A 144,179-nucleotide genomic window follows, 5' to 3' on the forward strand; every position below is an offset into this window, starting at 1 on the left:
ATATTAACTGCAAAAATACATTTGCTATTTTTTGTTGGCCAAGAATCCCATCTGGGTGTTCATGTCCACCAAACACTCACGAAGTCCTAGCATGTGAAGGACCCAATAAATCCACAGGTCATGTTCAAGTGTTTGTGGTAAGACTTCTGCACCAGTCAAGTTTTAAACATCTGCTTGAACTTCAATAACAGGAAGACTATGTTTTTTTCCCATGAAGAAGAGTCAGAAAGAGAATCCCCTCAAAGTCACTGCTGACGCAAAACCCCATCTATTGTTCCACAGTTTGCTAACCATTACAGCGTGTGATGAGCAATGCATTACAATGTTAGCTAAATGAAAAAAAAGTCTCAAGAGGCTTGTAAACTGAAAAAATTACGGCCAAGGCAGAATCTATGAATTTATCGGACATTCAGCACATCAATATTAGGAGGGCAACGTGAGTCTGAATGAGTGCGATTCTGAAAAGAGATGGTGCTCCATCTAGTGGCCATGGCAGATAAGTGATTATTGAATTATTATAAAAAAGCATGACGGTAATGTGCCAATAGCATTTATCATTAGAGTTCAGACCTGGAATAGTAGTTTCAGACAGATAAGTGTATGTTTGATAATCAGTTCAATTACAATATGACGACTTTCTTGAAGACACGATTAATACATTATAAGTCTAGGGAGACTAATGGTCGATACATGGTTTACAAACGAAATTCGCTGTAGTAGTTTTATCGGGTGCCACAAGGGGGCAGTGTGTCTGTAACTCTAATCACTCAACAACACAAGCAGCTCAAATTCAATACACCCTGATGTGCACAGCCAAACTCAGTTCTGTCTTCGTCTGCCTCACTTTTCCTCTAGCACATAATGACACTTAGCAGTGTGTATTTGCAACAATAGCCTTTCCAATTTACCTGTATCAGAGAGTGACTAATAAAAACCAGTGGAGACACTTGAGAGGATGGTTATAAGCATGGCAGTGAGTTTGCATTTGGTCTGAAGGAGTCTTTTTAGAGGATTTAAAATCAAGCTAACAAGTTATAGCCACTCATCTCATCATGTGCTGCAACGTCTTCTAGTCCAACTGCATGTCGCTAAGCAACCTGATGATGAGCTATAAATGTGTGTGTGTTACATTCTGCTGAATAAAAAGGTTTTAAGGGTTTTAAACAGTTTTAGACGTATTAGCATAAGACTTGGTGTGTTAATGCGTGCAGAGCAGAAGCCAACATCTTAGGTTTAATTGCTGAAACATTCAAGATAAGCAAGTACCTCTTAAATTGCAATTAGGACAGTCAGCAGAACATGAGGAACAATTAAGGCTTGCTTTTAAGTCTCATAAGTTAGGCAGGCTACCGGCTGTGCTGACCTCCAAAACAAGCCTGATTTTGAGCATACATATCCACTTTTTTCTTTCTGTAAGAGCGGGCGCAGCCGTTTGTAAATTTTATGGGTCTGGTTTCTGGTATCATCCACATCCAGCTATTTTCAGATGCACAAAACAGCTTGTTTTGCTGCTTGATATTGCAAATTGGGCATATTACCATATTATATTTATGTATTTTAGCTATGAACACATTGGTTTGTAGTGCGAACAGTTTTACTGTTTACTGCACGTTGTTATTCTTTTCATTATTTCCCTATAGTGGGTAATGAACTTGAAGTCTCACTGCGTTGAAGAAAAAGGTGGATATTAAAAACGAGTTTATATGGACGAAATAAATTTTTGTCTACATGTAAATAATTTAATTGAAAAGAAAAAAATCGTTGTTTACACTTACAGAAATTAAAGTTTAATTACAGCCTGTGTAGCTCAGTAGCTTGATTTGTGCTTGAGTAAAAAGATGGATTACACTTGCATATGTCTATTTTGTGAAAAGATGTGTGGAAGAGACCAAAGTGCTCACTTTCATAAAATATAATAAAAGTGTCTTATATACATAATCCTCTGTAATATGTAAGTATTACATGTACAGTACAATTCAGTAAGAAATTCTACTTTTAATGTGCAAGACTGCACTCATTTGATCAAAAGTGAAGGTGAAGACGTTCACTGACGTTCATGGTTTCCGTACACATAAACGTATTCATATGCACAATTCTTCTGAGCACTGATAATAATAAATGTTTCTTGAGCACCAAATCGGCATATTCTGAAGGATCATGTGACACTGAAGACTGGAGTAATGATGCTGAAAACTCAGCTTTGCCATCACAGAAATAAACCACATTTTAAAATACAGTTGAGGTCAAAGGTTTACATTCATCTTGGAGAATCTGCGAATTTTAAGTGCTTTTACCAAAATAAGAGGATCTTACAAAATGTATGTTATTTTTTTATTTAGTACTGACCTGAATACAATATTTCACATAAAAGACGTTTACGTATATAGTCCACAAGAGATAATATTAGAATTTATAAAAATTACCTCATTCAAAAGTTTAAATACACTTGATTCTTCATACTGTGTTGTTACCTGAATGATTCACAGCTGTGTTTTTTGTTTAGTGATAGTTGTACATGAGTCCCTTGTTTGTCCTAAACAGTTAAACTGCCTGCTGTTCTTCAGAAAAATTCTTAAGGTCCCACAAATTCTTTGTTTTTTCATCATTTTAGTGTATTTGAACCCTTTCCAACAATGACTGTGTGATTTTGAGATCCATCTTTTCATACTGAGGACAACTGAGGGACTCATATGCAACTATTACAAAAGGTTCAAGCGCTCACTGATGCTTCAGAAGGAAAAACAATGCATTTAGACCTGGGGGGTTAAAACTTTTTAAACTTCAGAAGATCAGAGTAAATTTTACTAAGTCAAAAACTTATTTTGTCTTCTAGGAAACATGTAAGTATCGTCTGTAGCTTCTGAAGGGCATAAATGAAAAAATATGATATTTAATGTATACATCTTCATTCTGTTCACACCCCTGGCTCTTAATGCATTGTTTTTCCTTCTGAAGCATCAGTGAGCATTTGAACCTTCTGTAATAGTTGCATATGATTCCCTCAGTTGTCCTTAGTGTGAAAAGATGGATCTCAAAATCATACAGTCATTGTTGGAAAGGTTTCAAATACACCAAAAAATGCTAAAAAACAAAAGAATTTGTGGGACCTTAAGGAATTATCACTAAACAAAGAAACACAGCTGTGTATCATTCAGGTAACAGCACAGTGTTAAGAATCAAGTGTATGTAAACTTTTGAACGGGGTCAATTTTATAAATTCAACTATTATTTTCTCTTGTGGACTATATGTAAATGTCTTTTATGTGAAATATCTTATTCAGGTCAGTACTAAATACAGTTTTGGTAAAATAATTAACATTTTGCAGATTCTGCAAGTTTTATATAAACTTTCGAGATATGAAATTTCCTCAGCACTCTTTCCACACATCATGCTTGTGACATTCAGTTTAGGGGATTCTGTCAATGCTTCAGCCTTTGCTAATGTATTTTCATGTTTATTATTGATCAACATTCCTGCAAAAACTGTGCTCTTTCAATTAATATCTTAATATTTCCTTCTCTCCCCTTTTGACTATTCCTCAGTGAAAAATGAAAGACGTCAGAGACAGAGGACCAGTGTTTCCAAGTATTCCCACAGGAGGGCACCCTCTGCCCCACCTCCTGCTCCTCCACCTCCCCCACCCAGGGTCAGAGGGGGCAGCAAGCGGGCTCCCCTTCATGTGCGAGGTGCTCTTGACGTGGATGGGATCCGATGTGATGACCTTGGTGCTCGGAATGGAGAACTTGGCGGCTTGGAGAGGGTGGTCGGTGATCTGAAAACAAGCAAAGGAAGAATGAGAACAGGAGTCTACCAGACCTCAGACCAAGCAGAACTGCTGCCTGTGAAAAAGCGTATTGATCCAACTGCAAAAACAGCAATTAAACCATCAGTTAAAACTTCGAGCAAAAAAAATAACCAAAGCAAGAATAATGCCACTTTTGTCTGATGAGACAATGAAGAGGCTACACTTGGTAGCAATGAACAATCTACTACCTTGATAGCTTTTTCAATGCAGATGAGTCAGTCTGAAGATGATTCAGGATGTTCACCTGCAACAATTTATATAACTTCCAACATGGAGCTTGTAGTGTTTGTTTTTGCAGTCAGTTACTGGCTGATATAATGTGCTATATAAATATGACCTGTGAGGAGCTGATTTGGATTGAGCTGGACTATAGGACTTCATCTATTTTACTTACGGACACATTAATGTCAGGTCCAATGTAACAGCACTCCTAATAAAGCGTAATAAGGTGTCATACTACTAATACTTGTCTCTTGCTTAATGTTTCCTCCTTGTTCTAGTACCAATGAAGTCTTCCAATGCTGTCTCGTTGAACAAGGTAACGCTTTCTTGCGTCTCTAAAGTTCAAACACATAATTTTAATGGCTGTTCAGCGCTGAAAATGGCTCATTGACCTGAGGTTGTGAAGGCTCTGCTTTCTGCCAAGACGTATTTCAGGGATAATTGCGAAGAGGAAGGAGATACTGAAAGGGAAAGACCGATGGAAGGAAAAGATCAATACAAAATGCCACAGGTATTCTAAGGACATGCAGTGTTTTCATTTGCTAAACCACAAGCTAATGCATTGATGATTCCTGCCTTCCAACACAGCAACTGTCTTGAATAAATATGAATGAATTTTCCATCCCTGGTTAGGGATTTGAATCTCTTAATGTTTGTTGTTCTCATTAGTATCATTGAGCACTGAGGAATTCAAATTTCATTCATAAAAGAAGATCCTGGTTGCTGAGTGGCAGCGTCTGATTGGCATTGGTTTTCCAGTGTTTGTGGCCACTGTGCCCTTGAGCAAAACTTGATGAAACCCAAGTTGCCCCAGGGATGCAAAACATTGCGCTTCTGTCATTAACTCTCACCCTCTCCTTCTAGGCTTATTTAGGAATTAGAATAACTGCTAAGTGTTACAACAGTTCAGTAAATAAGGTAATTTCCATATGAATCACATGGTGCAAATACATATGAAACCACCAACTTGTAAATAGTTACATTTTCTCATGAGATGAAATGTTGTATAAAAGTGATATTTGTTCCACCAGTGAAACAGTTCCAAATGAAGTCACAAAAGAAATAACTGCTGCTTGTCTCTGAATAATAGATGTTATAGTGATATTCCCAAATGTACTGTGTGCTTAAACAAACCAGTTGAGTGAATAATTCAATGACTCATTCAAGACAGTCTCTGTGTCTGAATATGCCTACTTTACTACCATATAGTAACAAGTACCCTGTGATTAAGTAGTGTATCCAACTAGTATTAAAGGGAACCTTGGTTATTAAGACTTCTATGGCTCAATATAACATAAAAAATGTATCTTATTGAAATATGTAGTAGAAAAGCTATAAAAGATTTATGTTATTTAAAAATTGCACGTTTTATTCATATTTTGGACTATGGGGACGCCATTATTTCGATGATGTAAAATGGTTGCACTCTGTGAGCTACTGGCGCTACCTGTTGCTATTTTTACCGCAAAACAACTTGGAATACACAACTCGGAAAATAAAATACTGATACGATGACCACAGCTACTGAAAGAGCTTACAGGTTGCGATGGATAGAGGCATAGGCTTAAACCAAATGCACACCGTCGATTTTTCCCATAAGGAGTCTAAACACCCCTGGATACTGAGTGAAATCCCCGCTGAGAATATCCTTCAGTGGCCACCGCGTCATGGCAAGCATCGGCATGTTTACATCCTGACAGGATGGCATTTAGCGTTTCTTGTCTCTGCCGTTTGTAAGCTCTTTCAGTAGCTGTGGTCTACTAAAAGCCTCAAAAGCATTAAGGCTAAAGTAAAGAGAGCAAAGATGCATCCTTAGGAAGTTTTCTTCATCCACAGGCATCTTCCCATTCTTTCAGACACTTTACAACCCACAAGGCCACAGGAGAGGCGTTGTGTGATGATGTCTGAATTGCATTCATACTATACACATTCATATATGTAGAGCATTTTTAACAGTTCTGATTACAGTATGTTGTATTTGAACAAATTAGCTGAGTAAATGATCCAATGACTCTTTCGTTTAATGAATCAGTGTGTTTGAATGAATCAGTTGAATGAATGCTTCAATACTTCACTCAAAAAGGAAACCACTTGTTGCCACCTGCTGGGACATCATGTAACTTTCAGAAAAAACTGCTGCATGAGTATAAATCCAAATTTACCTAGATTAATAAATGCTGTAAATTCTTGTTCATGGTTACTTCATAAAGCATGAATGAATGGAACGTTATTGTAAAGTGTTATCCATATACAAAATGCATTCAGGAGCGTTCCACAATAGTATCCTAAAATGCTTGGCATCCCATCTTTCCACTGCTTCACGCTTCACAAAGAAAAATAAGTCTCTTTCTTAACCACTAGTCTTCTCAGCTCCTTACACAAGCCCTAGTCATTTTACAACTACCTTCACTCCCTCTACAAGCATTTGTTATTTGTTCTCTGGAGTGCATTCAAAATGCTTCGGCTTGACTTGTCTTTAACCTCTGGAATTCTCTCATGTTACGCCTCTGCTGCCTGCCAATACGACGCCGTTTCTGACTTTTACACTACTGCCAATGGTTTGACGCCCACTACCTTCATCCTTCATCTAAACCTCACCCCATCCTAGCCATTACTGTCAGGCAGTTGTGCTCGCTTAGCTCCCTCATCTCTCCATATGAAAGGTTACTGCTTGTCTAAGTTCAGACATTTCTCCATTTGTTGATCTTTCAATTGGTGGAACCAAACACAAAATGCTGTCAAAACAGCAGATTTCTCAATACAAAGCCTCAAAGAAACATACGTTTTAGAGTGATCTTCACCTACAACCCCATTCACCTTTCATAAATCAAATAATATATTTAAATACAGTGGGATTTAAAACTCAGAGACCCCTAGAAATGCTTCCATTTTGCATTTTTCTCTTTCTCTTTTCAATAAAAATCAAGTGTGTAAAACCTCATGATCCACATTATGCAGCATAACAAGAATCTTGGAACATTGGACATTTTGTACAAATATATGGTCACAAATGAGCTTTTTTGATTAGAGTCTTAAAATACTGCAGCTTTTAGCTGCCTCTTTCATTAATTGTCATTATATGATACATGCACTTTGTGATCACTTGCGAAATTAAAGCATCTATTAAGATATACATGAATGTAATTTCATGAATATTGTGTTCTGCTGTCAGGTAAATGCATTTTAAATTACACAGGCATAAGAAAAGCCTCTATACAGTCACGTCATTTGCAGGATATTATATTGCTCTAGACAAAAATGCTTCTCTGCGGGAACCTGAATGGAATCAGACATCAGGGATATGAACTGATTCCTCCGCTGAGGAAAACTGGTGTTGTGGCTTTAGGCTAGACCCTTAATTGAGATTCAAAATGCTTCATGGTGCTGTCCCTTCCCATCTCACTTCAGTGTTAACTGTATTCCCCAGTTACTCCCCTGCTGTGAACCCAGTTGGCATACAGTATGAGGCCTACTGCGTGCTACATCCTGTAGAAAGGTTCCTATAATAGTTATCACCTTACCAGTTTCATATATATGGTTAAACGGTTTTATCATTGCAGATATTATCCACTATTATTTGAGCAGTTCACATAATGCCATGTTTGTTTACATGTCTCTTAAAGCACATACTTGACTGTCTGAACCTTGCAGGAATGCTTGCATCTTGACCAGGTGTTGTAAATTAAATTAGCACCATTTAACGTGCCACCTTGACCCAGTGAACAACTGTAAAAACCTTTGCCTTGTAATGTAGGTCTGTGTTAAGAGGGTGGGCCGATGCATGTGTGAGTTATGTGGGTGAGAGAGAGTTTGTGCGTGTTACAGCACTGCAGACAGTTCTGGAGGTTATTTTGAAAGTGACCCCCTCACTGCCGCGGACCGCTCACAGCTGTCGGGAACCATGACACAAGATGACGGATACGGTTGTCGTAGAGGGACAAGTCAGACTTCGAGAAGGGAAAAAGGTGGTTAAAAGCAACGCAAACTACTTTTACTGTATCGTTCGTAATTGCACACAAACTTATATATTTGTTTGTTCGCATATACGAATAGTATTTTTGTTTGTTGTTTTGTTTCCCTGCGTTTACAGTGGAAAAACAGATGGGTGATTCTTCGGAAACCTTCGCCGGTAGCAGGTAAATATGAGGCAGACTTTCTACACTGCTGTTTAACGGTGTTGAGGTGATAGAAAATATTTATCTAAATGACTGTTTCGTTGCATAAACGTACTTTCTACTTAGCCAAGACCTGACATAGCGCTGTCACGGTTGTTTTTTTCCCGTGACGGTATGCGAGGTATTGGCATGGTCGTTATGAGCGTTATTGGAATGACACTCTTGATACACGTGTCAAGATGTCGCAATTTACTGTGGCTAGAACTGTTTTTAACCAACAGGTACACTGTAAACTTTAAAAGTGTAGTGTAGTACAAAAAAACAGTTTGTATCTGAGACCGGGGCTAGTTGCCACAAGAGTTATCACTGATACAAATGTGTAGACAAATCTCTAGTATTGTATGTTGGTTTAAAACCTTTGTGAAAAGTCTATCCTACAAACTAATACCATCATATTTTTGACTTAGCTTATGTTGACCCATGCATTTCAAATGTTGTATACATTTATTAATGCCATTGGATAGTGAAAGCAGCAACTCCCTATAAGCTCCACAATAAACAAACAATTTTCCATTTTTTTTCATTCATTGCTTTGTGTGTCATAATGGTTTTACTTTTTATACTTGTTTTCAATTTTGTTTAATTCAGTTTATCATACTCAATTTTGACCATTTTTGTTGTCAGACTAGATCCAACGTGTTGTTCAGTGAATATTTTTTCCTAAGTAATAATAGTAGAAATGTCCAAAACTTTGTGATACGTAGACCTTGAAGGTAAGCATGTATATATTTTAAAAATAAACTTCCCTTGAGAGTTAAAAACATGACAACTATCTTTGGTCTCCCCGATGATATGCATCAGCATTCACAATGCAAGTCACACACTTGCATAACTTCTTGAGGTGAACTTGGCTAGCGAATAGGTCATTTTTGGATTTCTGTCGCCTGAAGCTGTCATTGTTTAATAGGTTAGTCTCCAGTTGCTTTCATGGATCACTGTGTCTTTTGATGTGTGTTATGACAGCTGCTTGACTCTTCGTATACTGTTTTCGAAGTTGATGTAGGGGTTTGTTCTTTTGTGCAGAAGCATAAAAACAAAACATCACCACATTTTCAAAACAACCAACAAGTGGAGGCGTTGTAGAGACTATAGCTTGATGCTGTCACAAATGCAGCACTGGTTTATGGAAAGAGACAGTTTATATTTCGTGGGTCGTTAATTGCGTCCCACGCATCTGTTATTTTGTCAGTTGTAATTTCTGATGATTATGCAAATTATGATATCAACTGTTGCAGTTGTAGTGCAACACAGTGGTGAAATGAAAAGAAAAAGTACACTTTTATTGCCTTAAAGTGATGGTATCTGAATGATTTTATTTGACATGAATGGTGCAATGGTACATTCATGGTATTAGATGGTAATGGTATTATATATATATTACCATTGTAATTTTTGATAGTTTTTGTTACTCTAAGATGCATTTCTGACATTTAATGAATTTGTAATCTTGATTCTGTCTCAGACTGCCTGACATTGCTGGTGTATAAGGAGCGTGGAGAGAAGAGTAAAGGACAGCGGGAAAGGAATCAGGCCACACTGAGGGATATCTGTGGACTGGAGGCTCTTCAGGGGTTTGATGGAGTGAATTACGCGCTCAGTCTGCTCTGCCTGAGCCAGTCTGTCATGCTGGGCTTTGACAACAAAGCGTCTCTTCTGGCCTGGGATGCCCGTATCCGCTACAGCCTTGGAGAGGGTGAGAGAATAGCATGTGTGCGCGTGCACTGATCAGATCAAAATGGCCATTAGTGAAAATTCTGTCATTATTTACTTACCCACATGTCGTTCCAAACCAGCATGCTGTTACTTTTATGTGGATCACAAGATCAGAAGTTTTTGAAAAATCATATCATAGCCATCCAATGACAAGGTTCAAAGTGACAGAGGGTTGTCAGTTAATTTTGTGAAGCTACAAGAATACTTTTTGTGCACAAGAAAACAAAATTAATGACTGTATGCAACAGTTTCTTCTCTTCTGTGCCAGGCTTTGACATGCATTCACGAGAGTACACAATGTGATCGAAGACAGACATGGAGGAAAATAAATTGTTGAATAAAGTTGTTATTTTTTTTTTTTTATTTGTTTTCTTTGCTCACAAAAAGTATTCTCATAGCTTCATAAAATAAAGTTTTAAATACAATTTACAGGTAATTTATTCACCCCCTTGTCATCTAAGATGTTCATATCTTTCTTTCTTCAGTCGTAAAGAAATTGTTTTTTAAGGAAAACATTCCAGGATTTTTCTCCATATAGTGGACTTCTATGGTGCCTGCAAGTTTGAACTTCCAAAATGCAGTTTAAATGCAGCTTCAGTGGGCTCTAAACGATCTTATCCAAGTAAGAAGGGTCTCATCTAGCAAAACGATCAGTTATTTTCTAAAAAAAAAAACTATTTATATAAGCGCCGCCAAAGCAACGAGCTGCCGGACCCGCGGTCCGGACGAGTTCCGCACCCGTTAGACTGCCGACAGGCGAGGATGCCGGGCTGTTGTATCCCCCAGAAGTGCTGTGAGCCAAGGAGGACGTAGCCGCTGAAGGAAGCCGCCACCCCTAGAGCAGTGGACCTGAAAGGGGAGTGTATGTGGCCGCCGGACTCCACCCCTCATCTAGACCCCCTTTCAAACACTGCCCCTCCTCCTGGAACCCCCAGCACGACGAGGACCCCAGATCCCCTGTTTATTTTGGACACTTTTATTCCCGCTTTTGGACACTTTTTGGATACTTTGTTTAATAAAAGCCTCTCCGAGGCCTGACATCACGCTCACTGTGTCTGTCATTTGCTCCTCCCGCCACAATACTTTTTAACCTCAAATGCCTGTCTTGTCTAGCTCTGCGTGTGCTGTGTGCATTCTGGTTCAAGAGAGTTAGGGAAGGTCGAAAAACTCCCAACTCATTTTCTTCTCCAACTTCAAAATCATCCTACATTGCTGCAGAAGTACCGACCCAGTGTTTACAAAGTGAACGTGCAAAGATGATCAAACGCCCTTTACAAAAAAAGATAATACAGCGATGTCGACGATTTTGGAGTTTGGAGTTTTTAGTTTTGGAGGTTTTTTATTTTATTTTATTTATTTTTTTTTAGAAAATAACCAATTGTTTCACTATATAAGACCCTTCTTCCTTGGGTGGGATTGTTTAGAGCCCTTTGAAGCTGTATTTAAACTGGATTTTGGAAGTTCAAACTCAGGGGCACCATGGAAGTCCACTATATGGAGAACATTCCTAAAATGTTTTCCTCAAAAAACATAATTTCTTTACAACTGAAGAAAGAAAGACATGAACATCTTAGATGACAAGGGGGTGAGCACATTATCTGTAAATTTTTGTTTTGGAAGTGAACTTCTCCTTTAAGTTTGAACCACTGGGGGCTAACATTTGATCTCATGTAGGGCACTATATGAGTCAAGACCGCTATTGGCTCTGTTAATCCCAGACACCCTCGAAAAACACGTACAGACATACACCTACACCCAGACGGCTGACTCTTATGCTCTCACACGTACACATACACTTCGTGCCCTTTGAGAAAGCAGTGAAGTTATAATTGGGACCCTGTGATGTGTGATACTCTATAAGATCATTCGTGTTTTTCTTGAACATGCGCTTGACAGAGTAACACATACTAAAAAACATAAAATTTAGTTTTCTGAACTCGTTTCAGATGACTTGAGGGATTTCCAAAGAAAGTTTTCATTTTCATTTATGCATCTAAAATGTTGATTGACAATGAAATAGTCTTGTTTATGACTGATGCTTCTCTCCTTTTGCTTTTTTTCAACTCTTGTTTGGCAGCTGTTATGCTGACAATTCTGAATGCATGTGTTGTGTTCGCTCTGATGTCTCCTTGATTTTCAGGTCCCATGTTTGTTTGTTTATTTGTTTTGCTTTAAGGCAGTCAGAACAGTGATAGATGGTGTTGATGTTTTATTCTGCTCTGTTGCTCTTATCAGTTTCTTTCTAAACCACCTTAACAAACTGTTCTGTGGCAAGTCGCCTCACATTGCTCATGATTGATGTATCAGTGGCTTTAGACTTTCTAGCTTTGGTTGATAGAAATGTGAGAGCATTTGCTAAATCCTATAATATGTGACGCTGGACCACAAAACCAGCCTTCAGTAGCACGGGTATATTTGTAGCAATAGCCAACAATACATTGTATAGGTCAAAATGATTGAATTTTCTTTTATGCCAAAAATCAGTAGGATATTAATTAAAGATCATGTTCCATGAAGATATTTTGTAAATTTCCTACTGTAAATATATCAAAACTTAATTTTTGATTAGTAATATGCATTACTAATCATTTGTAATGCAAATTTCATTTCAACAACTTTTTCTCAATATTTAGATTTTTTTTTTTGCACCCTCAGATTCCAGATTTTCAAATAGTTGTATCTCGGCCAAATATTGTCCTACCCTAACAAACCATACATCAATGGAAAGCTTATTTATTCAGCTCAATTTTAAAATTTGACGCTTATGATTGGTTTTGTGGTCCAGGGTCACATATAAAACATCATTTGCTGAATGTGTGTATTGTGTGACAAGGTATGAAATGGAATAGGAGTTATAAAATGAAAATTGCATTAATCCCATTGCTGATGCAAGACACGCAGACATATGCACAGAAGCTGTATCATTAATTATGCCTGCTAGATTTGTATTGATTACTTGTCTCTATTATGATAAATTGTGGTATTTTTTCCTAATGATTTGGAATCTGTATTCACACCTGTGTTGGGTAATCAGGCCCATAAATTATGTATTGAACTTAAAATAAAGTTGCTCTAAAGTTGTCGGTGCCAAAAAAGACAAATAAATATGCAGCTTATAAAAATGCACTAATTACCCACAGTAATGGACAGTCTGGAAATATCAGGAAAATGTTGTTTTTGTCACAGTTTATAGTGAATATTGATTCTGTTCATCTCATGATCTTTCAAATGTATTATCAACAAGATATCACTCTGTGTAAAGTAAAACTTGCTCGCAATTCATCATGGGGCTTTATTTGATTATGACCTGACCTCTTGAGTCAGTTATTTTAAGTAAATTCATCTTAATGTTTCAGTGGCAGATTGAATCTGAATCTAACTTATTTTTCATTAATAAAAAAAACTAGAAAAAAACATTATGGAAACTAATTTGTTTGGAGAATCTGGGAACCCTGTTCATTACTCATGCTGTAGTTTAAATGTATTTTTGATAGTTTCAAATTTTTGTGATGCTGTTAATGACTATTTTGAGTGTAAGCAGAAACATGCTGTTTTTGTGCATGTCTCTTTAAATGGAATTATACTACGGGGTTGTTGAATGCTTGAATCTGATTGGCTGACAAGCGTTCTGAAGGTGTGCATTATTTTCAGGGAAATGCACTGCGAACAAAGTTCCAGGCAGTGTTGCCAAATCTGCGGTTTTCCCGCAGAATTGGGCTACTTTGACACTGTTGCCGTGGGTTGTTTTTCATGTCTGCAGGTTGAAGCGACCCCAATAATGTAATATTTTGCCCCTGGAATGCTAATTTTCCCAGGAGATTCCTGCCAAAAAAAGTGTATTTTACCCCCAGGAACACGATTTTTGCTGGGAGACCCCCCTCGAAACGCGACTGGGCTAGCTTTGAGTAGCACTTGGGCAGGTTTTGTTGTGAAAATCTGGCAACCCTGGTTCCAGGCAGCTCTTGGCCACATTGCATGTCTATATCACTTCGCCACATGATTTTGGTCCTTACAGCCTAAAACAGCAAAATATCCAAAACCTACAACGACCTTGGCCAAACAAATAAATACAGTAAACAATAGGATAAAAAAAATACAGATTATTTACATGTTTTTGCCACAAAATGTTTAGTTATGTGCAGAATGCACATACTCTATTTCTCCCACTCTCTCTCTCTTACAGACGCACACACATACAATTTGCACACATGTTAGCATACACACTAATGTTCTTAGCGCTGCTCTGATGATTTGATCTGCTTGCGTCATGGCCACATCACCACCTTGGGCGTGCATTATTTTCTAAGAATTCAACGGCCCGTTGTCAATTATTCCTTACATGAGCTGCAGCTTCCCACCCCCTTTTCCAGAATAGAGCAGTACCTTTACAGCTCATACCTCAGATACTTTTTTTTTCAAAAAGCCACATTAGTTTAAACTTCTGATGTTGGGTTTTCTGAGCGTACACATCTAAAGCACGTGCACGGAAAGTGGCTGCCACACGGCATGTGAGTACTAAACTAAGTTGTCTTTCATGTCCTCTTGTGCCTAAACTGTCAAATACACACAAGTTTACTTGCAAAGAAAGGCTTACAAAAACAAAGTTTTTTTGAGTTGGTAGATGCAGAAGAAATCAGATTTTCATGAGATGTCATCTTTAAAATACAGAAATGTACTAAAACTGTAGAAATATACCGATTTTAAAAAAATCTTTATGTACAATAAGTACTGTGTCCTTACAGCTGACGGGATGAAATTAGGCCTTTCCAGAATGTCTCCAGAACAGCTGTTTTGCTTTAATTGCAGTCGACCTGCGCTAATTTTAAAGTCTTGCACTGTGATGATAAGCTCCTCACAGACTTGTCTCTCTTTCAGTCCACAGGTTCAACGTCAACGTCCAGCCTGGCACCAAACTAGAAAGTGGCCCCGCCTCACTGCATTTGTGCAACAACTTGCTTGTCATCGCCAGAGACCTTCCTCCAACTGTTATCGGCCAATGGAAACTGTCGGATTTAAGGCGTTATGGTGCCGTTCCTAACGGATTTGTCTTTGAGGGAGGGACACGATGTGGCTATTGTAAGTTCATGTTATTGTTCTTTTGTTCATTCAGTGTTGTTCTTTTCTGAATCGTCACTTGATCTTTGTGAGATGCAAAGGGATTTTATTTTGGCAGATTACCACATTTTATTCAGTGAGGAGAATCCCATGATGATTAAGTTGAATGCGTGGCTTGTTCTTGTACAGAGCCGTCTTGGTCTTAGTGATATTCCCTGCGGTGAAAGTAGCACAGAGGTGTTTGCCAATAGTAAATGTGAAAATCAGATAACCTAACACTCAGTCTTTATCTCTCCCCCCTTGCTCTCATTTTCTCGCTCCCCCATACTTACCGAATCAGTACACATTACTTTTGTGCACCCACACACAGATTGTGGTAATGTGTGATGTGCTCCAGTATAAGATGTTGCGTTAGCACCAGTGAAACCCACCAGCTGCCTCTCTGGCAAATCCATCTGCAGCTGTTCTGTAGCTTCAGCAGCTTTAAAGCTCCATCTTATATGAAGCTTCCTTACAATGACAGCCATGCCACAGCAGAAAAAGTGTGTTTTATCGCAGTTATAATCAGGGTAATTAATCTGTCACTTTTTATGGTATTCAGGGTGTTTGTTAGATGCTGTTTGAATGCACTATGCAAGGAACTCTGGGCAGTTTTATGTGTTTAGATGGAGAGGCGGCATGTGAATGGTCTCCTGCCAAGTGAAGGAACTTGAGGGGGCAGGGGTGCTCATATCAGACACCAGACTCCAAACGTACCTCTCATTGCTGTAGTAGTATATTAGTACACTATAAGTCACGTCTAGTTCTGCACAAACCTGCACCTGTAAAAAGCTGTAAATCACAAAAAATAAGTTGTTTAGAAAGTTATATATTCCATGCATGCACTAATATTTCTGTTATTTAAATATTAATATTGAAATTAATGTTATGTTTAAAAGTATTTAGTTTTAATTTAATTTATTTCACATAAAAGACATTTACATATAGTCTACAAAAGAAAATAATCGTTGAATTTATAAAAATGACAGTTTAAACGTTTACATATGCTTGATTATTAATACTGTGTTGTTACCTGAATGATCCACAGCTGTGTTTTTTTGTTTTTGTTTTTGAGTTGTTCACGAGTCCCTTGTTTGTTCTGAACAGTTAAACTGCCTGCTGTTTTTCAGAAAAATCCTTAAGGTCCCGCAAATTCTTTCAGCATTTTTGTGTATTTGAACCCTTTCCAACAACAACTGTATGATGTTGAGATCCTTCTTTTCACACTGAGGGCAACTGAGAGACTCTGACAGATATGCAGCTCTTACAGAAGGTTCAAATACTCACTAATGCTTGAGAAGGAAACACAATGCATTAAGAGCTGAGTTTTCAATTTGAAGATCAGGGTAAATTTAACTTATTATGTCTTCTGGGAAACATGTAAGTATTTTCTGTAGCTTCTGAAGGGCAGTACTAAATGGAAAAAAAAAGATATTTAGGCAAAATAAGAAAAATGTACACAACTTCATTCTGTTCAAAAGTTTTCACCCCCCAGCCCGTACTGCATTGTGTTTCCCTCTGAAGCATCAGTGTGCGCTTGAACCTTCTGTAACAGTTGCATATGAGTCCCTTAGTTGTCCTTCGTGTGAAAAGATGGGTCCCAGAATCATGCAGTCACTGTTGGAAAGAGTTCGAATACACAAAAAATGCATGTGTAAGTGTAAAAATTGTGTATAAATTTTGTATAAATTGTGTATAAATTGTAAAATATGTGTATTTAATGTATATTTATATATAATAGAATTTATTTTTCAAGATATATTTTAATGAATATTTAAATACTATATTAAAATGTGTTTAAATTAAGAACTATAATACATGTTTGTTTCAGATCTTAATAATTAATTAATTCAAAATAAATCAAGATGTAAAAATTTAAAATATGCTAAATGTTTTGGTTAATTTGATAAAGTTTACAGATACCAATTAGCCTCTGTGTAATTAATTTAATTAATGTTCCTTCAAAATCAGAAAATGCAAATCGAAAGATCTGCAGATTATGTCTGGGCTTAGTCATCCGTATAAAGAGACCTTGTTCAATTAAAATTTTAATCTGCTTTAAAACCACTACTGACACTGTATACATTCTGAAAATGTATGAAAATCCATAAAAACATACAGGAAAATGCATACTAAGTTCACATTTAGATGCACACAGTGAAATAATTACTTTGTCTGGAGCACGTATCTGTTAGCCAGTGCTTCACCTCATTATAGTTTGACAACTGTTGGCTCCCATTGGTCTCTGCCACACAGAGGTCGTGTCCCTCCCACTGCCATTAGTGTAATTCAGCAGTTGGTTGCTCTGGGACAGAGTGAATTAAATTGAAAAAATGGCCTTGTTGCTGTTTCTAGCGCGATTCAATGTCACAAGCCACATACGGTGACAAAACACATACTGGCAGTGCAATTAGTGAGCGTGTCAGCTGTCTCATTTGATTTCAGAGAGTGAACGTGTGTGAGTATGTTCACTGGCTTAGTTTGTCAACAGACTTGGACAGATTGTAGATCACTGTTTTCCCTGCTGTCAGGTAGGGCATTTGTGGAACAGTTTGGCTGACATCAACAATGAAAAAACATGTCATGAGATCTAAAACAAGTTGAAACTGACAATGTAATTCTAATTACATTATTCTGCAAGTATTTGAGCTTAACCTGATTAGATACGGCTTACTATTTAAAGAACAACTATTGTGCCCCTTTTTATAATATGTAATATAAGTTTCAGTTGTCCCCAGAATGTGTCTGTGAAGTTTCAGCTCAAAATACGCCACAGATCCTTTATTATATCATTTTAAAAATGCCCATTTTGAGTAGAAGGAGAAACATACTGTTTTGGTGCATGTCTCTTTAAAAGCAAATGATCTGCTGCTCCCTGTCCCCTTTTCCAGAATAGGGCTGTGCCTTTGCAGCTTGTACCTCAGATACTCTAATAAAAAAAAACATCTGTTTGGTTTTGATTATCATGTGTATCGCACCGAAATCATGCTAAAAGCCATATCAGTTTAAACTTTTAATATCGGGTTTTCTAAACGCACAAATTCGAAGCACATGCACAGAAATCGGCTGTCACACGGCATGTGAGTACTAAACTAAGTGCGCTTTCATGGCTTATTGTGCTTAAACTGTCAGATACACACAAGTTAATGTTAAAAACACAAATGAGTTACAAAAACAGTCAGTTATGTCTGTGAAGGTAAACAGCTGGGAAAGAATTTGCATGTTTGTATTAGTCTTGTCTCCTAAATCAGGGGTGCCCAAACTCGGTCCTGGAGGGCCGGTGTCCTGGAGACTTTAGCTCCAACCCAAGTTAGACACACCTAAACCAGATAATCAAGCTCTTACTAGGCATGCTAGAAACTTTCTAGCAGGTGTGTTAAGGCAAGTTGGAGCTAAACTCTGCAGGACACAGGCCCTCCAGGATCGAGTTTGCGAACCCCTGCTCTAAATAGTGTTTTGTGGAGCCAATGACAGAACAGTTAGCATGCTTTGCTCAAATGTTTGCCATGGCGTCAGAACTGGTAAATCATTGTCACTTGCGAAAACTAAATGGCAGTGCTGTGGGTGAAAATATTCAGATTAAGGGGTGGTAATATTATAATAGACCAATCACAACAGACCGGGCCATCTGACTTATCAGAGTAGAGTACGCTCATGGAAAGAAGGGCTTTAGAAAGGCTGAATCTAGGAACTGCTCCAAATGAATTGTTTGAGAGTCGCTGGAAAATTAGGTGAAATTAAATGCATATTTTGAGAAAACCAAAGCAAGGTTTGACCTTGCATGCATGTGAACCTATTGTAGTAGACTCCCAAAACAATATTAGAAACCTTAAAAATGGCATAACATAACATAAATAATACACGAAACAGTGCTTTATGCAAAGACAACTGTTATAAGTAGAAGTTGCATAAAGTTTGTGCAAAACATCTGCCACTTTAAAAAGCCAAGAAAATGATAAAAACAATGCTGATACATAAAAAATTTGAAATGCTGGAAATTAAAGGTCAACCGCTTTGCGTTGTGGGACACGGTATTCTATGCAATGCAGTCTATTCAGTGCCAGCAGTATTTTGCCATGCTTTTTCATGAATGCTGATGGTGAAAAACACAACAGCTTAACTATAAAAAAGCAGATGTAGGCCTTTTTATTCTCTTAAAATCTGGACATGGTAAATAGCCACAGACATGGCCACATGTCTCAGGTATTAATAGCCTGCCAGTGTGTTTATGAATTATGAAACCAAGAGCTAAGGGTGTTATGGTTATTTTTATAAAGGACTGTCACTCCTATACTGCCCACCGTCTCCACAGTGACGCTGAGGGATTTGACAGGACTATATTTACCTCCATGAAAGACCTAATTCTCTTTCCTCCTGATGTCCTACAAAGAAAAACAGTCATAATCTGACTGCGAATGAATCATTAATGCATCTCACAGCAAATAAGGTCTTTGTTACCCCACTTTTCCCCAAAGCCTCAAGACTCTTTAATGGCTTGTGCTTTTCAGTAACATTCAGCCATGCTTTTGCCAGCGCTTATTTTAGTTTGAAAGGTGTTGCAGGCTTTGTTGATGCCATTGACGTTTGTATGGAGGAGGTGTGGGCACCAAAGCAGGTTTTCTTAGTACACAATCCTCTTATTTCATAAATTATAAATTATGCTTAATTAAATGTGCAAAAAATAAACTTTCATTTCTTATTTGTTTCTTGTTTCAAAGTGCAAACTTCATTTCGATTCATAACTTCCATGTATTTGGATAAAATAATTCAAAACCTACAGTTCTGCAGCACACATAAACAAAAATAATCAGTCTTTAGTTATAAAATATCACTGTCTTCTATTACCCTTTACAAAAAACATTGAATGTCTAATGCGTTTGTTGATGATATATGAACTCATACCGTTTTTCTTGGTTTCAATGTCTATATAATTCATTTATTGTAAATCAGTGAAATGTGAATGTTCTCAGCTGCTCAGAGCTTGATGTTCCCCCATTTGTAATAATCTTGTGGTTATTACTGAAATTAATCTTCTGTTCAGTGCTATGGACAATTAATATCAATCTGAATTCGAAATGGTGCATTATGTCTTTTGAATAAAACAGGCTCAAGACATTAAGGAGCCATTTCTCTTCTCTGTGTCTCTGTAGGGGCTGGTGTTTTCTTCCTTGCGTGCGCAGAAGCAGAACAGATCAGTTTTTTGTTCGATTGCATTGTTCGTGGCATATCGCCAAGCAGGGGCCCGTTTGGACTGCGTCCAGTCCTGCCAGGTGAGTTCATTTTTGTGGAGGTGTGTGATGTAAGATCTCAGTTCAGAGATTTTAAAGTTGTCATGTCCTCACTGTTGGCCTCATTAACTTGATGTGCGTGAGCTGTCAGCTGTGTGTGCATATCTGTGTCTAAGCTCTGTGTATGATTGATATGTGGTGTCAAGTTTCCCTCTCTCGTGTTATCTCTTCCAGAACACTCATGTTCTGCTCAGATTGACTACTGGTTTAATGTTTGGAGTCCTAGAGACTCAAGTTATGTATATGTAAAAATAATAGGACTCATTTTTAAATTAGCCTTTTATTTTCCTTTCTTTTTAATTTAGAGACTCTTTGATCTAATCAAAAAGCCAGTAGGCAGTGTAAAAAGTGTAAAAAAAAAAAATACATTTCTTGATTTTAACATATTCTTATTTTTATGTAATGATATTGATTCTTAAATCTCAAGACTCAGTTAGTCTAGCCTGTGTTCAGTTAATAAACGGAACATTGTAGTTCACCTCCCATTCAAATAATTAACAATAAGCTTTGTGCTTTGTTACTTTTGATATGAAACAAAGTCTTAGATTTCAAATTCTGTCCATTTTATTACAGTATTCAAACAATAAATGTGACAGATTGCTGTGATGCCTCGGTTAAAAAGAAGCAGGAGCGCGAAGCACACGCAAACTGATCATCTCCTTCGCTTTAACCAGTTACAGAATGAAATAAACATGAATGAACGTCCAAAGGTATGTTAAAAGAAAAAGTACAATTTACCAAAATCTGTATCGTGTCTAATGTAATCGCTTACTCTGCCTTTCAACCGCGGAAAGACATCAATAACACATAACGTCACATTTAACACAGATTTTTTAAATTTTTTTTTTTTACCATAAAGTCGTTAGTCAGGTAGAAAAATGAACTCTAGGGAGGAGCATTTTGCTAAATGTATGCACCATATAACATATTCATTATAATTTTTACTGTTCTTTAATGTTTACTGTTTGAATAAATCTGTCAAATTTTAATGAGAGCCACCATTAAAATGTTTATATTTCAAAAAACAAATTGGTGCAGAAATATAATTATGCAATTGTAACTTTAATATTATAAAAACTTAAGTGTAATTTAAGTGTTTGTATATAAATCAGTTCATTTTAACCTTCAATATTATAGTAATGTAGTACCAGCTGACTCTTATGTACATTTTACTATGGAAGCCCATTTCTGCCACTGAATGAATAAAAAAAGAAAAAAGGTTATTGCGACTTGTTATCTCACAATTGTGACTTTTTTCTAGAATTGCGTAATACAAACGCGCAATTCTGACTTTTTTTCTCAAAGTTGTAAGATATAAACTCACAACTGCAACAACTGCAAGTTATAAAGTCAGAATTGTGTGAACATATGAACATATTTTTTTCCTCCTCAGAACTGGACTTTATAACTCGCAATTGCGAGTTTGTATCTCATAATTCCTGAGAAAAAAGGTCAGAATTGCGAGATACAAACTCACAATTGCGAGAAAAAAAGTGAGAATTGCGAGATACAAAGTTGCATACATCTCCCAATTCTGACTTTTTTTCTCACAATTGCGACTTTGTATCTCGCAGTTCTCACTTTTTTCTCACAATTCTGACTTTATAACTCGCAATTGTGTTTATGTCTCACAGTTCTGAGAAAAAAAGTCAGAATTGTGAGTTTATATGACAATACTGAGAAAAAAAAGTCAGACTTATGAGATAAAAAGTCGTAATTACCTTTTATTTTTTATTTCAGTGGCGGAAACGGGCTTCCATATTTTACAGCATTGTTTGAGAGATTTTTTTTTTCCTTAAGAAAATTGCTTTCAAGCTTGTGAATCAAAATTAAATCATGAAATTTGTGTCAAAACCCAGTCCTAGTAGGCTGATATTATTGGAGCTGCATCCCTCTGTTTTACCACACAACATGCACTTCTCAGAAATGTGAAATTAAAATAATAAACAATTAGCAGAAGTGTAATGATTCAGAGTTTTATCATGTAAAAAAAGTAGGGCTATCAAACGATTAATTGCGATTAATCTCATACAAAATAAAAGTTTGAGTTTGCCTAATAAATGTGTGTGTACTGTGTGTAATTATTATGTCTGTATATAAATACACACAAATTAATGTATATATTTAAGAGAAATATGTTATTTATGTACAAAATATTTTTTATTTTTATATAATATAAATTATATAAAAATTATAATAAATACATATACTTGTAAATATTTCTTAAATATGTACATAAATGTGTTTGTATTTATATATAAATGATAATTACACATAGTACACGCATATATTAGGCAAATTCAAACATTTATTTTGTATGCAATTAATCGTGATTAATCGTTTGACAGCCCTAAAAAAAAAAGCATTGCGTTATTTAATGTTTTTAAATTGGATTATCTGAGATCTCCAACATTTTTAATGTGACAAACATTTGAAATGTGTTATCACACTGAAATTTTGTTCATAATCAGTTCTCATATTTAAAAGTCAATTTGATGTTACATATGTTTTTGAGTTGTTAAAATATTCCTGAGTCTCTGAGACCCAAAACAGAACACGAGTTAATAAATCATTCTGAAACTGTTCATAATGAATTCATGTCCCTAGTTTTGGATTTCATAATCAAAAATATTTTAAGTGTAGTACATGTATTTATTCAAATTAGTAAAAAGAAAATATATAATAGCACATTTGTCCTATTATTTTCATCAGGCAAATTATGTGACTGTAATAATGTAATATTTTTATTACTGAAAAAGCACTGGCAGATATTTACATCTAGCTGTAGCCGGATGCTGCTGTCAATCACATTAATTAAGTTTAATGAACTTTAACGAGTCTTACTTTGTAACGGCGGTCGCTTTTTAAATCTAGGCAGGCACTCAGTGGCTCCATCTTGACGGAGGATAATAATATCTTTGTGGTGCATATCTGTTTTAATGGAACCTAACATGACTTCCCGAATACTGAATTATTGTCCTGAAAATCAATGTAAGATTCACATTTAGTTTATTGATCGGTCCTAGATAGATTTACCACGTAAGCATAATAGTATATTAAACCTTAATGAGTTTGACATATCATTTTATAGATCAAACCGCCACACTGGAACACAGAGAATCATTTAATTGAGCTGCTGAACCAGTGATATTGAGCCAAAATGATACAGTCTAGCTGAAAGATTGTATGCTGTCATGATTTGTGTGAACAGAAACCTGTAGAGAGCTGGCACACGGTTAGAAGGATATGGATATGAAGTGGCTTAAAGCTCTGCAGTTCATAGCTAAAATTAGCACAGCCGTAGTTAAAATGGCTCTCGACATAGAGAGCGTGTGGGATAGTTCAAACTATAGAAAGATTGATCAGTGAAGCTCCAATATTATGCCCAAGCTGCTCCAGGGCTTCTCTTGGAAAAAGTGCATGCTAAATGACTTCTCATTTACACAGACCCATTTACAGAGATGATCTATATAGTGTGGACTTATGTTTTGACAGGTGCTACCCCCCCCCCTTTATTACATTGATGTTGTGCCCTAGTCTTAAAAATATGATTATTCAAAAATGGATATTTGTGTATTTCTCGGTGGACCAGCAATGAAAACAACTCAATCATTTTCATCACAATTCTGATGATGGTGATGATGATAAAAGCTTGATTGTAATCATGCTGAAAGCTTTTTCCAGTTTTTTTCCTCAATAAATTCTCCCCATTTCTGTGATTGCTGTAGGAAAGTTTCAATATAAAAATCAAAAAGCCTTAAAGTTTGTTAAATTTTTATGACTACACATTCTTTGAATTCTCAGATTAATGTAATGCCACATTACATTAAGTTCTCATCTGTCGTTCATCACACTGGGATGTCAGGGCAGTTGTTCTGGCAGTCATTAAGTGTCATTAATTAAGTGCACTTGATGTATTTTAATCTTTGACATTCACTGAAGGTTGTGCAAGAGTTTGCCAGTGATAAATAAGCTGTACATGTTATTGATAGCCAAGTCACTTCTCAATTTATTCAGTATTCTGGGGAGGAATATCACAGAGCAGATAAACTGCGCAATGACAAACCTATTTAAATATGCAAAAAGCAAATGTCCTTTCAGCTTTTTATCTTCACACTCCCAGTTCTGTTTTTTTTTTCGACTGTACGTGCACAAAAATGAGCATTTTAATTAGAGGTCGACCGATGTATTGGTTTTGCTGATTAATCAGCACCGATAGATGATTGGCGGAACTATCGGTTATTGGCAAAAATCCATGCCGATAGTTTTTTCGGGGTTGGGTCTGTTGCTGGAGTGGCTGAGAAGGTCGTCATTATACAGCAAAATCCCTGTAGTCTTTGTTATACAGCAAGAGAGCATGTGCCGTTTGTTTAGACGTGGCACTCCGCGCTGCACAGAACGGGACACTTCAAAGGCGGATTTAAAACATCGCCAACGAAACCGTGTGTACAGTATACTGTAGTGCATGTTTTCATTTCATTACTAAGCGATGAATTTGTTGACCAGATGCTGTATTAGTGGAGAAAGGACAGCAATATACTTTTGCCTGTTTGGTGATCAAATAAAGTCTTGTAGACCACCACTTGAATTGAATGCGACGCATCCAATATGTGTGATACCGGATAGCTGCGAGTTCTTCTAGAGGCGGCGGTGCACTTTTGCCTGTTGTGTGACTAACATATTTTTATATTTTGATTAGATCACCATAAATGTTCTAGAATAGAAGCAGTTAAATTGTGAAAGTACACAATATCCAAATGTATGTAATTTCAGTACTGTGGCCTTTGTGTAGATATTTAAAGATGGCCATCTTTAGCTTGATTGTTGATATAATGGTAGCACTTTACAATATGAGTCCATTTGTAACATTAAGATTGATAAAAGCTGTAGAATAGAAGTATTGTTCCTTGTTAGACTGTGTTAATTTCAGTATTTACTGATATATTTTTTAAAAAATTTAGTTGCTTTTGTTAACATTAATGAACAATGAACTAACTGTAATGATCAATATATAATTAATATGAATATTTTTATTCATTTACAAAGTATGGCTCAGTAGGCTCTTTTTTTAATAATAGAGCACTATTTATTTTCCATTCAGTATCCATTTTAAAAACTATCGGTTGATTAATCGGTATCGGACAGTGTGTTCCAACCTAGTTGTCTTATCGGTAAAATCCAATATCGGTTGACCTCTAATTTTAACATACATGTTAAACAGTTGTTTAAGGAACTGCTGTATAGAAGCTTAAAAATTTTGTTTTTGATTGTGAAATATTGATTTTTCAGTCTGTTTGTTGTCTGTAGCATTGCTTGAATGCTTGTTGCGCTGTTAGACCAGCTTGAAATTGATTTTTCATGCTAATAAGATTCAAAAAATATTTATGCCTCCATGTTAACTTTACTATGCTATATTTTGCCGTTCCTTTCCTCTAGTTTTGTTCCAGTTGCGTTTTTTTTCGAGACCCTTTATTTATTTGTCCTCCCCTGACTGATTTATTATCTCATTCGAGCACTTTATGTTCAGTGTCCTGATTTATTCTATTGTGAGAGAGAATGATTACCAACCGACTGCCATATTCAAAAGGAGGTCTCAAATCTAGCCGTGTGTGAGTGTGGGACGTGTGCATGCGTGTTTGTGTGAGAGATTATTGCTGTGAGGCTGTGTCTGTGATGTACCAGTAGTAACTGATAAATGTGGCCAGTGGCTCCAGTAATTCTGCCAGCAGAGACAGTCGTAGAACAGTGATGGATTATATATGACTTAATGCTCAGTGCTGTCTGGTGCATGTTTGTGTGATCATAAGGATATATGTTGGTGCATGTGCGTATGAATGATGAATGCTCATTGTATTAGTTTAATTAAAATTTAATGAGATTCTGTTTCCATAGACCCCAGTGCTAACCCGTCATCTTTAGAAGACAGGATTAGCCAGGAGGCCAGTGAGCTAGAGAAACGACTCAGCATGCTGTCGATTTGTAGTCACCACAGCAGCTCAGGTAATCTGAAAAGCCATACATGAAATATACACATAACGGAAGCTGTTGTATTTAAAATGAAAGGTTTTTGTAAATAACCTTTCATCAGAAAATGAAAATTCTGTCTTCATGTACTCATCATCTTGTCTTTTTATTTTTTTTAGTAGATCATAAAAGAGTAATTTTTGAAAAATCTTTACATATTTCATTTCCATGCAGCAACAGCACATAATGTCTGTCAAGCTCCAAAAGGACATAAAAGCACTATAAAAGGATCATAAAAGCCTTCACATGAAAGGCATTGAAATGCTTTGTGTGGAAAAAGACGGAAATTGAAGTCGTTATTCCCTATTATTGTTATATGTCAGAGGGCAAGGTTTTGTAAGGGAACTAAAGCCTGAAACTTCATCCGGAAGGGATTTATTTAAAAAATGACTGACTATACTACTGCTTATTTTATCAGTTTACCAGATAAGTAAATAAGCATACAATAAATATAAAATTATTTTATCATATAAAAAAGAAAGGGAGCACAAGTGATACAAAAGACATGAAACTAGCCATGTTGGTTGTTAGGTCCAGCATGTTGTTTATTCAAAAATACTTGCCCACAGAATGCAGTGATTGGCCAATCAGATTAAAGTTTTCCAGAAAAAAATCATGGAGAAGTAGATGTAAAGTTTAGTTTGTTCCTCTCACAAAAAAATATGGATTCCATTCTTCCAAACTTTATAATGCCAGTGAATGGCTGTTGATTGAAGTCTAATGAAGTGCATCCATCCATCATGAAAAGTACTCCACACAGCTCTGGAAAGTTAGTAAAGGTTGTTTGAAGCAAATCGATGCGTTTGTGTGAGAATATGCTAGTCTCGTGAGAACCCAGTTTTGTTTACAGCAAAGGAAAACCAGTCTACTCTTGGCTTTTGTTGAAATCCTCTGACGTTTATCTTTACAAATCCTCATTTTGTACTTCTAATTCATTTTGTTTTGCTCTCTCCTTTGCAATTCCGTGTTCGTAACTTCTCACCGGAGATTACGCTACGTCTACGTCATACGTCATCCGCTGGAATGCCACTTTCTCGTGAATCGTGTTCGACAGTTAGCTAAAGTTTTAAATATGGATATTTTTCTTACACAAACTTCACTTTTCACTTCAGAAGGTCTTTATTAACCCCCACCGGAGCCATGTGGAGCACTATTTATGATGGATGGATGCACTTTATTTTGTTTTAAAATCTCAACAGCCATTCACTGCCATTGTAAAATTTGGAAGAACTAAAACATTTTTTTAATATAACTCCAATTGTATGCACATAGAATGGCTTGAGGGTGACTAAATCATGGGGTAATTTTCATTTTTATGTGAACTATCTCTTTAAAACACTTTACAAACATTATAAAATTCTCCTTTGTGTTCCACCAAAAAAATATAACCGAACATCATTATATCGTAATTGTTTTTTGTGTCACTCCCTTTTTGAAATGGATGTACAATGCTAACATGAGGCCTGTTTCCAGGCGGTCATTTGTTAATCACTTCCTCTCTTTGTCATAAATGATCAGCCTCCACCTTCAGTTATGGCGCCTCCTTGGCAGGAGATGATCGGAGCATCTCCAGCTCCTCCTCTGAGGCCAGCCATTCTGATAACAGCCTGGGCAGCCGCCTGGCAATATGGCCTGAGCCGGTCAGACACCCCACCCCTGTCGAACCATCATCATCAGCATCATCCCTGTTAGGGGTTGTGGGATCTAAGAGCACAGCCTGTTCTGTCAGCACGTCCAGTGATGAGCGTCTGTATGGAGCTATGATGGGAGGGCTCCGTCCCCCATCCAAGCCTCCTCACCCTAGAGGCCTTCAAGAGGCGGGACGCCAGAGCTCAACAGACAGCGGTATTGCTACCGGAAGCCACTCTTCGTATTCTGGAAGCTTCTCCTCCTACACTGGTAGTATGGATATTGCACATGGAGATACTGATGAGTTTGGATCCTTAACAAGCCTCCCTCAAAACCCCAATTTAATCTCGAACTCCCTTATCAACACTCCAGTACGGACATTTCCACTAATTCCTGAGCACAAACCGTGTGTGTGTCCACTCCGAGAGGCTGCTCAAATGCAGGCCGCCATGTACCAGGTACCTAATCCACCTCAGCAGCATTACGACGTCCCCCGCAGGGTCTTACAACAGCAATCCTCCAGTCAGGAACAGTTTTTGACTTCCACAACCCAGGGACAGAGACCTGAATGTGGAGCTCTGGGACCAGAGGCCGTGGCTGCAGATGAAACCCCCAAACAAACTGTCCCGCAGAGATTCAACTGGTGTGGTGAAGGAGCAGCGCCACCTGAAGGTTCCACCACACCGCAACCACAGCCCGCCATCTGTCCTGACTGTGGGGGAGGAAAGGTAACAAGATTTGTTTTCTTGTTGTTTTTCTGTTTGTCTTTCTGTGAGCGGTTCCGCATCTTTCAGCTGATTTTGATGAAACACCATACTAAGAGTTTCCGGTGTTACTTATTCAGAGGTGTCGTGAACCAACTGCATGAAACAGACCGGTGTAGTCTTATTTCAGAAAGAACTCATATGAGCTGATGTTTTTTTTTTTTTTTCTTTCAAGAAATATCGCTCAAGAAATATTTTTTATTATTACCAATGTTAAAAGCAGTTGTGCTGGTTAATATTTTTGTGGATACTGGGAAGCATGTTTTTAGGTTTCTTTGATTAATAGAAGGTTCAAAAGAACAGCATTTATTTCAAATCCTTTGTAACATTTATAAATGTCAGTTTTTTGTCGATTTATTACATCATTGCCGACTAAAGGTTTTTGACCCCAAACATTTGAACAAAAGTGCATGTTACCACATTTTTGTTAGTTTTGTAGTTTAAAGGCACATTTACGATTTTTTGATTAAAATATCCAAAAAGCATTTTGTTGACTTCCAGTCAAAAGTTTTTGAAAAGTACGATTTTTATTGTTACAGTACAATTTTGAAATATTTTTAGTATTTAAAATAGCTGTTTTATATTTGAATTTATTTTAAAATGTAATTTACTCCTGTGATCAAATCTACATTTTCAGCATCATTATTCCAGTCTTCTGTGTCACATGATCCTTCAGAAATCATTCAAATATGTTGATCTGCTGTTCAAGAAACATTTTTTATTATAGTCATTATCAATATTTAAAACTGTTTTTTTTTTTTCAGGATTCTTTGACTTCTGGAATAGAAAAATTCAGAGTTCAGCATTTATCTGAAATAAAAAGCTTTTGTAACATTATACACTATACCATTTAAAGCTTGGAGTCTCTTGGAAATAAATTATAGAAATTAAAACTTTTATTTAGCAGGGATGCTTTAAACTGATCAAATGTGATGATAAAGAAATTTATAATGTTACAAAAGATTTCTATTTCTATTTCAGATAAATGCAGTTCTTCTGAACTTTCTGAAAAAATTCTACTCAGCTGTTTTCAATATAATATTAATTTGAATATTTTTTGAGCAGCAAATCTGAATATTAGAATGATTTCTGAAGCATCATGTGACTGGAGTAATGATGCTAAAAATTCAGCTTTGAAATCACAGGAATAAATGACATCTTAATATATATATATATATATATATATATATATATATTCAAATAGAAAAGTTATTTTAAATTGTAAAAATATTTCAAATTTTTACTGTTTTTGCTGTACTTTGGATCAAATAAATACAGGCTTGGTGAGCAGAAGAGACTTCTTTAAAAACCATTCAAAATTTTACTGTTCAAAAACTTTTGACTGGTAATGTACATTATCCCAAATGTTTCCAAAAATGTTTAAATCCAGAAAAATAAGCAGTTTTAACTAGTGTCCTGTCCCTTGTCAATGCGTCGCCTGCCAATGATGTCATACACCCTTGATTTCTGGTTTTCTGCTTTCATAAAAAAATATGGAAACACCAGACGCTTTAATATGTTATTATTATAACAGGACTTTCAACACACTCAGATGTATCTAGTATTTACCCTGTATATGCATGACCAGAAATTGCAGAACCAGTCGAGTGTGGCATAATAAAAGCTCCGCTGCTTTCGAACCGTGTGTCACACTTGTCTCATTAGCAAACGCTCCAGTGGCCTCATTTTGCTTCCACGGTTTTCAGCCCCACCCTGCTTCATACTAAAGTGGCGTTACTAAATCTTCCTCCCATGAACGTGATTTCAGCCCAAGTCCCATCGGATTGTATTGGCTGTGGCAATGAAGACGACAGCTTCTGTGATTCCACACTCAATCAGGCGTCATCAAACTACACCGTTATTTCTTTGTTTGTTTTGAATATGTGGCCTCTAGCAGGACAAATTACTTGCTGTGCCTTTAATATATAGTAAAGGAATAGAACAGAATGACATTTCGTGTGTCCATTTATTCCTTAATACTACTAAAAGTATCATTAATGGAACCATTACAGAACTAGTATTTCTTAGGAAATAGAAGTAGAAAGGTTAAATTCTTTACTTAAATACTCCTGATGGTCTTTTAAATTAACTTTTTAGCCTTCATTTGCTATAAGAAACTTAAAGAACTTGGATGTAAAGAAACTACAAAGCAAACAATGCAAATCAGTGAAACCTATTGCTCCCAGACAAATGTGTTTTGATTAAACTGGATAACTTCACAGCTATTTCTGAGTCTAAATGCATCTTTTGTCAAAGTATGTGGACAAAATGTTCTCTAGATTTGGACTAAAACTTTACCAACAAAATCAGACTTTTGCAGCTGATCAGGGCAGTGTTGATTCAGCATCAGTTTTTCGTTATGCACTCCTCTAATCACGGAATCCAGCGTTCCAGCACAAATCCAAAGACTGTTCCAGCCGTCTGTGTCTCTGGATCATGCTCAGCCATCACGTTGATGCATCAGTGGGGAGGCACAACCAGTTTGCAGTATGAATTTAAATGCGTTTGTCATCTCGCCACATGCTCTAGGTTGATCTGAGAAAGCAATAAAAAGCTATTAAAACAACCTGCTTTGACCGAACAGCAAACAAAAAAATCCTGATGTTTTCCTATTCAGGCCAATCAATATTTCACACTGAAAAACAGTCCACTCTCAATCATGTGGATTACAGCATTCAATACTTTTTTTTTAGCACAATAGTGGTAGAATTTCAGTTGCTTATTGTAGCCAGAAGCATGTCTTCAGGCTTGTTCTGGGTGTTGGTGTAGTTAGTCAGTGCTAGTTGTAAAATATAATTTAAAGAAGTACAGCAGCAGCCAAGGCTGTGAAAAATATGGTCCGATATTTCCACAAATGTTTAGTTGAACAGTGACTTTGAAATATTTTTGTGGTGTACAGCAGCAGAAGAAAGCAGAAATGGCTGGCTCAGTCATTTAAAGAGAATAAATACAGCATTAAACAAATCTACTGCTGCTGCTTGGGGATTTCTGATTCATTTTTGTGTTTCTTGTAGGTGGAGGAGAGGAGCAGGTGTGAGATAAGAAGCAGTTCTGAGGAGCAAAAGTCTGATGGTGAGGATCATACAGTTATTTGGCTTTGAAATGATAATGATGGTTAAGGCCTCTGAAGACACTGTCTCTCAGTCAAATAATGATAGCCTACTTGGATGTCATTTCAACAGGAAGTGCATCATGCCTCTCTCTCTCCTGAGCACTTAAAGCTCCTTGTCTGTATTGACTGATAAAGTGATTCTAGTTTCAGCATCAGGCTGTTACATCTAAACATAGTGTGATGTTTTGTTGTCACTGGATATCTGATATTTGTGTGTGCAATATGCCAGGTCAGATTGTTTTCTGCTGATTAACAATTTAATGATTTGGAGCATAAATAAAGCCTGGTGTGTTTTCTTTCTAAATGAATAGCTTACTTGTGATTCATAAATGGTTTTTTGTCCTTCTCAGCTGATCCAAAAGGCAATTATGAGCAGATGGCATTTATGGCTGATGCATCCAGGTGGACACCGTTCAGAGCTGGAGAGTATGGTAATTGAGACGACCCTTTCTTATACAATATATCACCATCTGATCACTGCATTTCATTCGCTCTGTTTCATTGGCAACTGTGCATGAATTGGGTTGTGTTATGGTCTTGCAGGAGAAACAGGACTTACAGTTACTGAAAAACTTCAAAGTGATTCTGTCAACTATGTGAACATCCCCATCAGTCCTACGTCTAAACGCCAGCTGCACTATATGGAGTTGGATCTGCAGGACCGTCCAGAGTCAAGCCACACTGTCAGAGGTTTGTCACTGTCACTGTGTTTCTCTCATATATACTACTCATGTTTGATCATGGCTCCGACCTGAAAAAGGTCTCTTATGCTCACCAAGGCTGCATTTATTTGATATTATGACAATTAGAGGTAACTTTTCTATTTTAATAAAATGTAAAATGTCATTTATTTCTGTAATAGGAAAGCTATTTTCAGCATCCATTACTCATAAATCATTCCAATATGTTGATTTGCTGCTCAAGTAATTATCAAAGTTGAAAACAGTTGTGCTGCTTAATATATATATATTTTTTAAACTGTTTTTTCAGAAGATTTTTGATGAATGGAAAAAAAACCTGTAATTACTTGAAATAGATTTTTTGCACCAATGTGTAAGTCTTAGAGGGATAGTTCACCCAAAAATGAAAATTGTCATTAATTACTCACCCTCATGTCATTCCAAACAAATAAGACCTTTGATCTTCTGAAAACAAATTAAGATATTTTTGATGAAATCCAAGAGCTTTCTGACTCTGCATAGACAGCAATGTAAATTAAACGTTCAAGGCCCAGAAAGGTAGTAATAACATCGTGGTACTCTTGTGAACGTGCATCGAATACTGACAAGGAAGAAAAGTAATTGTTGAATTAAGTCGTTACTTTTGTTTTCTTTGCACACGAAAAGTACTCTCGTAGTTTCTTAAAATTAACACTGGTGTCACATGGACTATTTTATTGATGACCTTACTACTTTTATGGGTCTTGAACGTGTCAGTTGCGTTGCTCTCTATGCAGGGTTAGATAGCTCCAGAATTTCATCAAAAATAGGGTGACCAGACATCCCCGTTTTCCAGGGACAGTCCCGGTTTTTGGTGTCCTGTCCCCGGAAATGTCCCCATTTTACAGCACGTTCAAAACAACCCGCAAATACACTGACAGCGCGACGTGACAGAAACTCTAAGATATCACAGCCATTCAAAAGCGCAGAACTACTGCACTGCCAATGAAATGGACAAATTTATAATCTAATTCATAAATATTAAACATTTTAGACATTATTAAAACTACATACTGAGTGGCTGATACTATCTTAGTCATGGAAAACACTTGTTGATTCGTATTGAGTTTGCAGTTTATGTTTATGTTTGTATATGTTTGCTTACATATATTTTAGATCTGAGGTAAATGATTTGTTGCTTTCAGTATGGCTATAAATGTCACACAATATGATATTCAACCTCACATTAGATACTTTTAACATTGAATAAAGCACATAATCTGTACCTGAGATTATAGTTGTCATAGTTTGCATGTTGTTGTTTCAGCCACAACATCGTAGAAATAGACACCGCTTATAAAATAGAAGTTTTGCGTGTCGCCGTTGTGGCTAGTTAGGACAAAAACTCTTGTCTTGTCGTGTGTAGTTAGGACACTGTGTTACACTCACACAATTACATTTGCAGTAAGCACATACTTTGTGGTCAAAATTAACATAAAATTCAAAAAGTTGTAATTATTGTACTCAGCTGTGAAAATGTTAAATACATTTTGAAAATAACATATTTGTATAGTTTTATCTATCATATGTTCTCATATTTATAGTTGTGTTTTTAATGTGTTCTTCTAAAGCCATAATACCACTGTTTTCATATCTTTGCTATTTGCAATAGTTACTATTTAGTATTGTATGAAAAACTACGGTATAAGTTTGATCCTCAAACATCATTGTAATTATCAATTATGATATTAATATTGAATCCACAACCATTAAAAAAACAAAAACATATTGTCCCCGTTTTTTACTTAGTAGGTAATCACAAGTGAGATTTCAGTGATATTTTGACCACTAAACTTGGAAATGTCCCTGGTTTTCATTTCAGAAATCTGGTCACCTTTATCAAAAATATCTGTTCCGAAGTTGGGTTTTATGGGTTTGGAAGAACATGAACTATTCCTTTAACTGTAATATATGCAACCTTGCAAATACAATAAAATGAAATGAAATGAAATTGTGTTTATGAACAGCGGCCGGCTCCAGCACAAAATATGCCCACATTGACATCACTGCGACTGAGACAGCACAAAGGGTGGGAGCCCAGCATGCACAGGGCCGAGAGGAGAGACTACAGGAACTAGAACAGAAGAGGAGAGGAACACTCACCTGAATATGTAATGAAGTGGAGTCAAAACGTCTGAGACCACATTGAAAATATAGATTTTTTTTCCTTTTAAACCTGTTTTTTGCATTTTGAAAATGTTATATGTATATAATGCTAATATATATTTAATATGGGGGGCCTCAAACTCGGTCCTGGAGGGCCGGTGTCCTGCAGAGTTTAGCTCTGACCCCAATTAGATCCACTTGAACCAGCTAATCAAGCTCTTACTAGCTTTAGCCATTACACTTTTTTGGCTAAAGTGGCTTCCAGTGGCTTTGTAGAAAGTATATTGAGGCAAACTGGAGCTAAAATCTGCAGGACGCCGGCCCCCCAGGACTGAGTTTGGGCACCCCGATTTAATATAACATTTTAAGATGGTGTCATATTATTGGGTCACTTTTGTCAGTTGTGAGCAAATTTTTGAAAACAACTTTTAATAATTTTTTTCTTGCATCAACTGAGGCACAGAATGTGTATCATCAGTTGCTTTTGGAGTTCATGCAGCTCAAATGTATTTTGTCATTTTTAAAGAAATCCTAAATTCATATATGTTTTTTAATTTAACTTTTTCAAATTGCTGTGCTGAAAAAAATGTTAGAGAAATGCATATTAGAATAATTGTTGGTAGTGGTCTCTTACGTTCAGACTCCACTGTATATCAGTGGTTCTCAACCAGGGGTCCTTGGCCCACTAAGGAGGCCTCAGTATGACTTAAAGGTTTAAATTCTGTCATTAATTACTTACTCTAATGTCGTTCCAAACCCATAAGACCTTCGTTCTTCTTTGTAAAACACAAATTAAGATTTTTTTAATGAAATCTGAGAACTTTCTGACCCTGCACAGACAGCAACACAGAATGTCTATGCAGGTTCAGAAAGCTCTTGGATTTAATCAAATATATCTTTATTTGCGTTTCAAAGATGAATGAAGGTCTTATGGGTTTGGATCGATGTGAAGGTGAGTAATTGATGACAGAATTTTCATTTTTATGTGAACTATCCCTTTGACCATATTAAACTTAATGAATTGTTAATATAATGAAAATATCAAATTCTAATCTAAAATGGGAAAACACCAAATACAACCAAAATATAAACTGAAAGTTGAAAACTGGATTGGACTATGTTGGGCTTTCAGTTGAGAACTACTGCTGTACAGTATATGCTAAATGTATTGCTGAATTGCATTTTATATGCAACTTTGTGTATGACTGTATTATTTTCCATTTTTAACATTCAGATGGAATTAGAAAGGTTATAAATCTGAAAGCAGATCCCAAATGCAACAACTGTTGACTGTAAATATATACTTTCATTGGTGACCAATTTTGTTCTGTACATTTACACATTTAAATATTTCATGAACTTTTTTTTTTTTTCAAATATTTTCTGAAATTTCTATATTGACTGTAGTAGTAGTAATAAAAAATGATACAATAATGACTAGCATTGCTCATCCTTAAATGCTTGATGCAACCGTCTGACATCACGTCATAGAAAACACAAGGCTTGGGTAGATTGTTTTATTATGAAATGTGTAACGAAATGAGCAGAATCTGGACTAGTACAAAAGCAATCCTATTATTTATGGAGATCACATTCCTAATTCATTACAATGCTGGATTACCATATTTTCATGAATATGAGGATTTTAAAATCACAAACTAGTTAGTAATAACAGTGCCATAGATTAGAATTAGTGCACATAATTTTTGCAAAAATTTTAAATGTCTGACTGATGGGACTGTTTAAACAATGATTCAAGTGTACCTTGGGACAACAGTGTCAATCATGATGATGGGTTTTGTACCCAATGCTATTTAGCGATTCAGTCAATATAATGGTTGACTCAAGGTCTGCCTTGCCAAGTCCAGCTATTTAAGTGCCTGAGCTTGTCTTTTATTTATTTATTTTTTTAGCTTTCTCCATTACACTTCGCCCTTGTTTAGCCTTTTTCATTGAAGCACTCCTTTTTCTTGAATCTCTCAAGTTTAGCTGTTATCCTAATATTAAATCAAGCCTGTACAGGGGTAGCACTGTTGTTCATGAATGGGTATTATTCAGTTTAAATCTTAGGATGCTCAGGACTGGGGTATAAAAATTATTGAAATGGAAGCTTTAACAGTTTATACTAAAAACATTGAAATCTATTCTGTGTGCTCATGTTTTGGAGCAATGTTAATGTTTTTCTACACATATTTCATTGTGCATTTGTTGTTTAGCAACTATTATTAAATATTAATAATGGAGCCACAAACAAATCTGGCCAAACCTAATAGTACAAGGATAACATACATTAGCGTTTTGGCTAAATCAGCTTGTGGCCATTTACTGCACAAACATAAAACAGGAAATCATCACAAAAGCAGAACTCATCACTGCTCAGTACCATTTAAAAATAATTTATCATACAGTCTGGCTTCCCAGTGGAAATGTTAAATTCATGTACAATATGCTCTACCTTTTTAAGCCTGGCCCATCTGTGTTGAATAACATTTTAGAATACAGCATATGTGACCTCTGATCGATCATAGCAAACAGTAGTGCTGCATGGTGACAAAAACGTTATTCAGAGTTCATTGTGTTGCAATCCATTTCGGGAAATCTTATTCGTCAAGTCCTGCAAGTGTTTCTTCATCTAAAGAAAAAAAGTGTGACAGCATTATTACAGATTCCAATGACTCATAGCTTTCTTAAAGGATTAGTTCACTTCCAGAATAAAAATCTCCTGATAATTTACTCACCCCCATGTCATCCAAAATGTGTATGTCTTTCTTTCTTCAGTCAAAAAGGCATTAAGGTTTTTGAGGAAAACATTCCAAGATTTTTCTTCATATAGTGGACTTTAATAGTGGCCAGTGGGTTGAAGGTGCAAATTGCAGTTGCAACACAGCTTCAAAGGGCTCTACACGATGCCAACCAAGGAATAAGGGTCTTATCAAGCAAAACAATTGATAATATTCTAAGAAAAATACAAATTTATATACTTTTTAGCCACTGCTTGTCTTGCACTAGCTCTGAGATTAATCATTTTGGAAAGGTCACGCGTGGATAGTTCTTTGTCTGTGTACTTTGTTTCAAAAAGGTAGGGTAGGGCAAAAAACTGTCACTTTACCCTCAAAAATCATCCAACATTGTTCTTGTTTTTTTGTAAAGGGTGTTTGACTCTCTTTGCACGTTCGCTTTGTAAACCCTGGGTCGGTACTTCTACATCATACATGCGATTACATAATGCATGAAGTCGAGCATTTGCGGTTAAAAAAAATATACACATTTTAATTTTTTTAGAAAATGACAGATCATTTCACTAGATAAGACACTTAATCCTCGGCTGCGATTGTGTTGAGTCCTTTAAAGCTGCATTGAAACTGCAAATTGGACCTTCAACCAGGTTGGCCACCACTGAAGTCCACTATATGGAGAAAAAAACCTGGAATGTTTTCCTCAAAAGCCTGATAGGAGAAGTCCACTTCCAGAAAAACAATTTACAAATAATTTACTCACCCCCTTGTTACGCAAGATGTTCATGTCTGTCTTTCTTCAGTCGTAAAGAAATTATGTTTTTTGAGGAAAAGATTTCAGCATTTTTATGGACTGATATGGTGCCCCGATTTTGAACTTCTAAAATGCAGTTTATATGTGGCTTCAAACGATCCCGAATGCGGTTGTGAACTATCCCAGCTGAAGAAAGAAGGGTCTTATCTAGCAAAACGGTCAGTTATTTACATTAAAAAAAATACAATTTAAATACTTTTTATTCTCAAACGCTCATCTTGCCTTGCAGTCGTTGAACTCTGTGTATTCTGGCTCAAGACAGTTAGGGAATGTCGAAAAACTCCAATCGTATTTTCTCCCTCAATTTCAAAAATCATTTCAAAATCATCCTACATCGCTGCAGAAGTACCGACCCAGTCTTTGCAAAGTGAACAGGCAAAGATGATCAAAAACCTTTAACAAAAAATGTAAAACAGAGATACAGGATGATTTTGAAGTTGAAGGAGAACATGAGATGGGAGTTTTTCGACATACCCTAACTGTCATGAACCAGAAACAAAAACAGTCCAGGCAGAGTAAGACAAAATGAGCGTTTGGCATTAAAAAGTATATAAATTGTATTATTTTTATTAAAATAACCGATCGTTTTGCTAGATAAGATCCTTCTTCCTCGGCTGGGATAGTTTACAACCACATTTGGGATCGTTTGAAGCCGCATTTAAACTGCATTTTGGAAGTTCAAAATCGGGGCACCATACCAGTCCATTATATGGAGAAAAATGCTGAAATGTTTTCCTCAAAAAACATAATTTCTTTACGACTGAAGAAAGAAAGATATGAACATTGTGGATAACAAGGGGGTGAGTAAATCATCTGGAAGTGGAGTTGTCGTCTTGGACGACATGCGGGTGAGTAAATTATCAGAAAATGTTCATTCAGTGAACTAATCCTTCAATGACTATGGTAAAAGACGTGTATGATATGCCTGAAAAATTCCAAAATACAATCAGCAAAAAAAAATTTATTTTAAAACCCAATTTCCAGCTCTACCTTGTATCCCATTTCTCGTGCTTTCTCAGCAAGGACGTTGTATTTCTCTTTGTTTCTCATTATGTGATCTTTGTCTCCCAGGGCCTCCACATGCTTCAGTTTCTGATGAGACAGTTCCAGCTGCTCCTGATAGTGCTGGTGCTTCTCCACCTTGGTTTCAAAGTGTCTAAGTTCCTCCTAAATGACAGCAGAAGAAACGTGTAAGGCCGTGCATATTTAAATGAAACTGAAATGCAATATTTAGCAGTAACCTTATATGTACAGTCATAATCTGAATGGTATTCATGTTACGACATAAGCAAAGAATCTTACTTTAAGAGAGTCGAGTTCGTCTTCACTGAGATTAGATCTTTTTGCCATCTCCCAAAGCTCTATGACTCGTGGCTCCTTAAATTCTGCCATAAACAGAGAGGATTAGAAAGTCATGAAGCAATCCAATTACAAAACATGGAGCAAGCAACCTAAGCAAGGGTCCCCACCACTGTCAGCACCATAACCCTCATGGGTGATCTTGCGGAGTCGTTCAAAGCCCTGGTTAAGGTCCCTCATTCTCTGCTTCAGATCTGCATGTTTCTGATGGAGAACCTGTTCCTTCATGTCACCCTCAAGAGGAGTGATTACATTCTTATGGACCTCTGATGGAAAAAACAGTGCAAGAGACATTTATTCATTAGGTTCTGAAAGACGAAGACAAAGACTGAGAATGTAAACAGGAGTTAAAAATGCAAACAGACCCATTATTAAACAAATGGGGTCCATTTCCCAAAAGAAAAAACTAGCCAACTACGATAACTAGACAAGATGTTGAAAATGGTTGAAACTTCTGCCCTCAAACTGTGGTTAGAAACGTAGTTTGTTTTTAATATGAAGTGGACCAAATTCTTTTTATATATTCCATTTTTATAATACCTTCTGTCCGGCTGACAGTGTCCATGACAATGTTATACTCGTTGATTTTGTCTTTATGGTGATGGAATTCTCTCTGCAAGGTCTGGAGCTCCTCGTCAGAGAACTTTCCTGAAGTCTTAGCCTGAGGATCAAAGGTTCATGAGAACTTTTCAGCAAAGTCAGTAATAAGTGAACAAGTCTGTAAATCTGCAAATGAGTTACACAGTCACACTCTAGCAGTTGTTTTGTCCCATCAGTTACCTTGTTCCACAACTTGTCCAGCCTCGGGTCTTCAAATGTGTCTCCATCTTTAACATCATGATCTTTCAGTCTGTTGCTGTCCAATGTCCGGGTGTCTTTTTTCCCATCCATTCCAAACTTTGCTAGAATAACTGTGCAAACAAAGAAAGATATTAAAGTTATAGCCATTTAAGTTACTAGTTTGCTTCATAACATGAAAACAATAACATTTTCTCTTTAATATGTCCCGTCCCAGCTTCCAGCAGCAAAAGGAAATATGTAAACAAAGGAAAGAAAAGAGTTTGTCAAGTTCATACTCCATATAACTAACTACCAAACAAAAACAGTCCAATCCTACTATTAAAATTGCGTCTGAGCTGGGCTTCTCTCTCTCCATCCTCGTCCAACCCTTCTGCTTTCAGTTTTTTCCACTGAAGTTCATCTTTCTCCTGGATCTTCAAGTCACTGTGCAGTTCTGAGAGCCGCACCGGTGGAAGCTGCATCTAAAGCAAAAATGGTGATGTATAGTAAGGAACATTATAATGTTCAAAACAACGCATGTTATAAAAATCTAAGCAGTCATTAAATACTATAGAGTAAGAGTTAAACACAATGATATAAGCATGACAATCAGAAAATGTATTATTGTGTATTTATAATATATTGTATATATTTAACCTGTCACATTACTTACTCGTATCGCCTTTTCCCAAACCTGGTTGAGTTTGGCAATCCTGAATTCCACCTGATTGTTGTTTTTATCAGAAGCCTTTTGTTCATTCATTTCTTTAGAGTACTTCCCCGCCATTGCTCCGACAACAGACAAAGAAACCAAAATCAGAAGCTGCATTTTCATTTTCACAAGAAACGAACTAACTTAGTTACAAAACGTATGAAAGTGTGTAATGTTTTCTAAAGCATCTGCAGGGCTATTCAGGAAGCGCTACGAGAATCATACGGCGTTCACATGCCTGAACGTCCAGCTGCGCGTTGCATCATGGGTCTTGTAGTTTTAATTTCTCAGATATTCGCGCTTTGGAGCGAGTGACTTGACGTTTACAGACTACAAATCCCACACAGCGCTGCTTGCTCGTTACCTAGTAACAACGCGTAAAGGGGCTTCGAGCAAATGAGATCCATCCACGCACTGGGAATAAAGGGAAGCCCGCTTGCAGCCATCTGCTTATTGAAACTGCCCACAAGATTAGATTTTAAATCTCATTAGATCACAAACACAGACATCCCAAAAGTCTAATATTAATTTTTAATTCCTGAGTCTTAGCCCATCTGTTGGATTTCAAATAAAATAAATAAAAATCCAATGCCTGGAAAGCAAAATCCACCCGTTATCGTCAGGTCTAACAGGGTTATCAGAGGTGTGAACACTTTTGCAATCTGTCTTGCTCTAGCCTGCTACCTATATTGCAATTTGTCTCTGCCAATTTTCACAATAGTATGCTAGAAGTACTAGTACTAACTGTTTTCCAATATTGGAGATAATACAGTGACTGATTTAGCAAACAAAATGAGACCAATAATTGTGATTCCTCATAAAGGCTACTATAAAATGACTGAATTATCAGGACACTAGATGTTTGTTTCTATCAAATTGTGCTAATAACGCTATAGAGTCACTGAAGTATTAAAATGAAACACAACATAGGCTACAGAATATTTAATTGCACATTTTTATTTTACAATAACAAAGAACACCACATAGTCCTTATAGCTTGGTTAATCAGTTTACTTTGATTAAAAAAAAAAATAACTGGATGCATTTATGAAACACAAATTGTTATACATTTGTGGAACAGCAACTTAAAGTGTTATACTAAGACAGAGCTTGGGACTTTTTTAATTTTCCAAAACTTTATACTTCTACAGCACAGGCCTGCTTGTATTAGAGCTAGTCGAATATTTTTATTATCCCATCACATTAGGAAATACACTTTCATTATCTAACCAAATTGACATAAAATCAGTAATGGCTGTAATATCGATCCAAGCTGTCATCACCTTCATAACACCAGCTCTCTGAAGGACCTTTTATACTGTACACAAATTCATATTGATTGATCCTCTCTCTTTTACAGCCTTTTATGTTCTGCGGTGACATATTGCAGATGCTCTCTTGCACACACACGCACACACAGGATTCTATATTTTCTGGAAACATTCTATAGCTGTAATCGGTTTTATACTTCACAAATTGTATTATCTATGCCCTTACCCTAACCCTGAGGCTAAACTTAACCCTCACAGGAAACTTTCTGCATTTCAAAAAATAAACTTTCTGTATGATTTATAAGCTAGTTTTCTTATAAACACTAAAGATGTCCCTAAAATACTAAGGATTTTGGATATTGCCATCTTTGTGGGAACATTTAGTTCCAATAATATAGGGTATACCCAAACCACACACACACACACACACACACAGAAAACATGATACAGAAAACAACTGAGACTGGAAATGTATTATTTTTGGCTATCCTTTTTGGAATATTTAATTTAAAGGTGACCTATTATGCAAAACTGTAAGGTGTTTGAACACAGTTGTGTGGCTGCAGTGTGTGAAAACATCCAGCCTATAATGATAAAAATTCAACTTCAACCACTGATTTTTTTTTAATAAAACACATGATTTCAGATTTCTCCCTACATACACGTCATCCTAGGGAGAAATCCCGCCCATTTGTGAGAAGCCCTGAGTGAGAAGCAGCAGTCCGCCATTACTGTTTTTTTGCCGTAGCTGCTGGAGATACAATATCAGCGCCAAAGAGGCATTAGTGTTGTGTTTTGGGATGCACCAACAAACACAGAAGCCTCCGTAGACTCCCTCCATCTGAGCCACTGAGGACACTGTGGTTAAATTTCATTGTCAAAGGAAAGGTGGTTTGTGCCAATCATTTTTTTTTTTTTCGCCAGACTGCCTCACAGACAAGGGTCAGTTCAACACTGGATTTTCGCAAAGGTTGATTCTGAAAGAGGGGATCAAGACCAACGCTTCGTACGTGAACATCAGCTCCAGACAAAGTAAGTTACACATTTGTTTTCCAAATTGCCTTTATGAAAGAGCTTCTTGGCACTCTGTAAGGTTAATGTTGCTAAAGCTACCATTGTCTCTGCCTGATTTCACTGATGCTGCCTTCACATGCTGCCAGAATGATCTCAAATAGGGATGTGGCATTTAAAAATTACATATAAAAAGGCATGTCGACCACTTGAATTTGTCAATTAAGTGGGACACGTATATTTTGTGACAGCACACAACGGCACCATGAGACCAGCTATGTCGTTATTTTTATCGTGCCACGCTCCCTGCTTGTGTAATTCATAAACGTGCTTTTATTTTGCACAGTACAGTCAGATGACTGACATTTTCGGAGAGTTTCTGACATTTTCAGTGCGTGACATTGTCCTGTTTTGTTGTTGCCTGTATGCAGGAGCATGAGCTTTTGAAGCTCCACCCTCTTCTGAAAGGGGGGCTGGGAGCACCAGCTCATTTGCATTTAAAGGGACAAACACAAAAAAAGTCACATTTTGGCTCATACTCTAAAAGTGGCAATTTTAACAAGCTATAAAACATTATCTGTCAGGTATTTTAAGCTAAAACTTCACATACACACTCTGGGGACATCAGAGACTTATTTTACAAATTGTAAAAAGGGGCGTAATAGGTCACCTTTAAACATAATAATCAAACCACTTGAAAAGCACTTACTCATGCAAACAATTCCAAAGAGATTAAAAACTAGCCGACTACCTTTTAAGGACATTTGCATTATAAAATGGCTGGAAATAAATGAAGTGGATTTTGTAACGCTTTTCAAGGTACAGCATGAAAAGGCAGCTAAGTGATCAAGGTTGTAACATCTTTGCTCACTGTGACGAGTTTAGTCATTGACCTTTGATTCTACTCAAAGTTTCTACTCAAAGTACCTTTTAGAAGAGCAATGCAGTACAAAAATGTCCTTATAAAAAGCAAGCACAAGTTGCGTCAGTGAAAACACTTCATATGTTAACACATACATCTGCTTGTTGTCCACCCACTTAAAAATAACACTACAATTGCTGTTGCGACTGTCTATTTAATTGTCCTCTTAATAATTTGACATTGGTTCTATTTTTGAAGAGTTAATAAAACATCCAATTCCAGCATGGTACAACAAGATTTATGGCCTCACTTATAAATCTGAGCCGTTTCCTCTCAAACTCCAGTCTATGAATTAGACTTTTAGATCCTTATGCAGATTATGAGAAAGCAGCTTTTGGTTGTATTTGATTTTATGACTGTGAAGACATGCATAAAGTACATTTTCCATGTTCACCGAAGACATCCTTGAAAAAAAGTAAACTGAACATTGAAAACATTTAAAAATCCTTTAATACAGGCCTTTGTTGAGAAGACCTTGATTCGACAAGTCAGTTTATCCAAAACCAAAACTCTTCTCATGGTTCTGTTATAACATACTGTGTAGGTAAAGATGATTATTTTCACAGTTCAATGGCTGAAAACATAAAAGGATATTAAATAGAGATCTATCAAGCATTTCTTTCTTTCTGTATTTGTTATCCCATTATGTTTACAGCCATGGAACTCTGTTTGTATATTCATGTAGTTGGTGCTGTGGATTGCATTTTTCCATTTTGTTAATTTGTATTTTTTGTGCTCAGCAATACTAGGGAAATATAGCTAATTATGTAAGCTCATTTGGCTGAATGAAGAATAAAAATAAATCAAAGTAATCCATGGCTCGCAATGGTGCGGTTGCTCAGATAATTCTTTGTTATCTTTCATGTTGCTCTAAATTGAACACTTCCCTGCCCTAATGTTGTATTTTTTCATGTATAGTATTATTAATGAATACAAGCAAAGGGCAGTGGGCAAGGAAACCGGAGCCTAAAGCGATACCATTACATAAAGTTTGATGCTGTTCTCGGTTTCTCGACCTTTAATGTAGTTCAGATTCCATTAACGTGCAGCAGAGATGGTCAGAGGCCTTTGTGTTTCGCTGCCAGAGACGTCTGTGGGCGCATCAAGCCTAATGAATACACTCAATCACAGACAACGGGAACAAACACGGTCATTAAGCGAGCAAACATCACATTTAAGGACGTTCTCCTCCATCCATTCGTCTTCATTTAAACAGGTCAGGGAGGATTCTTCGGACAAGTCGTCCACGTCTTTTTTGAACATTATGACATTATACAGCTGTAAGAGGTGATGGGGGATCAGCCGCTCACTTGTTCACCCAGCTATCAGAATAGAGCACACACTAATGACTACTGCTTTTTAACAGCTTCTCCGTTTTATTCTCCATATCTTCTAGGCAGAATATTCACACAGGGTTTCTGAAATATCAGGCCATAAATCTTCTGATGCAACCTTCAGGATCTAAGCCACAAGGCAGAAAAGAAACAAGTTCTTTTGTGATTTCTCCTGGAGATTAAATAAACCACTGTACTGCGTTTTGGGAGCCCTTACCAAGCTACCTTAACCAGCTTTATCAAAAAGACTAGACATGGAAAATAATGGAAATTGAAAACAATGGTTCTCCCTCAACTTCAAAAATGATTTCAAAATCCTTCTACATTGCTGCAGAAGTACCGACCCAGTCTATGCAAAGTGAACATGCAAAGATCAAACACCCTTAACAAAAATGGTAAAACAGTGATATAAGATGATTTTGAAGTTGAGGGAGAACATGAGATGGAATTTTTTCCATCTAACTGTCATGAACCGGAAAAAAAATGAGACAAGACAAGCATGTGACATTAAAAAGTATATAAATTGTATTATTTCTTATGAAAATAACTGATCGTTTCGGTAAGTAAGACCCTTCTTCCTCGGCTGGGATTGTTTACAACCGCATTTGGGATCGTTTGAAGTCACATTTAAACTTAATTTTGGTAGTTCGGAGCACCATGGCAGCCCATTATATGTATAAAAATCCTGAAATGTTTCCCTCAAAAAACATAATTTCTTTACGACTGAAGAAAGAAGGACATGAACATTGTGGATGAAAGGTTTCTCCTTTAAGGTTTTTGAGGGAAACATTCCAGGTTTTGTGTACCAGCAAATATGCTTTGCATAAATAATAGCTGCGTTTCCATTACCTTTCAAATTGCCCAAACTGAAATTGTGAATTGAAAATATGCATCGGTTTTGCGAATACTTGCAAAAACGTTTTTTCGCTCACATAAAGTGTTTTTTTAGGCAATTAAAAAAAGGAATATTACATTTTTTTCACATTTACAGGTCACCTGGTGTGCGTAAGAGTTACATGACCATTCTTTAATGCATTGTAACCTCCAAAAAACATCTCATATACATGGCCGTTCTCAAGTATAAGGGGCCAAAAATGCTTGGATAACCCCTTATATACACTACATTATGGCTCCGACACAGCTTTAGTCAGTGCTTGTGTTTATACCAGCCATGCCACAGCCCCAGAAGTGGCTCTTGATGCTGCTTTGCTAAAGATACACGCCTGCGTCTCCTTTCATATTGGCTAGTTCGGTGACTGCGATATACATTAACCTACCAACATCAGTCGTCATTACTTGTTGCTAAAGGAAAAAATGATGTTTTAAGTTTGTTAAATGGAAACAGTGTCATTTTGCAATCATTTTTTTATCGACATTTATAAAATAACGCTAAAGTTTTGCGCAAATCTGTAATGGAAACATGCCTAATGACAAAATAAAACGAGCACGGCTTAAATCAGAAGATCCAGAAGATCACTTCCAGAACAAAAATTTACAGATAATTTGCCGACCCCCTTGTCATCCAAGACGTTCATGATTATTTTCTTCACTCGTAAAGTAAATTATGTTTTTTTGAGGATAACATTTCAGGATTTCTCTCCATATATATATATATATATATGGAGAGAAAAATTATATACCGTTTAACCTCAAATGCTCATCTTGTCTTGCTCTGCCTGAGCTCTGTGTATTGCGGTTCAAGACAGGGTATGTCAAAAAACTCCCATCTCATTTTCTCGTCCAACTTCAAAATCGTCCTACATTGCTGCAGAAGTACCGACCCAGTGTTTACAGTGTGAATGTGCAAAGAATTTCAATATATAATAAATAAATAAATAAATGAATAAATAAACAATATAAAGGTAAAACAGTGATGTAGGACATTTTAAAGTTAGAGGAGAAAATGAGATGCAAGTTTTTTGACCTACCCTAACTTTCACGAACCGGTTAAACCTGTTTGAGGTTAAAAAAGTATATAAACTGTATTTTTTTTTTAGAAAATAACAGATTGTTTCACTAGACAAGACCCTTCTTTAGAGCCCTTTGAACTGCATTTAAACTACATTTTGGAAGTTCAAACTCGCGGGCACCATAGAAGTCTACTATATGGAGAAAAATCCTGAAATGTTTTCCACAAAAAACATGATTTCTTTATGACTCAAAAAAAAAAAAAAAAAAGATATATATCGATCGGGAGCTGTATGTGCACTCATGATTTTTCAACCTGGCGTCGCTTCATGTCATCTTCCCACTCATTAAACTATGACAGATGAGTTACTCCAAAAAGATGGTCATTGTGACACTATAAACCATTTTTAATAGGTTTAACATTATATTATCGGCTTTGAAAATAAAGTTAATTTGACTATAAACACCAAAGACTGTAAATGTAAAGCACCGTTCCAGTCGGACGAGCCTTCCACGTTCAGGAAAATAGTGGATAGAAGAACTTTTTGTGCAATGAAAACATTCCATGGTTGTTAAAGGTTCTTAATGGAATCATCAGTGCCAATTAAGAAACTTTATTTTTAAGAGTGAAACGGAGAAAATTCTTCAGATTATTAATGTGTTCTTCAGACTAAGAAAAAAAGAGGTTCTTTTAAGAAAAGCTTGAAGAACCCGAAATTTTTTTTATGGTACTGCTGTAACCCCTCTTATATATATATATACTTTATTATAACATGACATTTCTGCTGGTCTAAACTGGTCTTCTCAGCAGGGTAGAACCTACTATTACCTCTGAAGGACTGTCATGCTGTCTGATAACCCTGCCTACATGAGTTTGGGAAGACGTTATGTAGCCCTACCCATTTGTGTCCTTGGGTCCTTGGTTTAGAGCAAAATTAAGATCTGTCCTATTCCTAACATCTTTGAACTTGGTCTATTATTCATCACCTGTAGATGGTGCTGAAGTTTTCTTTCAATCAAGAGACAGAGAGCGGGAAAGAAAAGGAGAGAATGTCAAAGAGAAAGCACATAAGTCATCTACTAGAAAACTCAGCACACTCTTGTCTAGAAGTGTTAATGTTGTTTACAGGTGTCTGGCCTTGACAGCCAGATGCACACACATATACACACCCCCACCACTATAACCAAATCAGTCTCCAGCAAGCTGCAACTCAGAAAGTTGTACACAGCTTAATAGTTCCATCAATCCAAATCCTTCAAGTTTACAGTTCTTGAATCCACTGACACATTATATTGGAGTGCAAACTGCATATTTGCACATGGATACAATTCTTTTTTAAGTAAAGGAGCAAGAAAAATGTTGTCAGTAGCCTAAAGGGTGTTTTAAATGTTGGTCCCTTATTCAATAATCATTTGACAGTCTCCTTCTCCAGTGACCTTTATGCTGCACTCCTGTCCTCACCGTGATATGCTGTTTGATTCAATGATAGCAGGTAATTTTTACCAAACAGTGTTTCACTCGTATGCCCGGAGGCACAGTTTATACCTTTATTGCTCTTTTCTGTCCTGCGGTGACAGTGTATGGCGAAGAGGGACAGTATATCTCCATTTGCAATAATATACCTACTGTTTGAAAAAAACCCAAACAAACAAAACAAAACAAAACAAAACAAAAAAAACTGTAACCTTGTTTGAAGAAATAAATACGGATTCATAGAACAAAATATTCATAGAATATTCTTAAAACAAATCTAATATTCCATTTTTTTTCTATTTATTAATCCATTTATTCTATTCCATGTATTTTAATTCAATTTAAGACATTACATTATCACTCACATTCATGTATTAAACTTAAAGGGTTAGTTCACCAAAAAATTAAAATTCTGTTAGTAATTACTCATCGTCATGTTCTAAACCTGTAAGACCTTCGTTAATCCTCAGAACACAAATTAAGATATTTTTGATGAAAAATAGCTTTCTGACCCTGCATAGACAGCAACGCAACTGACATTCAAGGCCCAGAAAGGTAGCAAGGACATTCATAAAATACACTGTAAAAAACATTTTATTGAGTCAACTTAAAATAATTTGTTACATGGCTGCCTTAACATTTAAGTACAGTCAACTCAAATAAGTTTAGTCAACTTGAAATAAGTCGTACTAAGTGACAACTTAGATATTTGATTCAACTTAAACTTTTAAGGCAGCTGGGTAACAAGCCCAGCTTTTAAGTTTAACAAACCAAATTTTTTGTTTAGTCAACTCAAATATCTAAGCTGTCACTTAGTACAACTTAACTTTTCATGTTGACTAAACTTATGTGAGTTAACTTAACTTAAAATTTTAAGGCAGCGGAGTAAAAGACTTAAAAGTATTTTAAGTTGACTCAACAAATTGTGTTTTTATGTTTTTTTACAGTGTGATGTCAGTGATTTATCCTTAATTGTATGAAGCTATTGAAATCATAGAGCAGTTCCTGTTGTTAATATACCTCTTTTATAAGGTTTCACAAATCTCACTACATTTGGTCAACACTGTCAGATGCTTGTGTAATATGTGCAAGTACTGTATATGTAATAGGCAAAATTGTTTGCAACAATTTTCGGTCTTACGGTTTGTGAAAATTCAATAGACAGATCTGAAATCTTTATCCTGTAGTCTCAAAGTATTGAAATGACTGCACATTGTTCTGTGAAGTGGACAAAAAAAGGAAACTGACGCAAAAGACTAAATATAAAATAAAAAAATGAATGAAAAGAATAAAAAAGGAAGATGTTATAAGCCCAGCAGGGTGTTGGATGACTAAATAAACATGCACAGACAATGAATTTCATTTTTTCAAGCAGATGGACTGACCTAGAGAGAGAAGTATGGCAGCAATTGAAAGACACGATCACAATACAACATGATGTACCTGTATTAACCTTCAAACCAACGCACAGTGCTTTCATGAGAGCTTGTTGCATGATCTAACAAGTAGAAATTCCACGTAAACTTCATATTCTTATATTACAGTCTCTTTTTTTTCACCTGAAACTAGATTATGGATTTCTCGTAAGAGTATTTTGCACAACAGGAAACATTTCAAGGTGATACGTAAGAAGATTTCCACTGACGCACACATTTAACACACCGATGGTCGTGCATTTAAGGCCCTGCACTGAATAGATAAGTACATCTGATCTCACGGTCTATACAAAGTTTTCCTTGTTCATTGAGATAAGGGAGGCAAGCAGAGGCACATTGCTGCCACTGCTTGCCCTGTGTATTGATAGTATTGATTGGTTCATGGTGGTGGTCCGTTACAGCCAATTGGGCAGCAGAATGACGAAAACAGGACGTCTGTGGGGTTGCGCCCTGCAGAAATAAAGCATGGCAACTCTATGAGCGCTTTTTTAAGGAAACAAATCCAAAACTCAGCTTTTTTTGCTAAAATGTTTTAGAAAATAAAGTACAGACCCTTGGTCCTGATTTATTCTTTCTGTCCGCCTTCGTGCAAAGTACTATATGACAATAAACAGCCTTTCTGAATGCAAAGAGTCAGTTACATCTCAGTGGGCAGAGAGTGGCTTGCAGAGTCAGCTTATATAGCCTTGAGTATAAAAGTTATTAAAGTCTGTTATTTGTTTTTCACTGAGGAGGAATTGCTAGCCATGGTTATTTGGTCTAAGCAAACCAAGGTAATCCATGATCTTTGTATACTTACTGGCATCTTGCTTAATTCACTATATTCAGTATAAAGTACTTCACATTTTTTTAAAGCACAGTGTCTACATGAACTGGTAATAATCATTTCTATGACCAGTGCTGGCAGAATTAATGAACAATTAATGAAGTGCTGTCCAATTTGAATGAGTGAATGCATTTCTAATCACAGAAATGTCTCAAACTGTAACTCCAAAGGCAAAAGTTAAGGCATTCAAGGATTAGAAAGAGTAGAAAATGTTGTGAATAAATGCATATAAATCTGTTGGCACCTGCAGCATTATTTCAGTGAGGCATAATTGCAAACACAATACGAAAGCACGTCTTTCTTTCTTTTCTGTCTTTCTTTCTTTCTTTCTTTCTTGAACTATGACTGATTTACTGATATCCCAGGATTTTTTCATATTTTGATATAGTATTTATTTTAATTTAGATAGAATAATTTATTATTATCATACCATCTTTTATTTTAAAATATATAGGTATAAGGTATAAGATATAATTTCTAATTCAGGCTATACCTAGCCATTTTCATGCTTCTTGCAGATTATTTCTACTAGGGCTGAGTTTTGACACAAATTTCACAATTTGTTTTGATTCTGATTGACAAGCTTGTGATTTGATTCATTATCAGTTATTTTGGATATATATCAGGTTACAGTACATGCCAAATTTTCTTATGGAAAAAAAAATCTCTCAGCTAATGCTGTAATATACATGAATGACATATAAACTATACTATTGAAAGTAAACAATTTACTGATTTGCATACAAAAGCTTAAATTACACTCAATGTAGTTTTTATAGGCTAATAATAAAATTACAGTTATATAATTAGGCCTATATTTCTAATTCTAAATATAGTTTAACATTTAAATGGTGGCTGTCATAGCCTTTATTAAAATTGACTATGGTTCTTACTACAAATAAAACCAAAAAACCATGATTACTATAGTTAAACAATGGTAACCACAACTTAGCCATGGTTTTGCTACACTATAGCTTAACAACAACAACAAAAAAATGTTGTTGTCTGTATTACATATACAAATGGTAATCAATACACCAAAAAACACAGTTACTACAATTTTACTATAATAACACCATGATTCATTTTCACAAGGGAAAACCCTGATGATTTATTCAAACATGAATTAAACATTAAAGAACAGTAAAACAATTATAATAAATATGTTATATAGTGCATATATTTATCAAAATGCTCCTCTCTAGAGTTCATTTTTCTAGGTGACTAAAGTCACCGAATATGTTTTTTTCTGAGGTAAATTTACGTGACATACAAGCTGTAATATTGATATCTTTTTGCAGGTGAAAAACACTACTGAGTGACTACATGAGACAGGATAGAGACTTTGGTAAGTTGTACTCTTTCTTTTACAAACCTTCTGATGTTCATTCATGTTTATTTCATGCTGAAACTAGTAGTAAAGTGCAGGAGACGATCAGTGCACTACAACGATCTATTACTCCACAGAGCCAAAACAGCATTTATTGTTTAAATACTGGAACAAAATGGACAGAATTTGAAATCTGAGACTTTGTTTCATATCAAAAGTAACAAAGCACAAAGCTCATTGGGATTTGTTGGATGCGAGGTGCACTACAATGTTCCATTCATTAACTGAAAACAGGTTAGACAATCCTTTCCTGGGATTTAAGAATAATAACGTTTTGTAACAATGAGAGTTGATTCAAATCAAGAAATCAATATTTTTTACCCAACCCTAATTTCTACAGTTGTGATTCCCATGTAAAGGCATTCATGTTGCATCCTCCTGAACTTATTTAATCCAATCTATCAAATAAAGTAAAAATGCTTATGATATTTGCACCAGTTAGGCTATTACAGTAAAACTGTAAAGTCACACAGATCACTTCAACTGTATGGATGTATTGGCAGTCTAATGGCTGTAATTATGCAAACTATCCTCTCTGAACAGAGACCAGGCCAACACCTTAAGCAAAGAGACAGAGAAAGAGAGAAACAGTTCATCTTTTATTCATTGCATCATGCCGGCTAACAGAATGTCTCAGTCTCACACAGACGATGAGCTTAAATAAAAAAAAGACAACACACTCTGCTTAAAACAGAAATAACAGTGCACTTTAGCACACAGACAGTGATCCCATAATTCATTCAGCACCATTTCATAATTTAAACCTATTTACTTGGAAAATCTGGAAGATAGTCTGAAAGCACAGGTAACAGGATGTGAAAAAATGTGTTTAAACAGACCCAGCATTATAGAGAAAAATTGATAATTTCTTAACAGCATCAACAACAACAAAAAACCACCATGCACGCCTGTAGAAAATTGAGCACAAGTTCAGAGTTTATGCTTTATGCTTTAGCATAAAGTCGCTATCTGGTCTCTATCATCTTCCTCTTCCTTTCTCTCATCCATTGTTTATGTGGAACCTGAAGCCAGTTCACCAAAGCAGAATCTCCAGGGCACTCTCTCATAGTCTGGTTGCAGTGATCTACGCAAATGAAAGGACACTCGACTACGGCTCGCTGAGCACTAAAATTCACACCACTGCCAACATTTTAACAAGACAACCCTCATCCCAGAAGGTCCTTTGGTGATGAGCATTACGACAATGACAGGAGAATGTTCCAGGTGTTGCAATAATCTTCGTCATCATGTCCTCTTCCTTAATCACTACCTCCAGGCTTGATACTTTCTGCTTGACTAGGTGCTGATTGCAAGGGCAGAGTAAAACAGGGAAGATGTATAATTGCTCAATTTCAGCCCAAAGGGAACGGTAGGGTTGTTGAAGGAATCAATAAGCGACAGGCTAAGGGCTTTGGCCCAGGAGACGGCTTAAGTACCTCAAAAGTGAGAGAATAGAAGAGGAAAGAAAAGAGTTCTTAGATAAAACGAACCCAATAACTTTCTACGGTGCAGTCTTCAAAACGAAAGTTGACATCTATTCTTACATATATGTGAATTTCAGCCAAAAGCACATCATTCATCCTGACGATCCTATAGCAGTATAACTCAATCACTTTTCCATGGTGTAGTTCTTAGGTCTTATATGTGGGTATAAATAAAGCCCATGAGATATTTTTCTTCCCAGAGCACATCATTCATCTTTACGTATATAAAAGATATTAGATCATACTGCATGTCTGTAAATAGCCAGTCGACATGATTCATGAGCATGAACATCACACTTTCCTCAAGTCCTAAGAGATTTTATTTTTAACCAAGGAATATTTAAATGGCCATATGTGTATCAGTAAACAAGAAAAAGACAATGTACAAATGTATGCTTATATGAATAAATCTGATAAACATGAAGTTATGCATGCACACGCACGCAGTAAACTTATCAGCATGCAATATAAGTTGAGTCAAAAGAGGCAGAGGCTCTATTTAAATATCTGACTCTAGTAGCTTTGAGACTGAATATTGCGTGTGATCTCTTTTCATTCAGCACACACACGCATGCACACACAAACGTCCCACCAGCCTCATCTGTAGTCCTCTGTCACCAAGGTGCAGGAGAGAGTGAAGTGGAGAATTGAGAAAAAGCAAGAGTGATAGAAGGTGAAATGTTGTTTGATCATGAATAGTTCAGTCACTCAAAAGCAGTATTCCAAGGCGTAAGCCGGGTGAACTGTTGTTCATTGCCCAAGCTTACTAAAAACCAACGAATGAACTTGTCAATCAAATAGATGAAATAAAATCTGAAAAATGTATGAAAGAGAACATTCTGTGTGTCTTGTCTATTCACGTATGTTTTTTCAATCGCATATTGCTGTAAAACACAAATTCTGAATCATTCTGCTATTTGCTTCCACAATACAACAACAATTACTGATAAAAACATCCATAAAAAAGTGGAAAAACCCTATGTAAAAAAAAAAGGATAAAGGGAAAAACTGTAAAATATATAATCAGACATTTAATGTAATTTTTACAGTAACACTTTACAGTTTTTAGAAGTAAAAAAAGAACAAATCAACATCGTTTGAACAATCATGTTTCTTAATAGTTTTTATTATCAGTTATGTATTTCAGTTTTATGTTACATCTTCTGTTGTTTAATTAATGTTTATTGCATTATTTATTATTATCATGATGGTGTTTTGTGTTTTACGTGCACCTTCTGTATATACTTCAGCTTGTGAAAAAACTACTTGTGATGAACTTTGATTCTTCATATGGCTTTTTCTTTTACCACCTGCATTGTTATGGTGGTTGTGAGAATGTCTTAAAGGTACAAAACAGATTTTAGTGTGCATTGTTGAATTTACTACATGACCAGATTTTCTATGTTTTCAAAGAAGTCTCTTCTGCTCACCAAGCCTGCATTTATTTGATCCAAAGTACAGCAAAATTACAGTCAAATTTTGAAATATGTTTACTATTTAAAATAACTGTTTTCTATTTGAATATATTTTAAAATGTAATTTATTCCTGTGATTTCAAAGCTGATTTTTTTAGCATCATTACTCCAGTCACATGATCCTTCAGAAATCATTCTAATATTCAGATTTGCTGCTTGAAAACAGCTGAGTTTTTTTTTTCAGGTTCCTTTGATAAATAAAAAGTTCAGAAGAACAGCATTTAAAACTGATAAAATACCTTTTTTTGTGAAAACACCACATTACTTTCAAAATTACTCATTCAAAATCAGCATTTTGTGTACAAAATGTATTTTCGAGAAATGCAAGACGCACTGTCAGAAAGCTTTTTGTTATTCACGAGCATGTGCGTGAACATACTCATTTTTCAGTTTGGAAACTTGCTTTTCATCTTTCTGTGTATGTATTAGACCATAACCTTTTTTTTTGGCCATAAAATGCTGCATTTTGTGTCACTAAATTCACTCAGTCCAACAGGAAATCTCACTGAGAAATACTGAGAGCAAGCGATGGAGAATATGGTGCTTGATCAACTTTAAAAAAAGTCAAACTAGATGATTTCCTCACCTGCTCAACCTAAAGCCAGCTAGCCAACAAAATCAAACCTCCCAAAATTTAAAATAAATATGGAACATCACATCATTCTATCTACTTGAAGTGATTTGGTTGAACACAGCTGACTGGTTTATCAGCTGTGACAGATAGTTTTCTATTACTTCCGCAGTTGGCAATAGAGATAAGCCTTATCACATTCTGCAACATTCTAATCCTTCTCCACGCTGATGATCTGTCTGTTTTTCTCTGTCTTCACTGTCAACGTCACTGAAAACATCACTTTAAGTCGTTTGTGAAATAATGTATGTAGTGATGTCCTGACATTTACTAACGAGATAGGAGACTAAATGACTAAATTGTCTGAGCCCTTATACGACTGTCAGAATTTGTGCACGAATAGCCTCAAAATTGTAATCCTTGAAGACTTATTTAAGGGAAGGCAGAGATGTGAACAGTTTATGTTTCTTGCATCCAGACCTTTGTAGTTGCTAAGACATGCACAAAATTTGCATTTGCACATTGCCATTTATGTTTAACAATTTTTCTTTTTTTGCAAGAGCACGAACTGTGGCAGAGCATGATAACATACTCCACAATATCAGTGTTGTTTATAGTCAACACACAATACCAACAGAATTTCAATCCACTGGCTTGTGCAGGCAATTACAGCAGATGGAAAGTAATAAGATGCCAAAATAACAAGAAGGCAGTTACTGACTAGAAGTGGGAGTGCTTACAATGGGAATCCTCATACAAGTCAACATGTCAAAGCCAACAGGGAATAAACCGGAAAACAAAGCCATGATTCTGATACACGTTGCAGCTAAACGAAAAATGGAAATTCGTAGCAACATGTTTGATTATGCCAGTAATTGTTGCCTATTCTGAAACACTTTATTGAAGATAAAAAAAAAAAAAAAACACATTCTCTGTTTTAAAATCTATGGATTTCTCTGTTGTCCCGTGAGAATTGTAAAAATTAAATAAAGCCAGATAACTGCTTTGGAATAATATGTATTGCAAAGTGACCTGCGAACTCTGAATGACACAAACAATGTTAGATATTCTGAACATTTGCTTAAATTTGCTTTTATCCTCCTTAACACTGAGGAAAGATAGATGCATTCTGTGCTCCTGACAGAAGAACTGAGCATCATTTGGATGGAATGACTTCCTGTGTTTCAGTTCTGTTGGCCCGAGGCGTAGCGGTGTCAGCTATATAGAGAGAAAAATTCTGTGTGTGTGCTTGGCAGTGTGTCAAGGTACTCACTCTGCTGGCTCTCAGGTAGTTCAGTGTCACACAGAGTGAGCGGGTCAGCATAACACAGGGAAAAATGCTGCGTGAGCTCGACCTGAGAAACTCCGTATCACCATGACAACTACTGGCTTTCTTCAAGATAATAATAAAAAAAAATATTCCAATGTGGCAGCTGCCATGTCATTAACTACTACAATAAATGTCAATGTACAGCTTTAAAGCCACGCCATGGTTAAGGTTTGGTGAGCTCAGTGGCGAGGCAGTAAAACATGATGGTACCTATGAGTCTGCGGTCTGGCAGTGAACTTATAAAACCTGTCATATCTTCATAGCTCACATTGACACCTCATTCGGCTATCGCTGCTACCTGCTGTGATGCGCTGACATGACTACGGCACGAACAGACGGCACAGATGGGAACTTTGTATGTGTGTGTGTGTGTGTTAGTATGTGTGCTTTTTTGTGACTGTGCTCATGTGAGTGTTTTGTAGCCTATAGAGTGTTACCTTGTCAACTTTAGTGCATTGACACCATTATAGTTTTGCCAGTAAGGACAGATTCGGAGAAGACAGAAGTGTGTTTGCCCTTGAACGAGTCTATAAAATGTGTGGTGTGGATTCGCTTGCGCACACAAGCTATTTATTCAGACACACGACACATACAGTACACACACAAATGTACATAGAGATTAAAATACACATATCTTTGATATACTATCTATATAAATTGCAGCTGAACTTGACATCCAGTGATTAGTAAGCATTTTGTGTATAAAAAAGAGCAGCTTTAATATCATATTCCATCTATCCATTTATTCATTCTCCAAACCGTCCTTTGTAAGGTCACGGGTGATATCATTTACCATAAAAAAAAAAAAAAACATGTATGCAATAAAGTGAGTGAAATCGACTGAACTGTGTGTTTTCTGTCACAGCCTTTTAGACAGATTGATTGAATACGCTATCTGCTTTTTAATGCACAAAAATGCATACTGATCACTAGATGTCAAGATTTTTATATATAAAATATATGCATGTTGTATGTATTTAAAATCTACTTCAAAAATCTGAGAGGTGCGGATATATTCATCTGAGAGAACAGCAGGAAGCCTGATGCTTTCTTACTACACCCATCTCAGTATTCCACATGCATCATTGCTCCATGAGTCTACAGCCCCAGGGAAACTGAGCAAACTAAAGCTATGGTAAATGGGACTTAAGCTGGTGCTTTAGTCTTATAGTGATTTTTTTTTTCTTTGGGAAAGATTTATGTGACAGCTCACTGAACTATAGGATGAGTTTTAGAAGAGTTTTTAATTAGTTTAGTTGTCCAGTGTGTAATTTAAAGTGCTGTGCTCTGATGCCCCATTAATTTTGGATCGGTGCTTTAAAACACATTTTAGTCCAACTGGTTAATTGATTAAAGATTGATGTCTTCTTCCCTACCCTATCAAAACTACACTGTAAAAAATAAAAAAACACAATTTGTTGAGTCAGCTTAAAATAATTTGTTACCCTGCTGCCTTAAACTTTTAAGTTCAGTCAACTAAAATAAGTTTATTCAACTTGAAATGTTAAGTTGTAGCAAGTATTAACTTAGATATTTGGGTTTGCTTAACTTAACAGATGGCTAAATAACCCAGCTGCCTTAAAATTTTAATTTGATTCAACTCAAATATCTAAGTTGTCACTTAGTATAATTAAACATTTCAAGTTGAACAAACTTTTGACTGAACTTAAAATTTTAAGGCAGCCACAAATTATTTTAAGTTGACTCAACGAAATGTTTTTTACAGTGTAGGGGACGTACAGGATGAAATCCATTCAAAGTAATGTAAAATCTCAAAAAAATTGAACAAATTTGCTTTTGTTCAGAACCAGGGCCGTGGTTAGTGTCTTGGGGGGCCTTTGCTTGCTTTCACTGGAATGCAAAAACATTGTATTTATTGCTGTCACTAAAAATTATTTTGATAATCAAGTAATTGGTCAATTATTCTGACGATTAATTGAGTAATTGGATAATTACACTAAATTTTTGTAGTAATAAAAATAGACCTAAGATAACAATAGCCTTTAAAATGACTTAAAATACATATATAGCAATGAGCCAATAATAATTTGTTCAAATAAAGTATCGAAAGCAAGTAATAATATGATTTTACAAGACAAGAACAAATGCCTGCAGAGGGCGCCAACGGCCTGACGATTGTTTTTTATACTTTACTGTGCGATCTAATTTTGTTTAATATTGACTAATCAACATTTAATTAAGAGGTCCACTTAATGTTTAATATTTAGCCATTTCTTTTATGACAGAAATGCTACAGTCACTGTAATTTCTTTAATATGTGGACATCAAAACATGTAAACTCCGAGCGAGGGTTTACATTTTTAATTTTGAAATCACAATGAACAGTTAGCATATTGAGAAAGATATTGTATTCTCCTGTGTCTGTCTGGGTTTCTAAATGATTTACCATACAAATCTGATGAAATCGTGCACGTTGCGTTTCCCAGATGAATGTTATAATAAACCCAAACTCACAGAACATACAGAGATGGAGTTTTTGCGATGCTCCAAATGATAGCAGTTCATGTGGAGCAGCATTTACTGTGAACGGAATGCTCTGACACATGCATAACTTAAAGTTATACGCATGTAAATAATAAAAGCGCATATATTAAACCTGCCTCCCATATATTTATTTAACTAAATTCACAATAGCATTATGCTTTATTATCATTTTTAAATGGGTTTAAAATATTTTGCATCTAATAATGCATTTCATAGATTCTTGTCCGTGGAATGTGCCACTTTCTGTATTTAGCTGGTTACTTGACATGGGCAAAATGCAATCAAGGTTTAAAATCGAGTACTCAAATTAAATTGAGGAATCATGTATCGTACATGCGAGTGAGACCACAGACAGGTGTGTTTAAGACATGGCCTCCAAACTGTGCCCTGGTCTGTGATTTAAAAAAGACGTCTGACAAAAGTGATTGAAGTTAAATAGAAATGAAATGAAACATGATTCTTTTTTTACTGTTATAGCTCATTTGTTCATGCTGATGTATGATTAGAGACAAAATGCTTAAAGATGTTCGAAAGTATTACTGTCTGCCTCTGATCTTGCTGATCAGAGAGAATATGAGAAAAAAGAAGAGGCTGTGATGAATTCATGAGAGAGAGTCTCTTAGCTGATGAAGAGACTGAATTGCATTTTGATACCTCTGAGATTTTGGTTTCCTCTCAAAATGTTATTTGGAAAGTTCAAATGCACCAATAACCTCAACAGACACACATAGAGATGCGCAGCTATACACTGACACACATGCACACATATTTCAAACAGCTGGACTCTTTCTTTAATATATAGCAAAAGAAACTTACTGTTGGCAATGAATATGTCAGAGTGTGAGACGCTTCAGTGTCATAAATTCTTTTGGATGGAGCATTGCACACTCGATAATGGGGCACCTGCTCTGTCTACAGTCCCTGCAGTCATGAACTCAGGCACAGCAGGTGCTCTGAAGATCCGAGTGAACTTTGGAAAGTTAGCAGATGGTGAAAAGACTACTCAGAACATTGTCAATATAAACTGCCAGTAAAGATAGTGAATAAAATGACTCTAATCAGTAATAACTGTGTTAAATATTGATTTCAACCTCTTTTTAACCATAAAATCCAATAATAATGGACTTTTTTCCATTTCTTTTGCATATGACAGAAGTTATGTTCTCAGAACATGGTGATTTTGCAACTCATTGAACATATTCATTGGTCATTGCTTGGCAAATTCTTGAAATGTAATTATGACATTCACACTAATGATATACAACATTTGGTACCGTTTTTAAAACATCTGTGTAATAATAGTAAAAATCCTAGAGGTACTTGGTGTGCTTGAAATTTAAGCTGTTATAAATAAAATTCACTATGACATATAAAGAGGACGGTCGTACAGAATTATGGCTAATTGTCAAGGGTAATCACCCATCAACATTGTGGCTGGATGCATCATCACACCCTCAGTGGATAAAATGACATTTACAGATTGATCCATTGTAGTGGACACAAATCATCAGAGGCCCTGTTAGGCCTAAAAAATCTCCGTAATTCAATGTAACAACCAGAGGCTTACATCCAACTTGTTTTGCCTCTTTTCCCCCAATGTGAACTTTTGAACTTTCTTCTACAGACACGCTCTTCTTTTTCAAACTAGTTGCTGTTTAACTTCAATTATTCTGTCTCATTCATTTGTGCTGTTGTTTCATCAACAAATTGTTTGTTTTTCTGCTTCTTTCTCTCTCCCGTATGTTTGACCTCAGGCCCTAAGTAGTCATTAGTCAAACAGAAACAATAAATGGCTTTCGTAGCCTACAGGAACCAGTGCTTAGGCAAACCTCTGCAACATTTCAAAAGCACAAATGTCATGTAACAAATGCATATGACAACAAAGACAGTGATACATGAATGTATTAAACTAACATAGCCACACTGTCCTTCAAAGAAGAGCTATGAGTTTGTGCTTTAAGGGGTTGTTAAACACTAAATGAGAGAGAAAAAAAATGCTTTCTGGCCTTGTTAAAATTCACAGGGGACTTTGTGATGAATGTGTGGGGTTGGGAAGTGAGAGAGTGCAATTGCACCGTGCCGATATGCTGCTTTAGCAGACATGACTCCACATGGTCCATAACACCTTTCATTTCAAGCATGCTGGTACCCAAAAACAGCAGCCGTGCCAATTTTTTTAATAGCAGTTGCCAAAATAAAAGCATTATAGGAAAGTCCTTACTTGGCAGGAATTTTTGATTTTGTCTGGACCAGGTCTTATAACAATCTTTCAGTGTCAATTTTAAAGTGACCCTAAACAGGACATTCACTGAATCTGAAATGAGGCAGTAGATTAAATATTGATGGCCATGCATACTGTTCAAAATACCTTACTACTTCTGGGACTTTTTAACTACACAATGAAGAATCAGCACAAAACTTTTTTAAGGATGAGTTCATTCCTGAAATAAAATTTCCTGATAATGTCATCCAAGATGTTTATGTCTTTCTTTCCTCAGTCGAAAATAAATTAAGGTTTTTGAGGAAGACATTCCAGGATTTTTCTCCATATAGTGGACTTCATGTGGATCTGAGGTTGAAGGTCCAAATTGCAGTTTCAATGCAGCTTCAAAGGGCTCTACACAATTCCAGACGAGAAATAAGGGTCTTATCCAGTGAATCAATCAGTCATTTTCTGCACTAGCTCTGCGATGCACGTCTACCACACGCATTATGTAATCACGATGGAAAGGTCACATGTGGCTAGTGATTCTTCTGTGTACTAGGGTGAAAAATCTGATTTTCCCCTCCAAATTCAAATCATCCGACAACGTTGTGTTACCTTTTTTAATAAAGATATCACCTATACCATCCATCAACCTCAAATATAACTTTTCATCTTAAAGATGCATGTAGTAGCAACTTTACATGACTGCTCAATCTAATGTTAACCTAGAAAAATGTGCGCTATTGAAGTGTCTGGAGTGTTGAAGCTGAATAGTAGCGTGCTTACTGCATGACAGATGGAGGCGCTGGTGTGGTCACTTGCTCTTAAAATACTAATTTGTAGTCATACAGTTAAAAGTAATACATCTTTCGAATCTGTAAAGACTATGTTTATTTGTGTGCACCCACAATAACTACAAAACTTTGAGCTTTTGTAAAATAATTAAAGCAAACAGGATTGCTTTCTGCCGTCTTGGTCTCTATGAACTTGAGTGCAAAACTTCTAAACTCTGTGTACACTTGTCTTACAGACATGAAAAATATATCTATAGAGAGTGAAATGTCTGTTCTCAAATATGAGAATACTCAAATCAAAATAATCTGAAGGTGTACTTTAGCAAGCTTTTTCTTTTTTGTATGTGCTTGACCATAAGGTTAGGATATGTAAGCAATTAAAGGCTCATTTTTATGATTTATATGGTTTATTAATAAAGGTGTGACTAATAGTCAACTAATGCTCAAAATGAACGACTACAAGTTGACCAGAAAAATCTTTAATCAAGGGCAGCCCTAGTCGGTTGGCTCCGCCTACATCACACATGATGACTTTAAGGCTAAAAAGTATGTCAATTTTAATTTATTTATTTATTTATTTTAGAAAATGACTAATTGTTTCACTAGATAAGACCCTTATTCCTTGGCTAGGACAAGCTCTTTGAAGAAGCATTGAAACTGCAATTTGGACCTTCAATCTGTTGGCTCCCACTTAAGTTCACTATATGGAGAAAATGTTTTCCTGGAATGTTTTCATCAAAAACCTTATTTTCTTTTTGATTGAAGAAAGAAAAGCATGAACATCTTGGATGACATAGGGATGAGTAAATTATCAGTATTTTTTTTTATTCTGGAGTGAACTACTCCTTTAATATCATTGCTTAAACATTAACTCTAGAGGAGCTGCTGTGATTTATTTTATTTAAAAAAAGTTATTGAGTTATAGGAGTTGCCTATGATCCATATTAGTTTATCTAACAAATGTGTAAATGATAATATGAAGAATCAAAGGTGCATTGCTATTTGGGTGAAACTCAATCATTTATCAAGCCCTACTTAAATGAAAAGCTTGACAAATAAAAAAATAAATCAGAATATTAACACTGATTATCTGCAATGTCCTGTTTGTCTAACTCTGAAATCAGGTCTCATTAAGAACTTCTTATTTACAGTATTTTTATTTGCATTTCTACTTTGCATCAGTTTGCTCTGCATCAGTTATCTCAACCCCATTTTAACCTACATATCCGGGCTGAGAAAACCTATTAGAAATTAATTGAGTATATTAATTGAGCTTGAGGGAAATGAAGAGAGAAGGCATTCTGGGCTGATGTCCAACAGCAGATTCATATCTCCCTCACAGGCCTTAGCTAGACAAGGTGTCACCCGGAAGATTTAAAGAGCACCTGATCGCCATGATGCATTTTTCTCTACTAAAAATAAAAAAAATCTAAATGGACTGTTCAGTATTAAATCTCAGATGGGGTATAGATGTGAAAGAAGAAGATTTACTAGCACATGCTGTTGATGGATCACGACGGCAAACTTCAGCATTGATTTTCATCACATAGTCATTTCTGCTGGATCTTTGAGATTTACAGTATGGCCTTGTCATAGCTGGTGAATTCTGTTCACACAAATGTGGTAAATCTGAATATTTATTCCTTTATTCTTAGCTACGGCTGAACAATTCCTCTGTTACACAATAGTGTTGAAGAACTCAATGTGACCCTGTGTGAAAGATAAAATGTGACTTTACGCTGAACTGCTGCTCTCTTGTAAAATGTCAGTGCCAACGTTAATTGATTATTCTTTTAGTGTAACCCTCAATTGAACTTCATTTGTCGCCAGACTAATTCTGGGGCTAAAATGATGTGTTCAATTTATGGGTTTTGGAATGGAGTGTGAAATGGTGGATTACATCAGTTGGTTGCCACAAATCTTTATCAGGATAACACAGCCACCCAAGCTTGAACTGGCAAGTCATTCGGTCACATAATCCATTACAATTCACAGTTTTCAGGCATTTCAGTGCTAAATAATGGATCAGAGCATTGGACCACATAAACATGGAAATGTCAAAAGCTCTTATGTAGATAATTATTCAGAACAATTGTCTAAGAACGTTAATTCTACGTAATTAGCAATGTGAAAACACGTTGAAAGTGGAACCAGAAAGACTAGCTTAACAAATGAGTAATACAAAAACATGTGCCATTTTTACACCCACTGAGGTACTTGAAACACTAAAAATAAAAACACAGTAGACAACAAAACAAACCTCATTGACTGTTATCCACCAAACCCTCCAGGAGTTTTTGCAGCTCATATGGCTTATAACATCCCTCTCATGATCCAGAGACAGTTATTACTGTAATATCAGGTGTAATCAGGGCCTGTGCGTCCCTACTGTCCTACTGCCCTTTCTTTCACTCACACAGATCGTTTCATCTCGCAGAGCAGCTATGATTCAAAGGCAAAGCACACTGCCTATACTCTCGAGTTTACTCTAGTGGAATCTGAAAATATAAAAGAACTGAGGGAGAAGGGAAAGAAGGAGTGAGGAAAGGAAGAAATAAGGCAGTGTTGTAGTGCAGTGGCACATTAAACATGATGTAACCCAAAAGAAACAACAATTCATTCTGGAAAATAATTAATGATGATTTCAAAGCATTTCAACAAGTGACAACAAGACTTTCATGTTCAAAGCTCCTGGCGCATATGCAGATGTAATATATGTACTTTCCATATAATACATATATTTCCATTTAAAGTAAAAAACATCTATGAAACCTATTAAAAATTGGAACAATTTCATAATACATATATCTAGCTTATACAAATATGTATATGTATGTGTGATACATTTTTAGACATATATATTTTATATACTACATATATATCCATTCTGAAACCTGTCAATGCATGGTTCAGAATTCAGAAGTTATCAAATATATTTACCTTTTATACAGTATGTAAGGCAGTTATAAATATAGACAATATTTTAATGATATATATTACTAAATTGCATATAAACATACAGATTTGTGCATATGTTGTTCTAAAAAACTTGCGTATATAAATAAAACATATTGCTGACATATAGGTTGCTATAAATGATACCATATAAAAATCACCATATCCATATCGTCGCCTTAGAATTATAAGGTTCTATCTGACATTTTTGTTCAAATTTAATTATTTACACATTCTTATTCGTTAACAACTTATTTACATTATGTGATGTTTCTTTTGTAAACTGTGTACATTTTGGGCCTTTTTTTTTAGAAAACAAAAATGGTTCTATCTACAGAAGTCTATGGCATGCAAAAACTTTGAAGCTCAATATCTTAAAAGTGCTCAGAATGCAGATAGAACCTTGTAATTCTAAGGTGACAATATTATTAACATATGTACACATTTTACTACAAGGAATTTACAGTATATATGTATTTAAAATTTATCTTCATTTACAGAGAACGTACATATATGGAAATCATTTATTGCCTTATAGCAGGGGTGTCCAAACCTTTTTCAAAAGGGGACCAGATTTGATTACCTGGACACACCTGGGGGCCGGATGCTTCTCCATATATATATATATATATATATATATATATATAGTATATTGAGTTGACAATAGCAGAGGCTTAATAATGGCTTTACTAATTATAATAGCTTTATGGTATTTAGTCTATTAACACATTTATTATTAGAAATGCACAAAACTGCAAAACAAAAATATCTTTGGCCTGTATTTCATTACTCCCTTACATTACATTAAATTAGCCTATACACTACCAGTCAAAAGTTTTTGAACAGTAAGAGTTTTAATGAAAAAGTCTCTTTACCAAGCCTGCATTTATTTGATCCAAAGTACAGCAAAAACAGTACATTTTTTTTTTTTTTTTTATAATGTTACTATTTAAAATAACTGTTTTCTATTTGCATATATTTTAAAATGTAATTTATTCCTGTGTTCAAAGCTGCATTTTAGCATCATTACTCCAGTCACATGATGCTTCAGAAATCATTCTAACATTCTGATTTGCTGCTCAAAAAACATCAGCATATTAGAATGATTTCTGTAGGATCATGTGACACTGAAGACTGGAGTAATGATGCTGAAAATTCAGCTTTGATCACAGGAATAAATTACATTTTAAAATATATTACAATAGAAAGCAGTTATTTTAAATAATAAATATATTTCACAACATTACTGCTTTATTTTGGATCAAATAAATGCAGGCTTGGTGAGCAGAAGAGACTCATAAAACTACAACAACAACAACAACAACAAAAACCCACAGCTATCGACAAATCAATATCAAAGGCTGAAGTTACCAGTTTTAAAATACTAAGTAAAGTTTTTTGAGTAAAACTTTTTGAGTAAGCAACTGCAATTAAGGATAGAAAATGAAAGAAAGGAACAAAGAAAAAGAAGGAAAGAAAGAAAGAAAGAAAGAAACCGAAGCCAGAATGATGTGTCATGTTTTGTACATCTGCTGTCAATTTGAATAGCTGAATTACAATTAAACAACTCTTGGATTTATGAATCTTCAATGAGTCAGACATCAGGACAAAACTGCACATGTGGGATGCCACATTTTCCTGCACAGATAAACCTAATTACTTTGCAACAATACACTGCTGCTGTGATATTAATATTTGGAATGTGCATGCCATCATTTTAACTTTTTTTTGTTTTTTGTTTTTTAATCAGTGTTTCAAAAGCTGAACACTTTCCTTTATGTGGCACCAAATGCTATATGGATCTATCTGAGCGGCAGGCTGTTGGTACTGGCTGATTATCACATTTGTGTGTTTTATGTGGATGCGTCATCTGGCTCTGGCTAGAGGCTTTCAGTAAAGTCTTGTGTCTTTTCGGCAGGTTGCTGTTGTGTGTTTATGCCATGTGATAGTGAGACATGAATAGTGCTTTTACATAAATTGTTTAGTAGATTTGTTTCATAATGAGGTAAAGCGCAAGCCAATCTTCTTCAACAGCAATTGTATATCTAAACTAATTATGTTGAAAATATTTGCAAGAGTCATTAAAGCCATTTAAAATTCCTGGCTCTGTGTGACCAGATGAATAATGTCTATGATAATACACCAAACAGAAATTGCATTTATGCAACACCCTCACAGCACAAATATGGCTAAAGATCCAGATAAGCAAAACGGTGTGAAGGGAAATTCCCCTGTTGTTAGAAAAAGAAGCTTTGTAAGCTATAAAATAACAGCTTACGAAGCAATCTTTGCATGCTTATTGATGTTTCATGCTTATACATGGGTCAGAAGTTCATTTTACATCAGGTGGAATGTTTTGCTGTATGTTTTTGCATTTTCATAGCTAAACTGTTAACTAGGCTGTTAAATTAAGATGTTGGATAGGAGGCTCTGTAGTGCTGGTATGGTTTACAAGAAAGCTAAAGATTTCAGTATGCTCATTAGCTATGCATTACTTTTAGACGGCGTTGCATTCACTGTCTGCATCCATTTATGGGTGAAAAAAAAAGTCTCACAGAGATTCAGCAAGCCTTAAAGGGATAGTAGTATGTTTTTTTAAGCCATACATTGAAAATCAGTTGGGTCAAATGTTATTTTGGACCCCACTGACTTTCACCGTATGACAGATTTTAAACGATAAGTATAAAAAATTCTCTTTTGCATTCTGCTGAAGAAATTAAATCATACAGGTTTGGGACAACATGAAGTTGAGTAAATGATGACCAGTCTCACAAGGGTTCGTAAGAAAGCCAGTTTCCGCCACTGTATAAAAACTTTTTATCTCACAATTCTGACTTTTTTTTTCTTGCAATTGTGAGTTTACATCTCACAGTTTGACTTTTTTTCTCAGAACTGCGTGATACAAACTTGCATTTCTGGCTTTTTTCTCAGAATTAAGATTAAAAAAAAAAAAAAAAACTCTTAAATTTGAGAAATAAAGTTGCAGTTCTGAGATATAAAGTGACTTGTTTCTCAGAATTGTGAGTTTATATCTTGCAATTGTGACTTTTTTTATAAAGTCAGAATTGCGAGATATAAACTCAGAATTCTGACTTTTTTCTTAGAATTGCTATAAAGATATAAAGAGAAAAAGGTCGAGTTTTTATCTCACAATAAATAAATAAAGGCAGAATTGTGAGATAAAAACTAAATTTTTTTCTTGCAAATGCGAGTTTGAAACAAACAAATTCTTACTTTTTACTTGCAATTGCGGGTTTATATCTTGCAATTGTGACTTATTTCTCAGAACTGAGTTTATATCTTGCAAATGTGAGTTTTTTTTATATAAAGTCAGAATTGTGTGATATAAACTCGCAATTGCGATAAAAAAGTCAGAATTGTACGATACAAGCTCTTCAATGCCATATAAACCATTTTCAAATTTCAAACTCAAATAAAAAAAAAAGTTTCAATTTTATTAATAGAATACATATGGCTATGTTTTTAATAGTTTGAATTGTCCACACATAAATGTACATAATACAAAAATATACCAATAATAACCTTGCAAATCAACACAGCCTGTTCTGGGAGTCTGTGTTAGAAGATTAGAACAGATTCTGTTTGTCTCATGTCAACTTAGTGGATTCATTAATTGACTTACGATAACCTGGCTGAATTGAAACCTTCTCAGAGATAGACAGTCATCAAATGCAACATTCAGTACTGAAGTAGGACTTAACATCAAAATGACAGATTAAAGTGATGCTTGCCTATTCCACATCTTGAGCAGTGACAGCACCTTTAAAATCCCTTTCTAGATTGAAAATCAGCTCGTTTGAATTGGAAAAAACCCTAATACTGTTGAATAAAAGTCAAGCCTAATACTATTATGTATAAGAACAAGAAAAGCACGTAGGGCCCTTGAAAAAGGTTTAAGAAAAAGCAGGATAGACTGACCCCAGAGACAACCGACTGTGTTAATTCCCCTTGCAGAATTCAAGGCGACAATCCACCCCCAAGTGGCGTGACACAGGTCTCCACATGACAAATGAGAGCTTGAATCATTCATAATTTGCCCTGCGCAGGAGAAAAAGTGAGCAAGAGTGGGATAAGTCGTGGTACATTTCTGAAGCAAAATAATTAGTACCAGTTGGCCCCTTTGATCTCCCACAAGTGCTTAGCTACCAAATCTAACTGACTCAGAAAAGGTGGGAAACTGACAAAAACACAAAACAGGAACATGCAAAATTAATGAAGTCCCTGTACAGAGCCAAGTAGAAGACTGGCATCATAATAAATTAGAACAAAGCTTGTCATAGTTATGAAAAGGTGAGACACTCGTTTTCAATTTTATCAGTAAATTAAAATGTAAGCCTCTTGTGTGTGTGTGTGTGTGTGTGTGTGTGTGTGTGTGTGTGTGTGTTAGCTGCCATTCCGTGGGTTGGCCATATCTAGTAGTTTAATTCCTCTAGGAGTTAAAACACCCACATCTGATCATTGCATTGCCCTCAAAATTGCTGTTTCTAGTTATATGTGTGTTTCTGTGTGTGTATCTCCACACTAGCTGAGTGAGGACCAGCACTGACTTCATGTTATGAATAAGGCAGATTCAGGTAAATTGGGCCACTTTAGTCATAAAAGCAGCGCAATTTTCCTGTTTCTTCCCATTTAAGATAAAATAAGTCCCATCCCATTTTGATGTCTGTGGTTACCTTTGTGAGCATCATTGTGGGTGACATTTTCAAATGTCACAATCATTTTAGAGTCTGTCAACATGTGAAAGTGTATAGCAATGAATGTACTTCTGTGTATATATGAATGTAGGAATGTGTATTCATAAATGGCATGTTTTGGACTGAAATGAGGTGGCAAAGTCTCCTCTTCAAGTTCCGTTTTGATTCTTATACAGTTTCCAGGTCAAAAGGTAAAGTCATGTGGAAAACCATTTACTATGCAGTTAACCAAGGTAAATAGCATAATATAATTTCTATAATATGTGTCTTTTATTGTAATAGTGTCTTTTCATTGTTTTATGATAATCAAGTAATAATTAGTGAACTTCCTGGCAGCACATCCCTACTGTTATCACACACCATGATTCACAATGTGAAGACAAAATGGCATGAAAATAACCTCCCAATCAGGACATTCAGTCAATCACGATTCTTGTGTGAAATATTCATCGAAACAATGTCATCGAAACAAACATGTCAGTTGTTGTTTGAATGTAAAAGAGTGTTCATGAGTGTTCAGTCTCATGTTACTCTGCATAGCATGTTGAATTATTTAATCTCATCAAACACATTTACCAATCAAACAAAAATAACAATCAGTAATTACGAATGTCAAATGCAAAACGTTAAATTCTCAAATAAAAGCATTAATTAAACCTTACATTAAATATTAATTGGAATGAGTACAAAGACTAACAAGAATGTTGCTTAGATAACGCTGCTATATTCTGAGCATGAAAATACACAAGCTATATCAAATATTCTAGAATGATTTTCATAATCAGTACACATGAGAATATACCTTTCTTCGCATATGTTTTCTATGGTAATATGCAAATGTATATGCAACCTCTTGGCCTTTAATGGAATGATTAGCATACAGTTGATGTCAAAAGTTTAAACACCCCTTTCAGAATCATTAAAAATGTTATGTTTATTTAGTATTTACCTGAATAAGATATTTTACATAAAAGATGTTTACATATAGTCTACAAGAGAAAATAATTTAATTTATAAAAATGACCCAGTTCAAAAGTTTACATCCCCTTGATTCTTAATACTGTGTTCTTACCTGAATGATCCACAGCTGTGTTTTTTGTTTAGTAATAGTTGTTCAGTTAAACTGTCCATTGTTCTTCAGAAAAATCCTTCAGGTCCCACAAATTCTTTGGCTTTCCAGCATTTTTGTGTATTGGAACTCTTCGAACAATGACTGTATGATTTTGAGATCCATCTTTTCACACTGAGGACAACTGAGGGACTCATATGTAACTATCACAGAAGGTTCAAACGCTCACTGATGATCCAGAAGGAAAACCATGCATTAAAAGCTTTTGAACAGAATGGACATGTATACATTTTTCTTATTTTGCCTAAATATCATATTTTTTTTTCATTTAGTGCTGCCCTTCTGAGGCTATAGAAGATTATATACAAGGTTCCCAAAATACAAAATAAGTTACATTTACCCTGATCTTCAAATTCAAAAAGTTTTCACCTCCCGGCTCTTATGCATCGTGTTTCCTTCTGGAGCATCAGTGAGTGTTTGAACCTTCTGTAATAGTTGCGTGTGAGTCCCTCAGTTGTCCTTAGTGTGAAAAGATGGATCTCAAAATCATACAGTCATTGTCGGAAAGGATTCAAACACACAAAAATACTGGAAAGCCAAAGAATTTGTGGGACCTGAAGGATTTTTCTGAAGAACAGCAGGCAGCTTAACTGTTCAGGACAAACAAGGGACTCATGAACATCTATCACTAAAAAAAAAAAAAAAAAAAAAAAAAAAAGCACAGCTGTGGATCATTCAGGTAACAACACAATATTTGAGAATCAAGGGAATGTAAACTTTTGAACCGGGTCATTTATATAAATTCAACTATTATTTTCTCTTGTAGATTGTATGCAAATATGTTTTATGTGAAATATCTTATTCAGGTCAGTACTTAATAAACAATAACGTGTTTTGTAGGATCCCTCTTATTTTGGTAAAATAATTAACATTTTTAATGATTCTGAAAAAGGGATGCAAACTTTTGACCTCAACTGTATGCTTGATATCACAAATATTTAATTTGATTGAGACTTTAAAATCAAGTAAGCCAGACGTTAGCTAAAATGAATATAGATGGACAAAATGCAGAGAGAAAGAAACTAAGAGAGAGAAAGAGTAATAAGCTTTACGTAATCAAACCTGTCTCCCGTGTATAATTTACAGAGTCCTGATTACACCACTCCGCGTTTACTGGGGTCAAGAAGAGAGGCCTTTACACTTCTATTAACACTCTTAATCTTGAGTAAGAGGCTAGTGTGTATGTGTGTGTTTTCTTGCCCATACTCCAAGAAATTAATCAGACATATTTAAAATCCAGGCGACAACATGTATCTTTTGTAATTACAGTTGGTCTACAGTTGGGTTACCACAGTAACAGCAACAAAAAAGCCAGGTATGTTGTTTGCAAATGATTTAAATAGGTAAAAATTGCAGACAATCCAACTAATCCAAACAAATGCCCACAATGGCACATGCAAAAATAGATGAAGTTTCAGCATGGTAGCTAACAATAAAAAAGCAAAGATCAAGATTTTTTTTGCGAGACCTCTCTTTTCTTTGTATTGTACAGCTGAGAGCACTTCATAAAAACACATGGTAAAATTTAATATTACAGGTCAATAGGTGTCTGAGAAAAAAAATGCTGGCCACACACCATTTTAATAATTCAGTGTGCCTTTAATTATTCATCCGAATATGATTTGATTATTTATAGTGTAGAATGGGGAAGAGTACAGGACTGGGGTGAAAGTGAAACGAGAGGCAGATGTAGACATAATGAGATGTGCAATGTGAACATTTTGCATAGTTTATTTATAATGAGATGTATAGGGTAGATATAAAGTGATGTGTAGTGTATATATGATGAGATGTATTGGGTAGATATGATGCAATGTATATAATGTATAATGAAAGATGAAATGTGTTGGGTTATATATGACACTTCTAATGTAGATATGATGTGATGTATACATTTACTGTATGCAAGTACTGTATATATGATGACATGTATAGGATAGATATGATGAGATATATAGATGTGTTGTATATATAGATGTGATATATAGATATGTGATTTATAATGTATATAGCCAAGGTCTATTGGATAAATATGATGAGATGTACAGGGTGATGCTTAGTGAATATATAGTGTACAGTACAACATAAATATGATGTGATATATAGAATAGATGTGATGTATAGTTGTAATTAGATATATAGGGTAGTTGCAATGAGCAGCTGGAGCTGGACACCAAATTTGTCTAGGAAGGCTTGATTATCTATTATCCATTTTATGATTATACAATTATGAAACTATAATTAGTTTTAATAAAGGATTTCCATGATTCTTTCTCTGAAATCAGTCAGAGAAGTGGTTGCAAATGCAGTATTCACCACCATACTTTTCAGTTTCTCAGCCTCTGAAAAACAAACCAGAAAGTATCTATATGTTCTTTACTGTGCTGCTGAAAAATATATTCTTTATGGCTTTAATGAATCTTTCATAAGCACTCATAAAATGAAAGATGTATAAAAGAAACACAGAGTATCATCAGTGGCATAGCAGGCATATACACATATCCAAAGAGAGAGAGTGGAGAGAATGTGTGAAAGCAAGCAATAGATCAATTACACAGTTGATAAATTCTGCTCTATGTGGTTTCCCTCCTGAGTCAGTCAAAGAAACTCTTATCTCTGTCTCTATTATGGCCAGTGTGTGTGTGTTTCAGCATATGCATATGTCATAATGATGTGTGTTTGTGTGTGTTGGATGCTCTGAGGGACCCTATTATGTTGTGCTATTGCTGTGAGCAGTACTAAATCTGCAATCTGCCAGTCCCAGCCAAACTTTCACTAGCTTGTCCTCAAATACTCAGCATCCTGCACTGAGAATTTTTCAGGTAAAATTAAATTACATGCAGTGCATCTGCAGGTGTCTACGAGTGGAATAAATCCTTAATGAGTGTCAAGTGAAAGCCATGTGGAACCCATGCAGAGACAACTATATAAGAAGACAACACGTGCTATAGCAAGGGTTGCCAGGTTTTCACAAAAAAAACCTGTCCAATTGCTACTCAAAACTAGCTCTAAAGTAGCCCAAAAGCATTTTGAGGGGGGTCCCCCATTAAAATCGCTTTCCAGGGGGTAAAATACACGTTTTTGGCGGGGTTCTCCTGGTAAAATTAGCATTCCAGGAGCTAAATATTACGTTATTGGGATCGCTTCAACCTGTGGACTTGGCAACACTGGCTATAGCAGCAATATATAAGATGCAAATGCAGACACAATCCTATTAATGTTGGAGCGTAATCTACAAGGGAATGACAATTAACTTGTCTTTCATGAGAAATGTTGGAATGACCACACAAATGCATACAATTCTGTCAAAATTTTACACAGAAGCATTCTATTTTAACAGAATCTATTTAAATTAAATAAATATAAATAAATAAATTATCACAATTATGAGAGTGATTTGTCTGATGAATTATGTAAATAACAGATGTGCCTAATAGCTTTTTCAGGGAACTAAATAAAAAATAAATACAATTTTAATTATTAAAAATAGGTAAACATCTTGCATATTCTGTAAGGGGAATTGCATAGAACTACAGTATAAGCAAAATTGCATTTAAGCACACACACAATTCCTGTACACACAGAGTTCTTGAGGGTAAATACTATCTCACTTACAGTAGTAGGCCTTATTAGGCATTTTATTTAAATCCCACATATATGGGGCATATTTATATTGCACACAGGTGCAGGCACCTTTAAATAATTTATATGCAACTCTCTCTTTTGCAATTAACTCCAGAATTTCATTTTGTCGTCTGAATATTATCAGTTCTTCTGCTATCATGACCTTCTCCCTATTATTTCGCTTTCTGATGCCCTATTCCTTTCTCTCTCTCAAATTCCTCTCACAGTTTTCATCATTGCATCTTGCTTCTCTTTGTTTCTCTATAACTTTCACCTCCTATATGAGGGCCACTGTCCTGCAGAGTACAGCCCTGTGTGGGACTGTCTTCCAACGCTATCTCACAACCAATTCATATGTATTTTACGAGGTGGCTACAGTAAAAGCCGCCTTTCCACTATCTACGACAAGCGACAAGTAACAAGCGATAGACCGGAAGTCATTCATTTCCAATGGAGCTGCATGGAGTTCCAATCATATGCATATGCGGAAATTTTGGATCTGATTTGAGCTTCAGATGCGTTAAAATATTTGAACTTCTGCAGCTAGACCGTATGCGGCAGCCTGACCGGATGTGATGTATTCTGTTAAAAACTATGAGCGTAAGGTTAGAATTACCAATACTTTTTCACTTTAACATTATTCTTTAATCACTATTTCTGTAAAATGGTGCTTTAGAATAATTATGGCAGAAATTAGTATTTTATAAATTTTAAATCATTATTTATGATGATTTGACTTTGTTTTTATTTTGGGGTAATTTTGTTTTGTTTCGATATATTCATACAGTCTTTATATTCATTAAAATCTTAATTTTAAAACCATAATTTTACTATGGTTTAAAAAGCCGAGGTAATGGTTGCTGCATGACCAGTTTAAAAAAAAAAGTTCTGTGCGACTGCCACTAGGGGGAAAAATGCGACAATCGTATCCAAATATCAGAGACAGTGGAAAGTCAACTTAATTCCTACAAATTCATAAGTCCTTTATTAGCTGTTTCTGGTGTGTTTAACTGGGGTTGGAAATAAACTCGCAGGACAGTGGCCCTCCAAGAACAGGATTGGATACCCATGTCCTATAGGGTGCACTCAGTAATTTTTTGATTGTGTTTTGCTGGCTAATATGACATATATTTGGCCCCTGATATGACTCTTCTTCTCAGATATGTGTACAGTATGCAGTTTAACTGACTGTTTAAAAGAACTACTCATTTCTTTGGGGGTTTAATATTTCCAACTAATGTGTACCTTTAAATCTCTATCATTCACAGAACAGACATACTATTTTCTTTTCACAGCATCATATCACTCCATCAACACTGTCGTTGCTTCAGAAAACTGTATGAGAGAAGAATTAAAGCCCATTAAATCAGCGGGAGACAGAGGAAAGTATTATCTTCACCGTTACTGTCAGAAACAGAAAAATGTCCCGATTTGCGTCAGTCCTTCTCTGTTCTTTTATTCTCTTTCGCCTACAATGTATCTGACTACATTATGCTTTGTATTACACATAATTAATCATAATTAACTGCTCATTTTTTTTGTCTGACCGCCACATGGCAAAGAGCTATAATTGACTTCTTAATTTAACTTTACTGTATGCTCTCAAAACTACAGAGAGCGAGAGAGGAAGTGGGAGAGGAAACAATTAAAAAAGAGAGGTGGAGTTGTGAGGACAAAGAATGATGAGGAAAGGGGAAATGTAGGAGGAAAATAAGTGGAGGAGGAAGAAAAATAGAGGGAGAGATGAATACTATAGAACATAGAATATGCATGAATTTTACTCAAGGATAGAAAGCGTAAGAGAGAGGAAGAGATTAATATGTACTGTATTGGACTTAGTTACTGGGTTATTTAACTTATTGAGTTATCTTAGTTTGCAGATTGTTTGGTTTCTTTTACGTGCTATTGTTCTGTACAAGAATGCTGATAGCTTATGCACCCTCTGAGGACAAGCGATCATCCATCCATTAATCTTCTGCTGAGCAGCTTAATCACACAAGAATTAATTAACAACAGCAACTTACTCTCTGCTGCTGTGTAGGAAAAAATTAACCATCATAAAAACTGTGTTAGACTAAAGGACTACTTATAATGGAAAGAAGAGTGGGAAAAAAAGCACAGTGAATTGCAAAATACCAAACTATTCAAATTACCACCCACCATGAACTATAGAGAAGAATAAGAAAGTCAAACACACTGTAACCCAAAACAAAAAGTAAAAGAAGGATAAGTCAGAAACCAAGACAACAGCAGCAAGTAAACTAAAAAAAGTATATAATCTATATTCAGTTGAGGTCAAAAATTTACACCCCCCTTTCAGAATCATTAAAAATATTAATCATTTTACCAAAATAAGAGGGATCATACAAAATTCATGTTATTGTTTATTTAGTATTGACCTGAATAAGATATTTTTCATATGAAAGATGTTTAAATATAGTCCACAATAGAAAATAATAGCTGAATTAATAAAAATGACCCGACTCAAACGTCAAAGGAACACTTTTTTTTGAAAATGGGCTCATTTTCCAACTCCCCTGGAGTTAAACAGTTGAGTTTTACCGTTTTCAAATCCATTCAGCTGATCTCCAGGTCTGTGTAAAACTCAGCTGTTTAACTCTAGTGCAGTTGGACACTGAGCCTATTTATTAAGAGCCATGGGTGAAAACTTCTTGAATTTGGAGATCAGGGTAAATTGAACTTATTTTGTCTTCTGGGAAACATGTAAGTATCTTCTGTAGCCATGAAGTGCAGTACTAAATGAAAAAATACGATATTTAGGCAAAATAAGAAAAATGTACACATCTCCATTCTGTTCAAAAGTTGTAACCCCTGGTTCTTAATGCATGTTTTTTCTTTTGGAGCATCAGTGAGCATTTGAACCTTCTGTAATAGTTGCATATGAGTCCCTCAGTTGTCCTCAGTGTGAAAAGATGGATCTCAGAATCATACAGTCATTGTTGGAAAGGATTCAAATCCACAAAACTGATGGGAAACCAAAGAATCTGTGGGTCCTGAATGATTTTTCTGAAGAACAGCAGACAGTTTAACTGTTCAGGACAAACAAGGGACTCATGAACAACTATCACTAAACAAAACAACACAGCTGTGGATCATTCAGGTAACAACACAGTATTAAGAATCAAGCGTATGTAAACCCGTTTGAACCCGGGTCAAATTCAACTATTATTTTCTCTTGTGGACTATATGTAAACATCTTTATGTGAAATATCTTATTCTGGTCAGTACTAAATAAACAATAACATGCATTTTGCATGATCGCTCTTATTTTGGTAAAATAAATCAAATTTATAATGAATCTGAAAGGGGGATGTAAACTTATGACCTCAACTGTAAGTATTTATATGTTCAGCTAATCAGTTGAGTGAATTACTCATTCAGCACACATGAAGACACTCACTTCCAAATGACCTTCTGGCATAATTTAACCTGTGAAAAGGGTCAGTAAACACTAAATGCATCTTTTGGGTAAACAGATCAAAGGATTCAAATTACTAAAGTGAATTACTAATTGGTAACACCACCATGCCTTTATTGTTGAATACAGTCATTCTTTTTTTTTTTTTTTTTTTTCAAAAATATCTTAATTTGTGTTTTGGAGATGAACAAAGGTCTTGACATGAAGGTGAGTAATTAATAACTCATGGTTGAAGACACATGACTCAAGATTACAACTGTGTTTCAAACAGGATAAATCTGCCTCCGATAGACACTCCAGAGTGAGAACAATCATGACCACCATATTGATAGGTTGTTCCAAACTGAAGTGCTCAAAACTGTACACTTTAAAGGGCACATTGGAATGGAAGATTTTGAAGGGCACAACTGCTGTACACTTCGCTCCCATGTTTTGCAGGTTAAGATGCTGGCACCTCCTTAATTGGCTCAGCAAGATGACGCAGAAGTGCGTTCCAAAGAACAGTTTACTGCTCCCCTATACTCTTCATCTCTTCAAAGCTCTCACTCTGGATAATAAACCCTTCGAAGTGATTAGGGTATAGAAATGAGAATAGAACGCACCGTACATCTTATTTCTTGTTGTTGCACTAAATGAAGAAAAATAAATAAACCCGCACATTGTTCTGTGGTCTGACAACATTTCATTTCTTATGTGAATAGGTCCATGAATGCATTTATGTAATTAAAGTCTTATTTGTGGTGAATGTTCATGGTGAATATTTACTCTTTTCATAAACAAACTTTAACAAGGTGTCTACGCTGCAAGGACAAAACTTGAACATCCTTTTTAACTGAAACACTGAAAACTTTTGACATGTAGTCAACAGCCTATTACTTTTAACAAAAATGTTTTCGTTTTCACATTGTGTCGCTCACTCGCTCTCAGTTTAGATGTGTGATACATGTAGGAGAAATGCCAACAGGCATTTTTGTGGCATATGGGCTTCTGCTTTATTGAAGTTTAGAATTATTATTTCTCATAGAGTATATCGAACACAATATACTAGGCATTTACAATGCCAGTAAACGCACGGTGGTGTGAAAAGCCTCTTTGGATCTTTTTCCTCTCATTCCTATTTGCTCAGCTCTTCTGAGATTTGATTTGGGGACCTTTTCATAGTGTTCAATAGCAATGACATTATCCAAAGGTCAATACGATTAACACAAGCCTGGCTGGCGATTTGATTGCCAAAAAACAAGCATGAATTTGATCAAGGTTTATTGGGGAACTTGCAGGGTAGGGGCCAGGTCTCAATCTCTCTACAAGTTTATGAAGGAGACATTTATCTGTTATTACCCTTGGGAAGTACAAACAGCTCCTGGCGAGCAAGAAAAAAACAGCAGAGATTTTCTAACCTGATATAACATCTGCAACACACACATACTTAATTGCGTCTTGGTTTGGTGTTTAAAGCAGTGAGAACATACTAGGTACGTTTATGGAGGAGTTGAAGGTGATATTAATACAGCAGATTATGACAGTGAAATTAAAACTGATCTGGTTACAAACTAGCATATGCTATCAGTTATGGAAAAATAGGAAATGTGGGTTTCCTAACTGGAAAAATAGCAAAAAATGATTTAAAATGATTGAGAGTTGCTGTGCCATAAATGGTTAATTGTCGACTCTGTCGCTGCAAATTTATTTGGACAGCAGCATCAATGACTTGGCATATTTCTAATAAAAGCCCATGATTGAGCCCCTTGACATTTAGGGGATCATTTTAATTGTGACATTTTTAAACAGAAAGTGTTTGCTAGAGCCAACAAATAACTCAAAATATAAACAAACAAATAATAAAGAACAATTTAATGAAAGCAACATTTAATGAAATCAAACTTACAAATAGCCCGTAGTCAATGAATGGACAGGGAATCCTTCATGCATCAGGAAACAAATGCAATTAAAAAGAACAGCTGCTCTCAGCAAATGGAGGTATAGTTTTTATTTCCACACCGACAAGTTGCCTACTCAACTCAAAGGCTCTCCACTATCCAACCCAGTTGTGGTTTTATCAGGATATTCTTAAAACACACACATACACACAGGATTGAGATAGACGTTCTTTTGAGGACAAGGTTATGAATGATAAACAGCTCAGAAAATAGTCTGTCTTCTCTCAACAGAATATGTAATCACACACAGAGTATGTGTGTGGCATCTGCATAGATAAGTGTGTATACATATGCAGACATCCCAAAAGTTGCCTAAGATATGCATCAGTTTAAACAGGCAGTGTTAAATTACTACAATCGAGGACGAATAAAGGTAGAGGACATACACAAAAGGAAAAGGTGCCTGCCTCCCCTGGGACCAATTACTTCCAAGCTCATACACCACTTTAGATTCTTCACACATACACTGTCCTTTAGCTCCAAACACACACTCACACCCACAACAATCATAAATTACATAAATTATCCATTGGAAGAAAGAGATCTAAAAAAATGTACTATACTATATTTTGTTTTATAGTCTTTAAAGCTCACTGTATTATGCAGAGTAGAATATTATGAGAAAGAGAGATGGACTGAGTGAGTGTGATTACCTGCATCTGATATAGCATTCATTCCTCATCTCAATCTAATATTTAGCAAAACATGAGTTTGAATGTCCACTGAGAAAATATCGATATCTTTGTCGTAATATCCCTTCATCTGTTAAGGATGATTTCTGATGACAGCACTGCTGAATGCATTTGTTGGCTGTGTCTTACAAGGTGCTTTTGAAAATAAAAATAACTTCCTTGTTTACTACCAGGGTTGCCAGGTTTCCACAACACAGTGTGACCAGTTGCTACCCAAAACTAGCCCAATCGCATTCCGGGGAATAAAAATAGTTTTTTGTTGGGGTTCCCCTGGCAAATTTGCATTTCAGGGGCTAAATATGACGTTACTGGGGTTGCTTCAACCCGGGGGCATCAAAAACAACCCATGGCAACAGTGTTAAAGTAGCCCAATTCTACGGGAAAACCGCAGACTTGGCAACACTGTTTACAACCCTGTTTTGGTCTCTTTCAATATAAAAGTCTTTACTCACACAGCATCTTGTCACCATCTAATGGTGGATTAATGTAACTACAGTCACCATCAGGAACACACACACTGTTTCTCAATATTAAATACTATTATTAAATACTACTATTAGGTTATGTTCTCACTGTCAGTTTTTGGGATCGACAATCGCATTTACTTGAGTCTCGAAATGTCCCATTCACACAACAGCTTACAGAAGTGTCTCAAATACTGTTTGTATGAACATGAAATGGGAGTCAAGCCAGTATTCCTTACTAGTAACCATAGCAGCAGTGACCAAAGTAATATCAAAGATGGCGACGTCCATAAAACTGAAAGACTTATCACTTTCTGATACAAACAAGAGTCCAATCGAGCCACGAGTTCATTCATCAGACCTTCATTACTTGACAGCAGCTTTTATATTTGGGTGAAGAGCAGAGCATTTGAGTCGTGCACAGAACAAAAAACTGACGGGAAAGGCTCCAGTGGAGACTGGATATAAAACTTTCAGATGACGTGCAGCTCATTTCTCAGTCACTGTAAGTTACTGAAACCACACATGAGAGCACGCAACACATGATAGACGCGTGTTTGTGCGGCAGATTTGGTCTCTGCTACAGTAGTCAACATTTGAAGTGGATCAAAAAAAGTTAATCAAAGTTGTCCTAAAACAAGAACGGGTATAGTTAAATAAAATAAAACATCATGAGATTTTGCCAAAACTATTTGCTCTGGAACAAATAACAGATTAATGAGACCAAAGATTGTGTGTTAGATTTACCCAAAACGAATTATATCTTATGTTTAACCACTATAGAGACATCAGAGTCAGTGGAAGATTCCAGAAGATCTGGCCGTTCTTGCATGTTCATGATCACTGAACGGCTGCTGACACCCTGGAGCTCACATCTCCGAAAACATTGAAGCAAATTTTCAAACAGACATTATCCTTATTAGCAAACTGCATATTTGAAGTATAAACAACTATATTCTAACCTAAAAAACTCTTAAAAGTACATTTCAAGAAACGAGAAACAGTTAGAGTTCTGTTATTACCAGAATATCAAACCACTAGAAAAGGCTTTCAGCCAATCAGATTCAAAGACCAGAGAGAACTGCATATATATAGTTTTATATAGTTCCACCTAAAACTTTGAAATTTAAAATCGCACCTATTATGCAAAATCCACTTTTACATGGTGTTTGGACACTGCGTGTGAACACAACCACCCTACAATGAAAAAAATCTACCCACTCCTTATTTTTAATCCCCATTAAACCAAATTAGTCTCACTAGGCATGCCGTTTTTGATTCTCTAAACAATGTGACATCACATTGTTTAGGCCCCGACCATGATTGCTGACTGAAGTCTGGCATTGCTATAGTTTCCGCCCTCAGCGAGTTGTCTTTGGTTGTACACTGTCCTCCATTTTTTTCAGCACTTGAGCAGCTGTAACGTCAACAATGTCTCATAAGCAATCCTGCTGTTCTGTGATTGGATGTAAGACTGAACATAAGAGTCTTCATTTTCTCACAACATCTGAGCCACTGAAGATGCAGTGGATTACTTTTATTTTTCAAGGTAATGAGCCTCAAAATCTACCGAAATATGTTTATGTCTGGGCAAATAATTTCACTCCAGACTGCCTTGTGAATGTCTTGTCATTATAGTGCTAAGCTAACATTTTCAATTAAGCATACTAGTCATCATGAACATCATGCTATTTCGTCCCACTTTCAGTGTGTTTGGCTTGCCAAATGTATGGATTTTGAAACACTGGTTCTCTTGCTCTCAGTCCTGTTGCTTCTACCGACTGTTTATTGCTGTAGGTATGCATAGCAGAGATGTATGCGCTATGCCCTCTTCTAAAGGCGGTGTGGGAATATGCAGGTCATTTGCATTTAAAGTGATACACACCAAAACAGCTCTTTTTTTTAGACACGCCCCAAAAATGACATTTTCCAGATGTTACAATAAATAACCTGAGGTATTCTGAGCTGAACATTCACAGACACATTCTGGGGACACCCAAGACCAATATTACATCTTGTAAAAAGCAGCATAATAGGTGCCCTTTGAAAATACTTCAGACAGTTGTAATTTAATACTCACAATCAAATTCATCAAAGCACACACATTGCCAAGGTATCAGCTGTATAGATTTCAAACTGTGGCCTTGTTGATATCTCTCAAACTATCACGATAAACAAATTAGCAGAGAGAGGCCACATTCTGTGCGGGGGTGTGTGTGAAAGTATGTGTGCACGTGTGGCAGTTAAAAAGGTGGTGTTGACAGGTTACCTGGAGAGTGTGTGCATGAAAGCACATCAGCGGTGCACAGAATGAGGTATTGGTGTGTCTGTGTGTGTGGCTGGGCGTAGGAGCTGGAGGACACATTCTGAGCAGCTGCCAGCATGAACAGAGGCACAGCATCAGAAAAAAAGACTTGAAAAGAAATAAGAAAGAGAGGGAGAAGACATACAGGCATGGCAATTCCAACATTCGGCCTCTATTCTTCTCATCATTGTTTCTCCTCATGGCCCACTCTTGCTCTCTCTGTTCTTGTCAGTCTCTGTCACACACACGCATACACACAACATTTAAGAGTGTCTTGGCGCCATGCAAACGCACTCAGGTTAACATGCATGCGAACACTGTACTTGAATATTTATAATGCACATTTATGTTTTAAATTATCATTCATAATTTAGGTCCACTAAACCACAGAATTTCTTAACAAGCATGGCTAATGGCTATTCAGATACTAGTATGCTTAATTGAAAAAACAAACAAACAAAAAAAAAATCATATGGTGTTTTTGTTTCCTTGCAAGTATTTTGACAGGTGTCAGTTTTGCATGCCGTTTGTACATTGCAGCGTCCCATGGCTTTGTTGTTTTTCTGAAAGGAGAGCATTTCCAGGAGAGTTATTTTGTGAACACAGTAAACACGAATCCCTTTATCCATCAAAGTCAGCCCAGATGTTTTTTTTATTCCGAACACGTTAAGGTTCACTCATTCGTGCTGAATGCTTTAAACAAAAGACTTTGAAAAAGCAGAAAGCAAAACCTGACACATCAACCACAAAGAATTCTTTGTAGAGGGTCATGTCATTGGCAAAAAAAACTTAACTGTCTTTGATATTTGTAAATAAAATAATTAGGCATATGTAAACCCATATATGTGACCCTGGATCACAAAACCAGTCAAAAGGGTCATTTTTTCAAAATTGAGATTTATAAATCATATGAAAGCTGGGCAATAGGACAATATTTGGCCGAGATACAACTATTTAAAAATCAGGAATCTGAGGGTGCAAACAAATCTAAATATTGAGAAAATTGCCTTTAAAGGTCTTCCAATAATGTTCTTAATAATGTATATGACTAATCAAAAATTAAGTTCTCATACATTTACAGTAGAAGTTTTACAATATATCTTCATGGAACATACTTAATTTCCTAATGATTTTTGCCATAAAAGAAAAATCAATAATTTTGACCCATACAATGTATTTTTGGCTATTGCTACAAATAAACCCCAGCAACTTAAGACTGGGTTTGTGGTCCAGGGTCACATATGTAAATCCATATGTGTTAGGCATATATGTAAACCCAATTTACAGAGATCAAAACTCCCTCCCAGGCCAAAATCTGGATCAAAACATAAATCAAAAGTGCACATATATAACACTCATAACAGTAAGTGTGACATAAGGATAGAATCCCTAATTGAAGACTGGGTCACTTTTATTCCATTTGGTTTAAAACAGTAAGTCTATCAAATATGATATTCATGGTTATGGAACTGCATAACAGAATGTCCTTGATTATTTCATTCTGTTTGAATAGAGCACTTCTATTTAATTAACCTGTCACTGTATAACGTAAGGCTTTGTGAAGAATTGAAAAATTGGAAAGATTGAAGATTGTGCAAAATAGCCCAGTTAATTCTTAGATTCACCTAAAAAAAACCTAAAATATGTAAATGTAAAACTAAATTACATTTTGTGTGTGTATGTCAGCCTTGACTAACATAGTAAATTAATCTAAAAGAACCAGTTTTGCCATCACAGGATACAATTTCTATATATTAAAATGAAAAACTTTTTCAATTGTAATTGCATTTGTACTCTGTAGATATATATATATATATATATATTAAGATTTATTGTTGCAGTTTTTGCCTTTTTATTTGATAGGACAGTAGTTAGACAAGTGAAGTGGGAGAGAGAAAAGGGGGGGACTCGAACATGGGGCCCATTAGGCCTTCGGTGCCAACTCAGACTGTACTTTTGATCAAATAAATATATGGCGAGAACAAGAGACTTCTTTCAAAAACCTTAAAAAATCTTATTGACCCAAACCTTTGAATGTTGTACCTTTTTATTTTTACTCTAAGGCCGAAATAGATGTCCATAGAGCCCTGAACCCTGACTGAGGACAAGAAAAGAAGGCATTTTAAAGCCTTGCTTTGCTTGGAGTTAGGAGTATAAAAAGAATGAGTGATGGAAAGAAGAAAGAGATAAGAACTTAACTGAGAGATAATGCATTATAATTACAGTAAAAGCATTTATGTTTAATTAACGAAAGAAAATACTTAATACCCATTAGTACTGAAGCAGTATTTAGCGAGCCACATAGAGTTATAACTAGCGTCTGATTCACACAAATAATTTCTTTGACTTGTTTTGAAATTATTCTAATTAGAAGCCCTGCACGGCAAAGTTTATGCAATTATCACCCACTTGTCTCTTCGGAGGTGACTGACATGAACTTAACATCATGACATTCGGTTCATTAGCTCATTAGCTCCTCATCTTCAGTGCCTGCTCAGAAGACCGTAGCTCTGAGAATACAATACATATGCTCTCCTTGTTTTCACAGAAGAAAAAAAAAATAGTTGTTTATTAGCTATGCATCAATAAGTGATGGCAAAACTGCTCAGAGAGACTATGAATAACTCTATTTGGAAAAATCGTGAAGAGTGTTCACACTCGTGGGTGGCCTAAAGAGAGTTGTTAAAGCAGGGTCAAAAACTGTGTTGGTTTTTATTAGTTATTCAAATGCAGCCTGCACAAATCAGCCTTGGAGGACAAAAACACACTATGACCAAAGCAATTCAGCTGACTAAGATACAGCTGCGATATCTATTTGTTTTCACAATTTTGACGTCCAAAAGGCATTTTAGAAACACAAATCTATCTCTATCCTCCTTCCCTTCTTGGATCATCATCTTCTCCCTCAATCCCTGTTAATCCATCCCATTTTCCTTTTTTCTTCATAAAGCTTTTCATCCTATTTCTAAACACACGTCCACCTGCATCTTCTCTCTCTGGTTTTATCCATAGCTCTCTCTCTCCAATTCTCTCCCTCTCACCATCCATCACTGTAAAAGCTGCAAGATTCGATGAAACTGCAGGCTTATTCCCACTTCACAGACATGCAGGTGTGCTGTACTCTGGCTGTCAATCAAACCACTGTGTGTGAGATTGAAGGACATGCTCTGATCTGCAGCCGTACAGTAAGACCTCACAATGCTGCGGATGAAGGTCTGGAGTATTTTGTAGGGCATTCTGTGCCAATTTAATTTCACCAAACGTAGCTCTAGCCCACTGGAGCAGGTAATACTGCGAGATTTACGGTGTGTGAGAACCGGTGTGTGTGTAACCATGTGTGAGCTAAAAGCTCCCTGTGTGATATGTGATTTTAGGGTCACATCTGCTTAAGAGTGTATAGACTGAACAATCGCAGGAGTAGATGTGGAATATGTGAACTCTTGAACAGCAGCTTTACTAGTGCAATACAAGCATGTGCTTCATTGGAGTGTGACACATGCAAATAAGCAGAGTTGATATTGTCGACGATTTATACTCTAAATAATTACAGAGGGCACATTATCAATTAACAAACACTCATTTCTACAAGCTGAAATTAGCTTCTGCAAATGTGTTCGCAAATCTCATGTTTGCTTTTTTAACACTATTGGTTAGACCGCGTCTACACCGGACGTAAGTGATGCGACACGACGTGACAAAAGACAACAGAACCCATTATAATCAGCAACACTGTCTATACTGGATGCGGTGCAGCGTGACGCGACACGGTAAATCATAGTTATGTATAGATGAATCATGTAGACGCGTCTGCCATCTTGCAACGGTCAGCTTGACATCATTCAACATAATAATCAATGAATATTTGAAGATGCCACAATCCTGCACAGCTGATAGTTGTAAAAACTGATAGTTTAAATTCCTGAAGTAACGGGATAACCTTCCACAAGTAAGAATGTGTTGATTTGTGTTTTTAATATGTATTAACTCAATATTATGGGTTTTTAAACTAAAGTTACTTGCAGTGTTGGGGGTAACGCATTATGAGTAATTCGAGTTACGTAGTTAGATTACATTTTTCAAGTAAAGTAACACATTACTTTTGAATTTCTAAGGAAATATCTGAGTTGCTTTTTCAAATAAGTAACACCAGTTACTTTTTTCCCCATTTATTGACTGACCAGTCTCCTGTCAGGAAATCGGGAGTAAACATGATGTTACTGTAGTTCTAGACTAAATGTGAACATGCATTAATTCATCTCACTCACAAAAACAAATTCCTCCAAATAGTAAAATGCAAACACAGAATATGACACAAGTAAATATGTTAAATAATACAAATATCCTATATGTATTTAATCCCGTTTTTATTAAACAGTGTCTTTGTTGCTGACCTTCGATAATCCAATTCAACAACAAGAATAAGCAAAAATTACTTTATGAAGTAACATTTGTGCTTCATGTTTTTTTTTATTGCTGTAGAGTGATCTTTTCCTGCATGAATGTACTTTTCTTTCAGTTTGAGGTGAACTAATTTTTTTATTGAATTTCATTTTGTATATTTCTTTATATAAAAAACTAAGCAAGCCCCACCCAGATTAAAAAGTAACGCAAAAAGTAATGTAACACGTTACTTTCCATAAAAAGTAACTAAGTGATGTAATTCTGATATCTTGAAAAATCTTTTCAAGATATTATTGAATATTTATGTTACCATAGCAAAAGTAAATTTCTGGCTGAAGTAAATTTTTCATCTCAGTTTTTAGTATTAATTTAAAATAAGACAAATCTGTAATTATTTTAATTTCCAATTTGCTATTTATCAGTTTTGCTAACTAGCTGAAGACACTAACCACACTGATAAAAACAATACAAAAAAAAGTAAATAATACAGAAAAACAAATGTAATTTCTACATTAAATAATTCAGTTCAGGTAAGAATTACAAAAAAGAGTAAATTCAATTTTATTACTCAATTTAAGCTTGTAGAATTTAAAGTTTGAATTTATAAGTATATTTTACTTGGAATTGTTTGTTGTTTTTACAAAGATTGTTTAAGTAAGTATCAAAATCATGATCCTGTTGCTCCCCGCATTGAACTTGGGCATGAATAATTAATAAGGTTAATATTTTTCCCTGTTTCTGAGATGTATTTACACTGTTTTATGGTTGCTTTTATTGTTAGGTTTAAGAACTTGCTGTTTTGTGAGATCAAGAGTACATTTGCTACTCAAAATGACCAATTTATACTCAAACGCTATTCACTGATTGTTACCGTCGTTATGTATCATGTGCCAAGTACTGAGGTCTCTGTGTTCATTTGGTTATTAAATACATTGAGTCAATATATTACCTTAAAAAGAATAAGGTACTGTCCACATGTACATACGTACATTGTAAGTGAACCACATGCTTTAATAGCATGCTTTTTTCCAGTGCTACATTGATTGAATAATTGTTATAAACCGTGAGTGAAATGTACTTGAGTATTGCAGATTTAACTTAAAATAATTAAGTAAAAAATACTCATCAAACTCTAACTGGCTACATTAAATTTACTTATTTCCTTTGCTAATTCACCTAACTTAGTTTTAAGTAGATTTTACTTAAAGTATTCAATACTTACATTTTACTAAAAATGTATGTGTGCAAAAAACTTGCAAAACAAAAATTAGGCTAGCTACACCGCTACTTTCTGCACTCTGCAGAGTGTGCCCATGCTCTTCCAATTTATTATCAATTAACAGTTTAAACAAATAAGTTTGTTAAGAAAACGAATGGTGCACAAATTCTTTCTGAGGGGGCCCCTTTGTGCTCTTTTTTTTTTTTTTTGCTTTTTTTTTTTATTAAAACTGAGTTTGCTTTAGCGCCACTAACTGGACATGTCATTTCAAAATGTGTGAGATGCTACACATAATACCATTTTGCAGAAATGCAGCTACAGGCATGTTTTTACAATAAGCCTGGCTTGAAAAAAAAAAAAAAAAAATCCACTGTATTATTTAAAACAACTGGCTTAGCACAAAATGAACACTGTAAAAAATATTACAGTAATAGTAAAACTGAAGTCCTCCAAGGTAATTTTCACTAGTCAATAACTCAGACGCAGGATGGCTCCAGTTGTGTTTTGTATGGAACAAGAACATTCAGGCAATAAAAAACTAAAGCATAAAGAATTCGCAACACTATATTGCAGTAGGGTAAGCTTATTCATGATAATGTTATTTTAGGTGTTTTTGCTTGTTTATTTTATTAAATGTTGCCACATGTTCAAATTAATACAAATTTAGATGCCCCTTTAGTCTGAGTAAAACTGATAAATATGACATGATGAAATGTTGACTGAACCTATAAGATATCTTAGTCAAAAGACAAAAACTATAATTAAAAAAAATAAAAATAACACTGTTAGTATGACTCTTATCAACAACCTCTGTCTGACAGAACTGATAAGTGGATGAACCACAGAGTCAGTCCTTCACACTACAGCCTCTTATTTCTCCCAACCTCTCCACACAATCAGTTTTGTAAAGACCACATACAATAAGAGGAGTAGGAGAGTGTGCAGCACAGAGAAAGGTAAGTAAAAGAGAATTATGGGTAAATTGAGAAACCCTGAGAGTGCTAGTGAGTCTGAGAGTGTAAAGAGATGGTGATGTGGGAAGAGGACCTGGGGGTAATGATAGAGAGAGCGAGGGAAGGAAAAAAAAAAAGAGGTAAAAACACATCATGCCTCTGGCCCAGATGTCTGTCTTTTATTTCATTTCCAGCAGGGGAATCACATCTCTGCTAAAAGCAATGAGGGGACAGATTATTAGAGAAAGGGGGGAATACAAGGACTGCCATTTTATTATGCAGGGTGAAAGAGAAAGAGAGTAAAATATATATTAACAGCAACTGATCATTTTAGACATCTAAATAATATAATGACAGCAATTATATTAGCCTACACCAAATAAATGAAATGTTTTGCACATATTTTGCTTTCAGCTATTCCCAGCTGGTTTACCATGTTTAAATATACATTTTCCCACATTTAAATCTATTCCACGGTCTGCAGATTCTATTATGTAACAAATTCAAAGTTTAAAATTCAAAACTAAACTAAAATTTAATAACAATTAAAGCTAGACACAGGACAACTCATGATCTTCTAATTCCACTGACTTGGCTTGCATATTTCTCTAAACCATTAACACACTCTGATATGCAGTTTTAAAGATATCTGCCTTTTTAGTCCCAGCTGCTGCTGTCATTTTCCGCTTCATTCTCCAGAGTTCTCTGTAGAAACAAACAACTGAATGGCCCTTATGTGCCACTTCAGACCTGCTGAGTGAGTGATGCAATCCAATTTTGTATGTAGCCTATTACACAGAGACTGCGACTTTGAGACTGAATTCCCGGAAGGATATCTACCTTTTATCAGGCTGCCATCTGCCTGTCCTGGTCATTCTATAACCAAACGGGTCAGGAAAGAGCACCATTACACTCATAGAGCTGTGCAAATTTTTAATGCCACTGTCAGTTTTCTTTCAGATCGGAACTGAAGCAAAACAGCTGCTGTTACTTTAGAACTTAGAGAAAAGTGATGTCAGCGGAAATGGAATGTCATTTCATTGAAAGAGGAAGCCATTAAATTAGAGGTTAAGAAGACAAGCCGTTTTTTCTGTAGAATAACGTGCACCAATGAATCATTCATAAGAATGTGTATTAAGAAAGCAAATGTAGTGAAATTTGACGCCATATTGAAACGCCTAAATATACCCATACTCAGAAAGACTTACAAGTGAAACTGTTCCAATTCGAAAAGTCATGTTAATAAATATTGATTGGATGCTAGGTGGACATCTGCAGTTCTCTGCAGGATCAATAGATGTGAAGAGCCACTATGGAGTTTCCTTTCTATCTGTTTTATCTGATCTGTTCTGTAATTCTCTCCTCTCTGGAAAGGCAGTTACTTAATGTTGAGTAGCTTGTGTGGTTTCTCGCTCAACTGAGCAGACAACTCTCTAGAACTCTGTACTTTCTTGAAATGCGATTGTACCATTAAATCAAGTCTGATTCTCTGGCATGAAGTCAGTGTTAAACTACTGAAGTGTTTTGAACCATTTTATTGTGAACCAAAGGTAAGAGTGGTCTTTTCGGATGAAAATTTAGGCAGACTTCGTGTTATTATAAAAGCCAAGCTTTTACCAACTTTAGTACCTTTATCAAAATTTGTAAACAATAAGGGAGCTCACAAACAGTGACAATGAATCTATACAACATAATCATAACATGGATTTGTAATTATATAAAGTACAAGAGTTTCAGATAAAAACATGTCTAATTAACAGCAAACACGATGAGCTTATGCAAATTTTTCCCTATCTGTCTGTTAATCATCTTTCCATTCCGGCTGCCAAAACATTAATGCATCTATTTCATCCAGCAAGAAAATTCTACAATTTGCATATGCAAAAATAAAGTTAGCTGAAACTCAGCGATAAACCCCTCCTAATTACCCAAACTTGGCACAACCGCCGTCTTTCTTTTTGAGACAGGCAGTTGTTGCCAAAACATCAAAGGCGAGTAAACGTGTGCAGACACGCTCAGACATGACACTGTTTGACCTGATGAGAAATTCATATTGACGCTTGTGAGCATGTGGTCAAATGTCACATAGCAATTACATGTGATATATTGGTTTCTTTTTAAGAAACCAATTTTTTTTTTAAGTATCTGTTTTAAATGTCTGTTCTCTGCCAGGTCTGGACCCAAGAACAAAAATAAACCTCAAAAGCTCAAAAGTGTGACAAAACTGGCAAGTATTCAGACAAATAATAATGACTATTTACATAGAGGCAGTGTTCAATAGCAGCTCCTGCTGGGGTAAAGCAATGTGTGTTTTCAGATCAGTCTTAATGATGGAAAAGGGAAGCAGAGAGAGACAGAAAACAAGCAGAGACTCCAGGGTAGCTTGATGTGTTGACAATTGTTGAAAGGTCATGAAAATTGATAACTGTATTTTTGCTGTAAGAGTAAATTAACATTTCTATTTATATTGTTATTGGGTAGCCTGAAAGTTGTTTTCTTCCACCAGAGATTACATTGCCATGCTTTTATGGTTCTATGGCTACCATTGTGTTTTCCAGGTAAATACCATGGTACTTGAATATGGTTGTCTTTTAATATATGGTATATATCAAAATACTATGATATTACCATCTGATACTGTATGACACCCCCACATTTTACTAATTTTCACATTTTTCTTTTATCCTGTGTAAGTACATTTGACATAAGACATTTTCTGTCAAGTTCTGGATATGCCATGAGAAAGTAATGGGATTATTTTGCTGGAAAAGAGCATGTAGGTATATATAATATTACTCCTACTCTCAAATTAACCTTTGCCAGCCACTTGCCACTGGAAAATGGATCCTACTCTTTAGATGTTATGCTATGTCAAAGATCATAAGGTGCAAGTGAGCTCAATAAATTGCACGTCCTCACTTGAACACTGACACTGCCTTTAACACAATTTCTTTTTTACTTTTTACATTCTTTCATATTTCATGACGAAGTGGCACACAGCAATAAATCTGTTTTACAGAGGTATACTGGAGGTGTACTTTGTGCTCAGTAGAGCTGAACTGCCTGTAACACTGTGAACTAGGAGTGATGAGAAAGAGTTTAGAAGACTTCAGTTATCACTTCATGCTTCCATCATTTAAAGCCAGATATCAGTGACTTGGAAAGTATATATTTATAACAAACTAAAAAATTATTTTCCATTTAATTACTTATTGCTTCTACTTTATTTTTAACACCTCATTTGGCAGTCTTGGCAAGTGACATTGTACAGCGATTGGAATTATGTACTATTATGAAGAAATGATGCAAATTATGTGTAATTTTAGACATAGGAACATAGATTTTGCAGTTTGGCTGTAACTGTGCCATGCAGTCCTGAGCCAATTATTTACCACATTACTTTTGGACTACTGGATCAGTGCTGCTATAGAACAAATTAATTCTCAGTTATGGGAAGCAGGATCCCATAACCCTGTGTAAACACAACGTTTAATTTCTTATATGCTGGAATAAGTCTTGCCACTACAAATATATATACAGTTGTGGTCAAAAAATTTTTTCATACACTCAAAGGGATCACCCAAAGTGGATGGTATCTTTTCTATTTAGTATACTGACCTGAATAAGATATTTCACATAAAATATGTTTACATGTTATCACTAAATAATATAATAGTTGAATTTATAAAAATAATAATACTGTGTTGTTACCTGGATGATCCATGGCTGTTTTTTTTCTTTTTTTTTTGTTTTTTTTTTTTGTTTCCTTTGTTTGTCCTGAACAGTTAAACTGCCTGCTGTTCTTTAGAAAAATCCTTCAGGTTCTACAAATTTGTTGGTTTTCCAGCATCTTTTGTATATTTGAACCTATTCCAGCATTGACAATGTGATTTTGACATCTTTTCACTCTGAGGACAACTGAGGGACTCATACACAACTATTACAAAAAGTTCAAATGCTCACTGATGCTTCAGAAGGAAAAACGATGCTTTAAGAGCCTGGAGGTGAAAACTTTTGAAGATCACAGTAAATTTAACTTATTTTGTCTTCTGGGAAACATGTAAGTATCTTCCGTAACTTCTGAAGGGCAGTACAAAATGAAAAAAATATGATCAAAATGAGAAAAACGTGCACTTTTTCATTCTGTTCAAAAGTTTAAACCCCTGGCTCTTAATGCATCTTTTTTTCTGTTCTGGAGCATCGGTGATTTGAACCTTTTGTAATAGCTGAGTATAAGACCCTCAGTTGTCTTCAGTGTAAAAAAATGGAATTCAAAAAAGGATTCAAATACACAAAAAATGCTGGAAAGCCAAAGAATTTGTGGGACCTGAAGGATTTTTCTGAAGAACAGCAGGCAGTTTAACTGTTAGGGACAAACAAGGGACTCATGAACAACTCTCACAAAAAAAAAAAAAAAAAAAAAAAAAAAAAAAAAAAAAGAAGGTAACACCACTGAATTAAGAATCAAGCGTATATATATTATAAAAAAACATTTAGTATAAATCCTTTCTGATAAAGCTAAAGACATTAGATGAGACAAACATTTAATGCTCTTTAATGAAAAGACATCCGTCCTACCCCTCCTGACACTAATAATGTGTAATGCTGAATGGTCTGAATTTAGATTACTGATTAAATTCCATCTGATGTACCATAGCTTTGCATTAATTTCTATAAGCCATTTCCTTATCAGCAATCATATTTATGTGCCTTCAATGTACCCTGAATAACAAATAGATAAATTAATGCATACAAAGGTATGCACTAGAAAACCGATTCCTCATGGGGTGATAGATTTTGTAATAAACTCATTAACCCTGTTAAAAGAGCATTCAAACACTTGCTCTAAACATACAGAAATTACAGTAGTAAACCCTCAAATTGCATCTTACAGCTATTAAAACTTCAGAATGCCTGCTGGAAAATGCATTAATTTTAATAAGTCAAACAGCTCCCTGCAGCTGAAAATGCTATAGCATAATGGAACATTCACACTGAGCTAAAACTGCCACGCAAATGAATGTCAGCACCAAGGACAGCGGCATTCAGCTGTTTACCCTTATTCAAGTGATCCAAGAAACCAAGAAGTCATATAAGAACTGTAGAGATGACTCAACCAAGTATATCAATGTGAACTTGCTGTATACTGGATTAATATAAATTCATGAAGCATGGAGGTAACCTTGTCACCGTGATGTCAGTTAATTATAACAAAGAAAAAAAACCTAAAAGGAAAATCTATGTGTAGATTTTACCTTGAGTTGCAAACAAGCCATTTCATGTTCCAAAAATGTAGGCCTATGTGATGTGGTAACATCCAAAATCAATGATTTTATTCAGGAAATAATATTTAACATCACTGAATCATTCTAAATTCAAGGGTTAGGTCAGGTAGAAATAGTTTGTTTTACAGTGTACACACCAAAATACATATGCATACAGACACACACACACACACAGAGGACAGCATATGCTCAGATAGGGTGGTTACTTCTGACAACAGTGACAGCAAGGGAAAAAGTAAAGTGGCATATCCTTGACCCTCTTTTCCATATTTTACATTCTACACTCCAACCACCTGGAATGTAAATCTGAAAAAGCATGCGTGTACATGTATGTTTGAGTCACACCACCTGTCTGTTTTGTGGATTTAAAGGAACAGTTTATCCAAAAATGAACATTATTATATGTATTTGTTTTTCATCAGAACACATATGGAGAAATGTAGCATTACATCATGCTGTCAGATTCCAATGAAGAAACAAACTCTGAGGGTGCAAATTTTTATTTTGGGTGAACTATTCCTTTAAGATTTACACAAACAACATATGGAAATTGACATCCCATCTAGCCAAAGATCTTTTGGGGTGTAATGCACCATATACTCCAGTGACATGCTTTAACCTTTCAGAGAGAAAACAGCAGACTCCAAGAAGTGGTTTGTCATGCAGCAATAACAAACACTCATCTCAGATCAAGCAGATTCAAGTATGTGCTTAAGCATTGAAGTTAAAGCACTGCAATTTCAGCAGCAAGCATCATAAAGTCATAAAAGGGTTAGTATAAGCCGAGAGTGATGAAGAACTGTGGGTATTGATCTAAACAATGAGGAGAGGAACTGTGAGTGACATGATGAACTTCTCCACAGAACAGCTCATGCATATAACATGGAGGCTCTGCCTGTGTTCAAGAAATCAGTCAAGCAGCTCACACAATCACTGAGATCAAGAGAACCTTATTTACAAAGTGACCAATTAGAGCTTCAGTGTGGATGCAGAATTTATTTGAGGTATTACTTATGACCTCATAATATCCAGTTGGCATTGAAGCAATATTTATGGTGAAATTATTTCAATATTTATTGCAATTTGTTACAATAAACGGAATGCATTTTAAATATTGCGTTATTATGATATGATCTGAAAAAATAGCTTTGGCATCTGTCATTGCACTGCAAAATGCCTACATAAACCTTGATGAACATATTTTTCAGTTTGTGCGCAATGCACTGAATTTTGATTCTAACAGTCCAGCATCATGAATACGCCAGTAAATATTCTTGCTGCCGAAAGATCAGCAATCAACCACTTCAAATTATCAGGCAGAGAAACCTGAGGCAAAGTCACACTGAGACTGGTGCTTTCCAATCAACTCCATGTCGCTAACATGGTGAAGACTTAAAATAACCAGACAAGGTCCCTCTGATTCTCATCTGTGACTTCCTATAATTATATTCTTAATTATATCAGTGAATTAACTGCACGTTTTTGATATGCAATTAAACAAAGGCATGATTTTGGACAAAACGACTCTTCTTAATGGCAAATTTATGTATCATAAATTTGAAACACTGACACATATTAATTCAATTGCCTTATAATGTGGCACAAAGGTGCAATAAATACAAAACGTTAAGGAAACTTCTCAGACCCAAGTTACCACTCTATGGATTTTATGAAAATGAATGCACCACTGCAGAACATGCGGTATTGTTCCTTATGACGTTATTTCTCTCTCTTTCATCTTTTATGCTGTCATCACCCATTAACTTGCAAAAAAAAAGAAAAAAAAAAAAAAAAAGGAAAGATATGACAAAACTCACACATGGGTCTGATCCTATACTTGCTCTCTCCATCATTAAAAGACCTCTCTTTTTCACACATTGTCCTTGTCAGTCCTCCAGAGCTTTCTAATGAACCGGTTATTCATATCTACCCCTACTTCTACCCTGCTGCTTTCATCTTGGCTCATTCTTACTGCTCTTTATTGTGCATCAGGCTAACAATATGCATGTGTCTCACTTGCATGACATTTGTGATTTTGAAAAAGTAACATGTCCTTCAAAACAACAGCAGAGAAGTCTTAGTGAGTATCCAGGTGGGAGTTTCTACGCGGTGTATTACAGACTAGCAATGAGGGACGGTAGGCTCAGTAGGGGAATATCCATTATCTTCAAGGCAAGCTGTGTATCCTGAAGAGTTTCATCTGTGACTGCCAATGTAAAATGGACTGGAGGGGTGAAAGGAAACAGGATCCATAATTCAAGCATTTGAAAACCCAAACATTTCCTGATGTGAAATGAGATCGTTCACCAAGGGTGGGGAAAATTGGGTGCATGAAGCAGCGGTTGGTTATTTCCAAAATGGAACGGTCAGTCTGGTTTGCAAAGAGACTGGAATTGGTCAGTTAGACACATGTACAGTACATCTCGCAAAAAAAAAAAAAAAACAGCTTCTAAATAAAGAATAGCCTATAACTTAACTTGCCTGGCAGTGTCACTTTAAAATGTTCACATATGAATATTTCAAATAAGTGAATAAATCTAGCCGTCTAGGTCCTTCATTTTGCAAACTGGAAAACTGATTACATACTGGAAACAAAACTTCTGTGCAGCATTTGCCTGTTCAAAATTGCTGGATGTCAGTAGTTTCATATTTCAGTTATTAAGGAGGTGTCTTCGTTTATATTATTGAATTTATATTAAATGAATTCAGTAATTCTTAATGAATTCATAATTCACCCCAAAATTTATATACAGTCATGGCCAAAAATATTGGCACCCTTGCAATTCTGTCAGAATGCAACCCTTCTCTCAGAAAATTGTTGCAGTTGAAAATGTTTTGGTATTCACTCGTTTATTATTATTATTTTTTTGTTTGCATTGGAACAACACACACACACACACACACACACACAAACAGAGAATAAAAAGTCAAATCTGATACAATTCCACACAGAACCAAAAAAAATGCACTGGACAAAATTATTGGCACCCTTAACTTAATATTTGGTATTACCCCCTTTGAAAAAAAATATGCTCCAAAATGCTCCAGGTCATTCAGATTTAAAGGATGCCTTATCCCAACTGCTGTTTTGAGATCTCTCCACAGGTGTTCTATGGGTTTCAGATCTGGACTCATTGCTGGCCATTTCAGAACTCTCCAGCTTTCTTTTTCTGTAAACAGTGCCACAATGTGCTTTACCAAAAAGTTCTACTTTTGTCTCATCTGTCCACAGTACGTTCTCTCAGAAGGATTGTGGTTTTGTCACATAAGTTTTGGCAAACTCCAGTCTTGCTTTTTTATGCCTTTGTGTCAGCATTGGTGTCCTCCTGGATTTCCTACCATCGCATCCCTTTTCATCAGATGGCGACGGGTAGTGAGAGCTGACAATGTTGTACCCTGTGTCTGCAGATCAGCTTGAATTTGTTTGCAAGTTAATTGGGGTTCTTTATCCACCATTCGAATAATCCTTTGTTGTAATTTTTCATTTATTTTGCTCTTCCGTCCATGTCCAGGGAGGTTAGCTACAGTGCCATGCGCTGTAAACCTCTTGATGATATTGTACACAGTGGACAAAAGAACATTAAGATCTCTGGAGATGGACTTGTAGCCTTGAGATTGTCCATGTTTTTCCACAATTTTTTTCTCTCGAATCCAAAGACAACTTTTTACATTTCTTTCTTTTCTCCATGCTCAGTATGACACACAGCACAAAGGTTGAGTCAACTTTTCTCCATTTTAACTGGTTGGAGGTGTGATTACTATATTGCCCATGCCAGTTACTTGCCACAGGTGTGTCTAAATACAAATTACAGGAGCATTACATGCTTGAAAAACAATTTCTTACAATTTTGACAAGGTGCTGTGTAAAATTTTGAAAGCTTGACTTTTCTTCTCTGTTTTTATATATATACACTATTGAATATATAATAATATATAATATTGAATTACTGTTTTGATATTACTTGACAGTAAGGTCCCATTAGGTAACATTAATTAATGCATTAACTTAACAATAATCAATACATTATTTATTCATTTTTGTAAATGTTGCTAATAAAAAAACAACAACAACTGTTTACTGTTAAAGTTATGTAATATTGGTAACACTTTACAATAAGGTTTTATTAGTTAACATTAGTTAACTACATGAACTAAATATGAACAATACTTCTACAGCATTTACTAATCTTTGTTAATATTCAACATTTACTAATGCATTATTAAATTTAAAAGTTGTTTGTTAACATAGTTAACAATATAGTTGAACTATGAACTAACACTGTCAATGAACAAGTGTATTTTTTTTATTAATTAACAATGACAAAGATTAATAAATACTGTAATGAATGCATTGTTCATTGTTAATACAATAAAAAACGACTTATTGTGAAGTGCTACCATAATATTAAATAATATTAACATATACAGCTTGTGATTTTAATAATATAGTAGTAAATGCTGAAATTAACATTAACTAAGATTAATAAATGTTGTAGAATAAGAAGTACTATGAAGTAGTTTGTGTTAACTAATGTAGTTAACTAATGTTAACAAATGAAATATTATTGTATTTTTTAAATTCAAAATCAGTGTAACAAAAACAATGTAACACACACAAAAACACGATGTAAAAAAAAAAAAAAAAAAAAAAAAAAAACTTTTTAAACAAATAAAATAAAGTAATGAAACATTATTTTGCATCACTGTAATGAGAATTGGATTGAAAATAATAACAAACATTCCGCAATGAAAGAAAAAATATTTAAGGAAAACACTTCAAATTCTCTTGCTGTTTTGTGATGAATATGTTGACAGGTTTTGTGAGAGTCGCCCATGAACTGTGGTGCAGATATGCCATTTCAGCCACTGAACAGCAAGAGGACATTCTGACCTATAATCCTCCAAGACATCAACATCACTCCCCCTCTCTCCTTCTCTCTAACTCATATCAGCCATCTGTCTTAAGCTGATTTAGCTGACTAACAGCCAGTCTCACCTGTATCAAAATCTGTCCAACAGTGAACTGCAACAACAGAGGACAGTTAATTTTATTAGATCTGCCCTCTTTAGCATTTTCATTGGAGACACACACACACACACACACAAAAAACACCCTATAGATCTTCTGAAACAATATACTTCAGATCACATTGTTCCCATACTAATTCCTTTAGGAGCGACTTAATTTACTGTAAGTTGCTTTGGATGAAGTGTAAACTAAATAATATACTTAATTCATTGACTATATTACCCAATAAAACACTGTATAAAACAGTCAAATAACTGTGATTGCTGGAATGAAATTCAATTGTAGCAAATCCTGCTGTTGAGGCCAATTACAATTCACACTGTGCACCCGCTGACTAGGGAATTAAAATCAAACCCGCCTCGGTGTCTCGTGGCATCTGACTGTGTGGGCCTGTAAATGGAACACACACACACACACACACACACACACCCTTTGTACACTTGCCTCTGTAACTGTCATCAGTTACTGTGACATGCAATCACAGTGTTGCTAGCAAGACTGTCTACAATCTTTCAATCAATCCTCATATGTGTCACCCTTTACTCAAAACCCAGGTAATGTTTCTACTTGGCTTTCTCACTGTTAATTTCTTTTCTTTTTTTCTTTTTTTTAAAAAAAAAAAAAAAAATAATAATAATTTACCCATTTTCAATCATTCCTTTTTTTCTACATAAATATTTAAAAATGTATTCCTGTGAATCCTGTGAAGCTGAATTTTAGCAGCAACTAGTTTTCAGTGTCATGTGATCCTTCAGATCCTTCATTCTAATATGCTGATGATGATCAAGAGACATTTCTTATTTTTATCAATGTTGAAAACTTCTTGGTGAAAACTGAAAACTCTAGCTCTGCGATGCGTACTCTGTGCTCTCCAGTTCAATGCAGTTAGGGTATGTTGAAAAACTCCCATCTTGTTTTGTCCTCCAACTTCAAAATTGTCACACATCGCTGTTTTACCTTTTTTTGTAAAGGGTGTTTTATTTTCTTTGCAAAGTCAGTTTGTAAAAACTGGATAGGTACTTCTGCAGTGATGTAGGATGATTTTGAAGTTGGAGGAGAAAATGAGGTGGAAGTTTTTCGACATACCCTAACTCTCTTGAGCCCGAATGCACAGAGCACACACAGAGCTAGACAAGCTGCATTTAAACTGCATTTTGGAAGTTCAGACTCGCGGGCACCATAGAAGTTCACTAAATGGAGAACATTCCTGAAATGTTTTCCTCAAAAAACTATTTCTTTACAACTGAAGAAAGAAAAACACGAACATTTTGCATTACAAGGGGGTGACTAAGTTATCTGTAAATGTTTGTTCTGGAAGTGAACTTCTCCTTTTATATTCTTACTGAAACAGTGATAGACAAAGTTTAGGACAGGACAGGACAGGACAGGACGAATGAACAAACGAACAAACGAACGAATGAACGAATGCAAAAAGCAAGCAAACAAACAAGCAAGAAGGAAGGAAAGAAAGAAGGAATACTTCAGCAAGGACACATGAAATGAATCAAAGAATAGGTTTTCTAAAGCTGCGACTTTTGTCAGGTTTCAGGTTTCTTGCCACTAAATACAAACATTTTGGAGGCAAAAAACTAAATAGAATATAAATATAAATTAAACCCATACATACAAACAAAAATGAATGAGAAGCAGAGCCTACTTTTTTTCAATGCGTATGTTTATCTACGTCTGAGAGGAGAATGATCACATGAGCTCTACAATCTTCTTTCCTATTGGCTGTCACTCCCGAAAGTTGCTCTTTATTTACATAAAGTTGAGGGATTCTGAACTTTGTCACGTCGCTGGACACGCCCCATCCAGTCACCAACGGTCGCTGTTGCTTGTGTCCCCAGAAATCGCCAGCTCTCCATTGAAGTTAATGGGATTGTGTCACTTTGTCACAGCCTGTCACTTAAGGAATGTGTCTGAATAGTGAGTCTTTATTCGGAAAGGCACAGAAAATGAATAAGGCGTTCTACGGAGCCACTAAAGGGACATGGTTAGCCTGTTACAGCACAGTAAATAAAATTGAACTTACCACATAAACAGAATAAGAAGAGATGACTTATGGCGAATGTTTTGCAGATCCTGAGCACCACTGACAAACATCTAATCTTGTAAAATGTGTGGTGAGTACTGGCTGCCACTGCCACAACACAGAGTACTCGCGAATCTCGAAAGTGAAAGTAAAACCAATTTCAATTTTAAAGCCCCACATATTAATAGTGGCTCTTTGATGCCCGGAATTAGCCTACCCACTGCAAAGAAAAACAAAAATGTAAACAGCAACCAAAGATGATATCAGTATTAAACTGATATCTCAGATTTCTACGAGGCTGTTCATGTACTAAAACTGCCTTTATTTGCTTGACATGATTTTACATTTGTATTACCCACGTGTGAATGAAACACAGGGCGAGGGAAGAAAGGACGGATCAACTCAAGGTAATGATCTGGATCACTCAAATGCACACTTCAATTAAACAGACACAAGTGTGGCCCAAGGGGAACCTTTAATGATCACAAGCCAGGAAGACTCAATACAAATCAGCTTTGAGAAGAACTGAGCCTGAGGGTCAACTTCTGCTGCTCCTAACAGCATTGAATTGTAGGCCCACCCGCCATCCCACCTACGCAAGCAAACAACTTACAACAGAAACAGAGCAAGAGGAAGCCAACGCACTCAGATAGGTGTGCATCGCCAAATCGATTGTTTACACACCCATACACATAAATCCGTTCTTCAAATACAAACGCGATGTGTGTCACATACACGAAAGCACTAGACATTCAGCAACATGAATGGGTATGCACACAATTCCTAGAATTATACTGTTCAGCTAAAGAGAATGCATACTGTGCACTCAAAACAATCAATATTTTTGATTGTGCAGCAGGTTATGCAGCATTCAGAATTTAATAGAATATGTACATGATGTTAAAGTCAAAAGTTTCCATACACCTTGCAGAATCTGCAAAACGTTAATTATTTTACCAAAATAAGAGGGATCATACAAAATGCATGTTATTTTTATTTAGTACTGACCTGAATAAGATATTTCACATAAAAAAAAAAAAAACATTTATATATAGCCCACAAGAGAAAATAATAGTTGAATTAATAAAAATGAGCCTATCTCATATCTGGGTTCTGTAATATTAGTCTGTTATTCTGCAGCAAGTTATCCAACTTAATATTGCAGACATGTGACAACCGCTACTCAATTAGACTCAGTCAGATTACTCTCTGACGTATCAGTATATGCTATGCTAATGAGTAATTTTCTTTCAGTAGTAGACTAATTACACTTCAAGCTGAGCAAATATATCACATGCAAACTACATTAGCATATTTCATTTGATAATATTAAATAAAGCAATGTCCCTTTCATTCACTGACTACCATCTAGTGATGACTGTTAAATCTTAAAAATTAAATGTCAAGAACAGCATTTCACTGGGGACTTTTGATAGGTCAGAGAAGAGCATGAATCACCTTGACCACTGACTCACCATGATATATTTTTAAATTAGATTTAATGTTTAGAATATTCACAAAAAAAGATTAAATACTATTTGTGCAAAAACTTTAAAATGGCAACATGTCATTCATGTAAAACCTATCATCTACATTTGTTTATTCAGCAGATGCTTTTAACCAAAGAGATTTACAAATGAGGCACATCACAAACAATTTGTCATAAGTGCCAACAATAATTGTTGTACACTGTGCCAATTTTAAAGTACAAACTACATTAGCACTTAAGCTGCTTTCATTAGGGTACAGTACACTTCATCTTTCACATAACCACTTTTTTAAAACATTTCACTGTGACATGCAATGAGAACATTTGGTATAATCAGCAAAACACAACAGAATGGTCTTTTTGAGTTTGGTACTTTTAAGAATTAGTTCATTTAATAGCAAACCATGTAAGTTTGATGTTTGAAAATTAATTTGCTCTATGGAAAATAAGGCAGTATCTTATAGTCATCATTAGGAAACACATTACCAAATCAAACTAACATAAAGTCCATAAATCCATTGTGTTAATGTGATCAAAGGAAATATTACAATGCCATTAGGTTTTGTGCCTATTCAGACAGTATAGCCTAATTACAGTAGCTGCATTAATGTATCCAGTAATGCTATTTACCATAGTGACAACGTACTGGCTCTCTTGACAAAATGCTCTTACAAACTGAACGAACTGATACTGTAGTTAATCTTTTCAGATTGAGGTGAGTTACAGTAATTTAGCAGCCTAAATAATTAATGGCCTGGACTTTATTTGAACTTCACTGGACATCACTGATAAGTTTCCTGCCTTCTCTCTCCCTCTCTTAGATGCCAACCTCTTTAACTGACCCATGGCCACCTCTTTGACCTCTCTGATGGGTCTCTCACAAAATCATTGATTAGGTTCTCTCCATTGCAGTCTATCATGCTCTGCAGTATGTTGACAAATTGCAAAGTGCTCTCTCTCTCTCTCTCTCTCTCTCTCTCTCACACACACACACACACACACACACACACTGTATTTAGTACAGTAACCAATATAACCAACTTACCATATGAGATAAAATGACAATACTATAGGCTAATAAAATCTAATTGTATATCCTGTTTTGAACATGAAATTTACAAAATCAAACACAAAACCAGATAGGTTTACCAAATTATTTGTAGTAGCCTATACTAAGATGCAAATTAAGTATTTTACAGTTGAGGTCAAAAGTTTACATATACTTCGCAGAATCTGCACGATGTTAATTATTTTACCAAAATAAGAGATATCATACAAAAAGCATGTTATTTTTGTTTAGTACTGACCTGAATAAGATATTTAACATAAAAGATGTTTACATATATTCGACAAGAGAAAATAATAGTTGAATTTATAAAAATGACCCTATTCAAAAGTTTACATACATTTGATTCCTAATACTGTTTTGTTACCTGAACGTTTTTTTTTTTTTTGTAATGATAGTTGTTCATGAGTCCCTTGTTTGTCCTGAACAGTTAAACTGCCCATTGTTCTTCAGAAAACCTTAAAGTCCCACAAATTCTTTGGTTTTTCAGCATTTTTGTGTATTTGAACCCTTGCCAACAATGACTGCATGATTTTGAGATGCATCTTTTCACACTGAGGAAAGCAGTTACAGCTTTCCTCAGTGTGAAACAACTATTACAGAAGGTTCACTTTTTGAATTTGAAGATCATGGTAAATTTATTTATTTATTATTACTTATTTATTCTTAATCTTCTGTACCTTCTGAAGAGCAGTAGGCTACTAAATAGAAATATATATATATATATACATATACATATATGTTATATACACATATAGTATTCAGGCAATATAGGAAAAAATGTACACATCTTCATTCTGTTCAAAGGTTTACACCCCTGGCTTTTAAGGCGTCTCTGTTCCTTCTGGAGCGTCACTGAGCATTTGAAACTTCTGTAATAGTTGCATATGAGTCCCTCAGTTGTCCTCAGTGTGAAAAGATAATCTCAAAATCACACAGTCATTGTTGGAAAGGTTTCAAATACACAGAAATGCTTAAAAACCAAATAATTTGTTGGATCTGAAGGATTTTTCTGAAGAACAGCGGGAAGTTTAACAGTTCAGGACAAACAAGAGACTTATGAACAACTGTCACTGAACAAAAACAAACAAACAAAAAAAAACCAAACGAAAACAACAGCTGAGAAGAAAAAAAACAAAAACAGCTGTGGATCATTCAGGTAAAACACAGTAATAAGAATCAAGCATAGGTAAACTTTTAAACAGGGTCATTTGTATAAATTCAGCTATTATGTTCTCTTGTGGACTATATGTAAACATCTTTTATGTGAAATATCTTATTCTTATTTTGGTAAAATAAATAACATTTGGAGATTCTGCAAGGTGTAAGCTATGTAAACTTTTGACTTCAACTGTATGTCAACTTAATTATGAAAGACAATTTATCTAAATAAAACATATTCGGTGGAAAACGTACTTTGTGATTGAGTACTGCAGCCTATTGAAAATATGCTGAACTGTCTGGGGGGAAAACCTGCATTATTGATGATCAGTTTTAAGATTAGTAGACTAAAATTCAACACTTACTTGTCAAAATAATCCAAACGTTAATAAACACATGTTTAAAAGCAAAGTTCGAGAAGGATGATAAATAAAGCATATGCTTATTGAATTTGACTGGTTTTCACATTATTTAAAACCACAATGGCATTGTTACAACAGTGACACCCAGCGAGCAAAGATGCAGAAAGCCACAATGTCTTCACAGTTCACGTTCATTTCCCACCACTTAACAAGGTTAATCCTGACAAAGCCTATTGCTATAAAATAAAATTAATGTATTTTCCTCTCAGAGCACCTAACATGTAATTCCCATCGCATGTTTGCCAGGTTATAGCTCTTGTTGTCTGTTCAGAGACGCGTAAAGATGATGTTTGAAATGCATACAATGTCGCTATGATTTAATTTAAAAATGTTGATTGTAACATAGAAAACGACGCTAAACGGTGGAAGGGCACTTCGGCAGTCAGTTCTCCTTTCCGTCTGATTCTCTCCAAGGGCGGGGCGGCGCTCCATCAGTTTAATGTTGTCAGCACGTGGATAGTTGAGTCCCGGGCGGGCAGGGCGAGCGGTGTTTCGCTCGGGTGGAGAGCGCGCAAGGATGCTGAGAGAGACGCCCGTGAGAGGACGAACAGGTCGCACGGATGTAAGAGACGATGATGGTTACTTCAAACTACCGCGGGATGGTTCTCTTTTTCAAAGCCGCATCCAAATGAGCCGTAAGAGGAATTGTGCGGAAAAGAAAAAGACGCGAACGGGATTAAAATAAGAATACAAGGTAAGAAGAAACCTAGAAGAACCTGCAAATAACTTATAGTGAAATAAAAAAAACAGAGAGAATATTCGCGAAGACACGCTTGGACGATTTATTGGACAGCAGAGCTTTTTCTAAACCAATATGCATAACTTAAGCTTTGCAAGCGAAGTGGACACTTACATTGACATTAATTTTACGTCCTCTGGGAATTCTACAAGTAGGTATTCTCCGGCGACCATTATAGGGCTTGCGGGGCTGGTGAGCTTCCTCATCTTGTTTACAATAGTGGGGAATGTGCTGGTCGTTATCGCCGTTTTAACGAGCAGAGCGCTCAAGCCACCGCAAAACCTTTTTCTTGTGTCTCTGGCCAGTGCGGACATTCTGGTGGCCACCCTGATAATTCCTTTCTCTCTGGCCAATGAATTAATGGGCTATTGGTTTTTTGGGAAAGTTTGGTGTGACATCTATCTAGCACTAGATGTTCTTTTCTGCACATCTTCTATTGTTCACCTGTGTGCCATAAGTCTGGACAGGTACTGGTCTGTAACACAGGCGGTCGAGTATAACTTAAAGCGGACGCCTCGCAGGGTAAAGGGCATGATTGTGGTGGTCTGGTTGATCGCTGCTGTAATCTCCTTCCCACCGCTCATCTCCATGGACCGGAATAATGAGGGTGACAGGAGCGAACCGCAATGCCAGCTGAACGACCACACGTGGTACATCCTGTACTCCAGCATTGGGTCATTCTTTGCCCCGTGTGTCATCATGATCCTTGTTTACATCCGAATCTACCAGGTGGCCAAGACGAGAACCCGAAATATGTCTGAAAAGCGCCGCGATCCGGATGGAGTATCAGGAACGCCACGGCTGGAGAACGGCTTGAGCCGTGAGGATTCTAGGCGGGAAAACGGGCACTGTGCCTCGCCACCACCAGGGGAACGCAAACCAGGCGAGGATGACCCAGATGCCGAGCTGGAGGACAGCAGCTCGTCTGACGAGAAGGCCAAGCGGTCACAAAACGAGACGGCGCCCTCACGAAAAGACCGCCGATCCAGCCGCAAGAACAGCTCCAGCTCCAAGCATTCCAGCCGAAAGTCCCGAGCCAGCAGCAAGTCCCTGGACTTGTTTTCCTCCCGCAGAAAAAGGAGGAACACCATTTCGAGGAAAAAAATTTCCCAGGCTCGAGAGAAGCGGTTCACCTTTGTGCTGGCCGTGGTCATGGGCGTGTTCGTGGTCTGCTGGTTTCCGTTCTTCTTCAGCTACAGCCTGTATGGGATCTGCCGGGAGCCCTGCGCCATCCATGAGACCCTTTTCAAGTTTTTCTTCTGGATCGGTTACTGCAACAGCTCCCTCAACCCCGTCATCTACACCATCTTCAACCAGGACTTCCGACGAGCTTTTCAGAAGATCCTGTGCAAATCCTGGAAGAGGTCTTTTTAGAGAACATTGGCAGCTAGTTTGCAGAATCCAGTGCCATTTACAGGTGGTTGACAAGGAAGAGACGTTTTCAAAAACACCACTGCCTCTCTCTCTTTGCATTGACAATCTGTACACAACAATGACATTGATATTTGTTTCCTACTTTGTTGTGTAATGCTCTTCATGAGTCTGTGAGGACAACATATGCTGGTCACATAGGTGGTACCAAAAGCTAAAGATGCTTTCAAAAAAGAAAAGAAAACCCACCTGAACTGGAAAGCACTGTACTGCATTAGAGGAAACAGGCTTATCTTTATTATGGCTGCAGGCACTCTGAAGTTATCAAGAGATATTTTTATGATGAGTTTGCACATATGGCTTGTGTCATTGTGACTAGAGAGCTATGTAACATGAAAGGCTGTCTCCTTTTATATAGTGACCGAAAAAGAAAAACAAGAGAAGTGAATTACTGTTTCTTTGCAGCTGAGAGATACAAAACGGACACTGTCGGTTAGGGAGTATGTGAAGTTTGTCACCGGATGACAGATGGAAGAAGAGTGTTGCCCTGATGTGCTTGGGTATTGCATGGTTTGTCCTAAGGGTGCAAAGTCCTGACTGAACCGAGCTCTATTACAAACTGTTCTTAACTGTCCTTCAGTGAAATTAATCACTGTACTGCTGCTCTCTAACATGCCATAAAAAGTATACAGAAGAGGTATTTACTGGACTAGACTTAAGAGAAACTGTAAGTGGTTTTTCAGTGATGATGATAAATAATGATACATTTATTTATCTACAGGATTTATTTATCAGATTATAAACTATTTAAGCTTTGTGGCTATGCTTGTACAGTGTATCCCATTTGTTCAAAATATCATAGTGATATAATGCAACGTATAATATATAAGGCTGTTGTAAATTTATAAGACAAAACAACTTTTTTTTTGGTTGTTTTTGTAAATTATGAAACATCTGTCTTTATGGATGTTGGGCTTCTCTCCTTTTCTATTCCATATACTTGTGATATCTCCAAAATGACTGACAGGTCACTACAAGCACAGCTGATGATCAAACAAAAATGAACAAATAAATGGATTGTACTTCTCTTGGATTCCCTTTTGACTGTGAACAGAGTCTAGGCGTTTTATTTCACGCTTCATGTCTCTAAAGTGGGCTTATCATAATTAGAAATGGCTGTGATTAAATATTGTTTTTGTCATTTTGCAGGTACAATACTCCATTCAGCTCAGAACAGAACAAAATAAAGGCAGAATCTGAACTAATTGAATCTAATTGTTCCAGACTGTTTGCAACAGTTGAAATGATGTTCCCATTGATGCTTCAACGTGACTCAGAGGACTATGCAGTGCTGCACAGTATTGTTAAAGGAATAGATCAAAATGACAATTCTGTCATTAATTACCCAACATCATGTCGTTTGAAACCCGGAAGACCTAAGGTAATTAGGACAATGTTAAAATAGTCCATGTGACATCAGAGGTCATGTACTCTAATGAACATGCACCCGAAGACTGACACGGAAGAGAAAAAAATTGTTGAATAAAGTTGTTATTTTTCTTTTCTTTGCATGAAAAGTATTCTCGTAGCTTTATAATGTTACAGATGAACCACTGATGTCACATGGACTATTTTAACGATGTCCTTACTACCTTTCCGGGCCTTGAACATGTCAGTTGTGTTGCTGTCTACGCAGGGTCAGAAAGCTCACGTATTTCATCAAAAATATCTTAATTTGTGTTCTGAAGATGAACGAAGGTCTTAAAGGTTTCAAATGACATGAGGGTGAGTAATTAATGACAGAATTTAAATTTTTGGGTGAACTATCCCTTTAAAAAAATACTGAAGACTATGCAACACTCATTTTATTTTGAGTTAGTGGATATCATAAATGTATGTAAATGTAAGTAAAAGTAATATTTAGGTCCTGTTGAATATTCAGAATAATTTATAACTATTTAGAATCTGTGGTTCTAAACATTGTATTACCCCATGAGACTGCATGTCTGTAATAGGGTAATTCAGAAACCATTATAGACAAAAACAACATTTTAGGTGTTGTATACAGATGAGTTTAAAGATAATATATCAGAGAAAATATTCTTTTTTTTTTTTTTTCAAGTAGACACATAATAAATATATTCTATCTCAAATGGATGGGGTCACAGCTTTCAGTTCCACAGCATCTCTGCTTGTAAAATTCAAATAAAATAGAACAGGAGCAGCTGCCGACTTTCTCTGATCACAGAGAAAGAGGGGTCTGGCTTGTAAGTATTGTTTTAAACTAGGTTACGTAAGCCCGTAGGGAAGATGATTGTTTAGTGGCATTGGGTGTACTTTTGAATTGTTTATACTCAAAATATTTTCTAACCCCACGAAGTACCACATCCCTTTCTTCATGTTCAAAAATTGTCCAATGTGTTTTCAGTATAATAGCAATATTCTGAGATTATAAAGAAATTGATTCTAAAGTGTGATTGAGAATCTAAAATCTGAAAAGCAAAATAAAACATTAATTTTCAGAGAGCTGTTTCAAAACTGAAGAGTATAAATTGAGTTTCTATTCAAATCATTCAGAGATTCTTGTAAAAGAGAAATGAACAAGGAATCTATTTTCACCCACACCGAAGTTCCATGAGATGTTTAACACCAGTGTTCGCCCCAGAGTGAGTCCAAGAGAGATAAAGGCTGAGAAACTTCACTGTCAGTCAGAGCATAAGTAGTGCAATTGAAGCAGTCTCCTCATACATTTTGTTGATCCTGCTGGATGATGGGTGCCACTTGGACCAGAGCTATGTGGAAAATAAATTGAGTTTGACATACTTACAAATTCAAAATGTCATACATTCACTCATTATTCACCCCACTGGACGGACGTTTTGGTGATAGAACTGTCAAGTTTTATATTTTGTAATTGCAGCGCTGCGAGTCTGTGAATGTTTCATTTTTTGAAAGTGGAGGAGATAAAATGATTCCCAAAGCAATACTGGCTGATTTGTTTCGCCATCATACTGAACAGATTAAAGTACCTTGACGCCTTTACAAGCTTTCATGAAAATACTTGTAATTGATTCAAATTCGGCATGTCAGAAGCAAAACGCCTCATGTTCCACCACAAACAGATTACTAACACATTCAGTGTCAAAAGCGTTGCTTAATGTTATGTGGCTGAAATGAGTTTAGATAGAGAACAACACCAAATAGGCTATTTATACAAAGCACAATTGCAACCTTTTCTAAACATTATGTAGAATCTATTGATTTCTACTGGGCTCTGATTGTTTTGTCAAAATACAAAGGAAAGGACAGGAAAGGAAAGGAAAGGAAAGGAAAGGAAAGGAAAGGAAAGGTAAAGGGAAAGGAAAGGTTAATAAATTATTGCTATGCCTTTGGTGCTGTGTTACTGTTAGTGCAGTCCAAGCTCCGCGAGGATCAGAGGGGAAAGCCTTTGACCGATGTGACTGATTTGATTCTCCTTTTACCGGTGGCTGTGCTGGGAATGAGTACATGCAGCCCAAAGCATTTCTACCTTCTTGCCTGCCAATTAAAACTGCCATATGTCAAAGAATCTAAAATGATTAACTCTATATAGACTTGTTCACTCTGGGGTGACTTCAATCATCCTTTTTCATTATTCAATAAAACTACTCTGATGGTGTATTGCATTTCTTCATCCGAGACTTGTGTTGGTTTTATCCAGCTGATGCTTTTGTCTGAGCAATTCATCTAGATATTTGCACTTAGCGCAAACAAAGTGCTATTTATATTTATTTGCACTTGATGCCAAGTTACCTTCAGTTACACTTAACATAAATAGCACCTTCCTTCTTTTAAACTTAGCCTGGACTGCAGCTGTCATATATATATATATATATATATATATTTTTTAATAATTCACTAGTCAGTATTTACAGCATATTATTTAGGTTATACTGCCTAAATGTCTTAGTCTTAGCCTTAGCCTTAGCCTTAGCTGACCCTAGCAGTGTCTTTACTGCTCATTTTCCAAGGTTCAGTTTGCTGCAAGTTCAGAGATACGCATCTTCATGCCAGGTTAAGTAAAGGACGCTTGAGTATTTATGGCCTTTCAGCCTGAATAGCTTCCTGACCTCCCTGAATAACAGACTGCCTTCTTCTTCTAGTACTGTCCTTCCAGTATGTTTCCAATTATATCTTCTTTCTGTAGTGCTGGAGTGAGCCTATTTAGCACTTATTAATTTACACAAAAGTACCTAATAAAGTAATCACAGTGTGATAATAAAAATATCACATGTTGGTATTTTGCTTAAAGGGATAGTTCACCCAAAAAAATAAATTCTGTCATTAATTACTCACACTGATGTCGTTCCAAACCCGTAAGACCTTTGTTCATCTTCAGAATACAAATTAAGATTAAGAAATTAAGAACTTTCAGAATAAAGTCGTTATTTTTGTTAGTGGACAAAAAGTATTCTCATAGATTTGTAACGTTATGGTTGAACCACTTCCTTTCTGTGTCTTGAACTTGGTAGTTGCTCTCTATGCAGGGTCAGAAAGCTCTCGGATTTAGTCCAAAATACCTTAATTTGTGTTCAGAAAATGAATGATAATGACAGAATTTTCATTTTTGGATGAACTATCCCTTTAATAGTTCTCATGCAATGTTGCATGCAATGTAAATCGCTTTGGATGAAATTGTCCACTACATTGCATAAATGTAAATGTAGCATAAACATTTCCAAATCAAATCATTATTGACATCATGTCAGCTGCAAAATATTACTCAGGGATCAGATGAAGCCAAGTGAACCAAGTCTGATTGTTGCTATAGAGACTAGTGTGATGTATTGTATTGTCACCAAACTTGACTGATTCATCGGATTCAAAAAGAAAGCAAAAACCTAAATATCCTGTGACTCACGGCATGAGATTTTCAAAGACCAGGCTCTCTAAAATGAGCCGTCATTACAGACTGTTAAGAACCCATACACAGCCACTTACAAATGACGCTCTGAATTTCAACAAACCACAAATATGTTGATTCAGGAAGCTGTTTATACTGAATATTGAGGAGAACAGATTGTAGAAAATTGATTTTTAGAAAAAAAAGTGCTTGCCTAAGGTGTTGTGTGCAGTTCTTAGTGTGATATTATGCAGATTCTAGGTGGTTACGTGCTTGTGATATTTTGGTTCCTGGTTTAGTTGCATGCATACTGCTGTTTAAAAGTTTGGGTTCAGTAAGGTTTTTTTAATCAGAAATCGCTTATGCTCACCGAGGCTGGATTTATTTTGATGACAAATACAGTAAAAACACTGTAAAATATTATTAACATTTTTTTCTATTTGAATATATTTTGAAGGGCACCTATTATGCCGCTTTTTAAAAGATGTAAGAAAATAGAGTCTACTGGATTGGTAGATGAACCGTGGACCTGATTATAGCCTTTATAGCACACAGAAAAAGTCAGATTTTCATGATATGTCACCTTTAAAATGTCATTCATTCCTGTGATGGCATAGCTGAAATTGCAGCAGCCACTGTGCCAGTTTTCAGTGTCACATGATCCTTCAGAAATCATTTTAGTAAGCTGATTTGGTGCACAAGTAACATTTATTATTATTATAATTGCTGAAAGCAGTTTTTGCTGCTTGATATATTTTTCTAAAAGTGGTGATAGATTTTTTGAGGATCCTCAAGTTCAAAGAAAAAGCATTTATTTGAAATAAAAATCTTTTGCAACACAAATGCATTACCGTCACTTTTGCTTAATTTGCTTCCTTGGTTAATAAAAGTATTAATTTGTTTGAAAAAAATCTTACTGCCACCAAAACTTTTGAATAGCCTTTGTTTTAGTTTGTTTTTTTTAATCCTCTGTTTTTAAGTTGTTCAATAATTTTCAGCAGTACTCAAATCTAATCAAGGATGGGAGAGGGTTTATTTTGGCGTCTTATTGCCAAAGAGCCTATCAAGGCTAAAATGCAATTCATGCATAAAGCTTGAATCGTATTAGACAGGGGTGCATGAGTGTGAGTCATTAAAAAAGCCATTTTCAGGCCAAATATTACCATGAACACCTTAGTGCTTGAGAGACTACAGGAAAAAATCCATTGAAACAGTTATTCATTGTTTCATATTCTGTGGCACTCAAAGGCTCAGGAGACATAATGACAGACTTGATGACTACTTAAATCTTTTTTTTTTTTTTTGAACCACAGGTGCCCAAATGTATTTTCTCAATCTCCCAAAGCAGAATACAGAAAATAATGTAGAAACCCTTGCAAAAGGATCCAAGACATGGCAGTATCTAGAGCTCAGCACAGCACATTTATGATCCTGGCTGTGCCCCTGCGTGCACAAGTATATTTGAAACTGTATATGCAATGGTGGGAATATAAAACATGGATGATCCTAGAAACCTGCCATCAGGTGTTTAGCTTCAACTCTATTTTGAAACACCTGATGGAATTTTCATTACATGAATACTTGATTAGCTAAGTTGGAATTAAACTCCGCAGGAGGGATTCTGTTAAGAAAGTGGCACAGACAAGATAAAAGGTAATTCACTTTGCCATTTTTGCTTCAGGGCTCAGAAACTTCCAGCAAAGAAACCAACTGGCTTTAAAATAAAACCTGAAGATCTGTCACAGTGAACCACTGTTGTACTGACATACTGATAGTTTATCTTTTTTTAATAAAGTACATAAATTATGTTACAAATATGACACATTTCCTAACTGATTGAAATCAAGTGAAGGGTAGATGGTTTCGATAATCAAGCATTTTAATTTTTCCCACTAAAACCAGAAGAAAAAATGGACCAGTCCAGTTATGGACACTGAAATCACAGAGTAGTGACACTGAAAAAACATTGAAAGACAATACCAATTTTATATTACTATAAAGGTAATACTGACACAGTGCAAAAAAAGCATGTTAAATAAATAAATAAGTAAGAATCTACTTTCTGAGGATTTCACCAAATTCAACACAAGAAATCTTCCTAGCACTTGACATCTTATGAGAGCTCAGGCAGTCTTTGTAACTGAGAAAAGCTTAGTCTGTCTTCCCTTCTCTCTCTCTCTCTCAGCACATACGACAAAGTCCAATCTGAAATCGTTCGTGTCCTTCTGCTAATTTCTCCCCCTCATTAGTAAGCTGTGGGATTCTCTGATCTGTGTAACATGTCGACGTGTAGCTCAGAACCTCTCACGCAACTGCCTCACGAACACTACAGGAGAGAAAATCACTGTTGGTGATTGTGTAAGAAGTAAGAGTGGGCGTAAACTTCTAGTGCTTCGTAACATGCTACTTGAGTTTTAAATTGCTAGAACTCTTTCTGCATGCTCAGTGACAAGGAACGGCAGATGAAAAGGAAACCCTATTCAGGTTGAAGGACTGATCATTAAAGATTTTAAATTAAGGGTAAGCAGTTTGACATTGTTAGATTTTGTGGGGAAATTACTTGTCTTTAGATCCGTGCTAGTCACGATTCTGTGCATGGTAGACGGTGTGACATTGCACAGCTGGTGGCTACAAAATAGAGGGAATGTTTTACAACCTTAGTTTTATTCCTGTCTTGCCTCAGGGATCATATCAGTGCAGAAATCCATGAAGGCGCACACGTACATACCACGCAAAGAAGACATCCTTCATATCTGGCCCCATTCTGAGCCACGTTCCCACTGTTTTTCAAGTTTTATCACAAAAAACAAACCCTTAGGGAAAAAAATAAAAAAAGTAATGTAATTTAAAGAATGTAAAAGATATTTTATGACTTTAAATATACAGAACTATCAATTCAGGCTATATCACAAGCTTGCCTGTCACAGTTTTGTTCTTATAAATGCTTTCTTTACCCACACCATTATATTTTCAGTACCAGTAATAATTTTAGATGCACTTGACTCAATTTATGTTTGTATAAACTGTAATGGAGAACTGTAATGTATATGCAAAGGATGACTACTTGTTTGGACTGGTAGTGCTGTATTGCAACTATTTAGCTTTAAAGGTGCTGTATGTAATTTTTGACTGTACTTAAGCATAAAAATACCATACCATAAAAATATGTTTGCAGACATTTAGGAAACATGCTATTTTTCACATACTTGTTTCTCCAAAAAACAATTCTACAGCCAGTTTTTCTGCTTTGAAAATGTGCATTCTGTGTCAGAATGTGTGTTTTTGTTTTGGTCTGTGTGATTCAACCCACTGCCAGTTTAACCAACAGTATTATTTCGACAGACTTGGTTGCCAGAGAGTGGAAAACAGCATATCGCAGCCATTAAAGCCACATCTAAAACGTTTTAAGGCCAGAGGAATATTAAAACATGGATAAATCAGCTCTGCAACTCACAGTGTGTAGGGCACGTCGCCTTACATTGTTCATTGACCCTTTGCAAACATTTTGATTGACAAGCGATCTAACCAATCAAAACACAGAATATGTCATTTTGTTTGACAAACAAATCCAACCTGATCTCATGACGAAAAAGTACCTGTGGGAAATTTTTCACAAGATGTGAAATACGTACCGGCATGTACGTTTCATGTCACTGCAGTTCTGATTTGAAATGTCCGTTAAATGGCGCTATAACTTAAACACTCCGTTATGTTTTAAAATAACGTACCATCTGCACTACACCTAAACCTAATAGTGTGAACAAAAGCAAATGCGATGTAAAAATGCAATCACAAGCATACCATTTTAGCTTGTTTTTCCATGTCATTTTTCAGCTCTTTCATTGCAAGTCATGTTTTTCATGGGATTCATACCCAAGTTTTCCACATCCAAAGTCCAACTCCATGCCAGATGAGCTACCAAGCAAGCTTCCTTGTCAGTTTCCTCTTTGTTTCACAATGTATTTTTCACGGCGTGAGAACATGATGTGTAGTGTGAGAGCAGCATTGTTTGTTGAACATAGCAACAGTAACTAAGGAGGGCGGGTTTTTGCAAAAGGTTGCAATTGTGGTCGTTCCTCTTGTGTGTCCTCAATCTGGCAACCCCTGTGAGTGTCAAGTCTGAGGAGGATGAGGCGGGAGAAACATTATTTTCAATTTGTACTGCAATACCCATTTCAACCACAATTTTACATACTGCACCTTAAAAATAATATTTCCGGTTTACGAATTAAGCTGAATAGCATTTGTTGCATTATTTAATTGCATTATTCATTTAAACTTTCTGTGTAAAATCTTATCAATTTTTACAACAACTTGTACACCATAACTCTTTAATGTTGTAAACTAAACTCTGTAATGTAATGCAAAAAGGGCAATTTAAACAACTACATAACTGACAAGATGATTTTAACAGAACTGATGTGAGTGCTTCACATTTCTGCCTCCAAAAACTGTCTCACTGCTTTTGATTAAAAAGTTAAAAATAAAAAGAGGGAGGCGTCTATATGAATTGTTGTGGTCAATAATGCTATATTGCAAATGCTGTCAACTGAACTGCATTGGAATTGTATTAGTGCGGAAATAGCTCCTCTGGTTGAAATTCAGTCTCCCTCATTAGGATGCACGGATTGAAACATTGACAGATTCAAAATCTCTGTTACATTGCTTCAAAATCATACCAGGAGGTGATTCTAACAAGTAAGAAAATTGGACTGTATCTTCACATGCCTCTCTTTCTCAGTGTGATGGTGAAATATATTTTCTAGTCTCTCAACACATTCCCTCTGTAGCCATAATCATTGCAGTAGACCAACCAGATAAGACGATAGCTAACCGTAATCCCTTAGTTCAAATGACAAGGTCGGGATACAGCGGTAATGGGCACAATTGATTTACTCAAGCACTTTTCTTTGGGTTTCTGTGTTAAATCAGCTCTAGCCGCTTTCAGTGTGCAGACATGATCGTAAATAAAGTGACTTTTTTACCATTGCGCCATAAGTAAAGTCTGAGTCAGAGGAAAGATACTCTGATCGTCAATTACTTTGCTCACAGGCGCTTGTTGTGGCAGATATCAATCACGTAGGTTGCACAAATGCTCATATTTAATTTCCTATTTGACATTACGCCCCCAAAATTTGATATCCTTCCCCTTTAATTTCATGTATTTAGATAAAGTGGGCAAATGACTTCCTCTAAGCCCAGAGGAGCTGGAAATACAGGGCACAGAGCAGCAGTCCAACCAAAAGGGCACTGCATTGAGCATCTTCTGTCCCATGAGCAGACCGTTCAGTGGAAAGCAAATCTGAGAAGACAGCATTAGATTCAGTCTAATCAAATCTTAGAGCTTGTTACGCAAGAAACCGAAGTCATCTGAGACAGTCTGAGGAGGATATAATCAGGTTTTTCAAGGAATAATCTATAAAAGAAAACAGATCTTCTGCATGACGTTCACTGTTTTGTAAAGAGATCCCACAATGTGTCGAGCAACACCTTTGAGTAACAGAATATCAGGTGTGTGAGAGAGTGAGAAGTTGTAAGAAAGAAAACCGTAAGTGAGTAACGTAGGGTGTTAAATCGTTATGTGTGTGCATACTTCACTGAGTCCATGGGAACGACTTAAATAAAACCTCTGGAGTGTGTTGGCTGCCCAAAATTGCTCCCACAGGGAGCCCTGCATGAGACAAAGCAGATGCCAAGTTCACTCCATACTAATACCTTCTATAATCACAGAAACAACAAAGCTGCATATTTGTAATCACAGCGCCTGCGGCAAGCACACACAACGTTAACCGAGGCTCCATTTACACAGGCGGACATATGAGAACATGTATGTGCCAAGTCTGAGTGGAAGGGTTATTTAAAGACATCATTCCATGACTGAAGAGGAGGAAGTGTCATATATTGAGAAGCTTGGAACAAGACGTTGGCCACGGCGAAGAGGGAGGTGTGCGAGCAAGTAAGTGAGTGAGTGCATTGAGGAGGCAAGAGCCTAGAAAGGGAGGTGGTAAATTACTGTCCTTGTAAAAACAAAGCCAGAGAGAATGTTCAGTAAACGCTTTCAGCTGTACACAAAGATTTGCCCACGGGTGGTTGAATATAGCAGCATGAGATTGCAAATGTTATGGCTCCAAATTTATCAGCTTGCTCCAAACAATGTGTTTCAAACCATCTTATTTTTACATCCCATGACGGTTTGCAGAATTTATGGACGTAACTTGCAGTTCAAACTATTAACTGTTGTGAATAAACTCTTTCAAGGGCTTGTTTTATGTAAGCAATAATAATTATTAACACCCACAAAACCTAAAGCTGCCGTTATTTTCCCTCAACCATCAAAAGATACGCCTTACCACACCAGTGTTACATAAGGTCAGCCATACAGATGTGTTAAATAATATTACTTCCTTTTTTAAATGTACTACCATGTATAGATCTACACTCTACACAGCATTACTGTTAAATGTCTTGACGTTTTCATTGAAACCACACTTTCTTTTCACATCTCTGCAATGTGTGAAAAACGACAATACACCCTTTTTGACAAGGAGCAAGAGCACAGAACAGTTTAAATAAATTTACATTCATTAATTCGGCAGACGCTTTTCAAGCTGACTTAGAAATGATGAAAAATTCAAACAGGCAATAAATCAAGTACAGTCAGCAATATTAGCAGTGCCACAGACTCTAAAATGTAATCACGAAATGGTAGAAAAGTGAGAGGACTGGATCTTGAATAATTAGTTTACTGCTTTCAGGAGAGTTGTGGTTTTACATTAAGAGACAAAAAAAAAATCCTTTTAAAGATAAATGTGTAAAAAAAAAAGAAAAATGTGTTGGAAGAAACAGTAAAAGAATATCATCTGAGGCTACTGGTTATCCAGTGATAATATTAGAAATCTAAACATTCAACATATATAAGCTTAAACTGCCAATTGTATGAACAGAACGATAGGTCTACTTCTATTTCAAAATCAAAAGAAAAAGTGAATGCGTGCATATATCTTGTACTTTATTATTGTGGATGATCTCAGTCTTTTTTAGTAGGGTTACATGTCTGGACTGATTCGAAGGCTATAAAGGATGAAAAACATCATTTAGAGAAATTGTATTGACATTTGCATGATAACATTCAAGGTCCATTTTCTTCAAGAATTTTCAGCAGAGACGTGATGATAGCCAGTCTGACTCCTGCTGAGTGCTCCCGATATGTGGCAAAGAAAGTCTTAGCACCTTGGAATGACTCATGGTATTTTATTTTTTTCATTTTCATTTTTATCTTTCAGTAGTGCGGTTTAAAATCGCACAATTTAAAGAGCCACAGCCCCTGCAGCAGGGGGCAGCAAACTAACCTTTGATACACGAGAAAAGAAAACACATAACACAGAATGCAGCGTTCGTTTACTATACCATATGTGCATTACTATATCAAATGTGCAGAATGAAAAGAATGCTGCATTGTTCTCTTAAAGACCTGCATTTCATCACCTGTTTACATCTCTACCAGGGGCGTTTCCTCCGAGAAGGCAACGGAGGCAATGCCTCCTCAAAACACTGGATGAGAAAAAATAAATAAATAAAAGAAAAAATTAAACAATGCCAGTATTACAACATATAACATTTAAACGTGTATAAATAATTTGATTTTCTAAAAAAACAAAAACCAAAACAAACAAACAAACAAACAAACAAACAAACAAAAAAAATGCTCAACAGCACAACAGCAGGTACAGTTGCAGTGAGAGTCCACGTCTCTCTCGCCTCCCCTGAGCCCATTGAGTTTTAACAGACCCCCTAAAGCATGTGGTGGGGGTAACTGAAAATCAATGTGGGCTAAAGTATTAAAGTATTAAAGTATTAAAGACTTATTAAAGGAGAAGTCCACTTCAAGAACAAATATTTACAGATAATGTACTCACCTCCATGTCTTCCAAGATGTTCATGTTTTTCTTTCTTCAGTCGTAAAGAAATTATGTTTTTTGAGGAAAACATTTCAGCATTTTTCTCCATATAGTGGACTTCTATGGTGCCCCGAGTTTGAACTTCCAAAATGTAGTTTAAATGCGTATTCAAACGATCCCAAATGCGGTTGTAAACGATTTAGCAGTCCAGTATATGGAGAAAAATCCTGATTTTTTTTCTTCAAAAAAAAAATTATTTCTGTATGACTGAGGAAAAAAAGACAATGAACATCTTGGATGAAAAGGGGGCGAGTACATTATCTGTAAATTTTTGTTCTAGAAGTGGACTTCTCCTTTAAAGGTCTTATTAAAAAAGCAGCGCTGTTATATCATACTAGATACATATCTGTGTGTTGAAAGTTCTGTTATAATGATACTCTGTGCGTTTGTTACCTGTCTAATAAAATGCATACCATATTAAAGCATCTTGTGGGTTTCCATGTGTTCTACAAAATAAAACAAGAAAATCGAGGGTGTATGATATCATTGGAAGGCGACGCAGTGATGGTTCGTTACCAGTGTTGGGGAAAGTTACTTTTTAAAAGCAATGCATTACAATTTTGCATTACTCCCTGAAAAAGTAACTAATTACGTTAGTTACTTTTTATGGAAAGTTATGTGTTACGTTACTTTTGCGTTACTTTTTTAATCTGGGCAGGGCTTGCTTCTTTATTTTTAATATAAAACAATTTTAATGTAAAAGTCCTTTTACACTAAAAGTGAAATTAATTCACCTCAGGCTGAAAGAAAAGTACATTTATACACTCTTCAAATGTTAGTTTATCTAAAATAATTTTTGCTTATTAGTATGATTGAATTGCATCATCGAAGGTCAGCAGCAAAGACACTGGTTAATAAAATGGGATTAAATACATAAAGGATATTGGTTTTATTTAACATATTTAATTATTGCAGGGTTGTGTCATATTCTGAGTTTGCATTTCACTTTTTTTGAGGAATACTGAATCTGTTTTTTGTGAGTAAGATGAATTAATGCATGTTCACATTTAGTCTGGAATACAGTAACATCATGTTTACTCCCAATTTCCCGACAGGAGACTTGTCAATCAGTAAATGGGGAAATAAGTAACTGGCGTTACTTATTTGAAAAAGTAACAGAAATTCAAAAGTAATGCGTTACATTACTAGTTACTTGAAAAAAGTAATATTATTACGTAACTCGTGTTACTTGTAATGCGTTACCCCCAACACTGTTCATTACACTAGTTAAAATTGCTTATTTCTTTGGATTTAAACATTCTTTGAAACATTTGGGATAATGTAAATACACAAGTCAGCAAAATATATAACACTGTTCTAGTGTTTTTTTTTTTTTTTTTGGATATTTTAATAAAAATCTTACATATTGTGCCTTTAAAATGGCATGAAAACATGATCTGTAGAAGTTTTTAGTCAATAATCAGTTTGGTGAAATAGAATGTAAATCTCAGTGTCTGTGACCAATATTTAAGCTTTAATTATATGATGATGATCCGAAAAATTCAAAAATAGTTAAAAGTTAACCGTTATGAGGTATAGCTGAACATAAGATCACAAATAACATATATTGTTAAAATTGTTACTGCCATGAGATATTATTTTGGAATAAATATACATTTTTTAAAAACACTAACTTGATGAGATTCATACTTGGCTGTAATAAATAGAATATTGATTACACTGTTAATGTAAAAATATAAAAAAAAAAATTCTGAAAGTGTAATGTTTATTTAACCAAGAAAATGTGACTGGGACATGAATTTACATTTAATGTTTTCTAATTTCAGAACATCACAGGGCACCACTGATCTCTAGTTAACCTAAACCTGTGAATTTCAGACAAAACATGATAATATGTCATTAAAAAATGTTCATATTTAAAGAATGAGACATCAGTCCTCACATTTTTTCATTGTCTAAATCAGGTGCCGTACAAAAGGATTTCATTCAATCTGTGAAATCCAGAACAAGATAATCCAGTGTGATAGTATTCAAGAATTATAATAACAATGGGCTGCTTTGAAAAGACAGCTCTTCTGAATAAATACAGATGTCTATCTTTTTTTTTCTCTTTTAAATGTGTATTTGAAAGACTTAATTAGCATGATATCTCCTTTTTTGTGTGGTTGGACTGACTGAATAAGAGCTTATTGTGCTGTGCACAAACAAACAGCCATTAAAACGACCTTGTATTATATAACTGTAATGTATATCTATGCACCATTGTTATTGAGTCTTCTGTGAGGGTGTCATATTGCCATTCCAGGCATTATACGTAAATATTGATTATTCTAATTCTTTCCATTGAACGTGAATTTTTATATCCTTAGCTTAGACAATGAGCATGTACATACACACACACACACACACACACACACAAAAAGCACAAACATGTTGATAAATGACATTAAGTACAGAAAGACCATTGCCAACTGAATTATTCTTGCAATCACCATGAGTGCAGAGCGAGTAGCAATGCCAAAAAACAAGTCAATAAGCCGCCGCTCTTTAAACAGCATGTAGATGTGTATGTTTCATATTACAAACTTTACTATCATGCCACTGTCAAATCCAGCAGGCTCTGCAGAATCTGACCCTATTTGTCAACAGCTCTGTAAATGCCTCAGAATGAAGTTTGGCAAGCGAGTTAGTGGGTTCTCTCTCACACTGCTGTGACCATGTACTTTGTGAGATGTTCCTGGCAGTAGTTTGTGCCAGCTGCTTTGAAGAAGGACTCCGTCTCTGTTTTTTTTTTTCCCTTTCGCCCACAAGCTTAATGCCTCTCGGGTACCAGAGACGGGAAATAAGGGAATCACGATGGTACGGCAGAGGCCACCTGCCATCAGCCTAGCAGAGAGCTGATTCAATTTCACCCACTTCAACACTGACTGTGACATGCTAAAATGTCCCTCTGGACTCGGGCAGCTTATCCTGTCTGCAAATCACGACTGAATTTCTGATGATTTCATGCTTTTCTCAAAAATCTGGATAGTCCAACAAAAACAGCTTGAATGTGGGATTATGCAGGAACATTGTTTATTTATTTACTTGTGTGTCCCGCAACTCAACATGCTGTTATTTTAACTGTGCATAGTGCCAAATTTCAGAGGCAACTGTAATTAAATAAAAAAATAAAATAAATAAATAAAAAATAAAAAAAATAACTCCAGTTAATCTGTAATAACAGTAGCATTTCTGTACCCTTAGAAACCTTGTAAATAACCAATAAAACATTAAAGTTGTTCCACAGAAAAAAAAAAAAAACATGGCATGGCATGGCATACATGGCAATCATGAATAATTTCGACTATAATTTCAACTATTTCTCATAAAGATTTCCAGCTGTGGTGCATTCCTGAATATCTTTTTGAAGCCAAAAGTAGTGTGAATTTTACGTTGAACTCTTTCCTGAGTTAATTCCTGTAGGTGTAATTAAAACGGAAGTTGAGAACCTCTGTGATCTGACAGATTTGGGTCATGCAGGAGTCTTTGCTTTGAGCGTGTGCGTGTTTACAACTTGTTTGTGCCCCCATCCCGTCTGCCGCATCAGGGGATGCATTATGTTTCAGGTTAAAATAATTCAAAGACTTGATTAGTAGCTGGCCTTTAATTATAACGTACTGTAAATAGACTATGTTTAATAGACAATGTTTATTCTGTGCGTAAAATGCTTCAAAGCCTCCAGACTTCTCTGTGCTTAGTTTACACAAGGTCATTAATTATACTTTATAAGGTTTTTACTTAACTTGATTTAGCTTTATAAGGTAATTTGAGCTTTTGTTTAGTACTTATTCTATCATTAGGGAGAGTTTCAAGAGTAAATGATGAAATACATTTCATTAAAACTGCATATTATGTTGTTGCGCAAGCTATAATGTGCCTTGGAAGGAATACAGAGTAATACAGAAAAAACATTAGTGTAGCATTTAATTTGCTTATTCTTTTTAACTGGGAGACATTTAAATATTATGACTTCTGGGTAAATTACTTAATTCCAGCTTTTCGCAAAGAGCATGTAAAATAGTATATTATGACAACAGCTTGAATGCTAATGATAGTGGGACTAAAATCTCACTTATTCCTGCACTTTGTAATTTGGTATAATTAATCTGATGAATGTAATTATTAGACCATGGCTCTTGGACATAATGTACAATGTTATCAAAGCCACTGAGTGCTAAAAGCGTCTCAGCAAGGTCACCACAGAAAGGAGGGAGTGATGGAGAGATCAAAAGAACTTCTCAGAGAACTTTCAGTGAAAGGCGCTACCTCCCCTGGCTTTAGGTCGCTCAAATGTTTTCCCTCTCACACTTTCTTTCTCTCTTTTCACTTCCTTTTTCTTCCATATCTCAAATATGAGCAGCTAGTGTGAATCAAGCAGTACAATTCCATTATTTCTTCCACACCTATACATGTCAAGGACAGAAACCATAGATCCTGCTGGGCAAACAATTCTCTCTCACACACAGAGACACACATTGGCAGAAAATTGGATGGGTATTGTCTATTTGCCCCCAAAAGATTTTTACACAAGTTTACACAAGTGAAATCCATGTGAGTTGTCAGTTGTTTGTTACATTACATTACAGTGTTAAAATCATGTTCTTTAGCATCCTACTTCAACTGTATCTTGTTTTCCAGTGAAAATATCCAGTAAATATAACTAAACTCTTATTCACCAAAGTAGTAGATATTATATTTCTGGGATCATGAGTGACTTAAGCTTATTATTTAAAGAAGCATGCCAGTTTCTTTGGCTTTTTTCATAAGGGACTGACCTGAGTTATTAAAATTTAGAATAGAACTAAAGATATTTATAACAATTTCTTCTTAAAAGTTCTAAAATTAAATTTTCAAAACGCATGTTTGCAAATATTATTTTTTTAAATGCACATATGATACATCTGTGGCATCTGTGGCACTAATCTTGACTGAGTTTGCAAAAAATAAGCAAAAAATGTATTTGTGCCCATGAATACAGAAAAAATACCTGTCAAAACTCAGATATCTCTTGGGATGCCAGCTATTCAATAAATCTTATATTGTATACTACATGAATTCCTATGGTGTACAAGCATAAGACTAGGGAGGGGACTACACTGTAAAAAATAAAAAACACAATTTGTTGAGTCAGGTTAAAATAACTTGTTACCCTGCTGCCTTAAAATTTTTCAGTTCAGTCAACTAAAATAGGTTTAGTCAACTTGAAATGTTAAGTTGTACTAGGTAACAACTTAGATATTTGTGTTTGCTAAACTTAACAGATGGTAACCTAGCTGCCTTCAAATTTTAAGTTGATTCAAATCAAATATAAGTTGTCCCTTAGTATAATTTAACATTTCAAGTTGAATAAACTTTTTTTTGAGTTGACTGAACTTAAAATTTTAAGGCAGCCAGGTTACAAATTATTTTAAGTTGACTCAAGAGATTGTTTTTTACAGTGTAGGTCATTTATTTTTTGGTCATATATAGGCCATTCTATAGAACTGGTGCAAACTGCAACCAAAAAGCACATTTAAAAAGCGTTTAAGTATTCAAATCTTGCATGTTTACTAAGATTCTTCTATAATCTATTGAACCCTATAATATTTAAAATATTAGTAAGCTTAATATATATAAAATCATAATTTATTGGGTACTTTCAATTAGAAGGTGGCTGTCCCGAACTCTAAACTGTAAATTTCAACTTATTAAAAATTATATTGAAATTATTTTTGTATTTTTTTCCATCTTTGTTTTTATAAGTACTTTTTGATTCTTTTACAAAGTTAAGTAAATTAATATTTATTTTAGATTTTCTTTGTAAATGAGGAAACTTTATGTAAAAAAATGTCCCGTAATTTGGTCACTACCAAAACTGTATGTTTTAATCCATTGACTGAGACTGATTTTATCTACACCCCTACATTTATGATCAGAAAATATTTATGTGTCTCTCTCTCTCTCTCTCTCTTATAGCTACAAGTGAGTAGATAGGTCCCATCATTTAGAGGTAAATGCGTACAAAAGTCTAAAAAATTTGTGTGTAACTACCGAACACCTTACCGAACACCTTTTTTTAAGTACACTTTTTTGGGTGTTATTCCATAACATTTAGTTTTTATATGTGTATAACTGTTCAGAACTGTGCTAGCTAACCATGTGCTGATTAGCATCTAGGTTTAAAAGTATCAAAAATTGTCACTAATGAAACAGTCACTACTAAAACATTTGGTGGAGTGACATCTTTGTTTTTTGGGTGCTATCCCATAAAATTGTCACCACTGAAACAGTCACGACTGAAACATGTCATAATTTCAGTAGTGACAAAAGGGAACACATAATCCTCATATTTGGGGGAAAACTAATGAATCCTTAATTTTGAAATCAGTATGATCAACTTTTTGCCTTTTACAAAGAAAAATTAGATTCAAAATACAACAAATCTCATAAATTACAACTGAAATATTGTTAAAAATGTAATTGTTATTAATTTACCGCAGAATTGTTTTGTAATAAAATAGCAAAAAAAAAAAAAAAAAAAAAAATATATATATATATATATATATAAGCAAAATCTTATATATATATATATATATATATATATATATATATATATATCTTATAATCAATATATAATCAATATAACCCTACTAATTAAATTATATATTACTGTGTTTTGGTAGTGACAAATCTGGGGAGAAGACAAATATTTCAATATATATTAGTAAGAAAAATAAAACAGTTTAGTACCAGCACCTATTAACACGACCACAGCCACAATCAGCAGTCAGAACAGCGACACAGGACAGTTTTAATGAGCAGAAGCAGCTGCTTTTATGGCATTTTCCATTAGTCTTCCTATGAGATCAACCCTGTACTCAGTCTTTGTTTGTAAAAGAGGTCCACAGTCCTCAGTGGATCTCTCTTAATTTAAGAAAAATGAAAACATAAATAAAATGGCCACTAAGGGTACAAGCCCAACTGTTGCCAATTCACCGTAGGTGGATTCTGAGTAGGATTTCGGCACTGCACCAAATGCTATTGAAGTCCTTCCAATATCGTGAACTAAAGCCCTAGACTTACAACTCTGATGTGCAGGTGGCTCTATAGTCATTGTCTAGCTACAGGCATTGATTTAGGAATGCGCATGAAGCCTTTATCAGCCTTACTGTATGTACATATATCACCGATCTATCTACACATCGGGCTGCTTGTCAAAGTATTCTGTCACCATAGCAACTGTGGGTCTTTTTTTTTTTTGTCCAGATGGCCAGTGAAAAATAAGAATGGCTTGATTTTCCTCTCCTTATGGCAAATACTGTATCTCAGTTCAGAGATGCACTTTAGGAAACATAATACCCAATAATATCTCTCCTGCACAATATCATTTTTCACAAACAGGCCAAAGGACTAGACCGTTTTTTTTGTGTGTTTTTTTTTTTTTAAATAATTAAAAAAAAAAAAAAAAAAAAAAAAAACATGACATGTTACGTAAAACAATAAAATGTTGCTCTTTATGCAGCTATTTTTTTGACAGACAAAAAAACCCATCACATTTAAGTTGTATTTCTGTTGTTCTCTGGTTTGATCTTAAAATGCTTTGAAGACGAAGTTACATCTGAAATGTTTGACAAGCTAATAAAACGGATGCAATAAAGCAACAGAAAGCATCACTCAGCTGCTTATTCTCCTCCACAGCACCATGCCACTGAACTCACCCAAAACTTTTATTATGGGGTCACAGCATCCCACACAACAGAATTACACACACACATCTTACAACTCTCTGAAGGTCAAAGGGTTTTAAGATTGGGCTCCTTGGCACAGAAGTGACACAGAAATGGTTTTGTGGGAGGATACAAACATCACAGTTTTAAATAACTAAAAAGCATGTGTAGGAGTATTTCCGAATTTTAAATTCCTGCTACATACAGCAAAAGAAAACTAAGGTACATGATCTACCTGAATGGACTCAAAGTCCTATACATCATGTAGTGCTGAGTTCAACTGGTAAACCGGTTTGAATTACGCACACGGTATGATTTTTTTTTTTTTTTTAAATGCCATACAAGTACAAGTGGCTAAGCAGCATTGTGAACTGAAAGGAGATCCATGTTAACTGCATACACTTTTGACCAATAGTTAGCGAACTATTAATAACATAACTACTTCTTTAACTGGCCAAAATAATGAAAAGAACAGTGCTGCTTTGTTTACAGCAGCAACCAAGGAAACGCTACATTGCTGCTGTTCCATAAGCGCCACCTGCTGTCAGAGAGTGATTCATATATACTGTAAAAACCGTCAGCACATATGAAAAAAGACATTACATATTATTTAGAAAGCCTGTAAGCCATCTAAATCAATTATTTTAAAAAAAGCATTTTTGGCATATACATGTAACTTGCCATAAAAATATGATGTTTTTTAATGCTTATGACTGTTATAGTGCCAGCTGTGGTCCAAACAAAACTTTGCATGGTTGTTTAGAATCACCTGTCGCATGTGCTCAGCAGGTTTCGTGAAGTTTTGAGTTTCCGTTTAGGCTTTATAGGCTTTTGAGCATATTTGGACAGGCCCCTTTTCTAAACCTTTTCTAAACTACCCTGTTATAGCTTTCCAAAGGGTAAAGTTCAACATTTTTTGACATTTATTGACCTAGAGAGTCCAGAGAATTGAATTTCCAGATTGAGGAAAAAATCTAGTACTAGTTCAAAAAAGTAGGTTTTTGACAATTTCTCAATCATATAACAGTTTGATTGACAGCAGTGGTTCTAGAGGCAAAGTTGTTCAAAATGAGGAGATCTGTAGTATGATATGAATATTGTGCTTATGTGTGAAAAACATGCAATTGACAATAATTTACATCCTTGAAAAATGTGATATCACTCAAAGTAAATCTGCCTATGGTGGCCATGTTTTCTGAGATATGCAAACGTAGTTCTAGCCACTTGCAGCACTTTGGACCAAGACCGTACAAAATTTCACATCGATAGGACAAACAGTTGCATAATTATGGCCCTTTTTATGTTTTTCCCCTCATATAGTGCCACCAAGTATGTTGTGAGTTTGGCGGAGATATCTTATTCTGTTCAGGAGTTACAGGAATTTTACTAAAAGTTGCCCTGCCCCTTTTGAACGTTTTGGCATCCCTTTGAGATGCAGAGTCGAAAGTTCTACATTTTTTTATTATTGATATTCACTTTCCAGAGAATTTTCCTGCATTGGTTTGGTTCCGATCAGGTGAAAAACCTAGGACTAGTTCGCAAAGGTAGGTTTTTTTCAAAAATGCAAAATACCCAAAAATTGTGTTTTGTCGCAAAATATCCATTCCAATAACATGAGACACTTGAGTCTGCGACAAACGGTTAAGGAGTTATAAGCAATACACGCTTGAACCCCTAAAACATGACACCGATTTTTCATCAAATCGCCCAGCACTAAGATCATGTAGCTTTAGAAGAGATGGTGAACACATTTTTAAAGCTCACTGTAGCTGACTACAGAGTTGGTAAAAGCTCAAGGTAAATCTATGGATTATATCCATTGGTTATATCCAGCTGAAGTGTCCCAGAATTGTTGTGATGAATTGCAAGAGATCAGAGAGGGTGATTTATATTCTATTCATGTTGTCCTACAAGACTGGAAAAAAGAAAACTTTTAAAGTCTTTAACTGATTCTGTGTAACACTCTAGAGAAGCAGGATTTGTATTGAGGCGCTTGCTCACAGATAACTTTTTATCTCTCACAATCAGTAGATACTCCTGAGTTTTAGAATCAGCAACATCTTACAAACTAAAGATTTGAGTTCCTAGAGCCTAACCATTAACAAGAAGAACACCAGAGAGTTTTTTTCTAATGCGTAAGGGAAAAACATGGTTGGATTTTATGGTGCAAGTAAACAAGTTAAAAACGAAAACAAAAAAAAACCCAGCCCAAAACTGATCCCTTGATAACACCGTCTAAACAGTTCTCCAGTCAACAAAATACAACGAAAGGCTACACTAAAACAAGAAATGATGCTTGAAAGCTGTCAGCAGTAAACACATAGTGTGCATCTCAAAAAAACTCTCTAACTCCCTACGTTGTGAATCAGAATATCATGTATAGAGATTCAGGCCCTGGCTTACTACACCTTTGGACATGTATAAATATTTCAGCAACTTTTTAGGGAGTGAGAGTTTTAGTGCACTGAAAGGATTTCCATCTCAAGCAACTGAGGTCAAGGCCGTCTCCCTGACCAATGACCTGACTACTAAACTAGGGAGCTGACACGCAGCCTGGACTTATTAGAGAAACACAAAGGGTATTCTAAATAAAAGTTCATAGGACTTTTAGTTGAAGTTTTGCTTCTAGTTGTAGTCTTGACAGTTGCCATGTGTCTCATACTACCATACTATCCTTACCATTTCTGCCATGTTGTTATAGGATGTAAGAGTAGTATGCTATTCCGATTCTGACTCTTTTACAACAACTTCAACAGGCTGTGACTTTAACTGACATCCTTGACTTGCCTATTTAGATTTGACTAGCACACCAACAGACAAGTACATATGCAAGACAAGTGCATTGCTGTCTGTTAAAAAAGAAAGTCAGTCATAATTCTCTCTAAAAAGTTGACAGCATCCCGAATGGCATTTTCATTAACAGGCAGCAGATAAGCCTCCAGCCTAATTAGTCCAAAGAAGCTGTTATTGCATTTAATTCCAATGACACACACACATACAAGGCACTATAAGAAGATATGAATCCAAAAAATCCAAATCCAGTTGCATCACAGTGGATAATCTGCGCATATTGGTTTGCAGTGCCTTAAGGATGGTTAGCAGATTATTAAGGATAACACTATCACCACTCTGGCTAATGAACAGTACTGGGTATTTTGTATAACAACTGAACAAAAAGGGGGAAAAAAAGAAGAAAGCAAAGAAAAGACAATCTGCAAAACATTTGGTTTATCTCCATGGAGACAAGCAAAATCATTACTCCACACACACCTGAATCTTTTTTGTTTCATCTGCTAGAATGTCAATAAATCATCCCTGTCGACTGACAGATGGGAAGGGGAAAAGTCTCCCCACCTTTATAAATTTCTTGTTGGAGTTTCTGAGAGAATCTACAATATACTGTTCAACCTTAAAAAGCAAAATGATTTTGCCCGGCTCTTGCAAGCCAGCAGCAGAATATATTATCTTTAGTGAAATTCCATGTTGAAGTTTCAGCAATGGACAGAACCTTTTGGCATGAGAGATCCTGCTGGGTATTAAAGATCCCTTTCAGGCTCTTAACAAACTTTTTTTTTTTTTTTTTTTTAACTTAACTTAAACCTCTAAATCGAAATAATGCAATACCCTAGTGTTTACCAAAAGGGCTGATTTTCAGATTTATAAAATAAGATTTTACTAAAGCTGATGAACTCTTAGTTTCCAGGATTTGTAAAATGAATTCCATTCATTGATCTTTCTTTTCGTTCTTCTTAATCTTGAGTATAAAATAGAGTATAAATAAATGTAATTTCAATCACAGATTGCATTCCAGCTCTAACTGAGCCAAATGCAGTTGTATTAATTTTCTCAAACAAAGAGATCTTTATAGCAACATCTTTGATGAAGCAACAGTTCCATTCACATGAAATATTCACTGCAGTGATTGTGTAAATATGTCTGGAAAAAAAAGCTCTTTGTTCCACACCTTTATTAGTCTCCTTTTCCTTGTCAAATGTCAGAGTACACCAGTTCGCTTTTATTGGCTCCCTGGTTAAAAGGTTTTTGTTGTCTGGTAACACAATGTGAACTGTCAGACTATTTTTCAAAAATTTTAAATAGACTCGTTTCATATTACAGCACTTAATTGTGCCGTATTGTTTGGCACATAATTTAAAGTACCAAATCACAATAAAGAGCTTCGTAATTTTAAATAACGTTCTGCTCTACACTGTAAATATACAATATCCACTATATTGTTAGTACTAAGACATTTTAAACTAGTTTATCACTGACATGTAAGTAAATAATACATTCCTGCACTCTACATGCTAGTGTCCCAATGCAATAAAGATTCGATAAGGTCTTTTTGGTAAAAGGCTTACCCACTTCTGCTTTCCTGCCATGTGCACTTATTATGAGTGATACCCTTTTTAACCATGACTGAAACCCTTTCTAACTATGACTGATACCCTTTCTTGGTGGGTTAGAGGAAAGGTAAATGACCAGAGAAGGAAATGAGAGAAAACCGAACATCTGTGCATTCAAGACTCCTTAATCACTTACACCTAAGGGATATTGAAGTCTTTCCTTCTGCTGTGTCTGTTCTGATGAGTGTGGAGCACTCATGACTACAAATGACTGGAATAAGCAGATCAAATATCGTTGCAGTAACAAAACGCAGAAAATGTTTTACATTCTTAGCCACAAATGTACAGCAATTACTGCTGTACAATAAAAACGTGTGAGCATATGCTTGATTCTGGGAATAAACTTTTTTTTTTTTTGGTCCTCATAATTTATTCAGTGTATGTTAATTGATTAAACACTTACTATGCAAGTCATTAGCAGACTCATATGAAAGCCACTGCTTGATCGTCCCACTGACAAGACTGCTGGAGATGTCTTGATCAATGATTGCAATATCCTTTTAATGTCTCGGAATCTCCTCTGTTCTTTCCAGGTTTCAAGGTTTTATGAATTATATTTGATTGATAGGTGATGTAAGATGAGGCAATCACTCCCACACACACACACACACACACACACATTGTATTTCCGTGGCCTCAATAACAAAGAAAATCACCTACTCTGCAAAATTTCAATAACGTGTAACAAGGCACCAAACCCAAGGGCAAAAGCAAAGAATAATTTTTTCACACATTTTTTTCCCCCATCTTTTCAGCTAAAGCCAAAGTCAAGAACACGAAATACACCACATCTTTCAAATGCCTTGCTGTGATTAATTTGGTCTGTCTTCAAGGAAATGTCGCTTTAAAGCATTTCTTGTCTTAGACAACAGCGCCACCCTTTTGGGATGCATACGAAATGGGATTTCAAGATTTAGGAGATTTAGGACCGGAGGAAAAGACTGATCCAGTATTAGACATTGACGGGTGGACTCTCTTAAACGCACTTTCAAAACATGACATGTTGACTAATAATGTCTACATACTTCATAGCTAGCATTTTTGTATCCTACGCACATTTAAATAATTTTTCACATACACGTATTTTACATACACTCTTAAAAATAAAGGTGCTTCACGGTGCCATAGAAGAACCTTTTTTGTCTAAATGGTTCCATAAAGAACCTTTCACATTGGTTTCACAAAAGGTTCTTTGTGGTGAATGAAGGTTCTTCAGATTATAAAAAGGTAAGAAAGAGATGGTTCTTTAAAAAACCTTTGAGTGAATGGTTCTTCTATAAGCACCTTTATTTTTAAGAGTGTATACTGTAATTTCACAATGTTACTGAAATTGTCTTAATAAATGACACCATTGTTTTCTCCTTCAAAAAAAGAAAAAGAAGAAGAAAGAAAGAAAGAAAGAAAGAAAGAAAGAAAGAAAGAAAGACAAAGAAAACTCTTACCAGTTGATTCTATTGATTTGACCACAGATTGTTTACATTTCTGGTATCCACCATTTTTTCCTCCCGTTTGTCAATTGCATGGGCCTGGCTTCAGGTCTCATCAGCATCCAGTTATTTTTAGCTGTACAGAACAGCTGATTTTGCAGCTTGGTATGGCAAACTTGTGTCTTTCCATATTATTTGAATGTATTATCTGTACAAATCTGTACAAAACAGCTGATTTTGTAGCTTGATATTGCAAACTTGTGTCTTTCCATATTATTTGAATGTATTATCTTAAGTTTTACCGTTTACTGCACGTTGTTATTCTTTTAATTATTTCCCCGATGAACCGAAAGTCTCAGCCATATGCTTACTTCTGCTTTAAACAACCGATTAAAAAAGGTGGATAGCCTAATGATATTTATAGGCAAAGGCACAATATTTTGAGAAGGCATGTTCCTCTCTATTGAGCACTAAAGCGACAAAGATACCAGAAGGCAGAATGGGAATGTCAAAGGAATTAATCAATGCATTAATTTCAGTTAATTAGTTCTGCTTTAATTAACGATTGCAATGATTTAATTAAATTAATGAATTGTATGCTCATGGCACAGAGCTATATTTGACAATATTCTTTTTTTCAATCGGAAAATGCAGACGCAGAAGCAATTCAGTCGTTATATTACAAGCATTTTTCCGCCTGTTTAGAGTAAGATAAGACGGAGAACTTGGTCACTGTTAACTAACTTGAGTGATGTTAGCTTTGAAGAATTTTGCTACCCTCTCCTGGTCGATTTAACATAATGCAACTACAGTCTACATTCGGTTCAGTGTTGTAATTGGTTTCAGAGTGGGTTGGCAATCCCCTCATAGTCAATAGGCTTTGGAAAATATGACATGAAACCAATTAAACATGAATTAAACAGCCCTGGATCTGAAACTATACAATGACATAACTAACTACACTTTGTGATTTAGTGTGATATGTTACATACTGCATATTGAGCAAATTTTATAATGCTACTTAAAAATACTGGTTACACTTTATTTTAAGGTATCCTTGTTACAGTGTAATTATACATTTAAGTGCTGAGTAAAATCAATAAACCACATGTACTTACTGTATGGTTAGGTTTAGGGTTAGGGTTTGGCTTAGGGTTAAGTGCATGTAATTATGAATAATTAATTGTTATTATAATAGTAAGCCTTAAAAAAAAGTGTTACCAAAATAATAATAACAATAAAATAAATAAATATACATATGTTTTATTATATCTATTATATAATTTTAAAAAGTATATATATATATATATATATATATATAGTACTGTGCAAAAGTTTTAGGCCATTAGTATTTTCACCAGCTAAAAATAAGTATATTAATAAAATATAAAGTAAGTTATTTCTATCTTTTGCTGTAGTGTGTCAGTAAAAAATATCGGGTTACATTTCCAAACATTCTGTTTGCCATTAATTGTAATAATCTAGTGAGATTTTTGTTTGCACAAGGAATCTGACAACAGCCAGTGCTCCACACTGATCTAGTCTCATCATCATCCAGTCTTCCTGGAATGACATGAAGACACAGAACAAACTGAAACAGAGTAAATCCAGAAGAACTGTGGCAACATTTCCAAGATGCTTCAAGAGACCAACCTGCAAAGCTACCTGAAAAATTTTGCGCAAGTGCACCTAGGGCAAAAGCTGCTGTAAATGCAAAGAATGGTCGCACCAAATGTGGATTTCATTTAGTTAATAGAAGGTAATTGATAAAGAAAATCTATTTATGACAGCATCCTCATTTTACAGCATTTTTACACAAGTGCCTAAAACTTTTAACAGTGCTCCAGCTTTGCAGGTAGGTTTCTTGAAGCATCCTGGAGACTTTGTCACAGTTCTTCTGGATTTAGTCTGTCTGAGTTTGTTCTGTTTGTTCATGTCATTCCAGACAGACAGGATGATGATAAGATCAGATCTCTGTGCAGATCACTCGCTGTCAGACTCCTTGTGCAAACAAAAATCTCACTGGATTATTTTGATTAATGGCAAAATGAATGTTTGGAAATGTAATCTGATATTTCCTACTGACACACTACAGCAAAAGACCGACTTTAACTGACTTTAAACCATGTTTTAGCTGATGAAAATACTAGTGGCCTAAGACTTTTGCACAGTAGTGTGTATATATATATATATATATATATACATATATATACACACATATATATATATATATATATATATATACACTACCGTTCAAAAGTTTGGGGTCAGTAAGACTTGTAATAGTCTTTAAAGAAGTCTCTTATGCTCATCAAGGCTGCATTTATTTGATTAAAAATATAGAAAAAAAACAGTAATATTGAAAAATGTTTTTACAATATAAAATAATGTTTTTTATTTTAACATACTTTAAAATAGAATTTATTCCTGTGATGAAAAGCTGAATTTTTATCAGTTACTCCAGTCTTAAGTGTCACATGATCCTTCAGAAATCATTCTAATATGTGGATTTATTATTAGAATGATCAATGTTGGATAATATCAACAGTTGTGCTGCCAAATATTTTTTGGAACCTGTGATTTTTTTTTTTCAGGATTCTTTCATGAATAACAAGTTTAATTTATTAGTTTATTTATTATTAACTTTTAATAAACTTTTTAATTATTAACTTAATACATCCTTGGTGAATAAAAGTATTAATTTCTTTAAAAAAAAAAAAAAGAAAAAGAAAGAAACAATAAAAATGTACTGACCCCAAACTTTTGAACGGTAGTGTATATATATATATATACATGTATAGCAAAACAACTGTAAATATTCACAATATATTGTTCACATTGCTTGTAATTTATTTAAGTCATCATCTAAGTATTTTTCATCTAAGTATATTATTGTGGTTGTATTTCTTTTAACCATCTGACACATAATTATTATATTACATGTTTGGACACCATGCATCACCGGTATACATAGTGAGTCAAAGGAAGTCATTGACTGGTCTGAAAAAACATGTTTTAAAATCATTTACTAACAGTAAATGGTATGAATACACATAAGAACAAGAAGCTATGTAATGATGACACAGTAAAGCGCAGTGTAACAAACAAAAGGTAAGAGTGTGTGTCTATGGGGCAGAGGTTTGTAGGGGTGTATTGGGGTGTGTGGTGTGTTCATACACAAGTTAGCACAAATACAAACACACACAAGCAAACACACCTTCCCACCACACACTCAAACACAATTATGAACACATATATCTGCACTCATACAGTATACATGTGAAGAGTTCAGATGCAAACCAGCTAAAAGCCATCTCAGTCAAAAATGAAATAATGATACTGAGTGAATGCTCCTGACACATAGTATACATCCATCAAATACTTTTACTTCAAACTCACTAAATTCTAGCCTCAGCCAAAACAGAAGGACCAGTACTTACATAGAAACCTATATAAAGTAGCCAGAAAGAAATGCTCATTTTAAAGAAATACGTCAGATGGCTTTTGCATCTGAACTCTTCATGTATACATGCTTACACTTTTATAAGACCTAATTAGTAACTATAGACTGTAAGCATTGATATAAATGATCAAATCTGAAGACTATTTGATATGTCTTCTCAATAAAACCCATTCAAATGTAAATTAAAGCATAATTTTAATCAAATATACAAAATAAGGCAGAATCTATATATATAGGCCCATGGGCAGAATTATACCCTTTGGTGCATGACGTCCAGATATATTTTCTGTCACAGAAAAAAATGGACAAGAAAAATATTGTTAAAATCTGGATGAAAGTATTTCTGATATCCTATTTAGCTGAAAAATATTTTTTGTACCTGTCTGGTTATCTGAGAATAAAAGAATTTAACACTTATTCCTGAGGCACATGTGCACCCCTTTTCCTGCCGCCATTTTGCATATATTATTTAATATCTCAACCCCACAAAAAAAGATACAAAGATCACAATTAAATGGAACTGTAGACAACACTATGGGAGTTCACCAGTTAGTGTTTGGGACATGATGCTACATCTTGAATGGTTCAAAGTGGCTTCCAAATAGCTGTCCACTGTAGTGACCATGATGCATTACATCCCAATATCTTCTACAGACGCATGAACATTGAATGACAAAAATATGAGTAGCACAGAAAGATTAATGTAAAACATGTTTTTAAACATAACAATTATTCAATATGAATCTAAAACATATGATATAAATGTATATGTTTCTAACAGTATACAAAGATATGATATGAAACTACAAATAGATGCAAAAAACCCCCCCCCCCAAAAAAAACCTTCAACTAGACAGTAATTAACAGAACACTACAAAGTAAATCCATGCTTACTACGGTTCTGTAAATACTTTTTTCTACACAATACGGATAAAAACTGCATTAACACAATATTATACTTAAACCAGTAACACTGTAAACAAGCAAACAGGAAAATTGTTCTGTCATAAAAACATCTAAATTTATATACAAAATTAAGTGCTTACCGTCATACTACTGCACTACCTAATGTACCTAAACTCATTAACAAAATGCACAACAAAATCCAGTTTTTTTGTCATTATTTACATTTGTTAAATATTTTCAAAACAACAAATGTATAACATATAAATAATAATAATAATAATAATAATAATAATAATAAAATTAATAAGTACAAAACAAACATTAAATGTTACTGACCTATCATTAATTGTTCCAGATCTCTGAGCTCTTTATCTAAAGTTTCACATTTTATCGTACCTATTTGCCAAAGGGTAAAAAGCAAATAAATCTGAAGACAAGCTAAATTAGCACCCTAAGTTCCAGTAAAAGGACAAAAATAAAGTTTTTTTAGGGGGAAAAAGGACAAGAAAAAGAAAGAAAGAAAGAACAGAAAATGAATGATGAATTCACCTAGAGTGAGCTGATAATGACACTGCAGTGATCGTCTTCAGAATGAATGATTTGTATTTCCCGTTTATCCTGATACCTTGTGTTATTTGAGACAGAGACTCTGCATGGGAGCAGGGGAAATAAAAGTGTTCAGTGACCCCACATAAGCACCAAAGGTCATACTGAGGAAATAGAAGCTGACAACATCCATACCTCATGGAGACCTCTGAACGCCAGCCTCAAAATCAGAGAGAACAGAGACACCGGCGTGTTTAACTAATGACAGCACTTACCACACTTTGATATATACAGCAAAGATTTTCCTTCTGAAAACTGAAATTGGAAATCACTGCACAGGATCTACAGCACACTAAATGACTTAAATGAGAGCACCAGGATGAAGCTAATGGACATTTTTTCCCTGAAGCAAAATGCACCTTTATAAAGCTCTATCGTAAGTAAACATGCTTAAAATATATAGATTTTTTCCCCCAGTTTTTCCCTTTAGTTTATCATTATAAATTATTTTTTATTATTTATAAATGTATTATTTCTAAATTATTTTAAATGATTTAAGGTTGTATAGGTAAACGCAATGAAGGACACGTAAACCATACATAACAATTTATATATTACAAAGCAAATGAAAAAACGTTGAAAAAAGTTTGTCTTTTTAATTTATTTTGGTCCTAAACGAACTAAAGTCATTACAGCAGGCATTTATCAGACAAACGATTTTAGCATTTGAGACGCCCGTGGGGTCATTGTCCAGTCAAAAAAAAAGATTAAAGATCACAGCTAGCAATCAATGACAAACGCTAACCTGCTACTCAATTACTGCCACTGCGCTATGAACTAAACTTAAAGCTACCAGAAATTCATATCTGGCAACAGAAATTAATCTACATTTTTAGTTAAATTAAATGTTATTTCCAGAGTACCAAAAAGTACCCAAAAGTATACATTTATTTTCATATACTGACTTTATGAACTGCAATGAATCAATTAAAATATTTGAGAAAAAAATAAAAATAAAAAATAAAAAAACACTACGCACATAATTTGAGAGGGACAAAGTATCCTGCATTCATACCACATATGTAATTAAAATAGTAAAATTAAAAGTAACTAAACTTAGATTTGCTATATGTTGCACAAGGAAACTTAAGTCAGATCAAAAAGCATTAACTAATAGCATAAGAAACATGTTTAAAAAGGAAAAACATACAGTATGACATGAAACACAAGAATTAAGCTATTAACTCTCAGTTTTTCATACAAATAATAGTGTATACTATACATTAATTATTTTGTGGCTAATTAATTATATGTACATGTAATAAATGTAACAGATAACACATTTTAACAATTAAAAAACCTTGAAGATCTGAGGAGACAAAAAAAATAAAAAATACTATCTATCTAGGTCCTTTCAAATGATTTGCTAGTAAAAGTATAATTATTATCAACATATCTTATTGAAATTTAATATAGGAAAACTATTCTTTTAATTTAATTAACAATAAAGTGTATTATTTTAATTAATTTCCATTATTTGAAATGTAGTTATTTTATTTTCAAATTTATCCATATCTGAAGAATACCTCTGCACTTAATTGCTCCTCAAGGTGTTTTCATATCAGTGTTTTCCTCAAAAATGAAATACATAAGCCTCAACGAGTTTTGAAGGATAGATCATCATTTTTGTTTTCTTTCTTTTTTTTTTCCTACCCGAGAGGCCCTTAAAAGGCAAGTCTCATCTACCTACGGTATTTTAGCGACATTCTACTGAGAGAAAGAAAACCAAAGATGGAAGTTATGTTAAAGTATTTTCATTCTCATCAATTAATTAAAAGCACTTAAAGCACCTTTGAACCAGGTTGTTTTCATTGCCCGACCTACATGGCATTTCAGTTACAAGAGGCAAGAAAGGTGAAAGAAAAAGATGGAGGCAGAAAAATCAGACACAGATATAATGTCAGATGGATAAGCAGACTTGTACAAACATACAGAAAGACAAAGACGTGATGTGTATATAATGAAAATTAGACACGACACAGAACAGAGATGTACAACACAAACAAAACCAAAAGAAACGGTGAGAAGAATAGTGCAAAGCTGCAGCTGTATGAGGAGATACGGAAAGAAAAAGAGCGAGAGGGGAGTGGCCTATCAGCGGCCGAAATGGGCGGGCCAGGAAACTTGCGTGACAAACAGAGTGAAAAACAAGCGTCTCCAGGCTGGGCTCCTCTCCTCTGGGCAACGCATTAATACCACCGCCTTTCATCTTTCCTGTCGCTTTCTGTTAACCCAGTCCTGCCTCCACTCCCCACATCCATCTTTAATCACCACTCCCCAAACTGGCTCACCAATTACCACAGTTAGGCTGGCCAGGCATGAGCAATCCATCCCCAAGAACCAGAGATGGAGGGATGACTTGGTTGCTCTATGTGTATTATACTGATTCACCATCAGGCCCCCTAATACAGTGAGGTAATGTCGGTACTTCTGTCTTTTTGAATAAAGTTGCCCATTAGTTTTAGACTTGGCGACTGAAAGAGGATCCCTCCTGACATCTAAGAACTCCCCCCTTTTTTCTCAAAAAAGATGTTATATATTAGTCAATACAGATGGCCTTGGTCTTGGAAACTTCAAAGCCAGTGATGTGACCAACCCATCCAACGCTTCCATAGCCTCTATAGGCACGTTTAGAAGAACTTACATTAACCTGTCCTGGAAAAACTATACTTTCTGTTGCGTTCACACTGCGCTCATAAGAAATAAATAGGTATAAGCTAATGAACCATATAAGCTGCAGGTATGACCTTGCGTCTTTACTTTACATTGCACGTTCTTTGTGTCCTTGTTCTTCTTCTTTTTCTCTCTCACGCAATCCCTTCATCGTTCAGTAAAGCGTGCACTGCATCTCCCCATGCAACAACCAGTTAATTGTCAGATTAAATAAACTCACTCAAGGAGATGAACTCAGAAATCAGTACCTGGGCTCGGGATGATAAATCAGACATGAAAAATGACAACCCATGCACACAGTCAATTAATATGTGAAGTCTCCATATAAATATTTAACATCTAAAGGCATTGATTGCACATTTGGTTTAGACTGAATGCTTCAATACAATAAATATTTCCTTTTGAAGAAAAGATTTTTTTGAGTATTCAAAAAAGAAAAGAAGAAAGGTTTTTGAGTATTCGTGTTCACATGTGGATCTGTATAAAAGGAGAAGAGAAAGACCGTACACACGCACACAAATAAACGGCAAAGGTTTGAGGTTTTGATAAATTCTCTATGAAAAGCCTTTTCATAACAAAACAAGTATTAAACTTTTTTTTTTTTCTTTTCTTAATGCAAAAGTGTGATGCAAAATGGCATTAACTTGCAAATCCTTTAAAGAGACTTAATTGTAAATAAGCATATTATTTCAGTTGTAATACTTCAAGATTCGTGACATTTTCTTTCTTT

The 144,179-nt window shown here is 35.6% G+C and overlaps 3 protein-coding genes and 1 long non-coding RNA gene across 4 annotated transcripts; 3 read left to right on the top strand and 1 right to left on the bottom strand.

Annotated features, from left to right (window-relative positions):
- The first annotated feature begins 7,784 nt into the window (after nucleotides 1-7,784).
- Nucleotides 7,785-36,324, top strand: dok7b (docking protein 7b). The gene is made up of 11 exons (XM_051115468.1): nucleotides 7,785-7,993; nucleotides 8,119-8,164; nucleotides 9,666-9,896; nucleotides 14,792-14,992; nucleotides 20,161-20,280; nucleotides 26,191-26,298; nucleotides 27,841-28,679; nucleotides 31,730-31,787; nucleotides 32,178-32,258; nucleotides 32,371-32,517; nucleotides 34,514-36,324. Exons 1-11 carry the CDS (start codon nucleotides 7,940-7,942, stop codon nucleotides 34,651-34,653), a joined length of 2,025 nt encoding a protein of 674 aa, XP_050971425.1. The 5' UTR covers nucleotides 7,785-7,939; the 3' UTR covers nucleotides 34,654-36,324.
- Nucleotides 36,325-36,531: 207 nt separating this feature from the next.
- On the bottom strand, nucleotides 36,532-41,299 carry lrpap1 (low density lipoprotein receptor-related protein associated protein 1). The gene is made up of 8 exons (XM_051115481.1): nucleotides 41,014-41,299; nucleotides 40,678-40,822; nucleotides 40,341-40,471; nucleotides 40,101-40,221; nucleotides 39,671-39,826; nucleotides 39,504-39,586; nucleotides 39,192-39,368; nucleotides 36,532-37,284 (listed from the first exon to the last, which is right to left on the bottom strand). The coding sequence occupies exons 1-8, from the start codon at nucleotides 41,173-41,175 to the stop codon at nucleotides 37,216-37,218; spliced, it is 1,044 nt and encodes a 347-aa protein (XP_050971438.1). The 5' UTR covers nucleotides 41,176-41,299; the 3' UTR covers nucleotides 36,532-37,215.
- Nucleotides 41,300-43,271: 1,972 nt separating this feature from the next.
- LOC127168543 (uncharacterized) lies at nucleotides 43,272-54,854 on the top strand. Its single transcript, XR_007828118.1, has 3 exons — nucleotides 43,272-43,355; nucleotides 52,536-52,582; nucleotides 53,653-54,854. It is a non-coding gene; the product is annotated as an uncharacterized LOC127168543 (long non-coding RNA).
- Nucleotides 54,855-107,783: 52,929 nt separating this feature from the next.
- adra2c (adrenoceptor alpha 2C) lies at nucleotides 107,784-110,505 on the top strand. The gene has a single exon (XM_051107895.1). It carries the CDS (start codon nucleotides 108,124-108,126, stop codon nucleotides 109,420-109,422), a length of 1,299 nt encoding a protein of 432 aa, XP_050963852.1. The 5' UTR covers nucleotides 107,784-108,123; the 3' UTR covers nucleotides 109,423-110,505.
- The last annotated feature ends 33,674 nt before the right edge of the window (nucleotides 110,506-144,179 follow it).

This window comes from Labeo rohita, chromosome 1 (genome assembly GCF_022985175.1).
Source record: "Labeo rohita strain BAU-BD-2019 chromosome 1, IGBB_LRoh.1.0, whole genome shotgun sequence".
In the NCBI taxonomy this organism is placed as follows: domain Eukaryota; kingdom Metazoa; phylum Chordata; class Actinopteri; order Cypriniformes; family Cyprinidae; genus Labeo; species Labeo rohita.

Excerpts from the sequence above, each read along its gene's own strand:
- adra2c (XM_051107895.1), top strand. The coding sequence starts at position 108,124 with ATGCATAACTTAAGCTTTGCAAGCGAAGTGGACACTTACATTGACATT.
- lrpap1 (XM_051115481.1), bottom strand. The coding sequence starts at position 41,175 with ATGAAAATGCAGCTTCTGATTTTGGTTTCTTTGTCTGTTGTCGGAGCA. Across the intron at positions 39,827-40,100 it reads CACTGTCAGCCGGACAGAAG|AGGTCCATAAGAATGTAATC; the intron begins GTATTATAAAAA and ends TTTTTCCATCAG. Across the intron at positions 37,285-39,191 it reads CACGAGAAATGGGATACAAG|ATGAAGAAACACTTGCAGGA; the intron begins GTAGAGCTGGAA and ends TTTTTTCTTTAG.
- dok7b (XM_051115468.1), top strand. The coding sequence starts at position 7,940 with ATGACGGATACGGTTGTCGTAGAGGGACAAGTCAGACTTCGAGAAGGG. Across the intron at positions 9,897-14,791 it reads CCGCTACAGCCTTGGAGAGG|TCCACAGGTTCAACGTCAAC; the intron begins GTGAGAGAATAG and ends TCTCTCTTTCAG. Across the intron at positions 32,518-34,513 it reads GTCAAGCCACACTGTCAGAG|CGGCCGGCTCCAGCACAAAA; the intron begins GTTTGTCACTGT and ends GTTTATGAACAG.